Source organism: Sinohyriopsis cumingii, chromosome 18 (assembly GCF_028554795.1).
Source record: "Sinohyriopsis cumingii isolate HCF-2022 chromosome 18, ASM2855479v2, whole genome shotgun sequence".
Lineage (NCBI taxonomy): Eukaryota > Metazoa > Mollusca > Bivalvia > Unionida > Unionidae > Sinohyriopsis > Sinohyriopsis cumingii.
This window is the reverse complement of record NC_142978.1, coordinates 61,962,373-62,106,551: the sequence shown is the minus strand read 5'-3', so window position 1 is coordinate 62,106,551 and position 144,179 is coordinate 61,962,373. Positions and strand designations below refer to the sequence as shown.

The 144,179-nt window shown below is 36.1% G+C and overlaps 1 long non-coding RNA gene across 1 annotated transcript; it reads right to left on the bottom strand.

The window, feature by feature from the left end:
* Positions 1-91,856: 91,856 nt before the first annotated feature.
* LOC149776774 (uncharacterized) lies at positions 91,857-132,852 on the bottom strand. The gene is made up of 2 exons (XR_016416116.1): positions 131,328-132,852; positions 91,857-92,375 (listed from the first exon to the last, which is right to left on the bottom strand). It is a non-coding gene; the product is annotated as an uncharacterized LOC149776774 (long non-coding RNA).
* Between the last annotated feature and the right edge of the window lie 11,327 nt (positions 132,853-144,179).

Below are 144,179 nucleotides of genomic sequence, written 5' to 3'. Positions count from 1 at the left end.
TAAGCACAATACAAAAAATAATGTACACTAAAATTAAACTTTTTGAACTGTTTACGTGCTTACATTATCTAGCATAACAAAGAATTACAAGTTCAGAGATATTTAAGGAGCTCCATTTTTAGCCAAGGTCAAGATGCCCTTTACATTGAACTGATTCAAATGGTTTAATGTGATCTATGCGGCTTATAAATTTTTTTTTCCATGCATCGAAGTTATATAAAAAAAGAAACGAAAGTCTCTGAAAGGTACCATGGCATTTTTTCCAAACATTCATTTCGTTATATTATCACTATTTTGTCTGCTCTGTCTCCGTCAATCCCTCTCTCAACCTTCCCAGTCCTTTTACCATATAGGAAAGTAGAATCCTTGGATAATCCTTTGCAGACAGTAAGTCCATGATTGAATGTATACAGCGTGTTTATTTGTGTGTACATTTTATGACGCAAAATAAAGAAGTAAAACTTTAACCTTTGAAGTATTTACAGCGCTACTTTGGTTAACTTTAGGTAGCTTTAATACATTTGGTGAATATATTACTTCCGTTTATATGCACATCATAAGATTGGCTTAAACATATAAAGCACAATATTTGAGGCAATAAATAGTCATGACTGTCTTCCAACATATATATTTCAGTGTCTAGGGCATTTGTTGATTTCAGTTCATTTTGAATATCAATTAAATTTGTGATGGTGGAACCGTGATCTAATTTGGAACACTAGTAGCTGCCCAACGAAATATTGTCATTTGCTCGAAATGTTCTGCAAGTATGCACTAAATGTGACAGGAAGTGATATAGTTGCTATCTTAAGATAATGACCTGGAACACCATGGGCTTAAAACCTTAAAGTAACAAATATCCTATGATATATATTATTGGATTGAATTCCGGAGAAGAACGTATAAACCTTATTTATTCTGCATATTACCCACATGATTTTGCGATCCTGGTTTTCATATGGTACTTACCTAATCCATGACTTGAATACGACTAATCCTGCACTCGGAGAATGGTTTACGTTAGGGATGAAGGCTACGACATTCATATAATTAAAAACCTGAATATAAAAAATGATGTTTAAGAAAACAGTTTCCTACAATACATTGTCCACAACATTCTAAATTATAATTTACTCATTGTTTCTCCCTTACCTCCACATTGTCAGAATCGCTCAGGTATTTGTCGATACTTGACATCTAAACTCTGCAAGAAACGTCAGTATAAAACAATATAGAAAATTAAGGAATACGTTGTATACAGAACATGTTTAGTAAATTTCTTTGTGGTTGAACTAAAGAAAATGCTTCGTCTATTTCAAAGGATAGATAGTAAAGTGAACAATGTCTGACAATGTTTACACAGTCACAGATGAAACCTTGAAACAAGCAAACGTAAACATGACATTCACAATGTCGACTAGAATCGTGTGAGACGAAGTATCAAGAATATCATTAGTATTTTTAAACAGTAATTTTCATAAATGGAATGGTGCGGAATATGACCAGTACTCTCTGTGGATATACAAATAATAGAAGCATGCATATTCAAGCTATTTACAATCGCATATTTATCAGTGACTTGACATTTTATAATTACTGCTAAACTAAATTCGACAAATATAAAATGCAACCGAACGTTTTGGTAAAAGTCAAGGCCTCATAATTAATAATCCAAGTCGACGAAGAATTCTTACTACCGCTGTCTGAATGGTCTTCCTTACAATATCTGCTTTGCATTTTTCCACGTTAAAACCTTTCATCGAATGTTTATGATTTAAGCTATCTATAGGCACAAAAAGGTCAGAATATAGGTGCTGTCAATGCGAAAAGCGGGCAAATGATAACATATAAATAGCCTTCTTTGGCTAGTAATAAGGATAGCAAAATATATACTTACATTTTAGCATCTTGAATTTCCTCAAAATGTTCTTTCTTATTTCTGTTTATCCGAACTACACGAGGTAAGTTATTGTCTCTAAAACTTGATAACACAAAGTGACAACATGCTATAACTTCGACTATATTCGCAACGGAAATGACATTATCTTTACTTCACTCAGAAATGAGATTGATATTCCATGATTCGAAACATTCGATGGCAAAACTGAAACACACATGAAGCTGTGTCAAGACGGCTCCGTCCCTGCCGTAATGACATTTACTTCGTGTGTAATTGACACATTCAATTAAATCAAGTCCATAACCACGACAATTTAGTGGAATGGACGACATAAAACAAAAGCGAAACCCATTCGTTCCAGATCAGCTGGAACTGTTGTAATGCGCCTTCATTCAAAATATTATTCCGAATGTGGATTTTAAATAGACCAAACCGACAATTAGAGTGCGTGACCATGTTCAAGGTTCGCTTGGTGGTTCTATGTGCGCATTAATTTTGAGTTTGTTTATTTATTTATCTACCGTTGAGAATTTATTTTAGTATAAAGCCTTAATTCGATTCGTTTGTTTCTTGTAGTATATATTTTTATAATTATGCCTTAGGTAGAATACGAAAATGTGTATGTAATAAGTATGATAATACATTTGAACGATACGATATGAACTGGTTTCTTAGGATTAATACTTCACTCCGAACCTCGTTCATAGTTTCCGTTCAAATGAAATAATCTATACCACCGGGCAGAAACCAGGCAGAATGAGCTGGTATATAAATATTTATGATATCAGCAAATATCAACCAGATGATGCTCGAAAATTGTTAGACATGCAAACGATGAGGAAATCAACAGCCATCGGCATTCATAGACTCACAGTGTCTCGCCAATTTCTTCTAAGGCATTTATACCCATGCACCGCTCAAGTAGTGGCAGCTGTTTTACATCGACGTGGCAAAGAATTTCTGTAAGCTTTTGTTGCATTAATGACAAAATCATGGTGCTAGTTATTCTTCAAAACTGTGTTACGCGTTTTAAACAATCCACTGAAGACCATTTTAAAAAGCACACGTTTGGAATGGCCATTAGCACATCGGAACGTGCAATAATTTGAAATGATTCGTAATAAAACGATTCACTAGCAGCGGGTAAAACTCCTTCCATTAGTTGCAGCAGCCCTAAATAATTAAATACGTGCAATTAGGTTAATACCGGGAAAACGAGTGTGCAGAAGAATGTCATTATTGGCCTCAATCGAATATCGTCGGCGTTGCCCATAATCAAACTCACTGGTGCATATATACACGTAATGAAGCACATTATAAAATAAATAATGCAAATTACTTTAAACTGTGTCAGTTAAATTGTTGTAACCAAACGGAAGTTGCATCATGCCAATACAGGAGTACATGTATTTAGCTCAAACAATTTCAGACGTTTGTATATGTTCCTGCTCGCATTATGTAATGAGGACAAAATCAACATTTGGACATTTATATTGCCATCATACCGTTTGCTTAATGCTTCAGTAAATGATGAAATCATTGGACAAATAAAATGAAAGTCAAGATTAGTTTTCTTATATATATATATATATATATATATATATATATATATATATATATATATATATATTAATTGCGTTAGTGACACTTCGCCAGCTAGTTCGATGGTACCGACAACACGAGCCACGTTGCTGAAACGGCTGATTTCGCAACATTTCTCTGATACCACCATTTCAGACCAAGTATAACACTGAAACCGACAAGTAACTGGATCAAATTATCTTTACAGTATTTGTGATGACATTCGGTATTGCATAATTCTCATTTTCTAAGGCAAACAACCTGAAATAATTGCATAGCAATGCCATTTAAATTGTTATATAAGATATATATTCGGATTTACACACACACTTCCTCTAACGCACACACACACACATACACACACACACACACACACACACACACACACACACATATATATATATATATATATATATATATATATATATATATATATATATATATATATATATATATATATATATATACTTTTCGACATGTACTTCATTTGAAGCAGCTGTTAAAAAAAGAAGCAGGAGAATAACATATACTCTTATATCTTCTACGAAAGGCTGCTTAAAACTGCATGCACTTTATTTCTTTTCTTATTGCTCCAGTTATGTCAGAATGTGTAGAACATTGGGGATTTGAACAACAAAGTATGTAGTGATACTTGTACTTTTAACATTCCACTGTGAAATGTTATGATACTAACAGTGAAAATAAATCTAGTCCTCAGAAACAATCAAGGCATTTGTATTACATGAGATCAGAATGGTGGTTCTTTTTTATATATATTGTAACCCGATACATTGCTTTGTGCGCTAGCACTAACTTTACAGATACGTACTAATTTAGTATATTTGTTTCAAGGATGATGTAACTATTTGCTCTGCTTTGATAATATACTTTTAATTCAGCTGTATGTCAGTTTAATGAATAGACGTTTCACTGGATAGGGAGCATTACTATGGACGGAATTGAAATATCTTCTCTTGGATGATGATGGTCACCTTTCCTCGTCTTCCTATTACTAATCACGAGGTGATTCCTGCTATATAATTGCGACAAATAATTAATAGCTAACAATACTTAGTGATTTGTAATGTCGATGATTTCCTGAGTTTCTTCAAGAAGAGAAACTAGTTTATATTCAGAAGCAGGAGTATGGAATAAATCTTTTCACTGACGTGTTGCATCCCTATATCCAACAATGATAACACCTAGACGGAAGGGGCATAATCCAAGTTATGGGGTTATTTAGTTTCTACTTAGATGTATAATGATGCAATTTATCCAGAAGAATAGGTTCAGTCATATATCCAGACATGGTGCTATTTCAGTAATACAGAAAATATAGGACAGACTGAAGAGCAACCAATACGGACGAATAATAAATGTCTACACAAGAGGCAAATATTGGTATACTCAAAGTAATTAGATAAAAGAAATAAGTAAATCGGCGATATATATTTCATCACTTGAAATTGTTAGCATTTTATTAACGTTGAATATCTTCATGATTGATGTGCTCAAAGAAAATAATACGAATATTTTCTAAACTGTAATTGCCATTCTATTTAACGTTTTCGTTGCTGTGCGATGGAAAGCCAAGGGACTAATATCGGAGTGTTCTTTCAAGCAAACCATTTTATTTATACCTGGATTATTTGCCAGAACAGGACTACTTATTGAACTTACCTTCGACCTATGCCATTAAAGACTGGCAAATGGAAACAAATACTTGATTCATCACTCTCAAGCCAGTAACAAATGATAGAATATTTGGTCTCTCACATAATCATAGAGTAATTAGAAAATAAATTTTCCTACATCTAATTATCCATACTTGAACTTTATTATAGTATAACTACATGATAAAGAGATCTATTTTAATTTCTTATCGATTTCTAAATATCTCTCTTGCTCATTCTCTCTCTCTCTCTCTATCTCTCTCTCGATTTATCATGAATAAGATAAGTATAGTCCAAGTACACTGGAATATAGATTTAGAGCCCACTTCAAAACTTATAACACGATGGTATTGTACGTACTTCGTCATGCGTAACATAATAATTGAAAGTTAAAACCTACGGTATATACACACTCTATTTGTAATCTAGGTTTAGATAAAAGCTGCACTAGAGAGCGATAATGTGATCGAAAAGAAATTAATAAATAATTTGCTTTTATCAACATAAATTAAGTTAGACACAAGATAGTCATAAGTCTTTCAAATGCATAACTATTAAGTGGAAAAGTGACTTTTCTTGAAATGTATGTTCCATCGTTAAATCTCTATTATAGTATACGTATATGAAATTTTTTTAATATTATTCCTTCAAAAATCTCTCTCTCATTCAGTATAAGTTGTACATAAGCATAAACAAAAATAGTGTAATCTAAATTAAAACGTTTGAACTGTTTACGTGCTTATTTCATCTTGAACAAAAAAAAAAGAATTACAAGCTCAGAGATATGTATGTAGCGCTTGTTTTAACCTATGTTAAGATGCCCCTTACATTGAACTGATTCAAGTGGTTTAATGTGATATATGCTACTTGTAAAATAAACCTTTGTTTTCATCCATTGAAGTTATTATATAATACAGAAAAGAAACGAAAGTCACTGAAAGGTACTCCCGTTGTTACAAATAAATGGCGAATCTTGCATTTTTTCTATATATGAATACACATTTTATTATAATAAATCTATATGGTTCTGCTCTGTCTCTGTCTGTCCATATGTTAAGTCACTTAATCTATTTACAATACAGGAACGTATACTCCTTGGATGATCATTTACACAGTTTAAGGTCATTTCTGAACTCAATTATCACTGTTTATTTGAATAGATTTTATGACGCAAAATAAAGAATTACAATTTAAGAATTTGGATGTGTTTACAGCGCTCCTCTGGTAAACTTTGGATAGCTTTAATAAATTTGGTGAATCTATTACTTACGTTTGTATACACATCATACTATTCGCTTCCACCTATAGAAAACGATTTCTGAGGAAAGAATGATGATTATCTTCCAACGTATACTTTTCAGTTATGGCAAGTTCATTTGTTGATTTCAGTCCATATTAAATAAAAGTTATATGTGTGATGTTGAAACCACGATCTAGTTTATAACTCAAGAACTATCGTCACTTGTTCGATATGATCTGCAAGTATGCAATAAATGTGATAGAGAGTTATATAGTTGTTGTCTTAATACATTTACCTGGAAAAAATATGGTGTAAAAACCATGAAGGAGGAAACATCCTATGATATATATTATTGACTGCTTTTACCACGGACGGATGTATTAGAGGACTCTAAATTTCGATCAAATTCCAGAGTAGATCTTATAACACTGGTTTATCCCGCATAATACCCACATAAACTTGCATTGCAGATTTTGACATGGATCTCACCTAATCCATGACTTGAAAACAATTAATCATACACTCGGAGAACGATTTGTCTTTGAGATGAAGGCTACGACATTAATAGGATGCAAAACCTAATGTAAACAATGGTGATTGTGAAAAAAGTTTCAAGGCGGACATTGACCGCATTACTCTAAATTACTTTTTACCCATTGTTTCACCTTTAACCTGTCATTTTCATAATTGTTGAGTGTTTTGCGATACTGGACACCTAAATACTAGTATTATAACGGGTTTTAACGCCATTTCTCAGAACACGATAGGATATACATGACGGCCAATATATATGGTGGAGGAAGAACCCGGGAGAAACCCCTTAAATAACCACCAATCGAAGATAAGCTACTGAAAAGCTTTCTCACATACCCACATTGGCCTAAACCGAGATATGATTCCACGCGGACAGAGATGATATAGCGGTCATCCGTAACGGAGAGCGATTTATACCACTAGAAAGATAAAGAAACTGTTTAGTCTATTACAAGGTATACATGATAAGATGAACAATGTGGACGAGTTTCAAGACTTACAGAATCAATCCTCAAACATGCAAATGTAAACGTGATATTCACAATGTCCACAACAACGTGTCAGACGAAGTATCGAAAATACCATTAGGATTATTTAAATAGTTTTTTTCAGAGAAATATTCTCAAACTTTCATAAATGGAATGGATCGCACTATGACTATTACTCTCTGGGGATATGCACATAATATAAACATGCATATTCAGCTAGGCGCAGAAACGTGCTATTTTATAATTCCTATCATACTAAATTCGAAAAAAAAAATGCAACTGAAAGTCTCCGTAAAAAGTCAAGTCCTCGTAACTAATAAGCCATGATGATCACGGCTGGGTAGGAGGTTAAAACACGCGTTGAAAGCGCTTCAAGGAATGTATTATGCAGTCAGTTTACGTAAGCTCAGTCAAATGAGTGATGTACATAAAATTTCTAACTTAGCGATCCTCATTTGTCCAAATTCTCGTATTTGACATAATATTCTTGTCCTAATATATCCATAATGAATTGTCTCCTATTTTGAAGCCTTTATTAAACGCCACTATCGATATGTTAACGATAATCCTAGTTGTTGAAATGATGTAACACAAAACTGACGATACACATCATTTTTATACAAACACATTATTTCATAACCGTAAATGATTGAAGTTAATGAAGTCATTGCCGTCTTGGCCCATCAGTGTTTGCTTGATGATAGCGTATGATGTGTAAGCCCCTTCCCCAGTATCTCTAGACAGGGCAAGGCTGAAGCCGTACAAGCTGAAATGTCCCAGCAAAACATGACATTATGTAGAATGGACACTAATCAACGGCAAATATCACAATGGTCCTTCTGGAGAAACCGTAGGGGACGATCCGTTTACCTATATCTTCTCACACGTCCATATTAACGAGACATTTCCGTTAAGACAAAAACCGTATCTAGCTCATTGCTAAGCCCCAAATTGTTCAGCCATAGGAACAATCCATAACCTTCCCTCCCACTCACAATTACATAGCACCGATATAGCTTGGATGCAGGTAACTACGTGCTTTTTATATATAATTTGCATTGTTGTTTTCTTGTATTTCTTTCGTGACTTAGGATATAGCTTGTACTACTTGACCTTTGTCACTTTTATCTAAGATTTGCACCGAAATCTGAGATAGGGATCTAGATATTTAGATCTCGAATGAGACAGTATGATCCGTGGTTTATGGGTCACATCAGCGCATGGCGATATAAGCACTAAAAATTCAATCAATTTGTGTTAATCAAAACTTGTAGAAAATATGTTGTTAAAATAAAATGGGCGGAGGTAGTGGGTAGCGTGTGATTCATATAGATGAAAAGTCTTTTTTTTTCATAACATAAATGAAGAATTTGTTCTCCATATGGTTTTACAAGTGTCAAGCAGACTCTCCACTACAAATACCAAATGTAGTTGTTTCATATAATATATATTTATGAATGATTGCTTGTTTGTTTTTCAGCTTGAAGTGTTCGTTTATATTTAGGTACGTTCTGTGTGTGTGAGTGTGTTTGTGTGTGAGTGACTGAATGAGGGAAAGAGGGAGGGAGGGAGACGGTAAAGATGCACACGTAACGATAGCATGAATTGTCCTATTACGTTGTAATATCTTGTCTAAATCTATGCAGTTGAATTCACTCAGCTAATACTTTGTTTCTTTACTATTTCAGGGTCAATTTCTATTAGAATCCCTTGAACTATTACGAGTTCTATATATCCAAATGAGTATTCTCTTAATAAACGCGACAAGAAAAAAGTGAAGACAACAAACTTTGTAAAATTTAACAAATAAATGTTTTCACTTGAAAAACAAGGTCAAAATGAAGAAAAAATGTACGGTTTTAAGAATCGAATCCAAAAATTATCCAAGAATAATCCCAGAATTAAACATTAGAAATCTAAGTAATAAAACGTTTTATTAATTTGAGTTCCAGTCGGGGCGAAAATCTAAAATGGAAGGCGATGACATATTATCTAACCAGTATAGTACTGATGAAATATCTATAGCTCTTATTTAAATTTATTAAATGGTTTCTTCCAAGAATTGTCTATGATCACTTGAATATTAATAAGGAAAAAAATTAATCTCTTAGAATCACAACAATATGAAGAAAAAATAAAATTAAACTACAACTGGTCACAATGAAATAAATACCTTGATATATAACTGATTAGAAGCCCAACTGAGATTCATTCTCGAAACATCAGTATTAAACCTGGTTACTGCGCAATTACTGTAAAACCATAATTTCGAAATAGAGGCTATTGCATTTTAAAAGACACGTTCACCCAGAATAGCCTCGATTTCACTCTAAAATCCCACACTCGGAATGAATACAAAATAAAATAAGAAGTTGTTTACTTCAACTTTTACGAGATTTGAATCAAGGTCAGGAACGATGTCAGCATCAAGATAAAAAGTTTCTTGTATAGGTGTTTGCGAAAAGCAGTCAGGTCTAAACCAAATGATGGAAAATGTCAAATTCCAGTAAATAAAATTACATTACTATAACACGTAATAGAATTAAAAATTTAAAACTAACAAACAAACAATTACATTAAGTCAAATATAAATTAACTCAAAAATACGTAACACAAGTACAGCATAAAGGCTCAACTCCTATATTTCAAGGGAGAGTTTAAGTAATAGGCAAGTGCTAATTTAAAACCGTAATTAATTGATAACAAAACAACTGTGAGGGGTTCAAAGGACAGTGGTCATATTAGCATAGTATAGGTTGTTATTAAGGGATTTGAGTGCACCATATATCACCCAGCGGAAATGTTTATGTTAAATCGGAAACGTATTTGAAGGGTAAGTTTAAGAAGGCGTCTGAAATTAGTGGTAGCATAGCTTCAGGTGAACACATTAGAGATGTGATGTAGCCAAGAAATATCGTCATTCATAATAGTATGTTACTTTAAAGACAGTTTTATTTGGATGCCTTGGTGGCAAGGAGAAGAGTGTGGATGGAAATGCTTGGTAATCAATAGCGCGGTTAATAATCAGCGAAATAAAGAGGGGATACGAATTTTTGCGTTTGTAAATGCAAAGCAGAGATTGTCTTTACTCAACGTGTACGCAATCACTGTGGAGACTGTGCCAGGTCAACGAGTAACGACGCAAAGGACTAAACGCCAAAGGACATTTCATGAGGGTCCTTAGCGAGATGAAAACCAGTCTATGAAAGCAAAACTGGGACATAGTCTAGTCCATTATGTGACTATCGTAATCTCACATTCAGAGAAGTGTTAGGAACTACATCATCCATAGCTGCACAGCAGGGTCGCCATTAATATCAATATTTTCCAATGATAGAAAGACTGTGTATCATAAATATTAACGCCAAAGACAAGCATGGTATCAACATGTCTAGCATAGCTCGTGTGAAGAGATGGCAGATCCTGAGAGGGAATAAAAGGATATGCGTACAAGAGAGGATACGATACCATGACTGGTGCATTATTTACTGCTAGAGCACGGCAACTAACCACATCAGCTACAGGGCAAACGTCATGAGCTGCCCCTAGACGACAAATCCCACTCCGTCTCCAAAGTTCACTTCTATTCCGCTAACAACAAACGTAATTAGGCTGATATAGTCAACACCTTTGCAGGAATCCATACCGACTCCGATGCTATTTGTCTAGTTCCTGCTAGACGATATCCTCGTCCCAACCTTCATACGATTTTCATTGTTTAAAGGATAAAGGTGAAGACGACTGTCAATACATGATGCCAAAAGATCTTTCATAAACGTGCACCTCTCCAGACTATGCAAGCTTTTGCCATATCACTGATCAATATCCCAACCAGGATATACAATAGAAGGGGGTCAAGTGTAATACTAGCGGTTAGGGTCAGTACTAAAAGATTAAAACTTCAAGGGGAAACTGTCTCCATGCCGGTCTTGTCATCGACCAGCTGAGAATAAAATACGCTTTTGTCCGATTGCATCAAAGAGCTGATCGTTATGACTGTAGCTAACATAGAGAAGCGATTGCAAATAAATTTCGAGAAACGGGGCGAATTAAAGGAGATAAAGATGCATATTTCACAGAACCGTCCCATTCGTGACAAAGAATATTTACCAACTCACAGCTTTATGTTCTGAATGGGCCTTTCTTTCCTCTTTAACCGCGCCGATGACCAAACTAACTATTCCATCAAAGACAGTATGTATCCGGATCTTTACTTATTTTTACATGGTTATCGTCTGGCAAATGTCTCTGACATTACCAAGTTTCAGACTCAACCCTTCCTGGACAGCCAATGCCACCTGATGATGCAACGCATTTCAACCAATGCGCATGCACTTTAAAGTTTCAGACATAACTGTCAACCTGTTGATGTCAAACAAGGAATAGAAAGATGCATATCCATCAACGTCATTTCCCGAATGTACATGTAACTGTCAGACGCCACAGTGGACCTTCCTCCCAGGTTCAGGAATAACAAGATTTAATTTAGGCACCGCTTTCATTAGATGGACGTAGCTAAAGTTAGGTATGCTCAATATGCAGTCCTGTAGAACCTTTGAAAAGTTAAATTGTTGATCGCATCCACAGCGAGATCTATGAAAATCAGATACATTCCATATCGATTCTGCTGCATCAATAAACTATATAACGGTAAGGAAAAACATCAAGTCATGGGCATGTATCATTGCCAGTCCCATCAACATGGGAAATTGTATTATTTTTATCTGGGCCAGCTCCAGTTTATTCATAGCTAGCAGTTCTTAATCGGCACTCAAGCTGTCTAATGTGATCGCCAAAATGGCACCTGCGTCTACATACTGAACGCAATGCACAGTATTTGAACGCCAAAATAAATATGTAAACCTAATTTGAATTGTTCGCTAGTTAGTCTTTATACTTCATCATATGTTTTCGATAATTATATTTTGGACTTATATTACAAAATCAAGTTTTGTTTTTTCTACCCAACCTGAATCATAGTATTTGTATTCTGTAAGGAACTAACACATAGCTAAATATAAATCTGTTCGAATGGGGTAGATTGATTATCTATGCCGAATTCAAGGATATTATGTTCTTTATTTTAATAAACGTTCTGATTTTGTAAATGCGTGGAACTTTCAAGAATGAAGTTTTCTTTTAGGCATTATGTTTTTACAAATTATGCATTCATGCTATATGGTTTTAATGCAGAATCATTATTTCGTCTATCATTTAATTTGGACTGAAATTCATTTATTCAAACTATTTAATTAACATGATTCCCCCCTGGTAATACAGCCTACACAATCATGGAAATAGAGAGCTGAGGTTATAGTGAAATTTCAAAAAAGGATATATGCTTGGATAAGATTTGTGATTCAATGAAAACGCGCAACCACTGGAACTTTATCAATTCCAGCTTTAGATTCATTTTGAAATATCATTAAAGAATTTTTTATACCTCAGACTATTGGGACGTGTCTTAGAGATTTGGAATTATTTAGGATTTATTTAGCAACACCAACATTTATTGTACATCTTTCACTTCATATTTTAAGAAAATAAATTATTCAACAAATTTCACTAAGCTTGTTAATACACTAGAATGTTCTTAATTTTTGTCAAAATAGAGACGTCATTACTACTAGTACTAGTTTGTGTATAGGTGGTACCACTTTGACGAATCGCAGTCATTAGTAATTGAAAAATGCTAAAGCGGTATTGAACCAGTTATATCATTCTCAGAAACATTTGAAAACCTTAAACTGCAAGACAATTGGTGACAATGATGTCATTATTCTTTAAAAGGGCGTGCTCCTTCTGCCATATGATTTTGAAGTGTTCAACTCCTTGTAGACTAGCAACGTACGACCTTTTAAAAACTACGGGATGAGTTAGTACATTTAGAAACTACAGACGCAGAGACGGAACTGATTAAATAATTCGACCCGCGACTATTTGTTTAGTTTGACCTTCTTAGCAGTATCTCCATGGTGCGTAAGCGATACGTTCGAGCCCTGACTACAACCTGTGTTAAACAATTATATATATATATATATATATATATATATATATATATATATATATATATATATACACACAATCGTCATCGACTTCGATATCAATTATTGATGAATCATGATGAAAGCATACTCATGGACGGCGATCATTTAGTCAACCTCAACCTTATTGATCTATGTACGCACCTTGGATGCACGTAGCCGGTACCTAATCTACTGACAAACCATTATGTTTTGGCTAGCTTAGACAACAGTGACTCTCCATTTGTCTTAAACCAAGGAAAATCTGCAAAAGTGTATCTTCGTTTTACCTGTGTGCCAAGCGAAAATGATGCGACGCCTGATCGTTGTCAAGAGTTCAGATCGTAAGTACTACCAATTTGCCTCAACCTGCCGCAATTCTTTTGGCGAAATAAACTAGCGGGGATGATAATATACATCTGCGGAACAAGCACAACGGTAATGCGCAGTGCGTTATACAATAAGCTCGTCAGTAGCATGATACGGTTTTCGAAGCTGAAGCAAATGATATAACATTCTCTAAGTCTGTAAAGTGATCGCGAAAGCTGCCGAAAGATATATCGGGTACGTCACTGGCATGGAAGATACGGTCCTAAAGGTCCGCATTTTGTTGTCACCATTTGGTCAGAGGAGTTCACGCTTGCATACAGGTCACGAATGTTGACCAGTTTGCAAACGTTTCACAAGGAAGCTTGTCATTATGTCCTCAAACATCGAGACGAATTGGACAATATCGCGAATTATAGAGGGAACTACGGTTTCACAAAAGAGATTCGTTCGAATCTCTGAGATGGCTGAATTAAGTGTTTATCAAACAGTCTGTACCATGAATTGAATGAACAAAATCGAGGCCGGTGATACGTGGCGTCAATTTTGATAAATGGTAAACACACCGAAGGCTATTTTGGGTTACTAGAGGCGGTATTCTCAAACAGAATCAGGTGAAGACTAAATGTAACCAAACAAAAAACGGAAACCATCAACGTGGAATTAAAGCAGTAAAGATTTTCGATGAGCCTTCTTAGATACGATTATAGTCGGGACCTTCTAAGAAAAAAACAAGCTTTCACTTCAGTGCTTATTGAGATTTTCGAAACGATGTAGCGTTAGACTAGCGGTTTCTGCCCTCCTCAAGTACATATCCTTTTTATTATAGAAGCCAACAACGGTTCTCTAACAGCTTGGGTTGTGTTGTAACTTGAATGCCTCGCCCAAAGGCCTTAACACTACGTCTCGAGCGCACTGTCCGTGCGGTACATGATCTCCAAATCATAAATACGGATCCCGCCTACCAAACACTTACCAAAGGCTACAATCTCTTTAATCTTACTGATTTCGTCAGGAGAAGACACAGATAGGATGTCCGAACGACGATGATCATGAGACCTGCATGATGCTTCATTGATCACAGACTCTTAGTCATCAAAATCAATATTCGGATCCAACCTAGTAGACGTTCATAAGGCAAAACAGTTTGCAAATTGGTTAAGGTAGCACGATTGAAATATTTATATATAGTTGAGCACCATACAATCAATACAAGCTCTGATAATGTCAATGAAAATTGAGTATCCTTGAGAGACCCCATGCACTCAACTGCATCCAAGTCCTCAAGTTAACATCAACACTGGTTTAGTGGGAACAATGCTCCCATTCAGAGACTTCTGAATGAAAATCATAGGCTTTTATTATTCCTGTACCAATGTTGACGTGGATGCCTTTATAACAATACTTATATGTTTATTATATTGGTGAGTCTTCGTGGGAGAGCATGATAATATTCGATAACAAAGTCACAAGGATGATAACTCGACTTAACTCCGACCCAATAGTTAGCACAGTTCTGAGGCGTAACAGGTAACGCGTGAAAATGTGAAATTCAATTTTGACAATGGTATTTCGCATATATAATATTATCCAATGCGTATACCGTTACATTGGTTGCTTTTCAATGTCTTTGACATTTTTAAATATGCATATCATATTCACTAATAGAAGCAATCGTCTGTGTTGTAGATTGATGTTATATGTAACTTTACATATATGTTTTCCTTACAAAATATATATTGCTGTGGACCTGGATATAATGGCGGTTTGTTCAAAGTGTTGTAAGAGCTAACTAAATGTGTTGGGCTTTGTTAACGAAATCTTCAGAAACTGACAGTATGTTGAAACGTTAGGAAATGTATATTGATATGGGCAGATGATGATTTATACAAGTGTTCATTCGCACTCCAAAACCTTTTTCCGTGAATGATAGTTATATACACCCCGTTATCCTATTGTGTAATTTTATCCAAATAATAACATGTACAAACTGAATTAAACATCAAAAGGCGGTGTTTGGCTATATTATAGTTTAACTGTGCATGAATACTAATAGTGAAGACTTAAAAACAAAATAAGAGCATGCCATTCAATAAACGTACCGAATAGTTTCATTAATAGACATTGGAAAACAAATAGTTGCAACAGCTCAATATAGAGCACCATATAAATGAAGCTTGCAGGAATAACTTGCTAGTCATATTACATGAGGAACTCTAAAAAGAAATTCCTAGGACTGAACAGATCTTTTAAAATCTAAATAAAAAACGTAGCCCGGATACAGATATTCAGAGAATACGTTATATCAATAAATCAGGAAAGGAAGAAGATTCAAGAAAACATTTTAGGCATATAATAGTAATAGCAAAAATGGGATGAATGAAGTAGATAAAATCATTAATTCCGAACATAAAGAGTGGATATACTATACAATAATAATATAACTCAGTTAAGAGAAAGTAGAACAATTAGAGAGGGCTAGAAGAAACACAAGTGCATCTTATGAAGATACATGAGGAGAAATATAATCTTTTAATCTGTCATGTTAAGGAATGTTCGTTGGAGAATGTATATCATACGGTAGAGATGATATGGTAAACAATCAAAGCATATAAGTCGACATTGCAATCAATATCGTCGTCTGCAATGATCACCGATTACAATAAAGAAACATCAAAAGCTACCCGCTGCAAGAGAAACTATAGCTAAGTTGGCAAATTTTACAGACAGGTGCCTGTAGCTAATCAGAAAACATAAAGTTAGTATCAGAATAGTTCTAAATGACCTTCCATCTTGAATGAAGAAATAAAGGTGAAGCATTTTGTAATCATTACATACGATTCAAAAGGACGAATACTTACATACTAGAATCAATGACACTATAGTTAACATGAAACAAGAGATAGATGAGGGGAATACTGTGGGAGAAATGAGAAGAAAAAACTCACATTGATAGAATAGTATTGACTGTATCTGTACATATAATTGTCTGAGGGCTCAATCGACATGATTCAAATCTGCACTTTATACATATCAAAACATCATAACCTTGTATCAACATGAACAAATTCATGTTTGTATGTGAACGCATGAAGTGGTGTGTTTGAGCATGTATGTATGTATGTATGTATGTATGTATGTATGTATGTATGTACGTATGTATGTACGTATATATGTATGTATGTATGTACGTATGTATGCATGTATGGTGTGTATGTATGTATGTATGTATGTATGTATGTATGCAGGTATGTATGTTGCATTATCCTTTTCAGCCGTCTCATACATAATCTTCTCGCGCTACAGCCAACACATATAATCGATGCTTACAATAGAGCAGCATGACAAGTTGTCCCAGAAATGTATCATAGCATGTTCAGCTGGAGGGGGTAATCAGGATTGGGTCTGATCTGGATGGTCAACAAATACAACCCTTGAGTGATTATACGAGATGAAATAGGTGGCACGTGTAAAGTTATGCGGGGTCAGGGTTAGCTACTACCCATCTCAGGGAATTCAACTTACATATAACTGGCCAGCAACGCATATTACTACAAAGACGTACTCATTATTATCGAGCCTGGAATAATAAAACTGAGAAAGTCAAGTTAGAATGCGTTCAATGTCAGATTACATAAAATATAAGAAAACACGAGGGACAATTCCTGAAACGTCTCAGCGAGAGAGTATATCCTCATGTACGCTATCGGATCTCGCAGTTCCTCTAAAAGAGGTTCGTGAATTTCGTTAAGAAAATATATTTAAATCTCATAAGGCAAAATACACACATGAGGGTATCCCGTTGATATACCGTCACTAGATAATAGGAAAAAACGTATCAATATAAACATTATAATTCAGAAGAAATCCAACCAGCGAAAATATTTTTCCGTTGGAAATAAACATCAACGACAAGACATATCTTACGCAATGATGCAATCATGTTCCTAAGGAGACCCAGGAAAACTCTAACATGTTCAACGATGCAGGCTTACACACATGTCTCTCTCACTCTCTCTTGATTTATCAAAAATAACATAAGTATATTCCATTACACTGGAATACACATTTAGAGCCCACTTCTAAACTTAGATTACGATGGTATTATACGTACTTGGTCATGGGTAACAGAATAATTGAAAGTTAAAAGCTACGGTATATCCACGCTCTATTTGTAACCTATGTCTAAATAACCGTTGCAATAAAATGCTCTTATATAGTAAAAAAACAAATGAACACATATTATGCTTTTATCAATATAAATAACAGTATGCACAAGATAAACAGAAGCCGTTCAAATGGAGACCTATTCCATGGGAAAGTGCCTTTTCTTGAAATGTATATTCCACCGTTTAATCTCTATTATAGTATACGTATATGTAATATTTTAAATTATACCTTTCCACCACTCTCTCTCTCTCTCTCTCATTCAGTTTTAAATTTGCATTAACCAAAATATAACATTAGCATAATCAAAATATAACGGAATCTAAATTTAAACGTTTGAACTGCTTACGTACTTCAACTATCACAAAAAAGAATTACAAGATCAAGATCAAAGATATTTATAGAGCTCCAAATATAACCAAGGTCAAGATGCCCTTGCCATTGAACTCGTTAGCGTGGTTTAATGTAATATCTGCGGCTTGAACAACACCTTTGTTTCCATCCATCAAAGTTATATAAGATATAAATAAAACGAAAGTCCCTGAAAGGTACTCTGGATTCTTGCACATGAAACGCTGATATTGCCTAACATGCATAAAAATTGCATTATATTATCACTGTGTGGTTCTGTCCTGTCTCAGACTGTCAATCCATCTCTTAACCAACTCAATCTATGTACAATACAGGAAAGAAGAATCTTTGGATAAATATGTACACACTATAAGCACATGTCTGAACTCATACAGCACTGTTTAGTTGTATACATTTTATGACGCAAAATGAAGAATTAAAACTTAAGCGCTTGGATGTGTTTACCGCACTTCTTTGGTAAACATTAGATAACTGTACTAAATGTGGTGAATATATTACTTCAGTTTGTATACTCATCATACTATTTGCGTCCACCTATAGATCACGATTTCTGAGGCAGGAAATAATGATGACCATCTTCCAACATATATATATCACTTCTGATTAGTTCATTTGTTGATTTCAGTCCATAATGAATAACAATTCAATGTGTGATGGTGAAACCGTTATCTAGTTTATAACATCTGTAGCTGCCCATGAACTATCATCGTTTGTTCGATATGCTCTGCAAGTATGCAATAAATGTGACAGAAGTGATATAGTTGCTGTCTTAATAAATGTACCTGAAACATCATGGTGTTAAAACTCAAAAGGAACAAATATCATGGGATATATGTTATTGGATGCCTGGAACACGGTTGGATATACGAAGAGACTCCTGCATATTACACACGTCTTGCGATCCTGGTTTTCATATGGAACTCACCTAATCCATGACTTAAATACGATTACTCCTGCATTCGGAGAAATATTGACTTTTGGGATAAAGGCTACGACATTCATAGGATTCAAAACCTAATATATTAAACTAATGTTTAAGAAAACGAGTTTCCTGACATTGTCCGCTATATTCTACATTATTAGTTACTCATTGGTTCTCCCGTAACTCCACATTGTCAGAATCGTTCAATAATTCTGCGATACTGGACACCTAAAACCTGCACGAAATGTGCGTCTAAACAATATAGTGAATTAAGGAATGCATTGTAAACAAACCATGTATAGTAAATTTGTTTGTGATTGAACAAAAGAAAGTGTTTCGTTTATTTCAAAATATTCATGATAAAGGGAACAAAGTGGACGTATTTACAGAGTTACATATGAAACCTTCAAACAAGGAAAATTAAACGAGATATTCGCAATGTCTACAAGACACATGTGAGACGCAGTATCGATAAAACCATCAGGACAGTTATTTCAGAGAAATGTTCGCAACCTTTCACAAATGGTATGGTTTTGACTATGATTAGTACACTCTGGGGGTATACAAATAAAATAAACAATCAAATTCAGGCTACGTGCAATCGCAAATTTATCAGATACATGCCATTTTAAATTACGTATTATTATAAATTCGAGAAAATAAAATGGAACTGAACGTGTCGGTAAAACGTCTTGGCAACAGAAATAATAAGCCACGACGACGAAGAAGTATTATTTCTCCTGCCTGAATGGGCTGCCACAAACTAGTTGCATTCCATTTTTGCACGGTAACATTTTTCATCCAATGTTACGGAATTTGGGCTATCTATAAGAACATAATAATTTAAAATATAGGTGGATTCCCTACATAGATCATGTAAATGATACCGCATATAACAGATTATTTACCTAGTAATAAGAATTGCAAAATATATAATTACATTTTAGCATGTTAAATTTTCTCAAAATGTTCTTTAAATTTTTTTAAATTCCGAATTATATGAGGTATGTTATTGTTCCTAAAACTCAATTACACAGCCTGAAAACATATTATAACTTCGACGATATTTACAATTAAAATAACATTCTCTTTACTGCACTCAAAAATGACAGTGATATTACATGATTCCTAACATTCAATGACAGAACAGAAGCACACATCCAGCTGAGTCAAGACGGCTCCGACACTGCCGTAAAGATATTTACTTTGTGTGGAATTGACACATTCAACTGAATCAAGTCCATTACAACAAAAATTGAGTGGAATCGACTGAAAACAAAAACAAAATCCATTCATTCCAAAGCAATTGATGCATTAATGACAAAATCAATGTGCTAGTTTTATTTCAAAACTTTGTTATGCATTGTTAACAAACCATCGAAGAGCAATTTAAAAAGCACACATTATGAATGACCATTGGCACATCGGTACGTGCAAGCATTGGGAATGAATCGTAAAGAACGATCTGACTAGTGGGTAGAACTCCTTTCACCAGTTGTAGCAGCCATAAAAAGAAACACGTGCGATTAGGTTAATACCCAAAAAACGAGTGTGCAGAAGAATATCATTAATGACACCTATTCAATTTCACAGCCACCAATGTCCGCCTCAATCGAACATAATCGACGTTGCCCATCCTCAAACTCCCTGGTGCCTATAAACACCTTAAGATGAACATTACAAGCGAATTAATAATGAATTCTTGAAACTTTTTAAGTTCAATTTTGGTAACCTGAACAGAGGATGCATCGTGCCTGTACATGAGTTCATTGGTGAATCCCAACCAGTTTCCGTGGTTTTCATCTGTTCCCGCTCGCATGATATAATGCGGACAAAATCGAGCATTGAACATTTATATTACCATCATACCATTTTGTAACTTCTGAATCAATGAAAACATCATTGGTTAAATGAAAAGTAATGCAATATTTGTTCTGAATGTATATATTTTCACAAGATAATAAACTGCATCACTTTTAGCCAGGTTATTATTACAATGCCCTCAGTAATAGGTTTCTTCAAAAGTGATCTAGAACTATAGGTTCCATATTATTTTCGCTCGTGAGACATCGCCAGATAGTTCGATGATACAAACAAAACGAGCCACGTTGTGGCATAGCTGCATTCGCAACATTTATCTGATACCACGTTTTAGACCATGTATAACACTGACACCAGCACGTAACGGGATCAAATGCTATTTACATTATTTGTGATGACATGCTGTATAATTCTTATCTTTAAAGGCAAACATCTTTGAACCAATGCCATAACAATGTCATTACTTTGCGTTATATACGATATAGATGCGGATTTACACAAACACACCCACCAACTCACACGCACACACACACACACACACACACACACACACACACACATATATATATATATATATATATATATATATATATATATATATATATATATATATATATATATATATATATATATGTATATATAACTTCTTTGAAAGGTCGCCTAAGCTGCATGCATTTTATTTCTCTTCTTATTGGTCCAGTTATTACAGAATGTGTAGAACAGTGGGTATTTGCGCAACAGATTATGTAGTGTTGCTTGCATTTTAAACATTCCACACTGAAATGTTATGATACTGTCAGTCAAACAACCCAAGCCCTCAGAAACAAACAATGCCTGTATATTACCTGAGATATGAATGGTGACTGTTTTATCCATATTATAACCCGATACAGTGTTATGCGAGCAAATGCTAACTGTACATATGTGTGCTTTTATAGTCTTTTTCTTCTTTTTCTTCTGTCTTCTCTATTTCATCATTTTATATTCAGCACGTTAAGTCAAGAGCCCTCACTATGAATGCCGTTGTTTGCATAATTTGGTATTTCCCGTTAGAAAGAAAACATAATTTGTATGAGTTTTGATAAATTAACTTGTTCATATAATATATGTGTCAGAGTTTCTGCACTTTGCTGAGTACCATATTACATAAAGCAAACAAGATATGTAATTTTCCGAAGCAAAATCAAATTTTTTGAATCATTTTGGGAGCAAGGTATGTCCAAACGCTATATGTTACTCCTGAACCTTCTTGGTTTATAAATGAAGTCAGACATACTTATGTTTCATCCCTAGGAATATATTGTGATACCATATGATGATGGTAACTTTTATAATTGTTCTAATTTGTATTGTGCCTGTATCAAATCAACTATAATCTTGTTTAAACTCTGATGAAGTGTTTCAGGTAACTATTTGCTCAGCTGTGATAATAGGATTTTCATTCAGCTGTAGGACAGTGTAATGAATAAAAAGAGGTTTCACTGGAAATATCTTATCTTGGATGATGATGGTCACCTTTCTTCGTCTTCCTATTACTAAGCACGAGTTGATTCCTGCTGTATAGTTCCTACAACAAATTATTAGCTAACAATGCTTAGTCAGTTGTAATGTCGATGATTTCCTGAGTTTGGTCAAAGACAGAAACTAGTTCACTCTCATCTTAAACTTCCTATACGTTTTCGGTCCGCGATGACACCATTTTTTGTTTGTATAATCTTCCCCTCGTGTCATATCCCATTGTTGCGACAATATATACTGTCTCATCAAATGCTTCGACTTTGTCGTAAGCATTAAAGAACACGTGAAGATTGATATACATTGCCTTACACATGTCTGATCCATCATTATTCCTCGTACGACACAACATAATCAGTTTTAACATGTTGGTATCGAACTATCTCCAGGTAGCAGGAGTATGGAAGAAATCAACTATTCACTGATGTGTTGCATCCATATTACCAAAAATGATAGCACCTAGACGAACGGGGCATAATCCAAGTTCTGGTATTCTTTAGTTTCTGTACATATACATCATGCTGCTAATTAACCAGAAGACTAGGTTTTGTCGTATATCCAGACATGGTGTTGTTTCAAATATAAAGAGAATATAGCACAGACTGAGGAGCAAACACTCTAGACGAATAATAAATGTCTACACATGAGACAAATGTCAGTAATTTTAAAGTGAATAATTAAAAGAATCAGGTACATCGGCGATATAAATTTTCTCACTTGAAATTAGGAGTGATTGTTGGATATTTAGATCACATTTAATAAAGTTGAACATCTCCATGTTTTGTTCAGAGAAAATAATAACAATATTATTCTAAACTTTACGTGTCATTCTGCTTAACATTTTCATTGCTGTTCAATGGAATAGCAATGGACACATTTCGCTTGTTCTCTCTCTTTCTCTCTTTTTCTTTCTCTCTCTCTCTCTCTCTCTCTCTCTCAATTTATCAAAAATAACATAAGTAGAGTTCAGTTGCAGCGGAATAAACATTTAGAGTCCACTTCTAAAAATACATCATGAAGGTATTGTGCATACGTGGTCATGCGTAAAGGAATAATTGACAGTTAAAAGCACCGGTATATACAAGCTCTGTTTGTAACCTAGGTCTAAATCACCGTTGCACTAAAGAGCTATAATATGATAGAAAGCAAATGAATATATATTTTGCTTTTATCAACATGAATTACATTAGTCACAAGATAAACAGAAGCCGTTGAAATGCACACCTATTCCATGTGAAATTGTCTTTTATTGAAATGCATATTCCAACATTAAATCTCTGTTATATTATACGTATATGTAGTGACTTTTTAAATTATATACTCTGTCTCATTCAGTATAAATCTTGCACAAGCATAATCAAAATATAATGTAATCTTAGTTCAAACTTTTAAACTGCTTACCTGATTACTTCATCTAGCACAAAAATGATTTACAAATTAGGGTATGATTATGGAGCTCCAAGTATAGCCAAGGTCAAGATGCCCCTTCCGTTGACCTCGTACAATGTAATCGTTGCGGCTTGAACAACACCACCTTTGTTTCCATCCATTAAAGTTATATAAGATAGAAATAAAACGAAGGTCGCTGAAAGGTATACTGCCGATTCTTACAAATAAAAGGCTGATCTTGCATTGTTTCGAAACATGCATAACAATGTTATTATATTGTCATTATGTGGCTCTGTTCTGTCTCCGTCATTCCGTCTCATAAACAACTTAATATTTTGGCAATTATACAGGAAACTAGAATCCTTGGATAATCATGTACACGCTTTAAGTCCATGTCTGAACTCATACAGCACTGTTTAATTGTGTACCTTTTATGACGCAACATAAGGAATTCAAACTTAAGCAATTGGACGCGTTGATGGCATCGTTTTACAATCACTCGTCGTTCCAGTGGCCCATGTTGAATAACCGTAATTATTTCACGTGTTCAAGCACAATGCAGTATAACAATTCCAATACACACGCGACAGGGACATATACCTCAGTTAGATGCCGACGATTCGGGACTCTCATTCGTTCCTCTATCCTAAAGACCAGCCAGTGACTGTGACTATCAGTTGCCAGTCAAGGATGATTCAGGGCTCACCTTTGTAGAAATCATCATGATGTTCCCTACCTAGCGTAGGCATTTTAATTATCTTGTCCACGTACAAGTCCTTATGCTGTATCTCGGGTACTCGTCTGGATATAGCCGTTTAAACAAAATGACACTGTATAAAAAAGACTTAGACTATGGAATAATTATGTGTTCATGACTATTACAACAGCGAGCAAGATGAGCCTTACCGATTGATCGTATACTCCCAATCAAGTCACCGCCACTGATACAACAACTGCTTCTGTTTCTGCTACAACTCCCACTACATTATACTCCTATTATTATTACCACTACTAATACTACTACTACTAATAATAATAATAATGTTCGGTATACACAATCTTGACTAATAAGTATGAGTGAGTAAAATCTGTTTCCAAAGAGAATTCCACTCTGAATGTGTATTTATTGATGACCTGTTTTATCCAAGGTGTAAGATTCGGACACAAATGGCGGCAGCACTGCAAACCATTTGAGAATCAGGTGGATTAGCCGCTCTCATTTTTGAATAATGGAATCAGTTGCACATAAAGTTATTTCCTAAGTTTGTATTAATGCTGTAAAGCAATCATTTTTTTGCAATAAATGTTAATTTTGCACATTTTTCCGTTGTGCTATGGAAAATAATTTACTCTTGACCTCATGTGTGGGACTCCTGCGTTATACAGACAGACAACATATTGATGCAGCTATCGATAATCAGTGACTTTGCACCTAGTGTTAATTTGGAGGATGATAGTGGGTTTTATCAATATGTATCTTGTTCAATGTCATAGGCGGGTACCTGACTCATTTACAGCTGTGTTGTAAGCTGATTTTGCTTTTGTTTTGAGATGTAAATCAATACTCGTCATACACGCGTAGTCTCACTCCGAGTATTCAAAACTTTATATTGACAATCTGTAACTAACAAAAATGGGTAGAAAGTCTGGGTTTTAAACAAAAACAAATACAGCAGAAAAATTGCAATTTAATAAATAATATGTGCGGAAGTGGGGTGAGTCGTACTTAATGATTGGGCCAAGGAAAAAGGCTATTGCAGGGGATTTGATATCAATAAGAGACATAAACCTCATCAGGTTAAATTGATAATAGTCTATGAATTCAACATAAACGGCCTCTCCTTGATGGTAAATTGTGAATATTTTTGGTTACCTTACATATGAAATAGATAGAAAAATAGAATCAAGGGATATGTTTTAATAGATTACTCAAATATTTATTATTTATTTAATGTGATCGTCATTAAAATGGAAGTTATGATCTGGTTTCAGCGTAGGTGGAATGAGTAATAGGCTTCTGCATTTTGGGAAATTTCTAATTGTGAGTGCGGTTTACAATATTCGATGCAATACCATTTAACCGAGCTTGTCTCAAATCGTCCCGTTAGATGCACTGAACGGATGACTTCATTTTATAATGTGCATGCAGTATTGCTCAGGTTGCAAGGGTTTCTATTCTTTTATGTCTTTCGCATCTTATAATGACTGGCTTCACTATGTAGCATATTTGATTGAATATATCTGAACATTTTGTGAAATCATGCATGTAATCTTCGTGGTATTGTTCTCTACTGGTACATTAATATACGTGATGAAAACATAATCGGTACATGGAATAGGTAAGCTTCATCGGCATTTGCATGGAATACTTTTATATGATCTATTGTGATTAAAAATCATATGATATGTTACACTTTTGAAAGGTGCCATATGAAAATTCTTATTAAAGAAAGTCACCATTTAGAAACATTTCTTAATCGTCAATCATAGCATTTACTTAAATGGTTATCAGCATTCATAGCAAAATCTTCCAACAATGTACGGAGCGCTAAAGGCAATTGTTCTCAATGTCACTTTTTTCCTAATGCGTACATTTCATTCATCTACTTTTCGGTGGCTACTTTTATCTTTTCTTAATTGTAAGATGGCTATACTAATATGTTTTAATATGTTGTTTCAAATACAATATACATATAATGGCAAAGTATTAGCCAGCAAAATTTCTTATTTTATTTCATTAGAAAAAATAATTTCTGATAATGGAACCACCGACAAGTTAGGTACATCAGTTATGGGACTAATGTTTTGCCTAACATGAAGAATATCACTAGTTGTGTTACAAATCTGGGTTGCTAAAATGAGTAGCAACACAGAGTACAAACTATCAAGTTTTGTCAAATTTAACAACCACAAACACATATTTCCTATGTTACAAATTACAAATTTAGAAGGAATTTACATAATTTCGAATAAAATTCTAAATATTCATAAACGTTCGATTACAACTCCAAATTTATAGCGTTACGAAATTAATGCCGGTGGTGTTCCGAACAAAGTTCACCGTTGAATGCGTCGAGGAGCCAATATATCTGACGTATCGCAATGATGTAATCCAGAATGTATTTGAAAGAACACTCAGTAGTCTCAAAGTATGGTTTGACCAGCATAGAAATGGGTACATACAACTCGATCAAATAACCTTTCGATAAAAAGATTCTTCTCAATTTATATTTGACCACATCCTTAAGTGCTTCTACAGGCTGAAATTAAAGGAGGATATATTAATCTTGACCTAGGTCGCCTTAATATTTCTGAAGAATCTAATACATTTAATGGAAAATTAATCCAACTGTAAACAAGTTCCGTGTTCGACTCTTAAATGTGTGTGTGTGTAATTTTGATTTTTAATGTAGCTTTAACAATTTCTCAGTCATATCGCTACTATGTCTGCAGTGTGGCAGTTTATAGTGATTTCAGTAATGGGGCATCATGCCACAAACATGTTATCATGATGTCCCACCCAGTCACATTATCCTGACACCAGGCCGACGAGTTCTAATACTGACATCTTAATGCTGAGCGTCAAGCGAGGCAACTGTTAGTAACATTTTTGTAAGTCTTTGATATGACTCGGCAGATGTTCGAAACCACGACTTCGCGCATCCGAGGTGTATGCTCTAACCACTAGGCCACCAGAGCGGTCTCGACTCTTCTACGGTCAGAACAATGATTGGGTCTTAAACAGTAACTCATTACAACAATATATTGATACATTACAAACAAGACAAAAACTATATATGTACCCAAAAGACAAAATTCGAAACCAGCCTGACATATTTATAAAACAACTTCCTTTCTTTTAGCCTCGGATTCAATGTAAGGCTACCATACCTCCTCTATTGTAAATGTTCAATAGTAAAGTGGCGATAAATCATCTTATTGCACAGAAGAAGAACAACTGAGATTACTCAATTGATGAAAGGGACTTCCCTGCCAAAGGTAATTGCCGTTTTATTAGAACTGGCATGCCGAAGCGTAGAGTGTATCCTTTCAAACAGGTAAAGTAAGACTTATGTTACAAAAATGTCGAATACATCAGAGACTAAGTATATTTGCAAGACAACGTAGAGGGGCAATGTGAGCAGACACACTTCTTTATATATATAGTGTCAATTACGATTATGGAGATTAAAGCAAGCATATATGCGATTATTTATGTTAGTCATAATTGAAAACGGGCACTTTGAAAGCAAAAGAAGGGCAAGTTGTTACATGAAAAGGGTCTGGTGTGACACGCAAACTAACCTTGCTCAGACTCAACCCGCATTGACATAATGTTTCATGACTGATAATTCATATGTGGGATAATCATACTTTCCAAATAGTCTTGGTGCAGTGTAAAATCTATATATGTAGTTTTAGTTTAATGAATTGAGCATATTTGAATCACTCACATGTCCATGAATTCTAGCATGATATTTTTTTCTTGAGGAGTCAGATAAAGGAGACTTCAAAAAATGTAATATATAAATTCCTTAATAGCTTGACTTAGCAAGCTTAATTCTCACTTGATTTAATTTCAATGCTGTAATGATTGTATCTGCTCCTTTACAACTCTTGCACGTAAGCATTTTAGCTTTTATTTGTTATGTGTTAAGATTACATAAACGTATATACCTACATTCTCCATTGTAGTCCACGTAAAAGAATCAGTAGTTAATATAGATCACTAAATTTATATATATATATATATATATATATATATATATATATATATATATATATATATATATATATATATATATATATATATTTACATATATATATATATATATTAGAAAGCCCATACATTTCTCATACAAAAAGTATAATTGACATATATATTAAAGAACCATCAAACATTACATAAAATATTTAAAATAATCATCAATTAAGTGTTTGCAACAAAAATGTCCGTTATTTTGTTACAATCAATAAGTCAGCTTACCGAATATATGAAGTTCATTAGAGTGTGAATTTTTTTGGATTGTTTTCTCATTTGTGTAGATAAAGTAAGGTTTCATAAACATTTCTTAAGATGAATAGAGTAATCTATGTAGTTCCATTCCCAGTAGCAAACACAGATATAGGTTTCTATAATGTAATATAATGGTGACCGTCTTCGAACGTTGCTACTAATTGCTCCATTCTAGATCATACATATACATATTGATAATTATGTTGTATATTATCTAACTGTTCCCATATACTTTTAGCAGAGGCGGATAATTTTGCATGGTTTATATGGTCGCTGTCTCTCTGGAAATAACGATAAAGGATGTTATTTATAGAGAAAATGTTTGGGATATAAAGAAGCAAAATCAAGGAAGTAACTTACAAATTCCTTAAGATATTTAATGAACACCCTTTCGGCATCATCTATAAGTCTTAACATTCAGTTAAGAAGGTTCCCATGCATGGATATACAATATAGTGTCATTAGCTGGATATAAATGAGATTTGGAAGGACAAGAGGTTCTAAGGAGTGGCATGTATGTACGTCATTCATTTCAAGCAGAAACACAATATCCAGCTCAACTGTATACAGACAAAATATAATCAATATTGACTTAGATGCACATTTTGAAAATGGTCAAACACATAACATAACACAATAACATTCTTCAGATACAAATACTGATAGAGGCAAACATTTTTAATCAAAACATTTGCGATACATTACAAGCATGGAGATAGTCTTCACCAGCGTCGGGTTCTGTTTTCACATCAAAGTGAAACGCATCTGTACGGATAGCAACATAGCAAGGGCCGGTAATGGACAATCCGCGTTGAAATAAGGAAAAGAACGTAGTCTATCAAAAGCTATATTCTTTGTTAAAGGTTCTAACCATGAATTCCATAACTGGAATATATCGATAAAATGAGAAGATCTCAATTAATTGCTGACGTATCTTTGAATAGTTTGAGGAACGTATTTAATATCGGCGTTATCTACGTCACTAAATGCAGGCTCGTCAACGTCTCGTTGAACGTTTAACTTATATTCCTGCTATTGTGAAATCAGATTATTAGGTCTTCAACAAATGTCTGTTTCAGTTTGCAATTACTAGTTCAGTTCTAGAAGTATGTTGTCCACCCCACATCCACAGAGGGTACTTTCGTAGTAAGCTCTTACAGGGAGAAGTAAATGTGTGTAAAAGCATGGTAGTCACCTATGTTTATAGTCGGTGTCTTTTGACGTGGCAATCCAATAATCATATCATGGTGTATATACTTTTCAAGACACTTTCACCTCTTAAATTCTGGATTTACATACATTGCTTTTGATTTTGTAGAAGTCATCTTCACGTTCGGTCATGCCACGTATCACTTCTCCATTCATAACTTAAAATCGCTATACATAAGATTCTCGTAAACATGCTTCCCTAGTCCACGAAACAAATAATTTGTCCAATAAGGCGAATAATCCTTGTCAAAAGTGTTTATCTTTCTTTACAATGCGAATGCTGTCTCGAGTTTTCCACTTCACTTGTTTCTGCTGAGCTGGAGGTGGCTTGCCAAACTAACTATCATGCACCTTCAGATAGTTGTTAGGAGTCATTTTTGTAGATGCAAATATAAAGTTACGCTTGTATTTTGTCAACCTTGTTGAGATAGACATAAACATGGATGTACAGAGGATTGTGCTCATGTGCAATGATTTTCAACAAATGTTCACGTAAAAGGTTTTGTAAGCCTGCCACGTGACTGGCTTTAGTTTCAGGATTTCAGTGGTCAAACTTCAGTGTTTTTTTGTTTAAATATATTCGAAACCTTTGGTTCATACATAGGTCACTTTTATGCTTTCCACCGGTTAGAGCGGCGGTCATTTTGTTTAAAAACAAGTTTTAAATTTCTCAATTACTCTGGACCTTTTGCATAGGATCTACTCAAGTTGATTTTGAAAACAAGTTGGTGACACAAAATATTAATTTGTAGGCACGACCGTACACTATTAAATTAGAGACATCACTTTAAACTGATTTTTGATGATCAAAGCCTACAACTTTGTTTTGATGTCTAGATAAAATATCCGACTGATCGCATTGCGCTGTTGCTCCTTAAAAAGTGAAGCAATATGCAACACTGCCTTTATATTCGTGTTTTATTAGTATCGATGAGAATTGACGTCTTCCTGGAGCAATAGGGATAAGTACAAGGTGTAGGTAGATATGTTGTACTTGATGTTTTACTTCAATTTTATCTTCTCTTTGTTTATCTTTTCTCCTAAGAATGCATAGACATAACGTCGTTTAACCAAGCTTACGTTTCTTCTCCACTGTGAGAAGGTAAGTGAGAAGTTAAGTCTTGCTTTGTATTGGAGCTGATCGATTTTGAAACATTTTCTTGTGATTTTGTCTTCGATCCATATGGCACTGTCTGACTTGGTGGCGTTATCTTCGCATTTTATAATCTTCTGGACATGTCTTATCTGCTTCCTCTGAAGCTATCCGATGAACAAGTTAAAGACCCTTAAATGCCATACGGCAGCAATTAATCTGACCAATATATTAGATCCATCAGCTAATATGTTTAGTTAGTGATTAAGACATCTCGATGAGATTATAAGTAGAAATAAATGAAGCATCATTTATTTTAACCAACCATAACGTGGCATACATCGTTTCTATGGAACTAAGGTCAATTTATATTCAGTACGATTTAAAGGAGCAACCGTGCTGTCTGTGCAGTAAAGTATGATTGTTATCTTCTTAGTTTGTCCTTTTCGCATGTCTCTTCCTAAACTTGGGGCAACAATCGATCGTAAAAAGACGCATACACTATTAACAACGGTCATATCAGCATGCGTACAAATCCTCACCGTTTCGTCATGTGGAGGAAGGCTGTGTCTTGGAACGACGAGGACTTATGTAGTGATGTTCAGTTCCTGGTGATAATATGTGCCTCAGTGTCAAACCACTGAAGTGAATCTCACAGACAATTTATGCTAAAATTGTCCTACACTAATTGTCAGCACGTCGCATGGACTTCAGAACTTCCTTATGGTCAAGCAAGGAGGAGGTATTTTCAACTGACTAATTCGCAAAATCAATTAGATTTATCCAACGCTCCTGTTCGTACGTGCACTTTAGAATTTAAGAAGGGCAGCTCTTAACTTAAACCACTGATGATGCAGCTGACAAAGTCGTTGCCGTAGTAGCAGAAGTTCATTTATAAAAAGGTTTCCTTCCTTTCATCTTATTAGAAAACATTGGTGTTACATCGAGTTTGGCAGGCTAAATCGTGAACGGCGGTGATGTAAAGAATAGTCTTTTTTCGAATATTAAACAATACCACACTATGGACATTACAAAAGATGGTGAGATGTGCTTTACTTTCTTGAACAAATATTGTTTATTGTAAATAACCATAGCGTTGCCACGAAGTGATTTTGATGCAAACCAAACCTTACTTTCTTCTTCATTGTCTCCTCATATGTTATCGAACATATTGAGTTTGACAAACTTTGTACACGATTTCGTTGTCTTGTCTTGCAAAATCATCTTGAAACCATGTGGATTCTACACACGACATAATGTTATCGATGATCAAACAAGAGTGACTTGTCTTAGATCAAACGTTTGTCAAATTGGTTTTCGCCTGAACCACGAATCGAGTTATATTAATAACTTGAAACACCTTTAATATTTTGGCTTATGTTTCCAAAAACGGAAAAGTGTGATCCCACATAGCGCAGCATACTTACAGGATAAGAATAGGAAACATCAAACGACATAAATTACTGATATCAATGTGGCACAGCCTAATATGAATCAAGCGGAAAGAAACAAGTGAATAAACAATGTTCAAGTCTCATTAGAATTTATTTCATATTTCTACGAGATTGTGCAATGTAACTCTCGGGAAACCTGTGACCTGTCCTCCTGTTTTAGGATCTTCATCATCGATTGTTTATTTAATTGTTGTTAATTTCAGTTTCATTTCTTGCACTGGTTCTAGGTTAACGTGATGTCTTGAGTTGGGGACACATGACGTCGGTGGCTTAGGCAGCCACATCTCGAATCCATGTATCGAGGAAAAGACCTGTCCACTAAAGCACATCCTTAAAATAGAATATTTAGCGCAGATAATATACAACAAAGAGAAACAAATTGTCATTGTTTGCATTAGGTAAACACAAATTGTCTCCCTTGCACAGACAAACCTCTGATTCGAAGTAGCGTTCTCTTGTTTTGTGTATAGCAGAGTTTTTACCCCTGATATTATTAAACTGTGAGACAGTAATAGTTTAATCGAGAAATAATACTGAGTTTTCGTTTAATTTCCATCTTCACATATTCTCTGTGAATTCGATCTCACAGTTTCAAAGCCAAACTAAACAATGTAATAGTCTAAACTGACCATTGAGGAAACAATGCACTCCTTTAGCTCTTGATATGTCTTACTTACGGATTCTGCCTGAGGAAACTAATCATGTTAAGCATGCAACATGAGTAATAAGAATTGAAATCATAAATTAGGGAGTAGTGCTAATTAATGTGCATCATCACCAAACTTGACGACTCTTAATGACATTGTATGTTTGTATCATACAAAACCTATGTAGTTAGGAGGTAAATGCGGGTCAATTGCTTTGGAAATAACTTGCTTTTAATGACTAAATTGAATCCAAAATTGATGAATTAAGAGTCAAATTGCTAACCTTCTATTTTATCCCTCCGTGTTGGTTGGGTGCATATTTGCGGTTCTCCGATATGGCCTCTCAATTTCATTTGTTCTCGCTTTGCCATTATTTTTCAAGCAGACTACTGGAAGAGTAACACAATGTTTTAAAATAAGCTTCACAAAAATGGTGGACTGTATTGTTCTAAATGCCAGCAATAATCAATGGAGTATTTATAAAACAAGTACTTTACAATGTGGTCTTAAGTTCATTCATATACATGCAACTGCAGTACGTGTGTGAAGAAACATGTACTTTATCCATTAATTTAAATATTTATGGCGAATAGCATGAAAAACAAACAACTGAAATCAAGACATGCTTACTTATCAAAACCCAGCATATCACATGCTCTTGAAATGCGTTTTCCCTTTACGTCTTTTTAGGCTATACTCTCACCAGAATCTTTTTAATCCTAGCTTTTTCATCATCCTTCGGTCACAATCACCAATATAATAACCGCCAAGGAAGCTCAAGTAGCATATCTGAAAATAATAATAATAATAATAATAATAATAATAATAATAATAATAATGATAATAATAATACTGTGACAAAATATGATTTAATATAGTTGTTTGCCCTGATTTTGCATGCAAATTTGTTTGTTCAAACTTGAAACAATTTACAACACCATCTATGCAATACAACGTACTAACAGCAATTATAGAATAAATTAACCACCATAAATCATTTAACTTCATAAATGACATTCACTCTAAGATTGAATTAAAATAGTCGAAAAATATGTAATACTGAATATGTAGTAAAACACCTGTACATGTTCATCTCTAAACACGTTTTGGCCTACATTCGTAAAACGTAATAACTGACCAATACATGTACCCTCCACCCCACCTCACCCCGAAAATATGTCTGCAGGCGCCCCAGCACTTGTACCATGCATATTGAGGTTCACATAAGCAAATACAGGTTACTGACATGATAACAGTTTTATCTGAGAAAATAAGGCCCTGAAATACCATCTTCTTGGAGAGTTCGGGATTCTGCTCCAACCTCTGGCAAAGGCCCTCTAGTTCATCCACTGAATCACATGGCATTGCAATAATGTCTTCTATATATTCTGTGCCTGGGCCTTGTGTATTAAGTAAAACGTTTCTTAGGAGATCCAGCTGCTCCTGCTGAATCTCAATATATTAGTCCAGTTTCAGAATTACACTGAGCTGGAAATCTGTAAGAGAATTATGATACCATAAGCATCTGTTTTGAAAGATCAAAATTATTATTATTAACTCCTTGTAAAGATGTATACAGTGAACATAGGTTTATCAATGAAAAATATTTACGAAATGAAATACGTGCTTTTTATACAATGTATTTGAAAGAAATAAAACTTACTGTCAATGGAATCCTGTATTTGTTTTACTCCCTGGACATATTGTTTCACTACTGGTGTCTGTAAAGTTTGCATTCAATGTATATGATTTTGGCGTCAGACTTAGAGATGACAAGGGTGTATCTAAGAAAGAAAAAAACAACAACACTGGAATGATGAACAGAGTAGACACGTCAATGCAATAAGATTCCATTGTAATTACTGTTTATATGTACAATTAAGTCTTGTATGGTATGTTTTATTACCTATAATTTAATTAATTACACATCTCACAATGTTCAGAAATAACAGTGTCTAAGCAACAAAACGTATGCTTTATGACATAATTTTCCATTTCCAAACCAATTTTGATGTTGTCTCAACGTATACGGCCCTAGTACTGAGGACTAACATTTATAATGTATGCAAGATGACACGACTAAGATGACCAGAAGTGACAGCACACCAATGAGTCTGGTGTACATTGAAACATAAACGTTTTCAGATGTTGCAGAACGCATTTTTGTTTTACTGCTGCAAATTACCCAACATTTGGTAAGACAAAACAGTTATATTACCTTAGAGTAGAATTAAATTCATGAATACAGTGTATAATTGACTTAATCATATTTAGAGAGTTGTAAATGAAATAAGGGATTATATACAACTTATCATCTGTATTACTTGTTTCATTATTTTCATGTACATTTTTCCCCATCCTCAATACTTTCTACTTGTAGAGGAGCTGACAGAGAGAAAGTGTTATATTCTCCGCCCGAGAGTGGATGGGGATAGCAATGGTGTTGTCCTTCTGGATGCAGCTAAATATAAAAAAATAATCACCAGTCATTAACTGCAGTAAAATAGAAAGAAAGAAATGAGCCTGGATGTTTAGGCAAGTAAACTAAAGTGCATACTGGTCAGAATGAGCATTTTATATCAGGCAGTGATACAATATATTACAAAGTGTATTAATTTTGAACGGAACATTAATCTCATTTAAAGCATGAATAAGTACTCCTAAACACATCTTATTAAAGAGAAGATAAATATATTAAATTTATTCATACTTTTGATTATGCATTCCCAATCGTAGCATGGTTTCATAATTTCCTTTCTTGTGCTATGCATTTTAACAATGCTAATTAAATTGAAGTTTGTAAATTAAATGGTATAATCAAGATATTTATCTCAAAAGTAATACCTAGAACATTCGCGAGGTTAGGTTCCAGAACCAGTCGCGGATCAGGAGGAATCGCGAATGTTTGGTACGAGTCACTAAAAATGCTAAGAAATGCTTATTTCTAGGGTTTAAACCCTAAATATGACCCAAATCATGCTCCCAAAGCACTTTAATTTCATTTCAAAGTTAGCTTAATACATTACCCTTAAAAAGAGAAATAAATGGTTAACGTAAAAATAGAGTACAGTATAGCCTAAATGGTATTTGCCACAGTAGCGCATTTACAGTACGGTACGTGTATATTAATATTACCCCAATACTAATTCATTGCCTGCCGTTTTCTTTTGCACTCACAGTAAGGTAAAACGAAGTAACGAATGGGACTGTAAACTTAATGACTGACGTTTTCTTTGTCATTGTCAGGAAGGTAAACTAGGTAAACTTCATATGTCACAGAAGTCGTATAACGAAGGTACAATTCAATAAAATAAAGAAAACATGTACGTAGAGAGGTACAGGTATTCAATCAATTTAAAATTACATAAAGACGTACAGATAAATAATAAGTTGTAAAAATATGTGTGCGCGCTAACTACAATGCATCTTGAGGGTTTTTAGAATTAAGTAAAAACCAAGGAAAAAAGCACTGAAAACACTTATCACACTTGTACTGAATACGTGCATGTTGAACTGAGATGCGGGAAGATGAACCACGGCTTCACTCATATACTAGTGACAGTACGTACACAAAGCATCCGAGCTACAAGCCAATCAGCAACGAGGAAAGCTGGTACCCTGCTGTGTGATTGGCTACTTCCAACCCTTCCAGCAGTTAGGTTAGAATCCAGACACGCGAATGCACGAGGTATTACTGTACTAATCTTCAGTTTTCCAATTAATGCTAAGCACAGGTATCAAGTCATGGATTTAGTCTCCCCCCCCCCCCATAAAAGCTTTAGAGAGTAATCTTCATATATTTAGCTTGAATAAATATTTTTCAAATCAAATCTATAATCACAGCAAGCCATAATGAAGTCAATGGAAGTTTGTTTTCGGATCATACAAGTACAATTATCATTAAAGAAATTCTAGTATTAGATTAAGTACAACTAACTATAATTCATTTCTAAATTATCATTTACGTGGATACCCTCGCATATAGGAATCTCTGGTAATGACCTAGCCAAGAAAAGTCGCAAAACATTTTAGGGAACCCTCACCCTGCCCCACTCAGATATTGCACAACAGAAGCACAAAGCATAACAATAACGTATATTAAACAGAAATGGCAGGAGCACTGGCACTCCACTACCAAAAGCAGGATACTCTACTCCATTATAACATAAACCAATAGGTTCATCAAACCACCCACATTGAACAGCCAGGACCAAAAATTATAAATCGCATCGTAACCGGCAAATAAAATGAGCAGGACGTTTTGGCAAACATCTAGCACCAAAGCTTGCTAATACCAATTGCTATCACTGCAAAACCATTGAAGACCTGCCACATATATTCAATAGCTGCTCAAAACATCAGGAAGCTAGAATTGAATTTCAAAAAGCCATTATTTTTCCAACATGCAGCTGTAGCGACCATCCCCCACTCATTCAATACCTATCACCCTTGCTTTTCAGTACAATACTCATATCGTCAATCCATTATGCGACTTGTAATAACAACATCCCGTTATATCCTATCCATTACCTCGCATATACTATACTATGCAATTTTCTGCAATTACTAAATAACATACCGTTTAGATCCGCCAAAATCTAATCATGCACTATCCATTACTCATACACGTTCTACACTCCATTCTACAGTAACTATCCAGAAATTCACATTTACTTTGCAGCATACCTTTGGAATGGACCAGAACACAATCACGCACTATATATTACTCGACATTTAATACTCTCCCCCCCCCCCATACACACATTTCAATATCGATCACACATATATTATCTCCTCTAATGACAACACTGCACATGGTGTGACAGAAGTCCTATCCAAGTCAAACTACTTTCCATATCCGGGTATGTGTTTCTTTGCAATACAGTAATAGCCCGAATAGTTCCCTACCAGTAATTGTTGAACAAAACTAACTTCTCTACCCTAGCCCTTATACTTCATATATGATTGAGAATTACGTGCAATTAAGCACAAACAGTAGAAAAACAAGTTATCGATTCAATTATACTTGTTATATCACATAAACTGAGCGAAGAGGAAAGAGAATGAGGAGTCACATAAAAGACTACATATGGCATATAGAGTGAAATAAAAGTCAACAGTAGGAGTGGATTCAAACAAATCAATCCAATAAATTGTACAAGATTTAGAGAACAACAAACATACACCTAAGGGCATGCATTAGCTTCATTTTACAATCCATGAACTGTTTTTAAACATGTTCAGCCTGGGCACCCAACATTTAGTGCACTGACTGACCTTATTAAAAGTCGATTCATTCAGCTGAAAATGTTTATTTCGGTGGGTTTTTTTTTTTTGCTGTTTCGTTGGTACGCTGGTAGAAAATGAGACATATTAAGAGATAAAGGAGTTTAATTTGCCACATTATCCAATAATATCACTAATTTGTTTAAAGCGCATGATTGTGACATTTTCTGTGACAACGGCAAAAATTTGCAGATTAAAGTTATATCTTTGCATTTTATGCTTGTGAACATAATAAATGTATTCTGTCTTTAAAAACACTGCGTTGCCCTGATGACAATAATCATGGTGACACGGTAAAACATGGTCCATACATTTGATTATGTACATAAAACAAAATTGTGGCCATACATTCCCACACTGTTAAAACTAAAAACTAATCGCGTGATGTTAAGTTCCCATTGTCACCACAAAGTTCAACCTAGCTAAGTGTTGACTCCAGTATCACTTACCAATCGGAATGCGTGCAATATGAACAAACTGGACGTGTTTTCCAGTTTCCATTCACAATACAGATGATGCGTTATAATCTTCATTTTATATTCGCACATACGATATAAAATGTAGAAACAGCGCAGTTCAACATAGCTGAAAAGGTAAGACCTTATGCCATAGCTATTTCTCACATTTGGAGGGATGATATGCCGCATCAAGTATTCTACCAGATAGATATAGTTCAGTTTGGTTTCGTTCAATGTTTTATCTTCTCTGCAAGAGTTATGTACAATTGTAACAACTTCATCATTTTCAACATTACCAATGAGGAGTTAAAAACAAATAAAAGGAAGAGTTAGACACTTATTATAACGACAAAAAGGAGATTAGACATTTGTTTAACAACAAGTAAAATAAACTGCAAAAAAAAAGGTAAAGACATTTTGATCAGATAACACAATGAAAGCGTGTAAACAAAACTCAGTGTGTTAATATTAGCTTTGGTTGACTTCAATCACTTGAGGAAAATTCAGTACAATTCTTTGGTGAAACCTAAGTGAATGAGACTTACACCAACACCTTAACGCTCAAGCACCAAGTCATCAGTACCTGCGGCAAGCACAACCGTTGCTACTACCACTAGGTGCGTACGATTTGGATAAAGGTATTTAGCATTAAGTGTGCATGATGACAACTCCATGTCTTTCTTATTTGAAACCGTGTGATCCTTTCTTGGTCAACCTATAGATCCTAGAAACATAAAGGTTATTCAATCATTTCTAACTATAAGCTGTATCTCTATGTATCATTGTGCCTTCAAAAAGGTTAGATGTCAGCCTCTTACATATCTTGTGTAGTATCATGTTAGCCTGCCTGCAATAAGTCGTGAAAACATTATATTTAAGACTCTATAGAAAAAGCAAAAAATAGTAGTAACTATAACTCATCCCTATTGGTTCCATAAGCATAACTTCCCATTTCCAAATTGTTTAACACTGTTTTTTTATTATTAAAGTAGGCTAATATTTATCTTTAAGTGTTTGTTATTTTTGTATCTTTTAGCTGATTGATGTGTTTAGAAGACTATGTGTGTGTATATATATAACCATATTAAACTGAATGACTAATAGAGGTGCATTGTTACGTATATCTGATTTAATTCATATTTATTTTAATTTAATTGTTTGTCAGTTTATGTTGTTTCATTATATTATATGATATCATAATGTAAATTTATTCACTAGAGATGATATTATGTCCAGATAATCAATTGATCTGAATCATTCTTTCTTAACAACCAGGTGTTGACCTAGATCCTGACCTTGATTCAAAATTAGTAGCAACCACGTACATAAGTTTTATTTTTTGTTTTTAGAAAAAGTAGTTGTTTTTGAGGTCATGATTTAAGATGTAAACAATTTTTGTTATTTTTATTCTCATAGTAAAACCATTGGTCTAATCATGGCCATATTCTTTTTGTTGTATGTAAACGGTCACGTGGCCCTATGTTTCGCAATTCCGGTTTTTCCATTACTTCGCATCTGTTAGTTGTATTGGAGATGCGTAGAGAGAGATTTCTCAGTTTTGGTTTTTTTACACTGATGTCAAGTTATTTTGTTGTAGCCAGATTTGAAGTTACAATTTTCTTCAGATCAGTTGGATATCAAAAGGATTAATTCATTTTTTCTCTGGAAAAAATTTGAGGAGTGCTCACACAAAAATTATGGAAAGACATTGCTTACAAATTTAATTTCGAATTCCAACACCGGAGTGCGATTCTTTGTATTTCTACAAGGGCCTGTAAAAGACAACACCGTACAGACTATGTCATACGTCATCGTCATCCATCTTGGATTTTTCGTCAGGATTCGAACTTGAAATTATTAGAACATTTATTACTAGGTCTTTTACAACTTAATTCGTGGATTATTCTTGGATTAATTTTGGATTTGATTCTTGAAACCGTAAGTTCTTCTCCTTTTTTCATTTCTACAGAATTTTTCCAGGGAAATAAATTATTTCTTAAATTTATGTATGAAACCTCTTAATACTTTATCGTATTTCATTCCATATAGGATAGTGCATAAGTATATGTGTTTAGACTTTTTATTTGAAACATTAATTTATTTTCTTGCACTTTGCTGGAAGGAGTTAGAGGATTATATATGCGGTAGTAGATATTATATTTATTATAGAAAGAATGATAGGAAAGTTATAGATCTTTTTCTTTGCTATTAGAGGTAAATTGTGAATGAAGTCAGGTTAGATATTGAAAGGCATTTCGTTTATGAGTGATTTAAGTTTTATGTATGGCTTCTTATGTGTAGTTTGTAGATGAACTGCTTAGCCATTCCAGCTGTGCTTTGTCAGTATTTGTTAGGTATTGTGGTGAAATCGGTAATACATGACCGGGTATTGATAATTTCAAACATCGTGTTGGATAGTGTTTGTTGAACATAGGTTAGAAAATTATTGATACATGGATAGTCCATGGCATAGTATTCGTCGATGATGGTGGATGACAAATATTTTTAACATTGTGTTCTTGGATTCATAATTATAAACGGTATGGACATTTTAACATTGCATGTCTATATTATTCATATAGTGTCTATTGACACTACCACCACACTGAGATGTTAAACTGATGGTGTAATTACCCTTATACCACATACACACCCATTTGCAGATGGTGTAATGGTAAATTCTCATTTTCGATACAAAGGCATATACGTACTTTATTAAGGTATCATTGTTGCATGCACAGCCACAAGACTAACTACCACAATTCTCGTAAACCATCCATCATGTTAAAACTATGGCAATTTCAAATATTATATTTCCCTATCGGTATTCAATTGGGAAGGTTAATGTTAATTTCTCATTGATTCCAGACATACTCACACACGTTAAAGCGAAATTTTAATTTATGACCTAAGTTAGACACCACATAGTCCCATATCAACTTTGTTTATGTGCCTAAGAGAAGTTTAGCATAGAGAAGAGAAATATTAAATGCTTATGTGATCATCTGAATCCCATTGCATTTAAGAGTTTCCATAGCTTTAGCAATAGCTCATGAATGATACATTTTAGTCACACTATTGTATTTGCATCGAGAACTATATATGAAGATGAATGGACATTTGAATAAGTGAAATGTTTGCATACCGTACCTGACTTATGCAATAAAGAGATGCTCAGGAACTGGTTTTAAACTTATATAAGTTGTCATAGGTGCATGACACCTGTCATGTTGCTATGCCTGAATTGCATATGTACGGTGTTGACAAGAACTGTGCGTATAATGTGCTAACGTTACTTAGTTGTCATTTCCCGCAATAATATTTCAATATATGAAAACATTATACACTTGTTTTGCACGTTTGTAATACCAATCTCTGTACTAAATGCAATAAGTAAACTAGTGATGTATCTATCCATAATCAACACATTAAATATAGTAATCAAATTATATATGCATCTATCAAGAATCGATACACAAAATTAAATATTTAAATTATTTATGTATCCATCCATAATATCTGTACCAAATACAATAAATTAATGAGTGATGTATATATCAAGAGTCGATACACTAAGTACAATAATTACATTAGTGATGTCTCTATCCAGAATATATGTACTAATTAGAATCGTAAAATTACTGATATATCTATCAAAACATGACACACTAAACACAATAATTAAATTGGTGATGTATCCTACCCAGCTTCAATACACTAATAACGATAAATAAATTAGTACCGTACCTATCCAAAATGAACATGTTGAATACAATACTTAAATTAGTGATATATCTTTCCAGAATCAATACACTCAATATAATACTTAGTTATGTATCTGTCCTTAATCGATGCATTAAATACCACAATTAAGTTAGTGATGTTTCTATAGGGAATCAATACACTAAATTAAATAATTAAATTGGAGATTTATCGATACAGAATCGATGCACTAAATATAATGATTAAATTAGTGTTGTATTTATTAAGAATCAATAAACTAAATATAACAATTAAATTATCTAGTATGGATACTCTAAATACGATAATTAAATTAGAGATGTACATGTCCAAAATAGGTACACTAAATAAAATAATTAAATTAGTTATGTATATATCTAGGATCAATTAATTAAATACAATAACTAAATTAGTAATGTATATATCGGTAATCAATACACTAAATTAAAAAATTAAATTAGGGATGTATCGATCCAGAATCGTTACACTAAATATAATAATTAAATTAGTGATGAATTTAACAAGAATCAATACACTAAATACAATAATTACATTAGTGTTATATCTATCCAGAATCAATACACTAAACACAATAATTAAATTAGTGATGTATCTGTCCAGAATCAATACATTAATACAACAATTAATCTTTTTGTCTCTATCCAGAATCAATACAGAATCATTACACTAAATACTATAATTAAATTAGTAATATATCTATCCAGAACCAATACACGAACTATAATAATTATATTAGTAATGTATCTATCCAGGATCTATACAAAAATAGTTCATGATCACGTGATAATAATATTCAGATTAATCAGCCAAATAAATTCTTTAGTACGTTTAGAAAGTGTTCTGTGGCAAAAAAGTGAATGTATATAATCAAAAATGTAAACTGGAGATTAAACGTCTGGTTTTCAAAACATTTTGGGAATGTTCAAGACAGTTGTCTTTATTCACAACTGTGATTACTGTTTTCCAAATTTCATTTTTAGTCTGACTATCATAGCTGACACATGTGCATATATCTGCAGAAATATGTTATATTGTTAAGTGTATTTAACCTGTATTGTGCGTCATTCGGGGTTGTGGATATAGTTCAAGTATACCTGATATTTAGTCATGATTTTGATCAAGGGTTCTAAGTGGTAGTATGCGCCACTTGGGCCTCAAATTAAGTTTATATGCACTGATAATATATAGCCTCATACTGAAATCTAAGCTGGAAAAGAGATACCACTCAAAGTTCGCGAAATCTAGTAGAACGCATATCCTTTGCTAACTCATCTCTGAAAGGTGTGCATGTCTGAATGTGTATGTGTGGGTATGTGACTTTATATATAGCCTTAATCTTATAAAGATAACGAGACTTTTGCCTTTCATTTGGCATATTCTTGTTTGAAAAGAACAATAAAATTTCAAGCCAATACAACTCAAGTCCATACCGAGCCAAATTGAAAACACTCAAGCCTATATGTGGTTAACCCAATCCGTCTACGAAATCTTTGTGCAATATACATGAGTCATACTTGGGTATTGTCGTATACAATAAAAGAAACCCATGTATATGTATTTAATACACCAAGAAACCCATTTATATGTATTTAATACACCAAGGCTTTACCTCACAACTTTACCTCAGCATGAGGTGAGGTAAGATAGATTTTTCTTTTCCTCCGCTTCTTTCTTTTTCTCTCCTCCCCTTACTTCTCTATCTTTGCTTCCTCTGCAATCGCCTCCATAGCCAGGTGCATTTTTAATTCAATTTAATTATCCTGCTACTCATTATTTACAGCTGTCTCGTTCACAATGAGTAACCAGACTGACGAGCGTTCCTTTTATATTTGTCAAGAACGAAAGTGAAGGAAAACATCCAATGGTACCAAAATGTACAAGAACATACCATCACCCCAAAACAACATGGAACGCGCGGACTTAAAAGAAACACTCGCTCACGTTTTTACTTTTGGCGTTAATTACTCATTTCACAAGCTACTGAAAACGAAGTGCTTATACGCTCACTTCTAACAAAGGTAATGAAATGAAGTGATTATAGACACCCTTCTATATTTTTCTTACTTACTAACATACCGTTGGCAATTGAATTTGTATCTCTTTTCTAGAGTATCGGGTAGCCCTGAAAATGGCTGTTTTTGTGGACTAGGAGTTATGGCAATCTTTTATTGTCTAAGATAAAACTTCCACGTCTGGCAGAAGGCTTTCCCACAGGATAGGGTCTGCTTCTTCGGAAAGAGGAGAACTCTTTGGTGTCTACACGGCAGTCGATAAAACCTCTGTCTGGTTCATGTTGCTGTAGCTGCTGCTCCCTCTGCCGTTTCTGAAGTATGTATTCTTCTTTTTCATTCTTGATTTCCTCTTTGAAGATCTCTTCGATCAGGTCTTCAGTTACTTTCAAAATTCTGACATTCTCTTTCTATTCAGGCGTTGGTATCAGGGTTTGCCTGACACAATGTAAATTCACGTAAGCTTCGTTCATCTGGGCTAGTCTTGAGCACATCTTCATAGGAGGATTAGTCAACAATGGATGGTCATACTGGAGAAAATCCGCTTTATATGGTTCAAGAGCGGACGCGATAGAAAACATCCCTTCACTGTTTAGAGTCGGAAAGTTAGAATAGTTCGATTTGAGAGATAGAGAAAAGTCAAAGAGCATGGTTCATTATACAAATGGCAAACAAACGGCATATGCCTTTTTCCAAACAACATTTTTATTTAAATAACTAACAATCAACAATTAGCAATGAACACAGTTTTAAATTAACAATCCAATAAACTAACAAATATTTTTTTCTTCAAATAATTATCTATTTTGGACATGGTTGACAACGTTGTGAACTGAAGTTAGACTTCCACTATATGAAGTCATTGAACCATTGCTTTACACTACCTTTCCTAGCTAAAGACAAAATATAATCATAATGGTCACAACACCGTCGATCTACTTTGTCATCCCTTCTAGAAGAGTGATCATCAAAGTAAATCACTAAATGTTATAAAGAATATCCACGAATGAGCTGATGAAGAAATGTATCGTGTTGAATTTTACTGGGATGATCGTTTTGACATCCATAGCAATCTTTCTTGATCAATTCGGTATAAGTGTTTGGCAAACGAGGAGACTAAATGTTCTGGTTCTAATTATCTGGACTTCATCACCATGTCCTTTTCCTCTTTGTCTTGGGGTTCTGCTTCCACGGTATAATCTGAAGACAAAGATTCTCCACTGTTCAGAGAGGGAAAATAGTCTTCCATAGCTTCTAACAGTCTAAAATGACTTCTCTCAAACTATTGATCTACATGGTATTGTCGAATTCGGCATACAAAAGGACGTTCATTGCGTTGGGTTGATGTTTAGCAAACTGACGTACTACTCGAATCTAGCCGGATTTAATAGGGTGGAAATGTCCCTCGTCGCTGCCTTGGTCTGGAGTGAAATCAAAATCCCACAAAGTGTAGCATCCTGCATAATCCTCGATATTGCCACGACTTGTGTTGGTTACTAACTGTCCGGCTGCTTCGTAGAGAGACAAGTACGACTTCAAATAATTCCTCTTGTCACCAAACTTAGGTTCGAAGTGTCTGGTACATAAGGTCTTGCCATCGTGACTGACTACGACCGCGGATACGTCGTAGTGATAAAAGTGGAAAGGATTTTCATTCCTGATTCCGTTGAAGCCCATGTTGCTCACGATATCAAGGATTAAACGTGTGGGTAACTGCCCTTTTAACAGATGATCTTCGATCATTGATTGCTGGCCCGTGGGAATGGTGAACGTTTTCACTTCCTATCGGCTACTTGGCAGTCATTTTGCTTAAAGTGTGACTGATATCGTTTCCCACTTTAGGCAAAACTTCCATACGTCGTACGTAAAGTTTGGCCTCTTCGGTTTTGTAAGCGTCATAAGTTGCATCCATTAAATGGACAAATGTACTGCTTCGATTCAGTCTCAGGAGGACATCGACACCGTTCAGCAAATACCTGTCTTGTAACCACATGTCCAAATGAAAACGATCCACCTGTTCTAAACTATTGTTGTCTGATTTGTTTCGCCGTTCTATAACTCCCTTTGTGTGGTCTTTCGTTATGCCCACTTCAGCGTTGTTAAATTGGCCTGAGTGTTCTTTGCTTCTTTTCCGTACGTCAGTAGATTTTCCAGGTAGGCTATATAAGGGTAAGCATCCAGGCTGCTACTGACCAGTTTGTTTTTCAAGTACAAATCCACTGAGCTGAACAAGGAATGCATAACGTTGCTGACGGGAGCTACTGGCTCAGTGTCTATAGGATTTCCGTTCGGATCGAGAACTTTGACTTTTAAGTACAAGTAACTGATATTCAGATTGATGTAATCTTCCGGCTGACCTTTGATTCCAAACTCGATGGGAGTTGATCCTGAGTCCTTCACAGAGGAAACGGGATGAAATTCGACCCATTAGGACTCTTGCATTGTTATCATAGTGTGTGGCATGGCAAACAGATTCAGTTCCCACTTAGAACCGGCGCAATACACGCGGTACATCATTTTGATAGTCTATGTGATATAATAATCAAAATGTCTAAGTCTTGGACGGTTCTTCGTTTCTTAGTCTTTCTAGCTTTATGAGTATGAAGGCTTCTGAAGGTTGTTTTCTTCGCCGTCTCTTTCTGCTTTGTTCTTGCTGTGGCGTCAGGGAAGCATAAATGCTCGACTCAGTAGCGTCCAGAGCCTTTATAGGCGTATATCGCTGGCCCATATTGTCTTTGCCCGTTTGCAGCAAGAAATGTTTGCCTGCACTCAAGGATGCTAAATTGGTGTTTTGTTTGTCACTGATGACATGTTGGAGAAATGTTTTGCCTTTTTGTCAAAGCGGCAACGTTCAAGGCATGCAATCCTCGTGTAACCATCGGTCCGAGGGGCCACCGAACGATAGACCGATTTCAACATATCTCCTAAACCATATCATCGCTGTAGAGCGACGCCTCGGTACTCAGAATACATGACTTACGAGTCGTTAGAGAACCGTTTTTCTAAAGCACTCTCCGTTACTGATTACTGCCATCTCACCTCTGTCTGTGTTGGTTCGAGTCTCAGATTCGGCCAATGTGGATATGTGAGAAATATTGCTAGTAGCTTCTCGAGGGTCGGTGGTTCTTTCCGGGGATATTACGGGTTCTTCCTCCACCATTAATATTGGCCGCCATGTATTACTTATCGTGTGCTGAAAAATGGCGTTAAACCTTACAACAACAACAACAACAAAATAACCGTTTTCGAGTTTCACCGTGACTTTCCCTTTGGTGAATGTAATATTTTATCCCATATCTCTTTTTATAGCAAGGTAGACAGTGTCAAAATACGACTTGCTGACGTGCAAATAGCGAGGATGTACAAATTCACGGAGAACCGGATAAGTGTTTCACTCTTTTTCGTCAGCTTTTGTGGTAGAATCCATTTTGAAAGGAATGACATGAAGTAACGGTACGGAGGTGTTTCCCACCACGTTGTACTCCACCACATAGGAGTACACAAATATTAAATTCAGTCATTGGTTCAGTTCTACCGGGGTACAAAAAACTTGGCAATATAATCATTGTCGGAAATGACTGCTAATTCGCCCTTTTCTTCTACTCTCTTCCTCATCTCCATGGCCCCACCCAAAATGTCAAACAGTTCGAGAAAAAATAAAATGGACAACACGTTGTTCCCCTCAGGAAATGTCATCAGTAGGCGACCAGGATATTTGATGTTACTCAAGGGTGACACGTTTTTGTTTTTTGTACTCGACTTTGATAAACACTGAATTGATCAAGTGTTGTTGTACTTGTTCATCATGAACTTCGACAGCAAACACATTTTGATTTGGAAGGATATTGAGGACTTGTGTTGGCTGAATTATTTATACCAAAGCCACTTCTCAATGGACTTTACGTATTCTAATTGGTTTGGCCGTGTACTAACACCTCCATGGAAATGTCACTGGCTAAGGTTAGGTAAACGTGGTTGTTGTTGTTCATAATTCCAGAGGCATGTTGCTGTCCGAGGGATCACTAGACGTCAGAGGAGTTTCTCCTCCCAAAATGTGGTTGTTGTTGTTGGAGTGGTGACTGACGTTAGACGCAAGGTTCCCGTTGTTTCCGTTCCAGAAGTATTTCAGGGAAGGATTGGGAAGAAGGTAAGCGATACAACTATTCATTACAATAGTCGACAATTCTTTGTGCCCTTGTTGGAAACTAAAATTGACAATGGCAGCACCGAGGACACAATACACAACAAAGATTTGGCAGAAAAAGGGGATACACGTTTTAGGCACACGTTCTCTACACCACACCCACACGAATTGTTTTTGTAGATCTTGCAGGGAAGACCCGGGTGAAGACGCGGTCACTGCAGTGGTAGGGGTAGCTGAGGCTGTTTGGAAGGGCATGATGGTCAGTTCCTTTTTTAGTCCATGACTTGCGAAGCGTCGATCCAAGAATCAAAAGTGGGTGGATATACTTTCCAACGTACATTGACTTCTTTGACACGGCGTTTTCCCACTTTTCGGGTTCTTCGTTCGAGAATGCTTTCGATGTCCTAACGTCGGCTTCATTGCTGGTCATACATTCTAACTCGGGCAAGTAAGACGTTCCCTTAACACTTCCCCTTCCTGTCTTCCAAATTATAAACGACATCATGACGACAATGCACTCGTCCAGTGACACGAAACAATGCGGTGGTTCAGCTGGGTAAGTAACCTTTGTCGAAAGTGCGTTTGGTCACCGTCGCTGCAGGTCGTGGTTTGCGAATGTAAGGTTGCGTCATGGCCGAAGTGTCTCTCTTGTTGAGTTTAAGCTTTTGGCTGAAGGCTACTCTTTTTCTGGGTCTGTGACCTGATATTTTGTCCTTGGGAGACCTTTGGGGGAATTAGAAACCCATTCTAAGAGCGAACGAATGATGACACCTCCTATCGAACCGCTCTCTCCGGGTTTCAAAATGATTTGCTTTTTGGTTTGAGTGCCGATGCGGGGATCAGCATGTTGCGTCAAGGCTACTTTGTTCCTGTCAAAAAAGCGTTTGGTTTGATGAGGAATGTGAATGATACCTTGCCGTAATTGACATGCTGTCACCGTAAACCATCGTGAGACTTCACTGAGACTTGCTTCTAAGACAAGAGCATGTATTTGTGGATTTTTGTTCGTAATTGATGCCGTACAACGCACGAATCAATTTGACGGGAAGATGAGACTGAAGGGACGTCATGTTGACACTGTGTGAGACAAGCCCAAAATGTACGAGGTTTTTACAAATTTGTTTTTGGATAAGTCGATGACGGGGACTTGTAAATGACAGGCCCACCGTATTGACACCAGCGGTGAAACAGATGGGTGCAAAATCGCAAATAATCGAGGGTAGTGGGTTTTAAATCCACGAGTAAAAAGACGTGTGGGGTTTGAAATGCATCGTCGTACGCATGAGTTAGTCAAGGAGTTCCTAACTGTTTGGCTAAGACTTGCACTTGCTATTTATCTCGAGGACATTTAAACAAAACCACGTAATGAGCATTGAGACTGATGGTGCCATGGACTTTTTTTGTTGAAACAAATTGTGAGTAATGTAAAAAAAAAAGACTGGCATTACGAAGATGCCCATTGCGCGTAAATCACAGTTTAATTTCTTATTCGTCTTCTCCTAACATGTCGTCAAAAATGACCAGATGGGTTTGAGTGGGGTCAGACACGATTCCTCGTCTTCGTTAGGAATGCCTTTCACAAACACGATGGAATCGCCTTGACTTTCTTGCAAGAGGTATCACACCAATTGCCACTCTGTGTAACAACACACGCTTTGTTGAGGAGTACGATCGATCAAATGATGTTTATGTTCGATATAACATTTGACAAATTCGGTTTTGTCTGAATCGCTAGGTTCAGCAATTAACATGTTAAATGGATGAAGATAAAAGGCCTCCCAACTGGCACGATCTAAGTGTTCGTCGATGACTTTGAAATTAGAGGAAGAAGGAGTAGAGACAGCTTAGTTAGCCATAGTGCAAGGAATGCCACTTTTGACACAAAGACAGACACACAAGAGTTTTTATACTTTTTCAGGACACGTTTAGTGCAGATTAACCTGGAACAAACGAAATACAAAAATGCATAAAAGCAAAATGGTTAAATACAACAATACAATACACATCAAAACCATCACACTGGAATATAAACAAGTCTTTGTACAACATGTTTTTGGTAACCAAGATGTCCTATATTCTGTGTGTAATAATCTTACATTCTCTACATGGGGTACAGCCACACGTGTCCTCACGGAATCATCTTTTCGGAATGTCAATGACAGTCCTGTCCTGAAGTGAGTGCTTGAACTCGGTGACGGGTTCTTCTGGTACTGTCACTTACACAGGTTTAAAAGTGACATCTTTTCTTGGACGTTTGAATGGAGGATCATAACTCTTGAACATAATGGACCACTTCTTGGGACCAAGCGTCAAAACCCAAATTTTTCCAGTCACCTACATCTGTCCAATGAGGGTGTAAGTCACAAGCTATACACACATCGTCATACATATATTCGGTACCTAAAAGTTGCCGACTCCTTTTTTAACGTAAAAGTCGAGAAGTATCTCGATGAAATGGCTCTGAACAGACCGAGTCTCTCGTGGATATTTAGAGGAACCACGTTCATGTTTTATTTGGTGGCAAGTACTGTTCGTAAAAAAGTCTAAAAGTAATCGGCTGGTAAACAAAGTGCCAGAAAACAAGTCACTAAGACACACACCACACGGCAACCCCAATTTAATAGAAACAGTTCTCGTAATAAGTGTTGATAATCTTCCACTGTTTGAATAGTCTCATTGATTTCCTTCCATGGAATCTGTTGTATAACGAGTGATAAAGGTTGTGGCATGGTAGCCTGTTTTATGCCTCTATTTTGTCAGAAGCAATACATTTATTTTCATTTAACAGCACTTTGTCAAATGATCGCCTGCTCTCGATTTCTCGATGTGGTCTAAAGTGATACCTTCCTGCTCCAAGTTTTTATCTTTTAATTTCTTTTGGTCTTCGGGAGAGTGGCACAAGGAAGGATAGCCGCTAGCTTCTTGTTTCAGTTTCAAAAAGTCATCAACGTAGTGTGCGAAAATGCCTTCCTGACTACTAAGTGGTACTCTACTGTCGTGGGAAAGTGGTAAATTTCCTAGACTTTTGGTATCCTAGGTCCAGAGCTTTGAACAATTCTACGCTGACCCACGTTTTTCCTGCGTGTGCTGACAAGGTTTTTCTTGGTTACACGTTTCGGCATGTACGGCACAAGCGAACACCAGTTTTCCTTGGCAATGGTGATATAACACGGGATGTTAAGACTGCACTTGATCAAGCCTTCGTACTGTGGAATGTTGTCCAAGTCAATGTGTTCCGTCAACAATTGCAGGTTCCCTGAAGGAAGCCGACAATATTTGCACACGTTAGGATACAGCGAACACACGTCCAAGTATTTGATTTCTTCTCCGTTTTCTTCTTCGTCGGCGTGGTACAACAAATAGGTGGAATTTGTCCTTCATCCGTAGAAACTATCCTGGTTTTTAGTACCACGTTCAGGGTAACAGAGGGGACATCCGTGAAAACAAACATCCGTTAAACTCGTACACGATCTTGGGGTTTTCTAAGTCCCAGTCATCCACGGAATACGTTCCGATGGTCTTTTCGCCTCCTTTATTGCGTGCGTGCTGGATCCATTTGTCTTCCTTGTCACAAACGTAATGTAGCTAGCGTAGGGCTTTGACCGATTACTGACGTTTGACAAAGTTAGTCGTTTGAGGGCTGATGATAGCATTGGTGTTTTCAGGCGTGAAGCCGTGGCAGTACACTATGAAATATGCTTTCGCAATGGTGCAGCATTCTTTCAAAGGATCGATCCCACCGTGTTCCATGAACAGTTCTGGAAATTTTCCACAGCATCGTCGTAAAATGTAAACGTCGGAACGACAATAATTTAACATTTCTTCCTGAAAATTGAAAGAGTCCGTGCCGTGATCCTGGTACCAAGCGTAGAAAGCTTCTCGTTGTTCAGTACGCATGTTGTCGGGGTCGTAGTCGTGAGCCTCAGGCAAATGATTTAGAACGCTCTGTTGATTGACTTTGGTATTGGAAAAGTTCGGAAAATAACCTTTGGCCATTTCTCTCATTCCAAACGTTTTAGGCATTGGACTCATTGCCATGGCCAAGTAACACATATAATCTTTAAACTACTTTTCCCAATTGCATGAAAATGAATTTGTCTCCGTTCAAAGTCACTTTCTGACGTTCGCTGCCTTGTTCCGTATATTATCTCAAACGAAACTCTACATCGTATCCGGAGAAATTGTGAGTCATCATCGTGGCTTGGCGATGACAATCTCCGTAACGTTCGATGCCATCTTGGCTCCACGTTTCGTCGATGGGGTATATGATCCATCATGCGAAAACGACCCGTGTGTTAGACCCCCGAAATATGTTTTCATGGCCTATATGAATCTTGCTGCAGTGAGGGCAATGACTAAAGATGGGATCTTGGATGCACGTCTCGCACGCTCGATGAGCCGCATAGGAAATAAGAATATGAATGCCAGTCTCTAGCATGCATTCGATATGAAATTCCTTTTCCTCTGGTCATCGTCCTTGTCTTGATGTTTGGAAAGGTAATTTTAAATGTAGCACTGGTGTTCCAAATCCACAGTTTGGTGACAAATGTGACATCGTTTCTTTCATGAACATACGTGTGCCTTGGCATTATTGCTATGTATACCTTGTCCACAAGTAGGGCACACTCAAGCAGTTGACAAGCACCTTTCTGCTGTGAACTTGTGTCTTCAGATGTTGTTGGTAACAGGTTGGACTGACAAAAGTGCGTTAACAAGCAGGGCAGTGAACTTGTTCTTGTCCTTCGTCCAAATAGGATTGATTGGCCAAACATCCTGAGCATTTCGATCCACAATGCTTGTCTTGCTCTCGATTGTTATAGCCTTAGTCACAATTCTCACAATAATAACCATATCCAAAGCATGTGGTGATGCTGGTAATGGTATCGACATGTTCATCCTGATGATAGACGTGAATGTATTTTCCGTCTTTTGACATATTTGCCTTGAAACAACAGAGGTCCGAGCACTTCTTGAGGGTGCATTTTCCATGTGTAGAGTGGAACTAGGACATCTTGAATTTTTTGTTTTTCAGGAATGCTACAGTGCGTGTCTTTGATAGCCCCGCTTGCTGCTTTTGTTCGTTGTTTGTCTCGATTCGATCGTCGAATAGTTTTCCAGGCTCTTTTCCATTCTAACGTGTCGTTCTTGTCGACATACGTTCGTCCCACTACAGTGGTCCGGGCTTAATACATCTGGTCTTGAGGATTGTTCATTCGGACGAGGCTCTTTCTGGTGCTATGAAGGTCGTCCACCAATAATACCTTTTTGCGTCCTTCTTTATGGGGAAGATACACGATGGTCACGAACAATGTCGATTTTCCACCGATGATATGAAACTTATCGTTGGATTGTTGTACGTACCGATCTTGTCGATGACTTTGAAAGGTGTTAGTTTTGCTGAACTACTACTAAACTCGATCCAAACGGGGGACGTCAATCTATCGTGATGAATGGAAAGTCTCAAGCGATCGTCTTTTTTGGCTTCACATTTTCATTTCAGTGTGGTTAACAAGGAATCCCACACCTCGGTGATGAAGCCCTCTTCTTTCTCCAGTGGTATATTGTACTTGAAATCTTTAAACTTCACCAAGTACGTGTAAGCCGTAGTTCTATTTTTTTTTAGAGGAGCGCTTTTCCGTCTCTCGAATGTGATAGTAGTTTTAAGGGATTAATAATGGTGGTGAACTTTGGTTGCGTGTAGAATCTCTGGGTCTAGATTCTGGTTCACTCGCGTCATCCTCAAAATCACTGGCATGAATATGTGCCAGGCCTTCACCTACTGTACGAGGCGATAAATCACATTTTTGCCTCTTAACTTCGTCACCTTTCTCTGCGATATGAAGCTATCGTTTCATCTTGATTGAAAAAGTTAAATGACTGCATTTTAAACGATATGGGTCACTTTCTGTCAGACCAACGTATATATAAAGGGTGTGTGTCTTTCCTTTGAATATTCATTTTACTCTCCAACGGAGCAGAACGATTCAGGAGCCAACACAGATCAAACTTCTGATCAGAGCTTTGCGAGGTGTCATAAGACAATTTCAGACAAGCCGACAGACTACTCACCCTCCTTTCGAGATAAAAGTCAAGATACTCACTATATCTGTAAGAAGAAAGGACAATGGTATGGAGAGTGTTCATACCGTCAAACAAGCAAAACAGGTTCTAGAAGAAACAAAAGTCAATATACCTGTTATCGGTGTCAAGAAAAATGACATTGGTCTTTATAATGCTCTAATAAACAACACGAGCAAGAAGAAGAGAGACATTCCGAACAGGAAGAACAGGTACACTCTCCAAAGGAAGAACACAGACATGTGCAGGAAGAGAAAAATGAGCAGACAAAAAGAAGAGGAGAAAGTGAGGAGGAAGAGGAGAGAAAACTTATATGAGTGAAGAAATTCAAGAAACAGAGAGAGTGAACACAAACACAGAAGAAGTCTATGAACATTTTAAAGCGTTGTGTTGTGTTGTGCATTGGACTGTAAAATTTGTACCAGAATAGAACAGACAGAAAACGTAAGTGCCTGTTGATTTGGGTTTTTAGAAAATGGACCTACACTTACGCACTCACACACGGACATCAGGGGTGAAAAAGACCTTTGAGTTTTAAATGATTTTGGCAACTGAAATAATATTTCTTTTCGAGAGAAGTGTGTGGTTGTGATAAGGACCGTTGGGTATTTGTTTGTTTAAAAAGCAAACCCAGGAACGGGACGTAACCGTATTTAGCTTCCATAAGCCTTTGCCAAAGCCAAGGCCTACTTCTTGATTGGCTCCTCTCGATGATGATTTGGAAGAAATCACGTGGGGTCGTACCGCAGGGGTAGTAACATCACTGAGTTGTAGCTCGGGAAGGTCTTTTTCTCTTCGGCGTAATAAAGAAGTAATTTGTTTGAGACACTTAACTAAAATGTCTAAAAGTACCGCTACCGTTTGGTTTTCACTATTCTCCTTTTCTCCTTAACCTCGTTTCGTCTCCGCTACTTCTTCCAGTCGTTTCCTTCGTGCCTCTTCTACTTCTTCTCGCTGTTGTTGATGAAAGAGAAAATCTTGTTATGCTTACTTCTGCTGTTGTAAAAATATCTCCAATTCTTCTTTCCGTCTCTGTGTAAAAATCTTCAACGTGTGGTAAAGAAGTTGGCACCATGGTTTTGATTTTTAGAAAATGGACCTACACTCACGCACTCACACAGAGTGTATTGGCTGAAAGTTTTATATTGGCTGAAAGACGAGGAAACGTTGAATTATTAATCAGATATATACATGGATGGAAAGTACTAATAAGGTGCTGTACCGCAACAATCGGAGATAAAATGGTCGTGGCCACTTATAGCAACAAGGTTTTTACATACCCCATCAACCCCTCAGGTGGTCTAGTAGTTAGAACGTCCTCTTCGGATGCGGGAGGTCTTGTTTTAGATCCCCGGACGAGTCATACCTAACACTTAAAGCAATGGTACTAACACCTACATCGCTCGGCGTTCAGCATCAAGAGGTTAGTGTTAGTACTGGACGGCCTGGTGTCGGGATAATGTGAATGGGTGGGACATCATGCTACATGTCTGCGGCATGATGCCCCAGAGCTACACATCACTATAAACTGTCACAATGCAGACATCGTAGACATCGTAGCGATATGACTGAATATTGTTTTAAAGCTACGTTAAAAATCCAAACCACACACACACAAACACACACACACACACACACATACACACACACAAACACACATGGATGGAAAGTATTAATAGGGTGCTGTACAGCAACAATAGTCGTGGGCACGTATGGCGACAAGACGTTTACAGACCCCTTTGACACGTATAGCGACAAGGGGAATTAAACATAGGGAATATTGTGCCTGTATAGCGACAAGGGAAAGTGACGTTGTCGTATATGGACAATATGAACGGGACATGAGAGGTGACGTCATGGTAGTGAAGATTGGTAACAATGTGGCAACGGGCTGTCCTCAGTCGGACGAAACATCGAAAGAAAACATAGAAAGCTTAGCGGAACATATACATATACAATATATACAATACACAGACATATATTGATGACCATAATTCTATCATACTTTAAGTATAAAACTGACTTAATTTTATTTAGGCAATCAAACAAATCTTTTAGAGGCATATGAGTCCTCTGAAAAAGGCCTTTGGGTTTTATCTTCTTCTCCTTGTTCTTCTAGTTTATTTTTTTCCTCCATCTTCTGAGTTTTGTTACTGATGTCGTCGTCTTCTTTCTTTCATCTTTTCCTCCTCCTGTTTTTATTCTCTTCATCTTTCTCCCTCTTCTCCTTATCCTCTTTTTTTAAAATTATTATTCAGTTTTCTCACTTGTTTTCTGCCCTCTTCATCCCCATTCTCTTGTTTTTCATCTATAAGGAGATTATTACCATTTCCTTAGACTTTCTTAAGTTGCTTATTTCCATCTTCACTCGATGAGGCCGATAAGAATAAAATCGTCACCCAGTTTAACCAAATCTCCTATATCATCCCCAAATTGTCTATGCAATATTGGAGCTACTTCATCTTGTTAAGGCTTTCTGTAACCATCTTGATGTATTCAATGTTGAATGGCGCGAATGATGAATGCATCCGTTTATATAATTCACTTCACATATTATCTCCTAACCACACAAAGTACGCTAATCCATACAAACCCCAAATCCACTATCCATACATGGAAAGAAAAAAAAATCACAAATATATTATCCACATACTGGAATAAAAAAACTGTTATATAAAAACAACAAACCACAATATCTATTATCCGCACACGGAAAGAGTAAAAACACAATGTCTACTACGCACACAGACGTACGCTAACTCATACAAACACACACAAACACACACAAACGCACACACACATACAGTCTCATGAGATTGAGTGAGTCACACTACACCACATTTACACAAATTGGCAAAATGAATATTTATAGGATATTGGGGTATCTATATGCAGGACTGTTGTTTTGAATTCCAGATGCACCAATATAATGCTGGCACTTCCCAAGTTGGGCACAGCAGAAACATGAGTGGCCTAATCATCCATTTTTTTAACTCTGACCGATAGTGAAGACTTCCCTCCTTCTCTTTGACCTTACATAGAGGCCTTAGCATTAAGTGAGGCAGGATTCTTTATTTCTTATCTTTCTACTTTTTCCCCTCTGCTCCTCCTCCTCTTCAGTTCTTGCTCCTTACTGGATTGCCTCATTGGCCAGCTCTTCCAGGAGACGCCTGGCATATTCTAGGTGCATCTGTTGTTCAAGAAGCTTGATGAGACTGCTCAACTTTTTTCAGTTGGTGAATTATCAACAGGTAGCCAGACTTACGAACCCATTCGCTTTATATTTGTTAAACGCGGACGTGAATGAAAACATCCCCATTACAAAAACGTAAAGACCCATTTCATCACAAACAACATGGAACGCCAGGACCTAAAAGAAACACACACTCACGTTTTACTAGCAATCACTAACTACAAAAACAAACACATACAGACATACAGAATCGAAGTGCCTATAAACACACTTCAATTTTTACATAAAACATAAAATAAAACGAAGTGCTTATAGATACACTTCCAATTTTTAAATTACTAACATACAATTGGCAATTGAACTACTATGTCTTTTCTAGAGTATTGTGGTAGCCCTAAAAAGGCCTGTTTTTGTGGACGTGGAGTTATGATAAGATTGCGTCCCCGTCTGTCGGCAATCTATCCCATAGGGCCTGCATTTTAGGACAGATAAGGAGAATAATTTTGTGTCTACACGTCAGTCACCAAATCCTATGTCTGGTTCCCGCTGTACTTCTCCGTCCACTCTTCTTGCTCTTTCTTTATTTCCTCTCTGAAGACCTCTCTTATCAGGTCTTCGACCACTTTCAGGATACTGACATTCTCTATGTCTTCAGACTTGGGTATCAGGCTTTGCCTGATGCGGTGCAAATTCTTCGTATAGTCTAGCTAACTTAGATAGCATGTTCAAAGGAGAATGAGTCAACAAAGGATAGTCAGACTGCAGACTGCTTAGCTTAATAACAAACTATTTTGACAAGGTTGACAACAAGATTGTACAGTTAAGCTAAGTGTCCACTGATGGAAATCTTTGGGCCATTGGCGTACACTACGTTTCCTTGCTATGGACAAAATATATCCATAACGGTCACAAAACCATCGATTTTGTCATTCTTCCTAGAAGAGTGACCATCAAAATAAGTCACTAAAGGTTCTAAAGAATAGTCAAGAATGCTTTTATGAAGAAAATACACAGAATATTGTCCATACACCATGAAATATGTGCCTTGTAATTTAACATTATTGAATCGTATCGTCTGGGAATTTCTTCTCATAAAGTCAATTATATCTTCTTCCTAAGGTAGCAATCCATGCGAATCAAATTACTCCAAACAATCATCACACAGAACGTGGACGGCTACCCAGTGGGTTCCAGGGATAGGACCGTCATTCGTCTTGGTAACATAAGCGTGATGGTATTGAGGTTTGCGATGAGACACTTCCACTTTAACACACAAGACAGGATTACAAGAAGTTGTGTACAAACTGTGGTTCAAAATATAATAAAGGTATACATTTCTAATGTTGTTTTGTTTTGTCTGGTTTTTACACAGGTAATCATAAGCCATTAATTAAATCCGAACGTTTTGCTTGAAAATCTCTGACAAGTAACCTTTTCTTCCCTTCGTCTCTGCATTCCGAGACAAGAGAGCTTCGATGTGCTGGATCTCTAGAGTCGTCAATGGAGGAGGAATGATCACGCAAGTTTTATACCACTGATATAGCACAGCTTCTTTAGAGATGAGACTTCATTTTTCGTGTTTAATTTGACTGTGATAATCGTGTTGACATCCATAGCAATCTTTCTTGATAAATTCCGTAATTTTATCCGCAAGGTGGTTTGGAAATCTCACTAATTGTTGTTCTTGTTATGACCATATGGACCTCATAACTATGTCATTTTTGTCTTTGTATTGGGGTTATGCTTCCAATGTATCCTCCTATTCCATTTCCAAAGATTCTCCAATATGCAAAGAGGGATTACAGTCTTCCATTGCATCTACTAATAGTCTAGAATGACATCGCTCTAACTTTTGATTTCTATCGAATTACAAAATTCGGCATCCAGGATGACGTTCGTTGTCTTCTTCAGCTGTGCTTTAAACTGAAGTTCCACACGAATCTTGTCGTATTTTATAAAGTGGAAATAGCCCTCGTAGCTGCCTATGTCTGGAATGAAATCTAAAGCTCACAAAGCATAGCCCCCCTGCATACTCATTGTATGTAATACCCTAGCTGGAGTTGGTCCCACACTGTCCGGTTGCTTCGTACAGGGACAAGTACAATCTCAAGTAAGTCTTATTGTCAAAGCCACGTTAGAAGAGTATGATGCACAGTGTCTTGCAATCGCGACTGACTTCGATCTTGGACGCGTCGAAGTGGTCAAACTCGAGAGGATTTTCCTCCCAAGCTCCGTTGAAGTCTGAATTCTGGACGATACCAATGCTTAAACTTTTGAGTAACTGAACCTGGAACAGTTGATCTTCGATCATGGATCGCTGTTCAGCAGGAACGATGACAGAGTTTACGTCCACGTTTCGTACCGGATACTTGGCTGTCGTTCTGCACAAAGTGTGACTGATGTCGTTTCCCAATTTAGGTAACACTTCCACACGTCGCTCGTAAAGACTAGCTTAATGGATGATGCTTTTTTAATATGTCACATCAGTGTCAGACACCATGTGATAAGCAAGCCTGCTACGATTCAGTCTCCGGTTGACCTCCGCCCCGTTCAGCTAATACTTCTCTTGCAACCACATGTCCAAATGCAAACGATTATTCTGTTCTAAACTACAGCTTGCTTTGACTTTATTCATACGTTCTTTCAACCCCGTATTTCGGTCATCTAGGCTTTTACATTTGCCTGGCATATGAGGTTTACATATCATGAAAGCATCCGGATGAGTGTTCATGGCCTCTTTCCCGTAAATCAAGAGATTTTTCAGGTACGCTCGATAAGGGTACGTATCCAGCTACTGCTGATCTTTTGGTTATTCAATTATAAATCCACTGAGCTGAACACGATATGCAAGATATTGGTGACGGGTGATACTTGTCATAGTCTTCTATTTCGGTTTTATCCGTATCGTTCACTTTGACGTTCAAGTACAGGTAACAGGTATTCATATCAATGTAATATTTGGGCTGTCATTTTATTCGAAACTCGATGGTGTCTGATCCTGTGTTTTAACAGGGGCAACGGGATGAAATCCTACCTACTGGGATTCTTGCATCGTCAAACAGATCCTGTTCCGACTTGGAACAGGCGCAATATTCTCGGTGCATAATTGTCTGTCTCTGTTTGTCAATAATCAGAAACGTCTAAGTCTCGGATGGTTCTTCGTTTCTTAGTCTTTGTGGCTCTGAGGGTATGAAGGCTTCTGAAGGGGAGTTTTTGTAGTCTCTTTCTGTCCTGTCCTTGCAGTGGCATCAGTGAAGCAGGTTTGTCTAACTCGGCAGAGTCCAGTGCATTTATAGATTTTCGACGACCCAAAATGTCTTTACCCGTTTGCAGCAAGTCATTTTAACCTGCTTTCAAGAACGCTTCGTTTGGGTTTTGTTTGTCGATGATGACAGTTTGGAGACTTTCTTTGCCGTGCGTACAATGCTCGAGTTACCATCGGTTTCAACACGGGGTCCTAAATCATGTCCTCGCTGTCGAGAAACACATCGATACAGATGAAACAAGATTTACGAGTTGTTGGATATTCGTTTTTGAAAATGGAGTTTGACCTTGACTTTCCCTTTCGAGAACGGAATATTTTGTTCTAGATCACCTTTTATAGAAAAAGTGACAGTGTCCAAATACTACTTACTGACTGACATATAATAAGGTTGTACAAATTCACTTTAGTGGTTCTTCTTCCAAGAAGGCTTTCAAGTCGTACAATTACTCTTCTTTTTCGGCCTCTCGTTGTAACTCCGAAAAGTAGATCGGTCCTTTTAACACTTCCCCTTTCAGGTTTTCTAATTTATAGACGACAAGATGACTGCCACGCACTCGTCCAGCGACACGAAACTATTCGAAAGTCCAATTTGGTCAGTAACCTTTGTCGAAAGTGAGTTTGGTTTTGCGTATGCGCACCCAATCTCCTGCTGCCATCACTCCGCTTTTCTCGCGGACAACCACCGCCAGTGGCGTATCAAATAGGGGCTCAGAATGTTTACTTCGTTGTCGATAGTCTGCTTCACATCTTTGTTTTGCTAGGATCGATTTGTGAATAGTTTTCCAGCCTCTTTTATATTATGCCGTGTCGTTCCTGGCCCCATACGTTCGTCCAACCACGATTGCAAGAGCTAATTACATCTGGTCTTGAGTGTAGTTACTTTGGAGAAGGCTACGCTTGCTGCTACGTAGATTGTCCACCAATAACACCTTTTGCGTCATGTTCCTTGTGGAAGAGGCACATTAGTAGTGTTGAATAGTGTCGATGACTTTGGTAGGTGTGAGTTCTGCATGGCTGCTAAATTCGATCCAAGTGGGAGACTTCGGACTTGAAAACTTTACAGTGTACATGTAAGCCGTAGTTCTAAATTTTCTAGAGAAGCCTTTTCGCGCTCTCGAATGTGATAGCAATTGTCAGGGTTTACTGGTGAACTTTGGTTGGAGACAGACTCTCCGTGTCTGGATTCGGGCTCACGTAAGTCATCTTAAAAATCGCTGACATGAACTTGAGCCAAGACTTCAGCTACTGTGCTAGGCGTGAATCACGTTTCTGCCTCTTGCTTCGTTTGCTTTCTCCACGAAATGATTCAGTCGTTTCATCTTGACTGCAAAACGTCAAATGACTACATTTTGAACGCCATGGGTCCCTATATTAATGCCATAGCAAGGTATTACAGATATAAAGGGTAAGGTCTTACGTCCCAGTTATCATTTCACTCTCAAACCGACCAGAACAATGAAACAGCCAACACAGTCCTACGAACATTTTCTTCAGACAAGCTGACTGGCTACTTCCCCTCATTTCGAGACAAAAGTCAAAATACTTGCTATCCATCTAAATAGCAAGACAGGTGTCTGAAGAGACAAAAGTCAAGCTAAATGTTATCGTTGTCCCAATAACGGACAATCGTCATGAGAATGCCCTAACAAACAGGGGAAAGCGAAACACGAAGAACCACGACACGTCCAGAAAGAGAAAAAAAGAAAAGAAAAGAAGAAGCGAATGGAGGACGTAGAAAAGGTAAAACATGTAGAATTGAAGAAATTTAAAAAAACAGAGTCCAAAAAGAAACAGAAGAAGTTATCAACGTTTTAAAGTGCTATGTTTTGAATTGGATTGTAAACATTGTACCAGAATAGACCAGACATGAAACGTAAGTGTCTCTTGGTTTTGAATTTTTAGAATATGGACCTACCCTCACTCATTCACACACGTACATCATTGGGCAAAAAAGCATCTCGAGTTTTAATTGATTCTGGCAAAAGGAATGCTATCTCTTGTCAAGATAAGTGGGTGGCTCTGAAATGGACCGTTGAGTGTTTTTTTTTAATACCAAAAATAACTCAGGAACGGGAAGTAATCAGCTTTAACTGTCTTAAGCATTTGTCACGGCCAAGACCTACTTCTGGACACGCTCTTATCAATGATTCAGAATAAATCACTAGGGGTGTTATCTCAGGTGCATCAGCAGGGTTGGCATGTTGGCTCAGTAATGTTTATTTTTTATCTTGGGTCGTAATAAAAAAATCTTATATATTTCTTTCAGACTCCTTGACTCTGACAAAAGATTTAATAGTAGTGTCGCCGTTTGAATTGTATTGTCCTTCTTCTCTCTTAGACCATGTTACTTCTCTGCTGCTTCTTCCTGTCGTTTAATTCTTGTCTCTTCTTCTCGCTGTTACTATTGAAGGTGAAAGGCTTGTTCTGCTTCTTTCTGATGTAAAATGTCTCCCAATTTGTACTTCTGTATTTGTTTCAAATCATTGACTTGTGGTAAAGTAGGAGAAGGTGGTGATGATACTGGTACCGGAACTAATTCTAACGAAGAGGAAAGAAAAAATTCAACTAAATCCCAATTAAAATCGGTTTCTTTTGGAAGTAAGGCTGTGTTGACCTCTGTAGCTGCTGCTATACAATCACTTTTCGTCTCCACGGCTGGTGAAACCCAATTTATTTTCTTCTTGGTTTCTGTTATGCTTGAAAACTCTATCGCATTTATTCACTGCGCACAGAAGAACGCGCACCTATATAGGGAATATGACGTCACATGCAGCTCTCTTCGGAATGGAAGACAGACTCCACACTGTGATTTAATTTTGTAACGCGTTCAAGGATTGGTGATAAAACTCAACCCGTTTTGATCTGCTCTTGTTGCCTAAAATATTTTTAGTCAGTTTTTCTAGTTAACGTACGATAGATTGAGGTTCATCAATCTATGTCTGAATGTTGTATATATGTTATGTATGTCTATGTTCCACCAAGCGTACTGTTTTCTTTTTCCGCGGTTTGGTTCGATTGAGGTGAGCCCCTTGCCACACTGTAACCAATATTCAGTACCGTGACCTCACTTCAAACAGCCTCACTTTCCCTTGTCACTATAGAAACCCAATATTCCCTATGTTAAATACCCCTTTTTACTATACGTGCCACTGGGTTTTATAAAACTTTGTCGCCATTGGTGCCCACAACCTTTTTGACTGAGATTAAAACGGTCGCTATACAACCCCATATTACTACTAAGGAATAATATACTGGCATAAGAACGAACACTCAACTAGCAAAGTCAACATAATCAAATCAAGTCAATGGGACGCGGATATTTATAACAGGACATGTTAACACACTTGCCTTTGGATTAAAGGAATAACACAAACACAATGTGTCAAATATGGAAATTTATGAAATGAATTAATAAAGAAAACTATATGGTGTATAAATACAATGATTCTCTCACGTTCTCAACATACGATTGATCCAATCACTCTAAGCAAACATTCACATATTGAAAATAAACCAAAGATATGAATTCAATATGAAATACAGATTCAAGAAACCTTATGGACTATATATACGTTTCAAATAATATTATGCACTGTAAGAGAGATTCACATTATCTCACGTATGGACTACGATTAAGATTAAAATAATCTCAAGGTATTCAAATGTGTTCCGAATAATGTTATGCACTGTAAGTGAGATTAACATAATCTCCTGGAATACAACTAAGATTCAAATTAATATCATGAACTTGAAAATGTACCCAATTCAAACAACAATTGGAACAAACATTTGCTTCTTGTACGATTCAAAAACTGATGAGCCGCACAGTGTCACCGAGTCCTTGGTTTGGCCCACACTTTTATCGGCCGCTCGCACACTTCACGGATCCACCACATGTACAGTCATACGTATACACACGTACAGACAGCATACAGCACCCTTGAATTAGCTACGTCTACATCCGTGACTCCACCACATGTACAGAAATACGTACATACATACATACCTATCAACAGCACGCAACCCTAAATACTCTGGAAACTCCAGACAGCTCTAAGCCGCTCTAGACAGCTTCAGACAGCTCTAGTCCGCTCTAGTCGGCTACAATAAAACCAAACTGGTCATAATAATGGGTTCTGAAAATTCTCTAGATATATGCTAATACATTAAACTCTAATAGCAACTTGAAATTCAAAGTTAACAACGTTTCAAATCTGCGTTGTAATAAATGCATCTTTACACGATATGACATTACAAACTGAATAAGCTTATATATAAATGAAATATAAATTTAACACTTACCCATATGGCTGGAGAGCACAATGGAGAGCGTACACTCCTTGACGAGATCCAAAACAACCAGTGTGTCGGTTCGAAATTGATCTTCCTTATATCCGTTAGAGAGTGAGTCATAGTCAGGGTAAAATACCCGTGCATATCATGCTTTTAATGTGCCTCGTCATTAGTAATTTCCGGCGAGATACATGTTAGTACGATCGCTTACCTGGAAAAAAACCACTTGTTCACCCTAGATAACGTTGTAAGCATGTACAACGAAAAATAGTCGAATAGTTCCAAGGGAAAACCAAGTTATTTTTGCATAATTCTGTGACAGACATTTGTGTTACGTAAAGATGAAAAAAAGAAGTGCTTGTAATATGGTCATTTGTTATTTCAGTGCCTTCGACAATTTATTGACTTAAATTAGATTGAAGCCAATTAGATATATTAATAAAGAACGGAAAGTGTAACCTGTACAACGCATGCTTCTACCTGTACACAAAAAGCGGCAGGTTCAAGTTTTTGATAATTGCTATAATTATAGCATAGCAAGCAGTTACAGCTATCACGATTGTCAATTGCATTAATTTTCATTCAATTACACTTATTCTTGCTGCTTGAAAATGAGTGAGCATTAACACTCAGTTTACACATCTATGCATTCAACATGCCTTAACGTATTGCAAGAGAAAACACAAATGTATGTATTCTCACTCGAAGAGTCATTGCATGGTCAACACTGTTTTCGAGGTTGTAGTCCTGGTCAGCAACTTCCAAATTCCTACGAAGATCAATAGTCAAACATCGGAATAGTAGTCATGCAAGTGTAGCTGTATTATTGATGAATTATGATTAATAAAAAGGAAATAGAAAAGAAATAGCAACCACTGTAAACGATTGGTTTTAACGTTATCATATGCTTCGTTATTGGACCGATAATTTTCAAGGGTGCAAAGTTATGACACCATAATTGATGTGGGTAGATTATTGTAGAACGGGCAAGCAGTAGTGATATCACTAGTATTCACATTAACCTATATTAAATCATGGATACGCGTATGTATCAAACAAAAGCTTGCCTTATCCCTTTAACTTGAAACTACACTATTTCTTTCAAAATAATACACAAATTAACTTTACTGCGAAAGTCAAGGAGTGCGAGTGATGGGGATTTAAACGTCCAATGTTTAATCAGTATGAACAGATGATTATGTTGGTACATCTAGGTACTTAGGGATGACTTGATTTACAAGCGGCTGGAGCATGGCAGGATATTATTATCCTAGTGTGTGACGTCTGTGGTATTATGAAGACACTAACGTTGTACATAAATATCCATATCTCACTGCAGGATGTACTTTTCGTACGCCTCAAATTTGTTTCACTGAAGCAACATAATATCGGTATTTGTATTTGCGAATGAACTAATAGTGTTGAGTATATTTCATTATGTTATGCACTTGATCCTTGTGTTACATTGTTGCTGGTAATGAAGATCAATTTAATGTGCTGATGTGCCACTAGTCTAGAATGGTTTCATGTGGAAACCGTCCTGATGTATTGCAAAAATATAATGATATATAATCAAAACTTTCCTAGACTCAATCACAATATTTCCATAATCGTTACTTTGTCCCAAAGTGTATGACTACCTTGTAATAACAATGAATAATTGAAGTGCATAAATCCTCTCAAAACATGTTCACGCAATTTCTGCTTGCACTACGACTGGTGCTTGAAATGAAAGTAACGCATTATCATGATAACATCCGTTAAAACTAAGACGCAATTCAAGAGTAGAATTCTAACCCGTCGACAATGTCAGGTCCTGCAGCAACTAACCAATGCTAAATTACGTCTTCTGATTTTCCTAGTGAGACAAACATCACCTGAACCCAAATTCCATCATATTACCACCAAGGTTTTCTCTACACCTTCCTGTAGTAAAAAGACAACAGCAACATGTATTTTGTCAGCACACGGTAAGATGTAAATGGCGTCCAGCATAAGAATTACCGACGAAATTGTAGCTGCTAATAAGCCTGATTCTCGAAACCAACGCATACATATTTGACATGTCACTGATGAAAAACAGAAAGCGTTTAAGACCACTCCGCCGGCCGGGGCCCCTATCCCTTTTTGAGAGTGTAATCTTAATTAATATAATTATAATGGTTTAGTCATGGGCGTATCTGATAATGCATACTACAGATACATCAGTTTGTGTTGCTACTACATATATCTTTATTATACTAGAACAGGCTGAGAACTTGTTTGCATTTATTACAGGTAACATATTTTATTTTCATATCTGCGTATATATGAGAGTTGGGTTCACAACTAACAAAGCTTGTAATTGACATTATGTCTTCTTGTTTGTATTGTTTTTTCATGTCGTTCTCCAGAAGACTACAACGATCGGCAACAAAAAAAAAACAACATCAACAATTAGGATCCGATGAGAGAATTGTATAGCTTAGGTTGAGGTACACAACACTGGTTTTCATTAAATAAGTTTTGACAAGTTTCTTGATACAAGAAAAATTGGGTTAGCTATGGAACTCGTAACGTACAAAGCGACATGATCAGGATAATATTGCAAATGGTTGTCAGGATGAAATTCTGTGACTGAATAAACTACAATCAAAATGTTTCGCTTTTTTTTGTTTTAAATTGTTGGGTTGTGTTTTGTCTTTTTTGCTCCGTTCTTTATATCAATACAAACAAAAAACTAATCCATCTCTCTGGCTGACTAAATCTAATGTTTATTTCTCCCATGGAAAACGCTCGCCAATAGTGCTACCCGTTGTTTACAGTGGGCTTGTCTTTGACAGACAACACACATCTGCTCTCTGAGAGAACATTTCCAACGGGATAAGGCAATAGCATGAATATATTCTTTTGTAGGCGATGGTTTATCTTCATTTTTTCTTATGAATATAGCGTAAAACCGATAGTTTTTTGTTGTACTCCAGTTTGACCCACTTACGATTTGTTATATATAAATATATCTACTGCCGATGTGAAACACGCTTTCATAAAATTACATTGACACCACGTTGTCACAATGATAATCTACAAGCGTCGCTTCCCATGGATCCAGACAAATACTGATGCTATCTAATAAACTGAACCATCATGCCATCATTGACATAATTATCTTTAGATGATTTATTGCTAGAAAATATGACTTACCAATTTGTCCATGCACTAAGGGAATAAAAAAAGAAAAAGTTTTAATTTGACTCAACATTCCATAAGTTGTCCCAGAAGCGTGATTACTTTTGTAGCAGATGGCATGCATATTAGAGTACCGTCAACAAACAGCTCTCATCATATATATCAAATAATTGATCTATTCGTTAAAGTAACGTGTAACACAGGTAAGAGATACGTTTATCATAGTTTTCATATTTGCCCCAAATATTATATTGTACGTATTTAATAAATATGTTGTTGTTGTTGCTGTTGTAGGGTTTAACGCCATTTTTCAGCACACGATAGGCTATATATGGTGGCCAGTATTAATGGTGGAGGATGAACCCAAGAAAACCCCAGAAAGAACCACCGACCCACGAGAAGCTACTGGCAAGCTTTCTCACATACCACACATTGGCTGAATCTGAGACTCGAACCCACGCAGACAGAGGTGAGATGGTAGTGATCCGTAACGGACAGCGCGTTAGACCACTCGGCCATAATAAATATGTAGGTACCATATATATATATATATATATATATATATATATATATATATATATATATATATATATATATATATATATATATATATATATATATATATATATATATATATATATATATATACATATCATACACATTAGAGAATTTTTACTTGATAAACTAAGGAAACTCCATCATGACTAAGCACACATAGCAAAAAAATGATCGGTATTATATGCACTAGTAATCAATTCTCGTCTATCTACGCAGTCATTGCGGATTCCTATGAAAGAGAGCAATGTATTTTAGATTAATTTTAGAGAAATATAAATATACAGTATTATATAGCAGAATGCTTGATAACAACAGGTATAATTAATATTTAATACAAATAATACTATCATACAGGTTAGAGAAATCTCATTTATATATCTAATTCCTTTGATCAATATTTCATTTATGTTTCTGCTCTCTGTATCTTCATTTTTTTCCCCTCTGTGTCATACTCTACCCACTCCACCTCGTCACCCATCCCTCTTTTCTCTCTCTTTCTCTCTCTCTCTCTCTCTCTCTCTCTCTCTCTCTCTCTCGCTTCTTCTACTCTGGGACGAATTTGAAAAAAATCATTTCGGAGTTAGAAGACATTTAATATGCTTTTCATTTTCAATAAAGATTTATCAAACGCTTGAAAATCAAATCTTTATCAGGGACAATTAGAGGTTTGAAATAATTTAAATTTAAAGTTTAAAGATAAAGTTCAATGTCTTTGAAATGTTTTAATAATAGTGAGATCCCTGACGGGTCTCTGGTTTCTAAAACGATTATTTGTGTTAAAATATGTGACATAAGGAAATTAACTAACAATTACAGAATTATCAACATTTTTCTCTACAAAAGAAAATGAAACTTAAAAGGACACTTAAAGAATGTGAATTAAATTTCAAAGAGTTTTCAATCTCTTCTCATCGGTAAGAACTAATGAAGTCCAATATTTTTGGATGTCCTGAGGTGACATAGTGATGCAAAATCTTTTAATTATTCACACAACAAAAAACAACAATTGTATATTTATCTCAACGTCAATCAACAAATTAGTAATTCTAATGAGTATTTTAAAAACTAATTGCTATAAAAATATATCCGACACATTGATGTAAATGAGGCATAAATTATTTGTTTATCACTTAAAATATAATATAACTGGATGATTAAAATCTTACTACCTAAACGTTCTGTTCTTGTTTTTTATGATAATGGACAAAGTTTTGTTATGTGAAAATTATGGTTACAACTTACAATCATGGAGAAATCCTTATGCACGTAATGTAAATTTATAATAGATAAAAAGGTTCAGACAATCACAAATAATGTTGAGAAAGACACATGCGCATTAAAATAACAAGAGATTTCAGACTTTTTGAAAAGGAGATATTGTTTTTGTTGCTGACGAAATGAAACTCATGCATATGCAAAATAGTTAACTAGACAAAATAATCACGCACCAAAATTGTGCAATAGCTTCCTCTTTTTAAGCTTATCAGTTATGTAAATTTCCTTATCTTAGCTACGTATGTTTGATTCTTACAGTTTCAACAATATGATTTAATTATATCAATATGTGATATAATTATGTGTATATTGCTAAAAAGGTTTCATTAAAATTCAGTTCCAGAACTGACATAAATGAAACACACAATACTATCCATACATAATTGAATCAATACTTTCAATATGTGCGCTAGTATAATAACTGTGTTTTGCTCGTTATCATAATCTTGTCAACATGTCATTTGGGGGTATATTTGCTGAACAAAAACATTAAATGTCATCATTTTATGTTCATTATAAATATAAACCATATGTGATCCATTTCCTTCAAATTATTTTTCAAAATTAGTACACATACTTTCATTTGGCATAATATTTCTAGGAACGTTTCTTTAATAAAACAGACTTTAAATTGTTTATTTTATTAGTTTTTATAATTCCTTAAATCGGTAGATTTGTAAGAGGCTTGCTTAATGTAAATAAAATATATTGATTATTTTGAATAGTACAATGTCAATAATTAAATCAAAACTAATTGTTCGCTTAGCGCATTGTGCGTGATTTAGGCGATATACAATGCATACTTTTTGTACAAGCTAATTAGAACACTCACCTGTACCATCATTAAACTTTCTCCTTCATAATGCTATTTCTCTTTTGTTATTGTCAAGTTATACATTCTGACAGTATGATCCTTTTGTTATGTTCTTGCTACATATGCGTTGCTCAAACACAACGCAATATACGTGGTAGTGTGCATCTGTTTCTGCAAAGTGAAATCTACCCTAAATCTAAATGCTATATCAACATTTGATGTATTGTTAATCAGTATTTCAATTGCGTCAGCTTTATCTTGTTATAGGTTATTTTGTTGATCATTAGCCTTATATTCAAACCAAAGAAATTACATCACATTTGAAAAATTCTATTAAATTCAGGTTTATACTTGCTTATTACAAACATTGTGATATATGTAACATTCGTCAAAGTATACAATAGAGCTTATGTAATTTCGTCATATCAAATACATTGTACTGATTAGAGACACTTGTTTGTATTAATTTAACAGTATCATCTGCATAAACTTTATTACCAGGCAGTAGATTGTTTCTTTTAACCATTCAAGCATGGATATATATGGGAACGGAACACGTACCTAGTCGGTATTCGGGATACTTTTAATGAACAAATTTCTAGACGTGGACTTCACGCGAGTGTTTGACGGCATTTCGTATTAAAGGGAATTCCATGGATCATATTAGGCATATACGTTAATTAGTTTGAGATAGAAATAATTATCTGTTCGGTGTGTGATTTGTATTGGATTAACTGAGGTAATATTAACTGCCTCGAAAAAGTTTACTAGTGTGTCATACAAATTTGAAACAATTGGAAACCCTGCGTGTGTAATATTACCGTTTAACGGTGTATGATTCTTAGATGATTAGCAGAAAGCAATGCGATATTTGAGCGTTTAAACATCCTAAATTAACAATATATGTTGTCTTGAAATCCACTGGGATAGGGTGAAAAAAATCGTACACTCGCCACGATTACGCAAGTAGTTGATTTGATCCCTTGGATGTAATAATGTTAAGAACATCATATTTTTCATTAAACGAAAGCACCACTCAAGACAAATTTGTAATATTCACTGAAATACGTGATAATTCGTACATTTTGAAATACTTAATTATTGATACATTTTGTTCAATGGCATTTACATTAACTCATTCGCTTATATCTTGAATAAACTTCATAGGAGTTATCTTTCCTTACAATACTGTTTCCTGATGATCTAGCTTCATATTTTAATTTTTACAATAGGTTTGAAAATAATATTTTGAACTGCTATTATATTACATGTAATATACTTGTTAACTGACGAAATAAAACTGGAAATACAATCAAAAGGCTAAATCATGGAAGCCCTAACTGTAATTCAGAAATGCATGTTTGCTCGATACTAATATTTTACTTACACAGATACATCAACTCGTTTTGCTAGCTTAGACATAATAGTGACATAACGAGTAATACAATGCTATGTGGTCATGACCTAAATACAAACTACGGTAATTAAGTCACAATGACATCTTTCTCATGTAAAGGTTTTGTACTAAATGTGAAATACCTAATTGCCTGATGTTAGGATGCAGCACTTACAATGACTGCGAAAATGAACATCAACGATGTTATGATGCATAAATATAAATATAAGACTATAATAAGATCTATATACCTTGTGTTATGTAGTATGAATATGCAGAGTCATAGGCCTTAGATGGAAAGATGGTACTGTGTAAATATGCGGGTGTGTCTGCTACGCACGAATGCCTGTACCAAAGAGAAAGTTTCATGATGTTTTGATGAGTCGTGCCTGATTGAGTTAGAATGGGTACTTAGGAATAAAGGCAAAGAAATGGGTGCCGCTACCTACAAGTCCAAGTTCAAATCTACGTACAATAAAAACTCTCTAACCAATATTATAATATTTTGCATGCATGTGTTATCCAGAGAATACAATTTTCGCTCTGTTTGGTATATATATATATATATATATATATATATATATATATATATATATATATATATATATATATATATATATATATATATATATATATATATATATATATATATATATATATATACATATATAAATATATATATATATATAATTACCTGTGTGGGAGTGGGATTTTGTGTGTGTATTTTCTCTATAAAGTATATATGAATCTATTTAATGACATTGTTATATCTCATAATAGCTTCAACTGGATTTGTACTGCGCAGATAGAGGTGTATTAGGACCAAGAACAAACAAAATAATTTATGTGGCGGCCATGAATATAATCAACTAGCTTGCCGTAAATTAACATTGTCTAGTTATATAAAGAAAATCGAAAAGAGGAGCAATGATTTTACATAAAAGGAAGATAGAATATATTAATTCGGTAAATATAAATTTAATATAATTTGTTTTTAACATACTAACCATGTTTTTGCGTTATTAACTTTACAAGGAAATATTTTTTTATATTAGTAGCCTTTATGTGTTGGAAGGATCTTTAATTGGTCTTATCGGTAGCATTGTTTGAAATATAATTAAATCTGTACTCAAATGTTTTTATGTATCCTTTATAACGTAAAAGTATCTGTCAAACATGGTGATGTAAAACTGTTTGATGTGGGTGTAATTTCTTACCACCACGATGCTAACTGTTTTATGGAAATTGTTGTCTGAGTCTAAGATTTGAATCAGATGTCCTAAATACATTGAGAAGGAAATACGTGAATTCATAAATTAGTTAAATATATAACATCGTTCAACGTTCTCTTACGTTTAAGGCTCTGATACTTTATATAATACACACAATCATAAAGTTCCGTTTTTCACAAGTAAACAGTGCATGAAAAATAAATGGAATAAGCTACGCTTAATCAAAGTAAATAAAGCGTACAAAATAGTCAAAATAACCTTCTTTTTTAAATAAGGGGTATTGCTTATTGAACTGTGTGTTCTTGCAAAGTTTCATGATTCTGGACAGGATAATATGCAACAAAGTGCACACTCAAACTGTATGGCTTAAGAATCTATATAAGAATGATGGTCGATGTGTGTTGTTTGTTAACAGCACACGACGGGGATGAAAGCAATGAAACCCATTCCAGATTGTTGCATACGACCCAAAGAAAAAGCATGGTCAAGATCCTGTTAATATGTACCTATGTACTGGCTCCCCAAGCGTGAGTGCAGACGCTAATGCCTATGACTGGGTTAGAACAATAACTCACGACTCCTTCAAGGAGATCTTTTTATAAGGGACTACGAAGTCCGTTAAGGAACGACTATGTTTTACTTTCTCTGGAAATATTTCACTTTAATGCATTATATCAGTTTTGTTTTTCGTCGGTACGGACATGTCCACAAATACAATTTTGCAAATGTTTTGGGTTATCAATTATCACACTACCCGCTTTAGTTGAAATTTCCAATGTAATTAATGTAACCAATTAGAGTCGGAACATAGAGCAGAGACAAAATGAATTACTAACTAGCTGGACATACTAAAAGCTACAAATATTCATTTTCAATAGCATAGATGTCACACAGAATACATTATCACATATTGTTACGTATATTTGATTTAATTTATATTTGATTTAATTTTTATTTGATTTGATTTGATTGTTTGTGGGTTTGGGAATCTTTTTATTTCCTTTGCATGTCAATGTAATGTAATTTGTTTACTAGGAATTTGATATTTTCCAGAAATTTCAGTTTGAAATGAATCTCTCAATAGATACCTAATAATAGAAACACTTACTTCTATTTTTGACATAGTTCCTGGTCTTGATTGACGGACTAGGAAACAACTTTTATTCTCGGAGTAAAATGATTGGTTCTTATCAAGGATATACAAGGGCTACGTGATTTTTGTATGTAAATATGATCACGTGATTCTCTATTTCGCAAGTAGGTATTTCCAAAATTGTGAAATACTTAGTATTAATATTGATGTTTAGAGAGAGATCTCAGAGTGTTGGGGCTTTTAAACACTTGATGTCAGATTGTGTTTCTTCTGTTGTGACTATTTTTGAGTTTTTGATTTTCATTTTAACTTTTCCGATTCGGAATAATTAATTCATTTGTCTGAAAATATTTTATGCTCATACAGAATTCTTGAACAAAGATTTATTCAGATTTCCAAAACCGGAGTGATATTTTTTGTTTCTACAAGGAACTGTAGGCTACAACAGAGAACAGGTTACATTATATGTCATCTCATTCCATCTTGGATTCATCGTCGGGATTTAAACTTGAAATCATTAGAAAATTTTATATTATTAGGACTTTCTAATATTTTGTTCGTGGATAATTGTTTGGATTTGATTCTTAAAACAGTAGGATAAATTTTTTCCATTTTAACAGAATTTTTCCAAGGAAATAAATTATTATATTTCTGAAAGCTTGTTGTTTTCACTCTTTCTTGTGTTACCGTTTATTCGAGCCTAAACACGTAACACATAACATATTTTATCACATAACACACGATCACACATTGTATAGAATTTGCGGTTTCCTTGTTTCCCAGTTGAACTACTTACACTATGAAAAGATATGGGGTTATTGCCAGATCAACGCAGGTTAAAACATTTTGTTCTAAGGAGCAAATAAACCAATGCAATTGTTTGATTTGCTGTTGATTAAGTAACTGCCTGTATAATGTTATCATCAATCAATGTTTTAAATGTTAATTCTAAACAAATATATAATTCACTTAAATTAATATAAGCTTTTAGACAAACTTATTCAAAGTCCATAAGTAGGAAAAAAATATAGTGGACAAACACTTCACTCAGTATCATCAAATCCACTCCAAACCCAAAATAACGGGTTTCCTCTCGATTCAGTTTGAAATACATAATTTTAGGTTCATTGCGCATAGATAATATAACCCATAATAATCGTCATTTGTAGACAATGAGAAAAACGTTCGGACAAAAATCATTGACTTTAAACTGCAACATGCCATAATAAAACAAACTAAACCGAGTAAAGACTTCGAAACGTTTTTATTTCTGAATGAAACGGTATAAAACTAAAATAGAATGAATAGTAACGAATACTTTCTTTTAGCCTGAATTTTGCGTCCGAAAGTAGGCACTTTTGCGTCGATTAAGCCAGATGCCTTTCATTTCATTAAATAATTTGTACATATTGGGCCTATGTTTTTCCACCACCTATTCAAAAGATCAGGATTACCACTTTGTTTAGAGTAATTTAAATATTTTATTGATTTTCTCGTTTTATTCATTGGTTGAATATCTAGTCCTTATTTTATTTCCGTCATTCGGTCGTTATTCATGACTTATGAGAATGCAGCCATTTATATGCATATTATCGTTACATTGATGTCTAATTCCAGAACGTATATTTCACTGTCATAATTAATTATGAACATACTTATCAAATCATTTATCTGCATTGCAAAATGTAAAACAAGTATTAAGCATAGAAAGCCTCATATATTGAAGATTTATTAGCATAGGAAAAACTAACATATTCAGGATTTAGTCCTTTATATGAAACATCTGAGCTTATGATAAATGGTCTCTCTCAAAAGGCGCCTGTTGTATCCACATTATATTCATATAGTCTCAAGGATAAAATACACTTTATTTAGCAAGTCAATTAGACCGATCAACCTAAATATAAACATCAATCAACTACGGGATTAAATTAAAGTTAAATTGTTTCTAACTTAGAATAAAATATAACATTTTGCATGTCAGATACGATATCGTGATGGTGTTATTTTCAGAATTTCATTCATTATGTAACAGCTATGATAATGCTGTCTGTTTACATTAAAACTGATGATGTAATGACGTTGTTCTCACTACTCCAAATAACAGTATGATATCCTGATACCGTCAAAATACATGCAAATTTGTCTAATTTACAAGACCTATTATTAGTTTAACTTCAGATAATAATTTTGCCATTATCATTAAAATGGTACCATGTATTACCCAACCAATGCTCCGATATATTGACTTATGCAACGCTTTTCTAACTACGTCGGTCAGGATGAAAGCTAAGCCTTTTTATTATCAGTGATATGGATCTATCTTTCACAAGCTTATCAAATATAGTATGTGACTGAATAATGCGAAATATATTACAAAGGTTTATATAGATTGAGGGTACTGCACGAATCATATGACAAATAACAGCGCATCATAAATTACTTACAGTGAGTAAATTCATTTATTTTTTAAATGCTTTGAAATACATATAAATTTATAACTGCCTAAACATTGTTTAGGGAATCAAGGATATATATTTTTTTTAGAAATGGTATATAGCTAAATTATTCTTTCGTACGTCTGAGATAGACGTGCACATCTAAAACCAACTATTTGTTTGCTTCTTATTTAGAAATGGAAGGATGGCTAAACATATGCTGTAGTCAACCTGCGTATAATGTTGCCCAAGGGTATAAGTAAGTACCCGGCCTGGCCACATGGAACCCCATAGTTTTCCACTGCTCTAAGATATCACTCCGGCCGGAGATTCAAGATACACACTGTTTAATGATCGATTAAAATGGGTCTGAGCGAGGAGGTAGGGAAACCGCATAATATGGAAGTGAAGACTTTCGACTCGAACGGATATAACGGTTATTATATTATGCTCTTAGGACTGTATAATTGAAACAATCAGGTTATCACCAACAACATGGATACATTAGCCAACTGCATCTTATGGATTGACAACATTTTTGGAATCTTCTCCCGTAAAATCTAGCCGCCTCCCACAAAATAACTAAATCCACGCTACCATTAAAAAAAAAACTGAATGCGACGTTTATCTACTGATCAAAAATTGTGAATATGTCAGCAGCTTCATATCACTTTTTTTTTCTGATGCTGATGACCATTATTGGATCAAAGGTTCTAGTAAGATGGACTGCCATAACGTGGAAAACTACTACTACCTATATCTCAAAACAAATGTTTTCCTCTTAGCAAATGTGTTATCCACGATGCTTTTCTAATGATGACTAACGCAATTCTGGAACCTCTTAGCGCTGGTTTATCCTTGTTGAGCAAACACTTCGTTAAAGTCAACAACTGCCTAACATTACTGTAAGTCTGGCTAATAATTGCATTACATCCTGAGACACCATTTGCATAAATGACCATTTAATTGAGTCACACCTTCCAAGCAGTAGCTTTAATTATGTTATAGCGTCCGAAGATAATAGAAAATGAAAGCAATGTGCCCGGTGATTCAACTAGGAGTTATAGCATGGGCTTGGATTGCAAGGAATCTCTTCTTCGTTATGCTAACTATATCTACCAGCTGTCGCCTACAGCAATATTCATAGAAATAGAATGGTACAGCAAATAGCACGGTGACTTAGAATATTTAATATCAATTCCATGGAAATTATAACACTTACTCCAGCACTGTACCGTAAGGATTTACTTACTGTACTACATACAGTTGTAGCTCCACATTTACTTAGGCATGTGTGTCATTTGCTTGAGTTAGATCAATGGGCATATATGTCACTCTTTAATTGCCTGAACATCAACCCGATAATCAGAGTATGTTCAAACTTGGAGCAGGAATTTCCAATTTGCGGTTATAATATGGAGCATCACATAAGGAGTTTCAGTGAAGCTCTACCTAAACCAGAATGTACAACCGACAAGCCATAGTATTGCTGACCCTGCTTGTGCCTTTACAACACTACTAGGCTTGATAGTTTCTGCATTCAGCACGTTTTACGACAGCAGCACCCTGTTAATGCTGCGTCTAGCATGAGTATTTCTCGCGTACTCTGCGCTCTTAAAACTTAAGAAAGGATATCAATACTTCGAGTGAATAATTCCAAGATACCCTGTTCTGTATGGAAACCAGAGCCGAATCAGAGTATTGTAACATGACGCATACCGATTATTGGCATAGTTCCATCCGAACATTATTTATCTATATTTGCAACGCCCATTTAGGTTATCTAAGGGGCTTTTATCTTGTTTTGTTACGGATGCTTCCATTGGTTCAGGTTTATCAATTTTGTACTGATTCAAGTGCAGGTTCCTTTACCAATTATATATATAGTAGCCGTGCAGGTTCAGCTGCAACGTTTGGGTTATTTACTTTTCAAATGGTAAAGTTTCATGGTAGTCATCTGGTTTTATATGTAGGGTCAATGCAGCCGTTCACTGCAACTGTTCAAATAAAACGATTCCAGCCGTTATAGTTGGCAGCACGTATAAAGCCGATGCTACTCCGAAATGCCTTTAATATCATGTGTTTTTAACTGGAAAAATGTTTGGCATTATCATTAGAGGAACAATGACCGTAGCATTACCAACCGATTAAGGAAGCACATTCGGAAGCGACTATACATGAACAATGTTTGGCCATAACATACGAGTGAATTTTGATTACTTCGTAACTGCTTATCGCTTCCAAGTTTTATATGTTAGCTGATGCTCACAACATCCGGCAGAAGCATATTTAATTAAAAACTTATGGGTATATTAGAGATATTACACATAGGCGAACATTATTAAAATATTAATAGACTTGCGCTATCTTTAAAGCTCGACTATGCTAACCTCTAGGCTCAGCCACATCAGTGTGGTGATATGTATACAATCTATGTAACTGCGTGGTCTGTCCTCAGTAACTTTCCCGAGTATTTCCTTCTGTTTAATTGATGTGCATTTCGTCTGTGTCCTGATATGTAGGCATTATTTTCATTCTTCTTGTAAGACTGTGTGGTCATAAACTAAGTGATAGAAAGAAACAAAACCATATTATGTAACGATTAACATACAACGTAATTATCAGTGTTCTAACCAAAAAAGTTAAGAGCATCTTGCAGTATTATGAATTGAATCCTAAAATAATCAAGAAAAGTTCCATTAAAAGTGAAATGATTGATTTTCGATCCACGAATAACCTGGTCCAGCAACAACCCTAATGTTTCAAAATTGCATTGTCCAAAATTCCCTTGAATAATTCACAAACGTCCAATAATAATAGTATATACCAATGGGCACACTGTAGTTCAAATGAATAACACTAACAAATGCAAATGTATATTCTCAAATTATCTAAACACATCATTAAAAATATGTGCAGGCTGATTTCAATATATGGGACGGGAATCCGAAATAGGAATGTATGCTAAAGGAATACACATGTCGATCCTTTCCATATATATGCAACATCAAGACTCTATTACGATTACCTATCATAATCCACCTCATATGACTAATCTAACTACTCAATCTAATATTTCAAAATGCCCATTCATGTGACCAAATTCATCCAGCCGAAAATGACTTAAAACCTGCCATCCATGTACAAATACACAACAGTTTTCCACAGGTTGTATTATTAGAAACCTGATAACATATCTCTATAGATCATATGAGATCTACACTCTTCAGATATTGGACCGCTCCGGGTGGCCTAGTGGTTAAAGCGTCGGCCTGGAATGCAAAGGTCGTGGAATCAAACCAAGTTCAAGTCATACCAAAGACTTATAAACATTTACTAGCAACTGCATCTATAGGCGCTCAGGATAATGTGATTGGGTGGGGCATCGTGTTACATGTCTGCGGCATGATGCCCCAATGCTAAACATCAATATAAACTGTCACATCCTAGCAATATGACACACAACAATTAAAGCGATGTTAAACAATCTAAATTCAAATCAGATGTAAAAGTAGAACTGTATCCTCCAGTAAAAAATATCTATAAATATATACTATACAGATGATGATTGCAATTTATAATAATGCAAACTGCACATAATATAGATAAATTCATGAAAAAGATTTAAAAAACATTTATAAATACAATGCACCCTAACACTTCATCCTTCCAATAATATAGCAAGACTCGATAGATCCTCCTAGAGGTCATATTCAGCAGATTTAACTATACTATCGCATTAAACTTGTACCCTTTTGTCCATGCCTGCCGTAAAGTCTGTTAATATTTATGGTAGAATAATAACATTATAATCAACATGCTCAATTAATTCCGTTTCTACATTGTTGTACGATCATTGTATATTTGAAATATACTGCTTTAAGATATTTACATGCATGATCTGTCTGCACACTAAACAAGTCGCTGAGGCAGTAGAAGAGGCCCTTTAATGTGTTTATCTGCGCGTCAATCTAGAGAAAGACATCATTGTTTTGAAGCCTCTGCAGTTTTTGGTCTGCAATGGTTTACTGTGAATGGTACTCTCAGTTCGGCACATTTAGCCAGGAAGAGTATGATCCACTGTACACCTCATATCTCTGAAAAGGCAAAGTTGTTTCAGTAAAACTGTCTGACAGAACTTTGCATCGTTTCATTTTCTTTGAGCTTTTCCTAGGCAGCACCTTCATATCCTCCTCCGTCACAATATAAGTGATACGATACACTCTCAACTTTGGCTAATAGTGATCGGGGAGGGGGTAGTTATAGGTAAGTTCGGTACCGCGAACAAGGTTAAAGTGCGCATTCGTGTCACCCCAAAACTCCACTTTGACTATTTGCTTGACTATTGTTTATGGTTGCTGGTAGAAATTTGACCTACCTAACCATTGTCTTGTCTAAGGGTTGTACCAACCTGGCATTTATCATTTTTAAAAGATAGTGTACTTGTATATGTCTACCAAAATAGAATGTAATCTTGACGAGGAACATATTTTATAGAGAATCACAAGGAACTGCGGTACATCTGTAGAAATTAGCTAGTAGTCCCCTGCGTTATGTATTTCCATTTTGCCAGATTCAGTTTACCTTTGACAAGCAAAGCTCTCATTCAACTCCATGTATTAACCTACTCAGCCTATAAGAGATGAAGCGTCAATGTGTTACACAGTAGTGTATTTTTTTTCGTCGTATTCTGAAATGTACTGTGTAAATACCAAGCCTTTTGTATGAACAATTCAGACGGTGTAGTGCAGAGTCTGTATTGTTTGGAGACAGTTTTAAGATATCGTAAACCATCAAACATGTGTTGTGTTCCAGACAGAAAGAAATTAAGTAGGCAATATAAACTTATGTTCTTCACATACTAAGTGCACCTTGGTAAATAAATATTCAGAATACATTCCGTAGTTTATTTATACGATTCTAGTTATGCCAATCGTAAGACAATTACAACAATATTTAGAATAATATAGACGGTGAATGTAAAATCGATACAGAACGAAATATGAAAAACATTTCATTCATCGACAATATCATCGGTGATTGTTTAACGATAGAAGGAACACATAGCAGTCCAAAAAGAACAATTTGTTTCGTAGATCTCTTAAATTCATGAAACAATATATTGGAATGTTGATTGCATATATTAGCGATTAGAACATTTTTAATTGAGGAACAAGCTGAAAAAATATAAGATCAAACTTTATACGAACGACATACACCGATATGAATACATGAGAAGCATTAAAAATTAACGAAACAGCGATACTTTTAACAGAAGAGGTTTATTTGAATTTGAATGATTTAAAAATGAAATAAATGCCAATATGTATTGCAACGTAGTCAAATTTGGATCAGTTGGTAACATTTATAACGTTAGACCCTCGACGTTTCATATCCCTGATATCACACCTCTGTCTGATTTTTGTACATGTATGATAATTAGTAGATACATATAAATCAAACACAAAATCTAAGCTGTTTTATACCAAAATACTTACCTTTCTATCTTAACCTTTCCTTGAAGTTACCTTACTTTCTAGCTTTATCTTTTATGCAATTCGGCAGTTTTTCTGTAATCCTTCTAGTATTCATGAAGCTCGTTTCTGTGCTTTCAGATTAGTTTAAAGCACACAATCCGAAACAGACGTAAGCAAACATTATACAATGAAACAGTATATGGGTAGTTATTACAGAAGTAAGCTTCAATACCAAGAGATTGTGAGAGAATGGTTGAGTATTTAATGAAATAATTTATTTGAAAATAAGAAAAAGGTTACCATTAAGACAAACATTAAAAAAACAATTGAAAGAAAACAATTGTTAAAATAATCGCTTCCATTGCTGCAAGTCAATAATTGACATTGACATATGAGAGGTTTCCTCCATTGTGGCCTATTGTTTCATATTACCCGTGTTAGAACTAATTGGGGTGTTATTTCCTTATTGTATCACAATTGCCTACGTTGTTATTTTTGTCACTTTTACTTAGTTCCCCAGTTAGTTGATATTGGTGTAAGCAAGTGTCCTTGCATGAACATATTGAAGTTGGTTTTAATACTAACTGTTTAGTAATGTAACCTGGTAAAAAAACATCAAGAGCAAACATAATCTTCATATATTATCTTGGCGCACCGTGAGCAGGCAAGAAAAATATCCGTCGACTACGAGAGGTTGTTGTAGCAATTGATGTGGATCCGTTAATCCGTTCAAACATATAAAGCATTTTGTCAATCTTTCCCATTCCCATAGCCCAATACTAAATAGCTACGTCATATGCTAGGTCAGCATGTGTTGTGTTTCAACGTAAAATATTGTTTTACATTAATTCTGGCTACATTTTGTTTTATTGTTGTAGACTGTTATACATTTATTGCAAGCTATGAGACGTTTTGAGCGTAGCTAAATTTAGATTCGAATCCTTACTCATATCGGCACGTAATTTTACTTCCTCATGCCGTACTCCTTTAACAATCATTCGTTTGAGATTATGCTTGCTTCATACAAGCCAAATATGTAAACACATTCTATGTATATTTTTATACTGATAGTATTGCTTTAAACGTATGTTTAACACATATCTTATTAGTGGTACAGCTGTCAAAACATTATATTTCTATCATTATTGTATGATTTTAAGGACATTTCCATTTGTGCACCTTCATATTTAGCTTGATATTTGCCCTTGGATGTAGGTTGCATTTATGATTATGGTAATTCGTAAATATTTTGACATGCTCTTTTGACATTATAATGTTCTATCCAAGTTAAGAATCAATTTGGAATCTATTTTGCTAGTATTGATATATAATTTGAGATTACAATGAGCTTATTGTATTTTTAGACTAAAACACGTCCTAGGGAGTATTAAGAATAAATTTAATGATATTCTGGATTATATCATAGTGATATATCAAAACATTCAAGAATATGGGCATTCATTCGGAACATTCTATTATTTTCTTTTTAATGGAAATTTATGTGCATTTGGTACTTAATTCACAATATTGTATGTATTAAAGTTATTCTTAACTATATAGGACCTGCTGCTTTTTTCATGTTCTGCTATTTAGTTTAAGACAATATAGTCGAAACAAAATGCATTGGTACGCCAGGGATATTTCAGAGGTATTAAACATTGCCTTTTGAATCTTACATCGACATTGTTTGAGATTTGCAGAGTCCCTTGTAAAGATTTGAAAGTCTCATATTGTTCACATTATGTTGTAAAATGTAGGGAACATTGTTTTAAAAGTTCCTTAAACTTGCCAGATATTGTGACATTTTGGAAGTGAAACCCCTTTAATTATCATAATATACAAGATGTTTTAGACCAATATATGATGGGATACAAGTTATCAGGGGTTGGTTAGTAAGCCTGACTCTGGTTAGGAATTACAGATAAAGTTCTTGAAATATCATCCTCAGAAAATAAATTATGTACTTGAACTTACAGACAGAGGCAAATAAATGGCATATGCAACTAGAGCCGGCGAGCTAATAAGAGAAAGGAATGCAAAAATGGTCGATGGGAATGTAACATTAAAAAGTGCACTTCCTTGCCAAACTAGTGAAGTTTACACTTTAATTTTATATAACAAAGTAGTGCTATCTTTTATGACGTTTAGGACTGCAGTTGGAAGGGTTGTGAGCTCGTACGCATTAAATAGACAAATGTTTACATATTGAAGAAAAGACACTTGATAAAATCATGTCAACCTTGCAAGTGAAAAGTACACCTATTTGATAAATGGTGACTTGCCAAGGTGGTTGATCATCACTTACGATGAGTTCAGACATCGCATTGCAATGAAAGAGTTCCAGAGCTCCATCCATAATGATTGTAATAAGTACCATGATGAGCACATGAAGGTAACATCGGAAATCGCAGCTCGCAAAGCTCGGGAATATTTCTCGGCTCACAATGTTTCATGTTTTTAATAGGTCTTCTCAGACGACGTTTAGGTAAAATCATCTCCGTCTCATAACAGTAACTCAGTATCTTTACGAAATCAAATAACTGATAAGGCTGATCAGAAAACCTTATATGTTCATGTTAGCACTTCTTGCAAAAAGACAGAGCACGTCAGTTCCGATTTGGACAGGATGTGAAAATAGCAGAATGCAAAAAGACAGAGACAATCCAATTAATCTTCTTACAAAGGGTTTAAAGTCATGGTTTCGTGTCATAAGTATACCATTTGGTCCAACAAACCCCAGTCTGATTGCAATATGTATATGTTACTGCATTTGCATGGGAAAATATGAACGAGCATTTTTTTTATCAAAATACTGCACGACCTTGGGGGTGAAGTATATCTATCCGAAAAAACTGAATTCATATTTCCCATACAAATGCAGTAACCAATTTCTTATATGCTCATTTTCTTATTCTACCTAAGGCTTAATTATATAAGTAAAATATACTGCAATAATCAAGGTAACTGAATACATGCCTTATTCAAAGCCAAATAAACATGTTTACATTCATCATTAAACAAAAGCAAAATAATTAATGCGCACATAACTCCGCCCAGATAAATTTGAACTTAGTCGCGCGCTAGAGATAAGATTCGAGAGACAATTACGTTCTGGTCTACTTAAAACTGAAATTTGGAGTCATATTGTGAATGAATGCGCATAGCAACTACGTTTCCATTTAGTCAGAAATGAATAGAATTTGGTATTGTTGTCGATTCTACTAAATTTCCTGATTATGTACTAGATTTATATGTGTCAATTCTAAATGAAATAAATCGAATTGAAGCAGCGAGGGAGAAGCGTGTTGACATCTGCAAGTGTGTTTCTGTTTTATCATTGAATGTTTGAAATCATAATATGGAAAAATATGATGTCTTTCACTTGCAATTATCAAAAAATGCTATGGAATTCAATATTTATTTCATTTTGAGTCAAATGAGGAGGATGCAAGTGCATTTGGAATATAGTCGAAATTACCGATCACTTTTAAAATATGTAATCAGTCTTGAGAACCGACGACATGGCACATGTAATTCAGATTTGCAGATCTAATGAAGTACATTTTGAGGCAATTCAGGATGTAAAACTGTAAATATATTATTTTGCCATTCTTATTACCATCTAAAGAAGAGAGTTTATACCTTCTCACGTGCACGTTATTTGTAGGTACCCATCAATGTTATAAAATCTGGTTTCTAGCGCCCGCCTAAATTCGAAACATTGTATCAAATAAGTTAACGCGGAAGGTAGTAAAGCAGCCGGTATGAGGCAGTCCACGAAACATCTGCTTTATTTCATTCAAAAACAACTTTAATCAGCCAAAACGTAAACCGCATACTACGTGAGTGTACATGATCTGTTTACAAATCAAAAGTGCTGGCGTCTGTGTCCATTATTTGTTTACAATAAAATGTAGTTCCTTCATGTGTGCAAAATGAAATGAACGCGTGATAAATATCATAAAATACTGGCGATTCTGACAATACAAAGTTAACGGAGCGTATACTAAGGAAAATTATGGATAGAACTTATTGATGTTTTGCTAAGCCTAACCTTATTGCATCAAATAAAGGAAATAAGAGTTGGTTAGAAATTTTTGTAATCAGATACTACTCATTTGTCGGAGATGTCTTCTAGTGAAAGTGTTATTGTTGCGTGCGGCTTTGTAATTATTTGTCTACATTTGTCAATTTGCCATCAGATCTTTATATCAGTCAAACATGATAATTTAGTGCAAGGCAATGACCTAGCTGGATATATGGTCAGGGTTAGTCCATATGTAGTTGACAAGTCTTATTTTGATCAGACTGGTGATCCTGTGGAGAGTGAAATCCTTGTTTTTATGTCCCGCTCATGCAGGTAACATACCAAGGGAAGAGCTTTTTAAATTAATAGTGATGATGCAATTGTTCCTTTAGCTGACACGTTTATTGAACAGTTTTTGATTAAGGTCATGTGTGCTTCTGGTATTGATCAATCCAGAGGAAATGATAGAAGTCATCTTCTTTTTACCACTTATTCTTTTAATTTGGGTGAACATAAGAGAATCACTCATTGACGAATAGGATCAAGGTCCTGGTATGTCCTTTACATTCAGAAGTATACTGACGTACTTGAAGTCACGATAGTACTAATTTATTCTTTTGTGAAACAAAGGGTCCATATTACTTAATGGAGAATACAGGTGGTACCCACTGGTTATGAGTGATCAGTGAGCTACCGTCAGAAAATTATTACTATAGTCCACGACACTTCCTTGTCTTGTCATTTTGGAATCAATAAGACTTATCGAAAGATTTTGAATGCTTTTCATTGATTAACGATTAGAAATGAGTTTTATAAATACAATAGATTTTATCACACTTGTTGAATTGTAGGATATCTCAATCAGACGATACAAAAGACTCTTATGTAATCTAGGGAATTGGGCAACTGATTAGCATAATCGTGTTAGATCGTATCGGTCGATTGCCAAACGACAAATCAGCCAACCAATACGTGTTGATCATAATTTGTCCGTTCACAAGATCTCCAGAGACAGCTCTTTTCGTAAATGTTAAAATTAGAATTATGTGTGTACTTTTTGGGGCCTTCCTAAATCAGTCCAGTCTGATGAAGAGCCGATGTTGTTTAATCTCTCGGGTATTTCAACAAATTATGTATGAATTATGCTTCAATCTTCAATTTAACAACTTAAACGAGAAGGGGCTTTGGAACAATTTAATCAAACTATGATGTGTATGATTCGGTCACCATGCTTTGATACAGAAATGAATTGGATTAGGGTCGTTCATTTGACGTTGTTTGTTGGTTGGAACCATTTCATGAGTCCCTTGGGTTTAGTCCATATTACATATTTTTGAAAGTACCTTCCTTGTCTCTTTGAATTTATTAAACGAGAAACTACATTTCAATGAAAATTGGAAGAACATTCTGCTTGATTATGTGTCTGATTTCAAACAGAAATTGTGATAGGGTTATGATATAGCAGCAAATCATCTTCACATTCCACGGTCAAGAGAAAATTATTTACTAAAACTTCTATTAGATAAATACGAACACATGTTTCCAGATGTTCCGATACGAACAAACAGAATGGACCATAACGTTGAAATTATGTCGTAAGTCTTCGCCTATGAAACAGCATCGTTACAGTTGAATCATCACTAGCGGGAATGTCTGAAAAATGAAATTATTTATTTGCTAGAAAATGTAATAGTACGTGGAATTCATAATGTATTATTGTGCCAACACTAGACACTACTTTCCTTATCTGCACTAAAACAGACTAATTTCAAATGGCGAGAAAGAGTAACTTCATTGAAAACTTAGAATTGCAAAATATGTCACCAAGTTTGACCTTTTGATCTGATTCTGGCAAATTCTTGACGCGGGAAGAGCAAATTAAATTTCGCAAGTGCACCTCCAGATGGAATTTATCAAAATAAACGCATGTTATTTTATATGCAAACTACGTTGTCAACATTCCAGCGTTAATAAAAATGATAACATCTGACCTATATATTTGTAATGCAAACACTGATGACGAGCTAATCTGCAATGCTACGTATAAAGATCGATTGTGAATCATTCGTAAATTATTTGATCCAGTATCGATGACAATCTGAAATGTGTTGCCGTACTTATATAACAGTTTCGAGACATATTGTGGGACAAGGACAAGTTAAATCTACTGAAGCGCAGGCCAAGGCTACCTCTGCATTCCCTGTGATATCAGTAAAACAGAAATTCATAATGCATATTGATATGGCTAGATATTATCGGACTTTGCTCAAAATTTTTCACAACTGCTGAACCTTGACAAATATATTAGGTTAACAAAGTTATTTTTTCCTGAAAAATATCAGAATAAATGTGAAAAATTAAAGGATATAATTAGGAGCGCACGAGTAATTTCTGATCAAAACTGAAGTCAGCTATTTAAAATGTATGGTGATATCAGCGATATAGGTTTTGATAGAATGCTGATTTAAAGAAAAAAACCTGGCTTGGAACAACCATAACGATATGTTGCAAAATTATTTAACAAGCACAGACTTTGACAATGCAACACCTTAAAGTGTATATTAGTTCAGGTCCTTCTCTGTATATTATAGCCAGTGATTACAAGTTCTTATTTTCAAAGTAAAAAACAAACTTAAATGATTGTTGAGATAACATTGTTTTGCTGGAACACTATTGATACATCAAGGAAACATATAATCGCACTGCAGAAGCACTTTCGTGAGTTTTGAAGTTTTGATTTGCATTTTGGTGTATTTTGTGTCATTCAGAAAGCATATTCCTTGTTAATTTAACTAGTATAGACTCAAATGAATGTGTAAAGAAAATTGTATTGCATATGTCTTTCTTTTCTGAATAAGGCTATACGTTGTGTATGTATAAATATATATATATATATATATATATATATATATATATATATATATATATATATATATATATATATATATATATATATATATATATGTATACACATATATATATACATATATATATACATATATATATATACATATATACATATATATTTACATATACATGCATATATACATGCATATATATATACATATACATATATATACAGACATATATACATACATATACATACATATATATATATACATAGATATATACATAGATATATACATACATATATATATGTGTGTGTATATATATATATATATATATATATATATATATATATATATATATATATATATATATATATATATATATATATATATATATATATATATATATATATATATATATGTATGTATGCATGTATGTATGTATGTATATACATACATGTTATCTGCCTAACTTTTGTCTATGATCTTTCGTTGTATTTTAAGATACTATTAATTTGCAAATATGCTATCATGGCCTTTTGACGTTAGGATGTTCTAAAATGCAAGGTTTGCTACACATTCTAACGTGTTATTATGTTTAATGTAAGAGGGAAGTCGTTATTCTCATTTAAAACAAGACCAAAAACAGAGCGCTATATCATACAACGAAATCTATGACGTCCAATAGATGGTGTAAAACACAGACTACTCTTCAAAAACAATTTGGTATGTTGATTGTTTAGACGTGAGACAATGTTTATAATTTCCGATACTGTTTAGAACAAAGATGAAGTATAATAGTATCTCGGGTGAATTAATCCGTCTGCAGTATGTTCTAATGATAACAAATCACGATTGATCATTTTTAGGGAATCGGATGAAATTGTACCCATTTTATATTTTTTTAAGAAGACAACTATAAGAAGAGAGGAAAAAGTATAATTGTTTCGGAAACAGTTGTTACACTGTATTATTAAACAAACAAAAAAAGAAATGCTATTATTGTTATGTGTCTACTGCTTGCCTTATATATGGATTTAACTTAAACAATGTCCATGACATTTCCGCAACATTAACAAATGTCACACATACCCAAGTATGGTTTCTAAAGACAGCTGAATGTTATTTAAGACCGAAAAGTAATATATCCTTGATGCCAGTGAACAAAGGATACATTTGATCGACTGGGTGAAAAATGCATTATTTTCCTTAGCAAGATGAAATATATTCGCTATCCACACGATAGCAGACAAATCCTGTTTTTATTATATGATTCAACGTATTGTCTATTGTACGATGTACTGTGGGTGTAGTCTATAGATCATTTTGAAGCATTACATATCTTACTAAATCATGTGCGATGCCACGGTTTACCGATTATTGTTTTGCGATTATTCACAAACAATACGCAAACAGTAATACAAACTCCTTCCAAATTTAAAGTAAAATACCACATTAGGAGAAACAATTATACGTACCCAGTTTAATATATAATGGAGTCGAATTTAAAGTAAAACAGCGGGCTTACCACACTGCGACATAAGCATGTGAAAATAACTTTTGAATTATATGTTGTCACTTCAGTGAATTATCATTGTTATTTTACTTTGTTACGAGCCTAGGCTCTTAAAAAATGTAACAAAACAAAAAGTAAAGTGAAAGAGAGTAGTAAAATTTTAGAAATTATTTATTTCCTTAGAAAAACAAGTTAAATTGAGGAAACGAACTTACGATTTCAGGAATCGAACCCAAAAATATTCTAAGAATTACGAGATAGAAGTCATAACAATAAAAAGTCATAATAAAACTGAGTTCGAATCCCAATGAAATCCAAAGTGGAACTTGATGAGGTATGCAGTTTGAATTCTGTATAAATTTTGATAAATGTCCTAGTCCAAGAATTAATTTAGAGCACAAGTATTTTCAGGTCAAAAACTGACTTGGAATCCAAATAATTTGCAAACAAATAATATAACTAGCCCACAAATTGGTTGCGACATAAAATTATTTGATTTCTTAAGTGCCATGGCAAGAATGACTATTAATTCTCATAAAGGATATTAATAAATCTAGCTACAATGCAAATAGATGTCCGGATGTGGGTCAATCATCTGGGAAAACCTAACTGATCTGTGTCATTTGACATGTAGGACATCTATGGCCTTTGTTCCACTTTATGAATCTAGCTCTGAAAAAGAATAACAAAAATAAGAAATTGTGTTTACAAGAAACCACCGCTGGTTTTCAGTCAAAGTCAGGAACTATGTCAGCATTAGGTAAAAAGTTACTAGCATTAGTTTGAAAATAAAGATGTCATAACTGACTTATATTTCAATAAACTGATCTATATTCCAGTAAATAAAGTTCCATTACAATAGCATGTAATGGAATGAAAACAATTAAAACTAACAAACAAACAATTAAATTAAATCAAATATAAATTAAATATAATATACATAGCAACTTGGAAATCTATTATCTCACGGCCCTGCATATAATAAATATTTAGATTTTAATGATTTATAGAATCTTGAAATAATTTGCCTGTAACTTAAGTTTCGAAATTTATTAATCATAATGTTCGTGATTAAAACTAAGTCTGATCGTATTGTCATGTCACATTGATCTTAAACTAAGCAACAAAAAAAATAAATTCCACAAAATAATATATTTCCTTAGAATACAAATTAAAAAATTAAAAGTAACTTTGAGTATTACGTATTAAATCATAAATTGTCCTAAGTGTTATATAACAAGTCGAATGCAAAAGATTTCAAATGAATTCCAGTGCTATTCCAAATAAATTTGAGTGTGTTGATACTCCTGCAGCCACAATATTGTAATTTGACAGTGACCTGGAGTGTGCCGATGTGTTACAAGTCTAATGACGTATCATAATAAGAAAATCCAAAATATTCTTGTCTAGAATCACTATGACTACAAAGTAAATATCTTGTCCTAATATATTCTTAAGCACTTTGTAACTCTAGTGAATAAATTAATCCACCCAAGCTAGGATGGGAATACAATAACTGACTGATTCTGCTTCAGATATTAAGCAAGAATGTTCAACTTTAACACAAACGAGACTTTAAAACCCTACTTTACCTATGTCACATTTATCTTTTCTGGAAACATTCTCACTTAATGGAATTTTCCATTCTAGTAGATTTTAAGGTCAGAATCAAGACCCTAAGTTTTATTTCAAATTCAGGTGAACACGTTTGTCTGCTCAAAACATATCTTCAACACAACATATACTGACTCTGCAGACGTGATGTTACACGAATAACACGTGAAATGAGAATCAAAGACTGCACTGTCTGAATACTTATCAACGGGTAAGAGGGCTCAAAGAAACCAATTTACACTACTTCTGAGTGCTATCGTCAAAGAACACATATGATTGAGCCCATCCAATGGGATATAACATAAGTCCTGCAAGATACCACCTGACCGACTGATCCAATGTGAAAAAGCCTGAATTTTGTAAACATATTTACTAGCAGCTCTTCTATTAATAGTTGTCGACATGTGCACATAAGTAATTTTTTATTACTTAATATATGAAAGTCAAAATCATGTTCCAGAAGTTACAAAAATATATAGAAATACGTAACACTATCAACATCGACAGAAACATTTATTTTTTTAATATGAATTTACATAATGTGTTCGCACGTCATCAGGTGCATATCACTGAAAGTATCATATATCATTGAGATACCACGAGATGTAAGACTTTATTAAAAGGAAACGATCTTTGCCGAGTTTCTTTCAATGAAACATTTATACAGCTAGTGTATTTTATTTAGATTTCAAACAAATACTTATAATTACATTTCCAATAATGTCCAGATTTATTACTAAACAGTGTATTGACGGAGTAAATGAATTAACCACTTTCCTGTCCATGGTGTCTGCATCAAAATTTAGGCCTTCACATTTTGCAGCTGATTACAATCATTGTTACGTCACGTTCACTGTAATACTGATTTTAAATTTGGAAACTACCGTGAATTATACTAAAAATCGATTTTTCAATTGTGCTGAAGTGATATAATAGACTAAAGTCTTTTATTATTGACCATACAAATCGTAACACTATCCCATCAAACATCATTCGAATTAGTTTTGTTTTGTTCGTTTCTCTAGCAATTGCCAGGGGAAAGTACAATAATCTGACGAAATTTAGATCAATGCCAAGTCTCGGACATGGAAGTGAATCAACCTGGTAAACAAGCTACGGCACATTCCACAGGCAAACAGAAGACATCATCATTATCTTTTCTAAACATTTTGCAAGTATTTTTATATGTAATGGATTCTGCTGAGTATAGATTGCTTCGTAATTATTCAGTGATATGCATCTGCACAAAGTACATTTGCACAGAAAAGAAGGACGTTAGACGTTTTTTAGGGAATGAGACATTACCCTACAAGTGGCTTGAGTATTGAGTCAATTAACAGTGTCTTGACATAAAAACGAATAATTCACTTTCAGCTTTAACCAACATAAGCATATTAAGTCTTTAGTGCATTGTGAAATTACTAGAAAATACTGTAAATGAGAATAACTGGTCAGCCATTTATGGTTTTGGAAGCAAATTCTTTCTGCGTTTCTGAATTTATAAACTCCTAATATATGTCATGCGTCCATAAAATGATGAAGATGGCCAAGATATAATGGATTAAGAATGTATTTCTTTTATTTATAAGTATAGGGAGACGAAAAACAATAATTATAAGTTACTGCATTTGTAAGGGAAAATTTTAAAAAGGTTTGTTTGTATCAGCAAAACTGCACGATGTTCTGAGTATAGTAATAGTCCGACAAAAGAGATATACTCATTTCCTTTTCTTTCCTAGGGCCTAATACTAAAGAAAACCATTACCAGAAAGAGAACATAATTGAACATATACACTATTTCAATATAAATACACAACCGTAGATTCACCAATATTAGGTAACAATAATAATGAGCACATTTAAACAATCAGAGCAGTTTGAATTTTAAAACATTCCCGTTCTGGTCTATTTAAAATTCAAATTTAAAGTCATATTTTAAATGAATGCGTATCGGAAACAAAACGTTTAAATTAGGTCTTGAATGGATGAATTTTGCTTTTTCTGATGATCAAACTAACTTATCGACTTTCTGATTATGATGAACAGGATTTATTGGGTCACTTTAGTGCAGCAAAGAGAGTGCAATTTTATTTGGAAAAGTAGTCGCAATTTCAGCACCATTTCTACAATTTGCACAAATGTTTTCAAATGTTTTGTATTGCTGCTGTTTGCATCGTATTGCAACAATTCCCGTACATCTAAAATCATTCTATTGTTTCCGTCCGTTTCATGTTCTTGTTCTAAATGTTTATTAGCTCTTTCCCTACTAATCCGGTTTGAAGTTGTCCGCTGTATATCTTTTGTAAATTCTTATCCTAGAAATTTTTATTTTACATTACTTGAGTATCACCACGTTTTTTATATAAATATTCAAATCCTGTGTCATGATAAAATAGTTATACCGTCTTTTTAAGGTACCAGGAGTGTTTTACCTTTGTACTCGTGCAGTGCTCTATTTTGACATTAAATGGTTATCATCTTTTCCTTCCTTTCTGTTCTTTTGCGCGATTTTAATGCAACTTCAGTCATCAGAACCTCTTAAATACATTGCTCCGATTAATGTGCATGATATGCCTGTGTTCCCTGCACATTCGTTCGGTTAGATATCAAGTTTATTTGGAAATAAACTAAATGATGATAAGATACGTTACGAAAACCAAAGAAAACATGTTTCAAGCATAAGTTAATGATTAATTACTTTTACAAAGAGATATATAATGTCATAAAATCCATTGATTCAGCTAATTTGACCAATATTTTTGAAAGATGACATGCTATTAACGCAAACAATCAAGGCCAAAAATCAGTTGAATTCATTTAGGTCAGATCAAACATTAATCGTATCATGAAACGAAAAGGCAGAACTAAAGGCAACGGGGAAATAAATAGCACACAACATGTTTATGTCAGGTGGCATCTGAAATAACAGGTGCGTGATAAAGATCTAAAGCTATTCAAAATTCGCCATGCATTTAATGGAAACAGAACAGTCACAAATGCAACATCAGACAATGACCAGAAAGTCATAAACAGCTTCGCCCAACACCTATCAAAGGATATAACCAAAGGCACCAACTGCCCATACTGGTCTGTACCAGAAGATCTTAAGCATGTCTGCAACGCCTGCCCAAGATATAAGAGCCATATGCACAACTAAAGAGTGGATCGCCATATGTATATCCAGACTTCCTAGAGCAAACCAAAACCAGAACTAGTACAAGTACCTACAATAGTAGCATCACTGCGTTCCTCAAGGGCATTGACAAGTACGGTAAAGTATAGACAAAGGACACCCGAAAACACACACTAAATGTGATTAGTCGTGATGTGGCCCTTAAAAGGAGCCATCATGATTGATATAGGGATATAGAACCTGCATCAGTTGTGAAAGTTATACATGCCCCTACAACGTCACAACGCTATGTCTATTAAATTTGCAAGCAATGTAAATAACAGGCTACAAAGATCCCAATAGTACATTACAACTTAACAACAAGGCAATATAAAATATTAGCTCATAGTAATGATTAATATCAGGCCCCTGAAACGCGTTAGTTCTCATTCAATGTAAATTAATGGCCACAAACCCTTGAGTAACAGACTACAACTTAGCCAGAAAGCAATATAAAACGATAAAACAATGTAGCTAGTTACAATTTCGTAGTAACTAATATAATTATTATATGAGAACAGCACAACTTAATGTAGATATATAGCACACAAAAACCTATGCCACCAATACTGTCTACGTCCAAACGGTATGTGAGGATCTATCATATTACAACATAACTGGTCCCAAAGAAAAGTAGATATAACCATAGGCATCAAAATAGACCAAAATAAGATACATACCAATTATGGCCTTAAATTAACTCTATAACGTAATCTTAAACCCAGACTTATCCTGCCACGCTATACAATGCGGCAATAAATAGCGATGCATAGTAAATCCCTAGCTAATTATGTAAGACGGCCAAAGTCCAATCCATCAGGCCCACCGCACAAGTCAGAACTAAAATCTATCTACATATAGCCCTCCAAATTAACACATATTTCACAATAATGCCTAAAAAAAATTCCCTCATAAACCAACTCAGCAAGCTTTATCTCAAAATCTTTATACCCTATAACATAGCAAATGCACTTATTCTAGAAATCGCAAAAGGCGAAATTTATTTTGGAACATAGAGGTGGGAAAGTGCAGAGACCGATTACGCAACCCGAGCAGCCCCTTGTAAAGATTACCTTATCTACAACAACCCAAGGGGAAAACAAAGCCCAGGAACCACTCTGACATCATGAATATCAACATTTCCTAAAGGACAAGAAATTAATAATGGGCTAGGCAAAAGGCCAAGTCTATCCGGGAGGAGCAACTAGCGATAATAGCAGGATATATATATATATATATATATATATATATATATATATATATATATATATATATATATATATATATATATATATATATATATATATATATATATATATATATTCTAATTTTGTAAATACGATATGGCATTGTGCACTTTTTTACCCTGAGCAATTTTGGCACTGCATATTCGAACGATGGTGTATAATGTGAACTTTTGTCACTTCACAGTTTCGATGCTATATTTGCGAATGTCCCTATGCACACTTTTGTTCCCGTCAATAATCATACAGCAATAAACTGCTTCGGTGGCCTAGTGGTTAGAGCGTCTGCCTCGGATGCGGGAGGTCGTGGGTTCTAATTCCGGACGAGTCATACCAAAGACTTACACAAATGTTACTAACAGCAGCCTCGCTTTGGCGATCAGTGTTAAAATGTTAGTGTTAGGACTTGTCGGCCTGGTGTCAGGAGAATAGGACTGGGTGGAACATCATGGTACATGCCTGCGGCATGCTACCCCAGTGTTATACATCACTATAAACTGCCACACTGCAGACATCGCAGCGATATCACTGAACAAATATTAAAGCTACCTTAAAAATCCAAATCACACATACACATATACAGCAATAGTAACAGAAAACCGTTCCCAGTATAAATATATAGACCAATTATCATCGGATAACCCGTTTTTGCCATATAGCTTCTCCCCCACCCGCAAGTTAATATACGCATACCTGTTTTTAAAATGTCGAAATCTGCAGAAAGAACTCTTCAATGAGGTCCATAAGATGCTGGCCTCCAAACGTATAAAGAACAAAAGGAAAAATTTGAGAAAGCACTTGGAAAGATATCTGACATTACCGTTCTATATGGAGTGAGTTGACCTTATCTGCAGAAATAAGAGCAATGTAATTGAAGATGGCTAATTTATGCTAATCAATTTCATTTGCATCTGGAGATTCGAACAAATGCTTTATCTAACCAAATATAAATGTTCATGCTATTTGCTGATTTTTCATTATCTTAATGGCGGCAACTATTTTGTACACTTTTATTGTTCCCTCACTACAGTGTCGATAAATACATCCTCGTGTGTTTCGTATAATTCTACAATGATTTGTATTCGTATATGATTATATTCAATTTATAATAGGCATGTTTGCTACATATCATTATTTGTTTTAGTAAATATAAATATGTATAACCATAAAACTGCAACATCCGATTAATTATATTCTTATCTTTGTTTTACATAGACTCTTGAGTGCAGATTGAGTAAACGTGCGTAAGTACATATATTGTACAAATTGCATTGTAAACCTCTAAAGTGTCTGATCTAATAAATGTATAATTAGCATAATTTGTGTACCGATTATTGAACTAACTTTAAAGCTGACTGAAAACATTGCTGAATCAGTAAATAAATAAATGAAGGACTGTGAATGGGGTTTCTGTCCAGGAATTAACACAAATATACTTCGATGAAGGTCACACTATTCACCCATCATTATGAAGCATAGACAATAATATTCTCTTCTGAATTCAGGCAATTACCTCAAATCGGCTTCGCATTAAATAATATATCTGCGTAAAGGTGACAGCACGAGAAAACGACATTAATATTTCTTTTGAATGATGTCTACAATAATATGCAGTGTGCATATAAGACTCAAAATGTATTCACTCTGCTACTCACTCCCATTTTTATGACCAACGTTTCCGATCGCAATGCGCATGATATATTTTAGGTAATGTAGGAACAAATATGTATCATCAGCACGCTTAGAAGGGACGTTACTTCATGTGTTACAAGTTTAGTTATCTCTGCTGATCATCGGCAGTGAGACGCACCGACAATAACTTACGCGATCATCGTGCGTATAAACGTTTCTCAATTTACAAAATTGTTTACTTGTGTATTTTAGGGATCATTAAAACAACGAAAATGTTTTAGATGGCAGAAGCCAAAAACAACAGAATTATAAACATTGAAAATTAAAATATATTTTTTGTATTAACATATAAATGTTATCCTTATATCACAGTAGGCGATACTCGTTTTGTCTATGTTGCCTTATGTCAGTTCTATATTAGAATATCGTAGTCAGCACGTATTAAAAGCATGGAATCACAAAATAATTCAATATTCTATTAGAAATTGCTTTCTTGGAAGAATACAATACTGAGGGCAGTCTCTGAAGACCTCTTTTAAAATTGTAGCTTTCGAAACGCTGTCATATTTGAATGCCATTTTTATTTTGTTTGACAATTTGGTGCTAAAGAAGATATCTGCATATGTATTATATAACGAGAGAGTTGGTCTCTGAGGATGAAATGAAGACTTCGTGTTTGTTTTATAGCCTGAAAAGAACGTTTCATTATTACTCATTTGATACGTTGATATGGAACCGTTCTTCTTTCATAATGGAAGAAGGAGAAGAAAACAAATTATGATGATAAGTGGAAAGACAAAGAGTCAGGAGCAAATAAGATATTTTAACCAGCAATGATGAAACGGAATTGTAACACTAGGATTTATGTATGTCATGTACACGTTCATAATTATCTTGAAAAGACATAGAAGGGTTTTAAAATAACTTAAATATATTTGCAATGAGCTCCTTTGAAACATTGCAAATGAAAAGCTCGCCAAATAAAATATATTTATATTCACAGTGATTGTACTCATCTACACAAGACAACTTGGTTTCTTTCCGTAGTAAAATTGCCTGGAAATGATGCTGATGCACATCCTACATGAGGTCAAGACCATATGGAACACCCTGTCATGCCTCGGGGCACGTTGCTCCTCCCAGTGACTTGACAGCATCAGTGGGGATATCAATACTAGTGACAGTGGAGTCACTGAGGATTGTCGTGCCATATATTTACATTTCCATGCCTATCCCCACCACATTTCAGCCTCTTGATTATTACACATCTTAGTTATTTTTCCATTAAAACAAATACGCGTACCCAAATGCAAGACACTGAAGTAATCCATTATTGGTGTAGCATATGTTGAACATTTGTTTATGTCAATTCTTAACCAAAAGACTTTTATTAATGTGTTCCAAAGTATTAAACAACAAAATTTACTAACTTTATGTTTCATAAAATAGTATATATGTTTAGCTTATACTTATTATTTGTTTCTTATTGACGATTGTATTGATGCAGAACCAAAGCACACAGTCTCGTTTAAATAACTTGTAATACTATTATGAAATAATTGTTTGGTGTATTACACTAAAACCCTACGCAATAGAAAGAAAACCATACACATTGTGCTGATGTCCTGTCAGTGGACATAAGAAAGAAAATGATCATTGTGTGCATATAATATTATTTTCTGACAAGCGTACATTCTTGCCACATTAAAGGTGTGCAAAATAATCAATTCGTTTATGAGATCATACTATACTTTTACTTACGAAATTATTTCTGAGTCAGCAATAAACCTCAATGAAGTGTTACATTTTGCTAGCAAACTATTATTTATCGCCATATCAAACTGAATTTGGGGAACATAGTGTTGCCTTAATTAGACATTCGTTGCATATCTCACGGTTTATTGTGTTTGAGAAAATATGTTTTATCCTTTTATATAATTTTAATGCATCTTTGCAAATCCTGCATGATTAAATAATAATGTTCAATCACATTAATTCGAAAAAAGGTTTTCTAAGATTTCGTTTTGTTTCATTTCAGATTTTTTACATTAGATTTCGTTGAACAAAGCAACTATTTTCCAGAAGGCATCTGACAACAAACCAATAAAAGGTTACTTCTCAAGTACTTTTCACGTCTAAAGTCATTAATCTGTATACTTGAACGTATATAGAACTTTATGTATGTTATATATCTATATCTTATATATCTATATCTTATATATAGTGACAATTGTTTAATGTTCTCAAAGTATCGTACGTTTTTATTTCTGTTTGAATCAACCATAGATCTTGCACAGAATTATTTATCTTCTTGAATTTTAAATCATAACAATTATATATGTATGCATTATTTTACATTTGTAATAGCACTTTTCGCCTTTTAATTTTCAAATGATTTTGTTTGTTTCTAATTTGTAATACTCGTGCACCTATCAAATACAGTGTTCGTCATTATTTCTGCAATATATTTTTAATGCAATAGCCGCTTTAGCATACAACCTCCATCTAATAAAACAATTCCGTAAATAGTTGTAAAATAACTGTTTTTGATCAATGAAGCTTTATGTAGTGATATATGTATTAATATTTCATTTTAAGTGTACAAATAAGCTTTGGTAATTTTGTTTGCTTTAACATTATTTATTTTGACTGATTTATTTCACAAATCGTTGTCGTGTACAATTGGATTATTTTATACCAAAGGGTAATCAGAAAACAAGTATATAAGTATGTTGACATCAGCAGAGTTAATACGAGAAAAAAACCAGTCTTCTATTGGACATGCTATTTAATAGAATTGTTTCTGCGAATTTCATTTACCTATCTGGACTTCTTAACCATGTTTATATTCACAAACTGTATCTTTATAAATTTGGTTAATTTACATGTATATTTCCATTGATGTGTCATATTCACTTTTATTTGTATTCGACGTTCTTTATACAAATAATTGTAACGGATTTCTTTATCATGTATGTTTGGAATGACGGTAATGCAAGTCATAATTCATATTCCAATCATATCAATATTATCGGTAACTCAAATGTAAAACCTAATGATGCATCGCTTTTCTAATCATGAATGCGTTTGTAAAGGGTTGGATTCATTGTCTTGTTGTACAGACACAAGTTTTCAATTGTTCGAGTAGGTTCCATGCTATTAGAGGAACTTTTCGCATAAAAATAATGCAGATACCATAATGTATGTAAAGCGTTGCCAGCATGTACCAATCTGCCACTTAACAAGCATAGCCTTTACTACGGCGTAAAAAGCCACATCATATAATCATGCTAGAACCGACAGGATATTTTTAAATTCACTGAGGCGTAACGCAAGTGCCTGAGTGAATTTAATGCCGCTTTTTCTACACTGTCTTCATATGTGTCGTCGTAACGGAGTCATCAAGGCTGTATTTTAGACAGGACTCAGTTAATGTTGATCTTCTATCGCTCAATATTATAGCGAAATGGATAAGACGAGGACGTTTCTGAATAAGCAAACATAATTATGGACAACGAGCATGTGGCCTTTCTGCGAATAGGCCGTTTTTTTGTACAGCGGTTGATATGTACATGGTACGTTGTTAAGCCTCCCGCTGGCGCATAGATCGTAATCTCATCAACAGAGAGATCCGTTGGAAGATTTCGTTGTTGTCTGCCAAGAATATATTTAATCGGAGGCTAGCACATACTCAGATGTATTCTCTACAGAATTTCCATAGTAACGAGTTGGTATCGCATGATCTTGCTCATATACCATAGGTGCCCATGTTGGATTTGTAAACAATAGCGTCGTTTCGTTGCTCGACAGAGTATATTATCCAATCGATGGAAAGTAAGTCGAAACAAGTATTGATAATGTTGATCCCGTCCGATTGGTCCGATATAGTGAAGATTATCCCAGATCGTATGGCCATCCACTATCATTAAACGTGATACATAAAGGCATGCAAATAATCAACTGTAAGCAACCAGGAGACCTCAACTATTCACCAAAGCTGTTAATAACGCAGATGTAGAAATCATTGTTTTAACAGTGGATTCTAGCATGGTCTAGCATAATTTCCTAATGTGTCCTTGATGTTTTGTGGCTTTGGTCATATTTAGATTTTACCGAGATGACCACAAAGTTGTTTTCTGAGCCAAAACCAGAGTCAGGTGGTTATAGAAGGACGCCGGCGCAGGTAGTACAGGAACTTCCGCCGACAAAGTTAATTGTAATCATTAAGGCTGGCCTTAGAAAAAAAATAGGAACGATTTCGGTGTCACTTTGAGACTTTCTATGACAATAGCAACTTCGAAGGTGGGCATAATATTATACAAAATGCGTGTTGGTATTTACTGACGTGATATCTGCAAATGTGAACCTGACGAGTGTTTCACCAAGCGTTTCTCACTAAGTTCATTAGCCGGATTGTTCGTACGTCGAAGTGGGCAACATAGGGTTTCAAAGATCATACTGGAATACGTAAAACGTCTAACTTTGCTACTCACAATATTGTTGTGAAGCTGGAAGGTGCCGTCGCAATCAAAATAATGGAAACGGAAAATACACTGCAAAATAAACTTACTAAGATAACCGTGCTGCTCTTGAAATATAATTGCCTGTATTTCGAGGTAGATGCTGCTTGAAACAACTCTTTAACATATTGTCATGTGTGTTTGTAAAGAGTATATATACAAAGTGTTAACAGAGACAAAAACAACACCGATTACACAAGAATGGATTGTCTGCATCTGTATACATATCATTTTGACGGTGCTTAAGTTGTTGTACTAACTGTACAGATCTAACATTAGTGACATTTCTAAAACAATATAATAGTACTAGATAGTGGATTTTTCAGCACCGACTTTTTCCTGCCTAACTAGAATCTTTAACAATCCAACATAACATAGACTCTCCTTTGTGATAACCGAGATAAAAATGAAATCGTTGTGTATGGTGTATCTTTGATTTAAAAGTCTAAAATGTTAATCAGATACTACCGTATACCATGACAGTTATATCTTTGCATCATTTTGCCATGTGTCCATAATCTTTAATTATTTATTCTATGATATAAGTATATGACAAGAATGCGTCAACAAATTCCGTCCAATCAAACCGTATGTTTCCCAAACAAAGTTTTTAATTTTTTCCTATTAATCTGTTTTACATGATCTGACTTCATCTAAAAAGGAAGAAGGCTATATCACTGCCACTATATTGTTTATTTTTTAAATAATCGTCTTAGCCTCATTACTTAATTGCAAGAAAATACACTTGTATTATATATAAACAAGATGCTGTTCAATTTTGTTGAGTTTTACCCTGATTGTGTAATTGGTAGAGCTAAAGCAAAAAGAGTTTATGAGAATGATATTGATCAGGAACTTATTCCACAAGCTGATGAAAACAGTTTTGCCCCCTCTATTGATTGATCAATATATATTTATCACAAAGCTCCTGCTTTTATGACACATTCTCGTCATTTTAATCACGCTAAAATAGGATATATAATCATTGTTAACAACATATAGATCCCAATATCTCATGTTTGTTTCAAAGGGTTATTAGCGAAGATGAAACCACACATGTACCACTTTGATATTTTGTGACACATGGGTTCCTTGTGGTAAAATTGAGATCACATAAGACACATAATGGTAACGAGTGATCAGTGGGCTATTAATCTATTGTTACTAATATATAGAGAGAGGAAATTATTCGCTGAGCAGATGAAACTAATTTGTTTGCTCATTTAAAGATCAATACAACTTATCACAACATCTTGGATATTTGTAATGACCGAAAATTGAAGGCTATGTTTCTAAATGCTATACATATTTTTACACTTGTCAACTGTTTGGCAAATCTAATCAGAAGACCCTTAAGACTCATATGCAAAGTATTCCTGTATTAAGAATAACGGTAGACTGTATCATTCCCTTATGGAAGAAAAAGTCAGGTAGCCAATACATGTTGACCGTAATGTGTGCACTCACAAGATTTCCATCGGTATTTACTTTGCGGAATATTGAAACCAATAACATAGTAAACACTTTAATAAAGCTTTTTTAACATGTTTGACACACCAAATACGACCAGCCTGGTTCAAAGTTTATGTAACACTTTACAGCAAATTATGCATGAAGTATGCATCCAACGGGTTAAGTATTCTGACTATAACCCTAAATTGTAATAGTTTTATAACGATTTCATCAAACATCGAAGTATATGTTTCGTTGAAATTGCTTTAGCGCTGATACAGATTAAGACGAAGGTGTTAATGTTGGTTAGTTTGCTGTTAGACAACCAATCCATGCAGCATTATGTCTTAGTTCTTTTGAACTCACGCTTGACATACTGTCCATGGATAGTTAAAGTTATTTCAATGGAAAGTTCCTCCAACCTATGTTTTGGACATTGATCTTCTTGACTATGTCTCATTCTTCAAAACATAAGATGGCAAACTCTTGTGAATTATCAAGAACTACATTTTATTATACACGGTCAAAAATGAAATTGCAATACGACAGAAATGCAAACGAAAGACATTTTTACCCTGACAATACAGTACTGACTCGCTTGTTGATGCCTCAGATCCACTTCAGGCTACGACATAAGGTCATCATACATTTAAAACGAACGTTTGTTGCTTACATTATTGTCCTAAAACTCCTGATAGGGAAAAATAAAACAACACGGTTACCTTATCGATAGCTCAAAAGGGGTAATTGAAATATATATCTCTGTAAGTCATTCGATCAAATTGGCTACATACCTCCCACACTGTGAGAATTTAAAGGATGACATAGTAGCCTCATGTGAGTAAAGGCAGTTGTTTGCAGTCTTTTTATAAACAAACAAATACAATGTATCATGTCAGTACAATTTTACATTATACACCTGTGAAACAGCATCCTCACATGATGAATGCTTTTCAACAGAAATGTTTGCACAACGAAATTTAGTATTTTCTGGACAACGACTTTTTTAGATCCTGATAAATGCAAATGAATGTTTTATAGTGCCGAAACCAGATTATACTTTCAGCATGTGGATTGACTATAAAAGGTGACGTGTTACCAAACAGATTCATTTCGAAAAACAAGAAGCGAAGAAAGAGTGGAATGAAAATTTTGAAAATGAAAGCTGTATCACCAAGATTCATCTTTAGAAAAGATACTAGCAAACTTCGTTCACGGAAAGAGCAAATAGAATTTCAGCATTTATAACTCCAAAAAGACGTTATCAATATAAAATAATGTAACTTGACATAAAAGAATCTCCTACAACTTTCAGTTTCTAATGAACAAAGTAACATCTCATCTAGATAATAATGACACCTACATGGATGACAGCATCGTTTACAACGATATATGGAAAGACCAATTGAAGACTATTCGTAAATTTTATGAGCCCCTATTAGATGCAAATTTAGCAATTAATTTAGGTAAATGTGAGTTTTGCAATGCTTGTGCTAGATTCTTAGGACATATTGTAGGACAAAATCAAGTCTACCCTATTGTAGTTAAAGTCAAATATATCACTGAATATACTGTGCCTATCAGTAAAACGCAGCTAATGTTATTTGGAGGTATGGCTGGATATTATTGGATTTATTCGTTCGAATTTTCCATAATTGCTGAGCCTCGTACCAGTTTCCCTAGTCTGACACTTGCCAGCAATCATGTTTAAAACTTAACGGTCATACGTAAAAATCTGCAAATTAGTTCAGTTCCAAATTTCAACCACTTAATATAAAATGTTCGCTGACGTAGGTGATGTCCCAGCAAGTAGAATTTTTACAAAGAAAGGATGTTAAAACGGGGTGAGAATTGTCCCTCCGAAATTTGGTTTTCGTTATCTAGGGGTTGACCGCCCTCGATGTTATTGCCCGGTTCGAGTAATTGTAAATATAAGTGGTGAAACTTACAGGTGAAATAGATAGAGATTTGAGCAGGTATATAGAACAAACCAACACGAGAACCCGTACATGTAAACAAATAATTTAATCAATTACATACAAACACCGTGAAAATTCATTACATCAGGAATGTACTCTGCTTTTAGGAATTTAAACTTTCACCGAAATACAAAGAAAATGCAAATAGATTTAAATAAAATAGTCGATCTGTTTACTGATAGATTTAGTTCATCATAGGATCGAGTGGACAATCGAAGTCAACGTCTTGTACGATTTCATAACCTGCTCGTCCTCAGTTTGGCTTGCTCCCTCTGTAGCTGTTCAGACTCTTGGATCTCATGATGACATTTTCTACCATCCGTCTCAGGATATTCTCAGAATACGTCTTCAGGAATTAATACGTCGCAGGATTGCGTCACAGGATAATACGTCTCATACGTCTCATACGTCTCAGGAGCTATTTTCTCCCTTTTAAATAAATATAAATAGAGACAACCTAAATTTCCCGTTATTTATGAAACAGTTAATTCTTCATTATTCTCCCTCGTTATCAGATTATAATATCAGTGCTAAACAGACGCTAAGGCTATCAATCGACTCCACGTGTCCTATAATGACCCTAGTTAGTCAAATGGCTAATTCGTTACGCCATGACCTTACACATTAACACATACGCGAGGCCTGGGGTTCTGAGCCAGCCTCAATTTACACCGCGAATAAATAGGATACATCACATCAATCAATTACTAGATCATTTTCGTCAATACACACTTATTCTTAATCATACGTGAAATCTTCTAAATTCGGCGAATTCACACGGATTCTTGTAACCATATTAACTAATATGATGTATTAAATTCTTAGAACATAATTCTTATGCAAACAAGACGACAAATCCAAACAATTCGTCAAACTTATCTAAAGAAGATTAAAATACAACTTCCTATGCATAAACGCAACACAGTATACTTCATAAAGCAAATTATTACACGAATGTAGAAAAAAGATTCATGCAGATACAAGTAAATAACTTCAGCAAAGCATTATATATGGCATCAACAAATTACATGGAATTGTCACACTACCTTTGCTTTCAACGTTCCTCCCTCTAATCGGTAAATTAGTTCGTCGGTTCCTTTCGACAATAGTCCTTTTTTGGTCAACAGTTCCTTTTTACGAGAATTTCTTGCAAATCCTAGGAGTCCTAGTTTTTTGGGTCTCCTCTTGCAGGAAAAGCTTAGACTGATTAAAATTCGATGCGGGCGATATTAAAACCTATGAAATTTTGTGTTGAAACACGCCCTCTCATTTAACGTAACCAATCAGAATCAAATATCTCTGCCGCCTTTTTCCAGAGGCGCCAAAGTCAGGGTCAACTTGACCCTGGTAGTTTGAGTAACAGAGTTTCTGTGTTCTCTTAATTGTGACAACTTTACCATGAAAATGAAATTTTCCTTGTCCTTAATAATCCGCCTGGCTGCTGTATAAACAAATGTTTAATTATGAACAGAATTCTCCCTCTAAAGGACATTACCGTACACGGTAGTATGGCGATATGATACGCGCTTGTCTCCATAAATCTAATTAATGGTTCTCTGGTCTCCACTAATGTATTCTTGTTAGATCGACATAAAATTTGCCACTTCACAAAGAAAAAAATGGTGTTGATCTTCCAGTGTTTTCAAAACCATTAAACAAGCACAAAATAACTTATTCCACAATTAAGAAGTAATGTTTGTCTTTGATATTGGCTTTAAACCACTTAACATTTATATTAGTTGAGTGTGTTCCCCGATTGTGATCACAACAAACTTATATTCTTTAGGAACTGAACAGATATAGTAGATGTTGCATTTTGTGTTTCAGAATTACAACACTGACATTAAATACATCAAGGAAAGATTTGGGAAAATCAAAAGTAAACGAAATACTTTAATGAATCATTTGCTGTGGTTTTATTTTTAATATTTATCAAAGAAATATAGGATGGGAATTTTGTACCGGAACATATCATGTTGAACAAATAATGTTGCCTGACATCTTCTTAGGTAATAAATCGACACAACCTTTCCATTATTCCACTAAATCATTCGTCAAATACGGGATTAAATTACAGATGAGCCTCAGGTATCTTCTGAGTAAATGTTTGACAGTTGTGACAAATAGTTTTAATGAGGATCACCTATAATGTCAGGCCAAGATATATGATAGAAGATCCGATACGGTTAACTGAGTCCTAAGTGACCATCAAAGGGAGGTTCCTGATCTAGACTAATACTATCACGTCTATCTCACGTAGGAACAATTAGTGTATAGCTCTCTGACCGTTCTTTTCTGAGGGTACCTCACAGTGTCTCCGTTTTATCATAAGCACCCCATTTTAACCAAACATGTGGGTAGTTGTGTGGCTACATTATCGACAACAGCCTTCTACAGCAAACAGGATAACTCCAGATCTTGTTCTAGTGAGACAACTAGTAGTTGTCTCTGTCACCTTCACTTGAATTTAGATAATTAACAGAAACAAGAGGATCGCTGTTATCAATATTTCTTGGTAGAACACTCCTGGGAGCAAAAGTAATTTCATATAAAACCTGTCCGATAACTGTGTCAGATACAGAACTTACTTCCTGATTATAGGCATTATCAAAGCCTCTCTTTGCTATGTCTATATTAACGGCACGCGATTGGTATAAACCAGGAATTCCGATTTTAAAAAGCATCAGCCTTTTTATTAAAACAAGGCCTGATGGTCACAGGCTTATCTACAACAAATCTATTGCCTAGTAATATTCAAATAACCTGTATTGAATAAGAAGTCCGATGGTCACTGGACCTGATGACTTACACAAATGTCTATAGGAAACTAAAAGGATCAGACAGAAATTGGTTCTTAACAGTTGTCTCTGATTCAGCTATGGACGTATTCGGGCGAGACTCTGACATTGTTACCTACAGAGAAAGATATAGTGAAAAAAAATGCAGGAGTAGATGAAATTTATAAAAACTGCTTTTTTTCTCCAAAATTGATTTCAGTTGTCTGGTCTTCCACAATCAAAAACCTTCTAAGCAATTGATTCAACACCATCACAACGTGTTCAGGTGTCACAAGAACCTCCCATGCATAGTTAATCGTAATATTTTAAATGACGTGGTAAGGCGCCATTACATTTGAAAGTACATATTTTTGCTTGGCAAGTCGATGAGGTAAGCACGTGCAATGTCCATCCTTTAGAACCAAACATATGTCCATCCTTCCATACGATCCAAGTGTAAAGGGACTATATCTTGCCAGTTCATGCTTGGACATATCTTTCAAACTTGGTAACATATCTCCTGTGTTGTATACTTATTAATTTCGAGAGGATACAATTCGGACTGCAACAGTAGCATCTATAGTGGTAGAAGAAGAACTCAAAAGACAAAAAGTATCTTTCGAAAAACGTTTCCAACATTTCATCAAGTTGTTGAACACTGTTCTTAAATCATGTATGGCAACTATCATCATTACGGAGTGGAAGAAGAAGTGGCAACATAGTCGCTTATCAATGTTTGCTTGATTATGTACACATTCTAGCAGAAGTACGTCCTTATTTACTAAATGAATTGTTCTTGTAACATGTCTTTGTCATCTTCTTAGATTGTAATATTGTTGCACCAAAGACTTTCTATTATGTCTGTCTTTCAGTTAGTTGGACATTTTATCTTGGCATTAGGATCCCACCTTAAAGGCTTTCTACGAATAATACCTAAAATTGCACTTGCATCTCGTCTCAGAATGATTTATTGATTGTTTAATCAGTTATTCATTCCAAAGATGCTTTACGTATTCGAAAATAACAAGCATTTGTTTGAATGTTGCATTTGAAGGATGGCGAATAGTAACTGACGTGCTGTAGATAAAACTATCTCAATACTTCATTGATACGATCTTCTAACATACTTGTACATACTTATCATTTGTTAAGCTGAAAACTGCATTTATTTAGCAGGTGTAACGTAGTCGAGTTGACCCTTTGAGACCGGGCAGGGTATTAAAGAAACAATAACACGTTCGTGGATGACAAATGACAATATATTAAACACTGGTACTTATGATACAAAAATAACACAGAAAAGCATATAAAATGAATATAAAACACATATGAAATATATTTTGACTACTATGTCACATTCATGTAGTCAAAAAGTTCTAGCAACTCCATATAAACTTCATGTATACAAATAACTCTAGCAAACTTTCATATAAACAAATGCTTGTTGCAAATCTATATAATCAACTACTGGTTGCAAACATTTATGTAGTCAGACACTACTGTCATAATTAACATGTAGTCAAACCAATACTTGTTATTATGCTTTTACTTGTAGTCAGTACACTACTTGTTATTGTGCTTTACTTGTAGTCAATACACTACTTGTTATTGTGCTTTACTTGTAGTCAAAACACTACTTGATTGGAAAATACAGGCTGACACGGCCTTCTCTCTGGCACGGTCACTTTCCCCTCCGCACTTGTACCCGTACGTTGGCACTGAATTGGTGGGTCATACTAATAATGGTACACCAGACGTCATGGTATCCACAAGCCCCTCCGGCTGCTCATAACGGGCGACCTGAATATGGAAAATAAACACACCTTTCTAATAGTCTAATTTAATTGCAATGGGTCTTGTTGCAACTACTTTAAGAATATACGATAGGTACGAAGTAAGCCATATGAATGCTATGCAATAAAAATAAATATGCGTAATGCTATGACATTAATACATACATAATATGTTTTCAAAATTAGTCGTGATAGTGACTAGATGAAATTAACTCGCTACCGCATTGCCTAGGTTATATCTTAATAAACTGAATTGCAAATACGATAAACGATGTGACCACATAATACAACAATGAACGTGCTTTTACGAAACTGAATAATTATCGTAAATAGCAGCGGGGGGGGGGGGGGCGAATCGAACATTTTGTCCAATCGTTATTTTGCTTAATTATTACTTTCTGCACTCAGCGGATCCGGTGTAGTCAGCGCCTGGTAAAAAAAAAAAAACGACGACGGTCCATCCTACACGACGGTGACGTCATTTGGATTAATACATTTTCTGCGAGCCGATCCCAGTTTTGTCAGCGTCCGGTAAACACAGCGACGACCGCGTCGATGTCATTTCCCCCCCCCTGCTGCTAAGAAGTTATTTACAATGAAAATTATTTACAACTAACCGAATATTTGGTCAAGTCCGATACGATATCGTGTCCGAGGATCATGTAAATTTATCGTTACAAATCCATGTGGGGTCGACTGAGCATGACTAAAAAAGTTTCGAAAACCATTAAAGTCTGCCAAATATTTCGTAGCGTGTGTGTATCAACGCCGTTGAATACAGCAAGAATATTACAGTTGTCTCTGATTACTTTTGGAATCTGAGTGTATCGTTGAGTGACATATATCACGTCGGTGTTTTTATGCCTGCCTCTGGAAAATATCCTAGCTGGTTTTTTTTTGATTGTCTAACATAACATCATCGTACACGACTAGATTGTTAACGTCGCCATCAATATCATCAATACCTGGTGCATCATTGATATCTGTAATAAACTCAATAACATTTTTTTCAGCGATCGCTGATGCATTCTCGTTAAAATCTTTCAACACCTCGTAGCATCGTTGATCATCCACGCTAGGGGCGATTAAATACAACTTATCCCACTTCATCCATCTCATTATTAAATTGAGTAATAATTGCGTCTTGCCGGATCCAGATGGTCCGATGATAATCATCCGGATCGAGTTTGGTAACGCTGCAACATGCTTAACTGGTTCTCTCGTTTTAGTCGCCGAAAAATCAATTATATTCATATCTCTATACATAAATTATGGATCTATATTGTGTGAAGTGTAGAGTGCGTACTGGCACAAATGATATGACAACCGTTACAACGAGAAATAACAGATCGGCGCTTACTGGTAAGTGTGTACAATGCGGTACAAAGAAATTTAGATTTATTTCTGCTAGACCCGGGGATGCTTTAAAAAAAAGCGAGGAGGTGATATTGCAGCCAAGTTATCAAAACTCCCCGGAACACCGTGGGCAAAGTATCCAGGAGAAAAGCACCTCCCAGGATATAGCTACTGTGGCCCCGGAACACGATTAGATATCAGACTCGATGATCAAAATCAGCCCAAACCCGGTGAGTATCCAATAAACGCTATCGATAAGGCGTGTCATGCTCATGATGTTGCTTACTACAAAAGTAGCGATCTGCAACAGCGTCATATCGCGGATGTAAAATTAATTCACGCGTTAAATGCTATTCCTGATAAATCATTCAAAGAAAAATTGGCTTCATGGTTGGTAAAATCGGCTATGAAAGGTAAATTAATGATTGGAAGCGGAGCTTCTCGCGCTGGTAATTGAAAACGCTAGCGTTTATAATAACAACATGGAATCCATCTATTATTCTCCGAGAGGATACTGGAAGGGGAAGGCCGCAATTGGTAAACTCGCAAGCGCTGCAAAAGTAACAAAGGCCACTGCGGCTAATTGGTTATCCAAACAGGCTATATGGCAAATTTATCTACCACCGCCTAAACAAATCAACTTTTCGCGCTTTGATGTCAGCGTACCTAATGAAGTTCATCAGGCTGATATACTATTTCTGCCGCATGACAACGGTTACAAATACGAGCTAACCGTAGTTGATGTTGCGAGTCGATACAAACAAGCGGAGCCGTTAAAAACAAAGTCAGCAACTGAAGTGGCCGATGCGTTTGGGCGGATTTATCGAAGAGGTCCTCTGCGCTGGCCAAATCTATTACAAGTTGATCCTGGCAATGAATTTCGCGGCGCTGTTCTATCAACGCTGAAACATCATAGCGTCGCGATACGACGAGGTCATACTGCGCTACATCGTGATCAGGCAATTGTTGAACGATTCAATCGGACTCTTGCTGAACGGTTATTTGGGTATCAATACGCGAAGGAATTCATCCAAGAAAAACGATCTCGTGAATGGGTCAAAAGGTTGCCAGGCGTAATTGCAGCGTTAAATAACGAGATTACCCGATCAATCAACATGAAGCCCAGCGACGCGATTAAAAACAAGTATATACCCGGAAGATCAAAAATAGATAGCGTTTCCAAGCCGATTCTCGGCGATGTCACTGTTAGATATCTGTATGAACCAGGAGAACTTGAAGGCGGCAGAGCAAGAGCTACTGATCCTATTTGGAGTGTTACCACACATAACATATCAACGATAACACGATCAACTGGTAGACCACCGATCTATAGACTGGATTCAACTGCTCCACAGCGGGGGTTTACACGCGAGCAACTACAAGTGATACCTGACGATACTCAATTGCCCCCGCGTGGTCTTAACTAGCGCCGTTGCGTCTATTGCACTCAAGACAGGTCAACCTCACATTGTTTTTGACATGACCGAGACTGTTATCGATCCTGTCCACGGTAAATTGGCGAGCGTCTTTATCCGAATAACACCAGCGCATTACACAATTGCAACTCGCGCAGTGATTATTCTGTTGTTGTCGTAACGCAATTATTAATTCGGCATCAATATCAAAACGCCGCTGTTTTTTTTATCCTGTTGGCGGTAACCCGAGAGTTTTCTATCAATGACGCTAGCATCAATAATGTCATCGTTGTCACTGGCTTCGTCAATAACAATTCTTCGAAGCTGATTCATTCTCCGTACTCTGCACACTGCAAGATAGACTAGATTTGACCATTCGATGCGATTATCAACCATCCAAACAATTGTATCCGTGATAGTCAATCCTTGCGAGGAGTGTATTGTCGTTGCGTATCCTAGCGTCCACGGGGATTTATCAGCACGTAGCGCGTCCTCGACGACGCTGATATCAACGAGCACAATATCATTCAGCACAAGAATTTGTTTTTTTTTCCCTGACGCTGTCGGGTCCGGGATTTCAACTTCAATGTTCTGCCGCCGTGTATCCGCGGGTCTATAACATAACGGCACTGGACGCGTTGGAAACTTTTCCTTATGCAACGTAAACAACTTTTGCTGAAGTGTGTCTCTGACTATCTTTCTACTCGCTACAATCAAATCGTTTGGTCTCCATGTTTCCCAGAATTCATTTAACGGCGTTTCCGGAATCACCTCGCGGATTATTTCACATTGAACTCTATCCGGCTGTAATCTGATTAATTTTTTAACCTCGCGCAGTTGTTCATCAAGTGCTCGGTAATCAGTATCGGTTTCTTCATAATAGTCCACAAAACCCTTTAACCAATCATGTGGACCCTCGCCGACAAATGGTGGTGGTTGGCCATGATCTCCGCACATGATTACCGCTGTATTCGCGCGCAGCAACCACTCAAGAAACATTTGTAAAGTATCTAACGAAACAGTACATATCTCATCCCAGATGATAACCTCAGGAATAAATTTTTCCCCCATTCGATCAGGAGTCCACTCACCGCCGCTGTATCGAAAAAAGCTGTGATAAGTAACGGCGTCAACATTTCGTTGTTTTATCTCTCGCGCTAGTCTATGGGTCGGTGTAAGCACGATTATACTTGCCCGCGTTCGAAATAATTCAATTGCCCGAGTCGTTTTTCCCGACCCGCCACAGCCGCTTAAATAAACTGTTTTATATCTACAAATTGGATCAGAACACGGTGGTGCATTAGACCATTCTGATAAATTATCACCGCGTAAGTAATTGTTTTCAACGGTGACATTTGCTGACGGGGAATAATCGCGTCGTATTTCATTTTTAATTCTCCATATACCCCAACTCTCGTCCGGACTAGTAAACTCGGCTAAGTTTCCCTTGTACTTTACGTCTATATAAAATGAATCAATCGCAACTCTAACCGCGGTGTCGGGAAATCTATTTATCATCGAGAATAAATTGATAGCGGCGTAACCCAGCATAGACGCCCTCAAATGCGGATACGCGGGGCTGTCTCCATCGGCGTAAGTAACAACTGTACCCAACTTTGTTCCATTGGACAAGAAAGCTGTTTTGCAGTTCACTTATTTATTTTTTGCCACTGCGTCCTTGATTACGAAATCATATTCTGCGTCATCTATAATCAGCCGTGAGCAATATCGTTTGTAGTCGCAGTTTTTTCCACCTTGTGTGAACTTACCAATTATTCTTCTACCGAGATCTTTTGCCTCGCGGTTTCGTTGGTTGAATATCTTTTTGGACCATTCGATGATATATTCCTCGTTGGCATCAATGTGTTTTCTGGATTCGTCAATTATGCTATCTAGACGCTCTGGTTCTGGTAACCAGACTTCAGTCTGCGCCCGATATGATATAATCGCGTCACTGACAATCAACGATACAAGCATGCTACAATCAATCATATACCGTAGCAGCGCTATTGGCAACCACTTCTTTTCAGCCATGTGTCTACCGATCCAAATATAACAACAGCGATGAAGTCCTGCCGCGAATTCAAATGATACTATGCGAGCGAATCCGGTTAAATCAAAATCAGGCAGTGGTCCATTAATAGCAACACGAGTCATTTCATGTCTGGGGTGTCCAAATCGTTTGAAGTACTCAGCGGCGGATCCATACCCGAGAAAACTCGCTGGATAACAGGCAACCATATCAACGGAAATCATAGCGTCGGGGTTGTATTCAGTGTTCCATAGTCCACCGTGATAATATTCCAAACAACTGGATTGTACATCCGGTAGAAATTCCTTGCGCGTTGGTCTCCACGCATTTTTCCTTGCTGCAACATGAGCCGCAACCGATGGAATCGTAAAACAATTTGTTAGCAGTTGTTCATCATGCTCTTCAAATTCCATGGCGGTTTTTTTTCATCTTGTTGTGAAACGCTTCAGTGCGATATAATTCACCGTTTGGTCTTACAAACTGATCAAAGGTATCCATGTCGTTTTCAGCGCTGCGAAGTAACCACACTGATACAGGGTCATTTTTACACAAGCAAGCAATAGCATCAAATAGTTTCCTCTCCGCGAGAAAACCATCCTCTCCCAGGAATTCCCCCGGGATATACTTTACTGTTCTATCCCGTGGAAATATTGTGACCGCGGGCGTCCACGCGTGTTCGTTATGATCAATAATTTTGATTGGGGCTCCCTTTGATTTATACTTTGATTCGTATAATACTTCACCGATTATCGTTGTAACGGTTATTGGAAATCTCAGCGACGTTTCTAATTTCGCTATGTCGCTGATGGTTGCTCCTCGCTCGCGCACTGTCTCCTCCCATTGGTTTATTTTGCTACGTCGTAAATCGGTCAGTTTATTTCCTCGACACGCATTTGTAAAATGCTCTATTACTCGTTCTGCTACACAATTTATCCCCGTTGACTGTTTCATCGGCGCTAGTTTTCCGATATCAGGTTTCTTATTTAACGGGTATATTCCATAGACAACTGCTGTTTCAGGATACGCTCGTTCATAGTATGGTCTGTCAATTCCGGTTAACAGCCCTGGCTTGGAGTCGCGGCTAACAATGACTGTTTTCTTGTCGCTGAGAACCGGTTCAAATTTATCACGTATGATCCAATTGCCTGATTCCACCCGGACAATAAATTTTACTCTGAAGAAATACTTGCTGGAGCCAAGTTGTGATATTATCGTTGCCGCGCGTTTGTTGTTCATGGTAGCATCAACAACACCATCAATTCGAAATGTTGACCAACTATGAGATGCACCATCACGCTTGAATTCATTGATACAATCGCGTATTTTATTTAACAGGGTTCTATCGTTTATTGACGCTTTTGGTGCGTCCTTGAGGGCTCTATCGAGATTGAACTTAATATTTTTCCAGGGCTTAATTGCTGCTAATCTCTCGAACTCATCCATATAATTAAAACAAGTATTTAAATGAAAGAATATAGTATAATGAATCACTGCAAATGGTTGATGATTGGGTCGACAACCCCGTGCAATAAATCATGTAGAGGTGAATTCTGCGGGTATCATTTACAAAGCGTTCGTAATGGTTCTCTTGGCCCCCTACCGTGCTTGGTTTGCCACGTTGGTGTAAGAGGAAAATCGCAGTTGTGTATCAATTGTGGCGGAAAGCGATACAGAGAGTTAAAACGCTATTATGACAAACGAATAAAAAACGCCGTCATTGACCCCACCGCTGACTCAGTCATCAAAACTCCTCAGGACTACATTGCAAGGTTTATAATTAAACCAAATAATGAATTAGACAAGTAGTATTATTATACAAATGAACCAAGAATTTCAGCCGCATCCTGTGCTCGTTAATTACGAGGCATCTCGCGACGGCGTTGTTAGAAACCGCAGACTGAAGAGGCCGGTTGGTACCGTAAATAATCGCGGGTATTTGATGTTTACTGCGGGAGGAAAAAGCTATTATGTTCACAGGATTGTATTTGAAGTATTTAACGGATTAATCGAGAATGGGGTTGTGATTGATCATATTAATAATAATAAGACTGATAATTCTCTTATAAACTTGCAAGCTATCTCGCAAGGTCAGAATATCAAAAAATGCGGAACCGGTAAATACTCAAAAAAAGCAAAACCCGTAAAGTCATTTGATACAATAACGCACGAAGAAAAAACTTTTCAGTCGATGAATGAAGCCAGTAGATATTTTGATATTTGTGTGCCCGCAGTACAATTTGTTGCAGAAGGAATACAAAATTCAGCGATCTCAAAAAAGACCGGGCGCAGAATTCGATTTTCATATGTAACATCAAAGGGGAATAACTCGTGATGGTATATCACCGAGTGACAAAGTTACCGACAGTGTGAACGCTACAGTCTATTACAATTAATAAATTGTTTCTTCCGGAAGAAAACTGATGGAATAAATTGTCTTTACAAACAACTGTAATATTCTGTTTTATGTTTCATCGAATGTTAACACACCTCGGGATTGATACGCGGGGTTCATTTTGTAAAATAATTTTTTTTTTATATTAGAAATAAGATGTTTTATAAGAATATGAATATCGAAGACATCAATAATATATTAACCGAGATTTTAAAATTAAAAAATCAAGGAATTGAATTATCTGGTAAGCTTGATAACCAAAAAATATTGTCCGATTATGAAATTATTATTGAGCAATCAAAGAAAGGTCGATATACCTTGCCACGCGAGTATTCTTTTATAAAGCGATTACAATATACGATCAATGAAAACTTGTATGGCAATGACGTAAATGCATTTATTGGACTATTTACTGCCGTTGAGACAGTACGAAAAAAACTCGGACAGGCTTTTGAACGACGTCGAGAAATCTCTAATAAAATTAAAAACATTAGAAGGATTATAGACGAAAACTCCATGGAGCCCCTGGGATATATCCCCCTCGCCACACTCGGCGGGAAATTAGAAACTACGGAGCATTTGCAATAATGGTAGGCGAATCACTTACTACTCGGCTAGCCAGAGAGCGGCTAGTAGCGCTTAAAAGTTCATACCGTTACGAGACAGGGTCCGAAAACAACTTCAAACGCGGCAACAACTACAAACTGATTTTGCTGTTGGAAGCGAACAACTCTTTGCTCCGGTAACTAAAGCGACCAAAGATGTTACGGCGGCAACTGTGCCCGTCCTCGGTGCGCTTGAAAAGATAGCGGCTCAGACCGAGCAAACAAAAAAGTCTCTGGAAACACTCCCTGCGAAAATAGCGGTTGCTACAACACGGAGGCCACCACCACTCGCTATAACGGACCCACAAGAACCTTATGTTACAATAGCCGATGAAGAAGAACTAGGCGCCACCGCAAGAGAACCAGAAGAAGAAATACCGGAAGAAATACCGGAAGAAATAGAGAAAGAGGGGAATATACCCCGTAATGTGCTTAAAAAGAGCACAATAGACACAATTAGAAATCTCGGCTACGAAGAATTAGTTGATTTTACTGTTACAAATTTTGCTAAAGACACACGAGATGAGCATATCAATAGCGGCTACGAGAAAATATAAGGTCGTTAAAGGACTGGACAAGAATAGTGTATTTGGCAAATAAATATAAAAATGAATTACCACCGCGTGATAATAATTATATAATATTCCACAATAAAGTAAAAAGTGAAAGACCAAAGCACGGAAAAGGATACTCTGTTGGTAAAGACGTTACTTGTCCTGGTAATGTTCTCAGTGATATATCACGGCTAGAAATACTACTCGGAGGAAAACGAGCCGGAAATAACTCTCCGGAAATAATCAATGAGGCCGCTGATATTTGCAGGTGGTTATTTGCCGGTGGTATCATGGACATTAATGTATATCGAACGCTCATAGACGAGTTAGTGGATGATTAAAAAAATTATAAAATTGTCGTTTTTTGTCAATTTTTGTCAATTTTTGTCAGTTTTTGGTCGTTTTTTGGTCGTTTTTTGGTCGTTTTTGGTTAGTTTTTACGGGTGAAAACCCCAGGAAATCATTTAGAGAAAATCGATGTTTTTGACAAAATTTATGATTCGGTGGTGGGAAGGGGGGTGATCAACCACTAATTGGAAAACACTGGTGTTTTTTATAATAAAGATGATTATACACTACAACCATGATAAACCAGTCAGCGTCTACGTGGTAAACTCACGATTGCCCGTATACCGCGCGTGGTACGGAGACGGTCTCGGTAGCACCATTGCGGGGTTATTTACAAGAATGGCTCCAAAAGTGGCGCCGTTAGCCAAACAATTAGGAATGAAGGCTATTGATGTTATTCGTGATAAGGGAATCAGCGCTATTGGAGATGTCGCCGGAAGGGCGTTTTCTGCAGCAAAGGACAAACTAATGTCGTTGGTGAGAAAAAGAAAACAGAAACCACCGGTGATGCCATCAACGACAGTGATGCCTGCAAATGTCAGTAAAGTAATAAATAACGCCGTGGAAGAAAAACTAGCGTCGTTGGTAAACAATAATCAAGATGACATCGCAAACATAATAGCGGGAAGTGGTTTAAAACCACGACAAAATTCGAAGAATTTAAAACGACGACGATGATTTAGATGCATCAGCGTATTATTAAATAAAATGTTTAAACGAACAGCTGACCCGGCGTTTGATATGGACGCACCAGTGCACAAGGATGATTCTGTCCGTAATTATCAATTTTATTCCTATCATGCAGTACAACCCAACATACGATCGCGAATTGAACTTCAAGTCCATGAAACCAGTAAATATTTTTTACCGTGTGAAGCGTTTATTGAAATCGAAGGAGAACTTGTAACAGAGGCCGATACTCCTGCTGTACCAGCACCGTATCCAGATGATACCAAAGTTGGCTTAGTCAATTACGTCGTAATGGCGCTATTTGAGAGCGCAAAATATCTCATTGACGGGCGAGAAATTGAATCAATAGAACGTGATGTTGATGTTGCTACAACAATAATCGGGCTAGCAAGATATTCCGACGATTATACAAGATCAGCGGGTCCATCTATGATGTTTGCAAAGGATACTAGAAACACTGCTGGAAACTCGCAATTTGTGGTAAGACGACCAAGAAATAATGCTGATAGCGCTAACGCTGATGTTGAGAATATGATTATAAACAGCGATCCTAATTTTAACATCGGAGCTGCAACACGCATATCAATGTTAACAGGGCCGCGTAGATCTTTCTCATGCGCGATTCCACTGCATCATATATTTGGATTTTGTAGGAACGTGCGAAAAGTTATCTACGGAGCAAAGCATACCGTGGTGCTTGTGCGAAAAGGTGATGATAGAAATGCAATTTGGAGAATTCCAGCGGATCTTGCGAATCCAAATAATGACTCTGGTAAAGTCGTTTTAACTAAAATATTATTGTGGATGCCAGTAATGACTCCATCCATTACCACAGAGGCACGATTGCTATCCTTTATGGAGCAGGGAGGAAAATCATTACTAAGTTGGCTAACAACAACAACAGATACTAAGCAATCAAATATCAATGGTATATTTACATGGAACCTGGCATCACACCAAGGCATTTCGGCTCCGCGTCATATATTTGTTGCGTTGCAGGATATGACGAGAGTTGATAATCAACTATCCAGCCATATGATATTTGATCGATTAGGCGTTACTGACGTCTCGCTGAGAATAAACGGACAGCAGGAACCATCTGAGGATATACAACTTAATTACGGTCAAAACCATATTGCACGCGTGTACCATCGGTTGCTGTCGTATATGAGTCGTGATCAAAACGTCGACACTGGTTTGCAAATATCACAACATGATTTCAAAGAACTATATCCGATCTATTACTTTTCGCTGGAACATCTTGATTTAACAAGACAATCCGTCGTTGATATACACTTCCGAGCTAATGTAACTCGCGGCGTTATTGCCGATTATAGAGCGGTTGCTGTCATTCTCAGCGATAAATCAATGCTGTTGGAAGGCGTTGGTGGACGAATGAGAATCGTTGATGCACCAGTGGAAAACATGTAATTGAAAACATAAACGCGTTTACAATAAAAATGTCGTATAATGTTGTCGATGTAGAGTTGACCGATGGTCAAGTCAAGAAATTACGATCAAAGTCGGCTAAACAATGTGGAACCACAATAACGTTAAAGCCGTCACAGATGGCAGGTGGTAATCATAAGATATCGTTGACGGCGCGTCAAATAAAACATTTCAATGATGCGATGAAGAATAAAAAGGGTGTTCAAATAGATTTTTCAGCCGCAGCGATTAAAAACATGGAAAAGACCGGTGGGATATTTCCTTTATTAGCTGCGATTCCAGCGTTGATTGCCGCGACGGCCCCAGCAGTGGCGAAGGCGGCAGCGTTGGGGGCCGTTCGTACCGCGGCGGGAATGGCATTGAAGAAAGCAACCGGGAAAGGCTATAAAAAAAAACGACCCGTAGCAGGAAAGGGTCTAAGACTACCGGGAACCCCGTATTCATGGTACTCGGGGAAGGGTCTAAGACTACCGGGAACCGTTTATTAACTCCTATGTCTAATTTTGATTTAATAGATGCCGCAAACGCGTTAGCGATAAAAAACTTCAGAGGTGTTTTTATGAGGGATCAATTACCGACAAAACCAAGGAATATTGAAACCGGTATAATTAACCTCGATAAATCCTCCGGAGCGGGGACTCATTGGGTTGCATACGCAATTGATCCGCGTGCGATCGTCTATTTTGATTCATACGGGTTAGCCCCGCCAAACGAGTTCATGCGGTATATCCGGGCGTGTTTAGCCCCGGTTTTTTATTCCACGCTGCCAACACAACAATTAAGTGACCCACCGATATGCGGCCGTGAGGTATTGAACGTACTCGCGGCGATTTCATCATCGCGGAAACCACCTCATGTGGTTGTAAACGAATACACTAGTGGGGTCGTAGAGGCCCGGCGGGTTAATTAAAAACACAGTTTTTTTTACAATAATAATGATTGATATCTGGGGACGACCGGTTGCGGCGCTGAAAAAATCCACGGAAACGCTCGCCACCGATGACATAAAAAAACTAATCGAGGATGAAATCGCTGATACGTTAAATTTAACCAGTGTTGACCCGGGCGAAATAGTTGTATTTCAAGACCGCCAGGGTAAACTGAAATCCAGTAATGTGTCGCTGAATGACGTTTTAATACGACAGCGTGATGCCGCCGAGAACACTATCGTGTTGTATACCGATGACGGACGACTTAAATCAGGTGAATCCATCTTGACGATAAATGGAAAAATAAGTACACTTGGCGACAATTATATATCCGTGTCGGATTCGTTAAAAAATTTGTATGATAAATTTAACGCGCAAGCAAATCAGTTCGAGGGGATACAAAAGTCTGTCACCGATATACAACTCACTACTGCTAGTTTTTTTGGAACCCCGACCGTAACCGAACCGAATCTTGTGGGGATAAAAAGTACTATTTCGGAGTTTACAACGCTGTCGGGCCAATTTTACACGTTACGAAAAAATTTTAACAGGGCTGATAATACCATTGATAAATTCTTTGGTAAAAAAAATACCAGACCGGATAAAATTACAATAACTATAAATGATATCACTGCGTATGGACAGGAAATAGGAACAATCAAAACTGATGTTGCAGCGAACAAAAATAATATAAACGCGCATACACAGGAAATAGAAACAATCAAAACTGATGTTGAAACGATCAAAAAGAGTGTAAACGCGCATGAAGTGCTCATAAAAGCATTCAGCGTTAATGTTGCAGCGAACAAAAGGAGTGTAGACGCGCATACACAGGAAATAGGAACAATCAAAACTGATGTTACAGCGATTAAAGACAGACTACCGGAGGTGACAAAAATAAAAATCCCTCATGAAAACACCATCAACACAGTATACACGATTCATCATGGATCATTCGTTTGGACTCCTGCACAGAATAGAGTAAAAATCACCGTAACTGTTAAGGGTATTTATCGATTGACACTGGTTTCAATTATGCATTTTGATATATTATCGTCGAGTTCATCCGGGTTTAACAATATAATATCAACAATTATAGACAAGGGCGCAACTGAACAGTTTACAATTTATGCCGCCGATAGACATTTAACCGAGGCAAACATTACATGGTATGTGGAATTTGTAACGGATCTAAGTAATTAAAAACACTAGCTCTTTTAAAATAAAAATGACCACCAAGGTAATTGAATCAGAGGTATCACCGACGTCACATCAATATCGATTCAATACCGTAAAAGAATTCTCCGCGAATTTGAAAACGCTTTCCGAACAATACCGTGTAAAAATAAAAAAATACCGTCGAAAAATAACCACCATCGACGCGGTCGTGTACTCGGTGTCAGGTATAGTAGCCGGTACCGGTGTTATTTTATCCACGGTGACCATGATGGCCCCGATCGCTGTTCCAATCGCTATCTCCGCGGCGACAACAATTGCTGGAGTCGCCAACGCAATCACTAGAAAGATATCATCGTGTTCTCAGAAAAAACTCAACGAGTATACAGTAAAACATCAAATAGTATCCGACGCGTACTCGAAATTATCCGGGTTTATCTCGTTGGCGATAGATAATTCGTTTATATCCGATGCTGAATTCTCCACGATGGTCCAGTTGCATGACTCCGCGATGTCAAAAATCGAGGATTTTCAACTCGAAGCTGGAAACCACGTGGCTGAAACCACTTCAATGGGCTTAAAACACTCTCCTGAAACCACTTCAATGGGCTTAAAACACTCTCCTGAAACCACTTCAATGGGCTTAAAACATCCTCCTGAAAACAAGCAGGTTGTTAATATTCGGTGTTGAAATTAAACAATAGAAACGACGAATAATAATAATGTCGCTGAACCCCGAAGGGTTGCAATTACTTCAACGGATCGCGGAGAACACCACTCCGGTACAAACAAATATGATATCGATAAAATCAACGAAGCCAGAATTCAGTGTAAACTTCCCTTCTCCGATTCCAGTAAAGGAAATAGCGCTGGCAAAATTGCGAGTATATCACAGTTGGCCTAATATCCGAGCGGAAGCATTTAACGGACAACAACCTAATAACTCGCTGGTTTTTGCATGGACAAATAAACCCGATGGGACCCCAGACTGGAATGAGGTTACAATACCAACTGGGTCATACCAAGTAGAACAAATCAATAAAGAATTTCAACGCAGGATAAAATCGACCACAGGAAAAGAATCAAAAATCGATATTACGGTTCATGAACCGACGTTATCGTCGACGATTGAAATAAGCACACCGGGGTATATGGTTGATATTTATAACAGTTCAATAAGAACCATACTAGGTTGGCCCGAGAATCCACCTAATGAAATCCCCGCGGACTTGCACACGAATGCGCAATCGTATCATGAAATTAATCCCAGTTATCAAGATAAATTGTCTATTATGAAAAACACGTTATTACCCAGTTGGTTTATATTTCAAAACAGGAATGCCATGCAGTGGTATTTTCGGTATGACAAAACTCCTGAATCGATCGTCATATGAACAGTTATTTTAAATGATATCGATAGTTTTTTTATCGAGATTAATCGTAATTACCAATTGCAACTAGAACAACTACGGAAAACAAAAGCACGAAAACACGTTGAGGTGTTAAATCAACTTATATCAGACATGGAATATATTAATGAGCGAATCGTTAAAATAATATCCGATAACAACGATGATAATAAACAAAAATTCCTAACCGAGTATAATATCACAGAAGCCGATTTACCCGATTTCAAGTTTCCAGGATACAACGCGCCAGAACTAAGAAAGTCTCTTATTGATTTTCTCGGTCCATCAACTATCCTCAAACACGATAACGGAGATGGTGGTAGGCATATTGCTCCATACAACGTAAATATCGCATCGGTGATAGCAATCAATCTAGTGTGTGATGTTATCGAAGGGAGTTACCAGGTAGATACCAAGCAATCAAATCAAGCTCAACAGGGGTATATCCTTTATTCATTTTCACCAACAGCCCCTCCCGGATTTTTAATCGTTGAGAGCCCAATTAATCCGGTCTATATGCGATGCCATAATCGGTTTTTAACGAGAATTAATTTCAGACTTACCGATCAGTCAAATAACCTAATTGATCTACAAGAGGAGGAGTTAGTAATCACTCTGTTTGTAAAATCATTGTAAATAACTTCTTAGCAGCAGGGGGGGAAATGACATCGACGCGGTCGTCGCTGTGTTTACCGGACGCTGACAAAACTGGGATCGGCTCGCAGAAAATGTATTAAACCAAATGACGTCACCGTCGTGTAGGATGGACCGTCGTCGTTTTTTTTTTTACCAGGCGCTGACTACACCGGATCCGCTGAGTGCAGAAAGTAATAATTAAGTGAAATAACGATTGGACAAAATGTCCGATTCGCCCCCCCCCCCCCCGCTGCTTAAATAATAAAAAGAGTTGTCTAAAAGACATTCGACTCATCCAACTGTTTGGCTCTAACTAAATTACAATGGCACCTGCCCGACAGCTGAATATGTTTAGAGCTTCCCTCAATATTGGCTGTGCCCTTCAATATCTCTACCCGATATATATAGTAGTGCGCAATAATATATTATTTCGCATGTGCCGCACGAGCAATAAAAGCGTCACGCGATACGACGAAAAATTACATTTACAGAAATATTACGGCCCGTGAAACAAGACAACCTGATTAAATGAAAAGTATGGAAGACTAAATGAGCCATATCGGGCATTCGTAACAGCAGGTTAGTGATATGAATAAAATAAATTGTATTTAATGTTATATTTAAAGGTAGATTTTATTAAGACAGATTAAAACGAAGAAGGTAATTGTTAGTTGACATAACCTCCTTCATGTCATAAATCATAGATCGTAAACCAAATGTATACGAAATATCAAGTTATCGGATGTAGTAGGTTTTAAAGTGATGACTTCATATGCATGTGACAATTGCTAAGCGTTACGCGCAAAGTTTAGCTCGGTAGATCATAACACTAATACTAATTGACAATGAGGCTGATGGCACAGTTTTGAATCAAATCTGAGTAACATAAATAATACTGGCTTTACATTGAGGCAATTGGTTGTACACCAAGCATTTATGTCCTATATGTCTTCTCCGTAGATAATTAAGCTGTGTTTCAATACATTCAGGCAGGATTATGTCGCCTTCTTGAGTTAATTTATGCTATAAATGAAATACTTTGTCTTCCGTGACTTTGAATAAAGTGTAAGATGATTGCTACTTTTGTTGCACCATAAAATACGCTGTATACGACGATCAGAAAGGTGTATTCGATGAAATATTTTACAATTTCAGTTTTGACTGACAAATATGTCCAACTATTAACGTGTTAATGGGGTTGTGAAGGTACACTGCCTCCAAGCATCGAGGATCTGACTTTCGTCAATCACTTTACGAACAGTGAATGTGGCAATAACACTCGGGTTTGGGATTCTGAGATTCCATCAAGCACACAACTGATTTTTAATACATTTGTTCTTCTTTTCATTTGTCTTATTTTCGTTTTGGGATACACGACACTCACATATTTGCATTTTAAGAAACGTAATATTTCGTTCATCAGATATATACATCATAAAAGGCTCAGTTAGTCTAAAAACTGTCAAAAAATGTATGCAAATAAGGCACGAGTTTAACACTTTTACACTTTAACACAAGTCAAAGTCAACAAAACTGAATATAAACATGTACGATTAGAACATTCTCCATCTGCCAATGTAGCATACAATCTAATAAATGCCCTCTCTCTATGTTAGTCTGTATGGAGGTTATCATCCTTAACCACTCAAGGGCAGTATTTTCTATCTGCACAATTCTATCCTCGTTGATTTTTAGAATGGCTGCGTTTTTATTGTCTTTTCACATTGCTTCCAAGCTAAGTTTCTCTATAGGCCCTAACAATGTATTTCCCTCCACTAGAATGTGTTATTATTCAAAGTGCACTTCTGGCACTACTCTCACAAACTCTAAGTAAAATTAAATGTGGTTACACAGCTCAGGAGGTAAGCTATGAAATTTTTGTTCCATATGATCCATTATGGCCTACCAAAGAAAAGTAGTTAGAGCATGGAGATCACGTAGTTTGTCCCAGACAACGTGAATCTCAAATACTTATATTCGCGGATCTTTACACCACAACGGGCATTGTATTTATTCTCCTCGTCCTAAGTAGGCAAACCCAGCTCTGGCTAAAGTGATGGTCATAGCCAATACATCTTTAAATTTAGGCCATTTTGTGAACGTCTCCATTCGACTTTGAGCCTCACATCAGCCACTCAAAGCCACTGAATATGTGTAGTCTTCTTTGATTTGTAAATATCAATAACCTAGTGGTATATGGCGTTTTTGCTTATGACACCCATAAGAACTCAACGGAACTGCATGAGTTTTGCTAGTAAAGAAGAACTATTGTGCTGGCAACGTCGTGCTGTATCGACTATGTGATACGACATGGCTCTGGTCGCATGGTACTCGAGTTCATTAGACTTATAACATGTGCTTCCTGAATGTTTAAAGTCGACTGATACACAGCGTTTCATTAGATTTGTTGTCTTGTGTAGTCAAAGGTAACGGTCTCGTAGTTTTAATAAGCGGTATTTGCATCGATATCATGGCAATGTACGTTTCTTATTTACTTTGTTTCAAAGGTCCTTTTCGCTAGTAATAAATAAATGGCTGGTCTTGTTTACACCGTCACGGCATCAATGATGGGCTTAGTCAAGATGGTAAAGGTTCGTCAATAGCAAAAGAGTTGCATTTCATCGTATAGGAAATAGTGTTTTGTCATACTTTCCTGATAAGTGTGTGTGGGGGTGGGGGTGGGGGGTATCAATCATATTTGCAAACCCATGGATGCCATGATGTATTCATTTACTCCTTCTTTCGCTTTGTCCACTTCGTGCATCAAACCTGCCTCATTGTTCAGTCCTCAAAAAAGACAGTTTTGAATGCATTTAATGGTTTGATATCATCCACAGTGCTATTTGGATAATGCATTTACTTTCTGGTTGTTTTACAAACGCTGGTTATTTTGTATCTCATATATTTTAATTACTTTGTATCCTTAACGTTTTAAACTCTGGAGTCATAGTCATGTTTTATCATATAACTCGTTGATTGAAGACCCTAAAATTAATATTCTGGTCCGGTTCAGGAAACCAAACAGGAAATCCAAGAAATAAACAGCCCTGAGATTCGCATACAATCGGTTGGTCTTCTAAATCACAACTATCCACGAAAATGACTTCAAATTTATTCGCTCATCCGTTTCTAACATTGTGCGTCCACTTGTCCTAAGTTCCATACTAGTATTATAGCCAAAACCTGTATAGTATCGATCCCAAACCAGTAACTAAAGTCGTTTTGTCTCTTGGCTTTGTCTTCAGCTATGCAAATGTAAATATATATTCCATCTATATCACGAAAAGGGGACATTGGTCTTCAGCGTGTCCCAAGAAACGAAAGAAAAAGGAAAACGTGTTTTCAACAAGAGCAGATTGAGAACCCATAACAGTAAGAAAGTACAAGAAGGCAAGACAAGCAGAAGGAACCAAACAAGATGTGACATTAACAATGAAGGGAATCATGTAAGACGAACGTGGACATTTGTGCTGTGTTATGAAACGTTCATTGTAATTTGTATTTCAAGAGAATAGACCAAACAGAAAATGCGTCACTGTATCTCCATTTTCTTCTGTAATATGCAGACAATCTGACACACTCACACAAATACATCTAATAATGGAGTGATCTAATTTTAATCTGATTTGGGAATCGTTGCGTTGCATATCTTTTCCAAGAGACAAATGGGTCATGAACATCATTATTGAAGTAATTTGAATAACAAACCGAATTACCTTTTACATCATCAGCTGTAATGTTCCAAACCATTGTTCATGAGCAACTGCTACTCCTGTTGAAGTCGGTATCATAATAGTAATATCAGTCGTACTTATATTCCGAGCACACAATGTATTCGCGCCACTTTAAATGTATAATCTTCATTATGTCGCCCATATATAATATAGGTTCATCAATGCTAAATAGTACGAACGATGGTGCGCATATGTTTTAAAGACGACGATGCGAGACCAAAGTCTTCTGATACGCAGACAGAAAACACACTTCGACTAAACACTGTTATACATGTTCTGGTTGGGTTGACATCTGGTAATAAACTATATAAAAATACGCCTTATCCTATTTTATCAAATATTCTGAAGTTAATCCGACACGATGAGGACAAGAGTGGGGTTCTTAGACTATGTTTGAAGCATACTATTCTGTCATGTCTTCGTAGTATGTGTCAAGGCATCTTGGGTCATTTTCACAACTGTTCTGCTAAACTGGCTAGTCTGCGAAAAAATGACGTCGTCTGATGTCAAAATAATAAAACACTACAAAGTGTGAAAGAGGGAAAATACATATAAAATCCTATTTTTCTGAAAAATGATGGAATATTCCTAAAGTTCCTTACCAGTTATATATGAATGGACGAGTATGTAGGATATCCACAAATAAAGAATGAAATAAATATAACTTTTCGAGCTATGTCAATATATACATTTCACACACATTTTACCATACCTACCTAGAGCAGCACATATTGGGGTCAACTCGAACACTGTTACTAAGTACCATACAACTGAGGTCAGCTCCTTGTAATAATGCTACCATTTGAACCCAGTGGCCATTACCGTACCGTGAAGTTGTCATTGTGCATTTCCCACTGAGGCCATAATGCCGTTCACATGCTAAATTTCCGTATAACAATATAATTTATTACAACATTTTCTGTATATATAATCATATGGCCAACAGTCGTCCTAGAAAACTGCGATCCGCTTTGACTTGCTTTTACTGTAAGGTATGCCTATCTGCAGCGCTCGCATGAAAACAGTGACGTTAAGCAAATCCTGGTGAGCCTTGATTTGCCCCTCCGTGAATTAGTCCGATGCGTGAAGATAGGCCCTGGATTCGAAAGCAAGTTATTCTAGGCACTCGAAGTACCCTTTCGTCTTTCGCATGCTTGTGCCAGGTGAGCACAGATATAAGTTGTGTGTATTGGTAATATCATGCGCATTTTCGAGTCCTTGCAATGCGGCACCAATATATGAGCAAATAGTACTTTTCCCCGCTGAGTTTCTACTTCGTCCCTTGGCATCACCCTCGCGGCAAGCAGGATTTATTCCTGAACGCTATTCTTCACTTGTCGCATTCCATTATTGTGGCGCCCTCGAAGATAAGGGTTCACGGAGATGACGTTTCAGATGTCGGCTTCATTCATATTGGCCACTATGTGGCGTCGAATTTGATCTGGCAGAATCAATGGTTATTAAGAAAAGAACATGACCAGCCTTTGTTACACAGAAGACATGTATCTGTTTATCACAAATCGTTGATTCGGACTGCCAGAAATAAACGGTTTAGTTTCCAAACCAGGTTTTTCCACACGCAGTAGACAATGATCATTTTTGCTACAGTTCTCTTCCGAGCCATGTCTCTGCTTCATTTGTGTCCAGTGCTTTCGGCCAGGATCTCGTGATGGCGCCTCGCGGCTTTAAAAACAAAATAATAATATCCATGTTGGACAGTCGCATTTTTCCAATTTTGAAAGTCACAACAAACAGTTATAGACGCTTTGTCATCCAGAAGCTCCAGGAAATGTTTTTCAACGTTTTCTCTCCTGTTAGAAATCTACCAATTCACGTAGCGGTACAATTCCATTGGATAAAAGATGTTGAGGTGTCCACGTATGAAACCCTGTGAGTTGCAGGTTGTTGATTAATCGAAATTTACAATGCACTTGATAAAATTATCTGCATATGAATGTTCTTATACTGCGAAACGTTATCCAATTGCTTTTCAATAAAGTAAATTGTATAATATTAACTGGGTTTAATCACTTAAATCCTGGACATTGTTTCATTCACTTCGCTGAGTTTGTTCTTCGACAATATCGACAATGTATTAGTACACCCAATGATGCTCACGTACGGGTTCACGTGATGTGCGTATCTGATTACTCGGCACGATTCTGATACTGCATTTGAGGCATGTGCAAGCCGTGCACCAACAGCTAAGACGAGAGATTGAAATTAATGTATTCGTACTGGAATGTTATGCCACAAAGTTCACGTTTTCCAACCCATACGCCTTTGCATTTGTTACTTCCTTATGCCATCGGAACGTTTATTTATACACGATAAACATTTAATCACAATCGAACTCCAGCTTGCTTCATTCGTTCTGCTGACTATACTTTTAGTATATGAGAGCACAACGTAATCAAAGCAATGATACGACAGTTTCCAGCCAAGACAGACATTATTTTTCTTTACAGATATTGACGTATAATAGCCCATCAGGCTCTATTTTGGATAATAGCACGAGTCTATGTGGTGTAACATAGCCCATAGGGCTCTGTGGTGTATAATAATCCAACAGACCCTGTGGTGTATAATAGCCCATCATATTTTGTGGGGTATACAATAGCCCGTCAGTATATGTGGTGTACCATAGCCTATCAGGCTATGTGGTGTATAATAGGTAATCATGCTCTGTGATAGATAATAGCCCATCAGTATATGTGGTGTGCACAATATCGCATCAGTCCATGTGGTTTACCATAGTTCTTCAGGATCTGTAGTGTATAATAGCCAATCAGGCTATGTGGTGTATAATAACCCATCTGACTCTCAGGATGTATAATAACCCATCAGGCTATGTGGTGCATAATAACCGATCAGGCTCTGCGGTAATTGATAACCCATCAGGCTCTGTGGTTTATAATAACGTATCAGGCTCTGTGGTCTATAATAACCCTTCAGGCTCTGTGGTGTATAATAAAATATCAGGCTATGTGGTGTATATTATCCCATCAGGCTCTGTGATGTATACTAAGCCATCAAACTCTGTGATGTATAATAAGCCATCAGACTCTTGGTGCATAATAACCCATATGGCTCTGTGGTGTGTGTGTGTGTGTGTGAGAGAGAGAGAGAGAGAGAGAGAGAGAGAGAGAGAGAGAGAGAGATTTTGATTTGTTAACGTAGCTTTAAAAATGTTTCAGTCATATCATACGATGTCTGCAGTGTGACAGTTTATAGTGATGTCTAGCACTGGGGCATCATGCCGCAGACATGTAGCAAGATGTCCCACCCAGTCACATTATCCTGACACCATGCCGACCAGTCCTAACATTAACCTCTTAATGCTGAACGCCAACAGAGGCAGCTGTTAGTACCATTTTGTTAAGTCTTTGGTATGACTCGGCCGGGGATCGAACCCATGACCTCCGATGCGGACGCTCTAACCTCTGTGGTATATAATAACCCATCAAGCTACGTGGTGCATAATAACACATCAGGCTCTGTGGTCTATAATAACCCATCAGGCTATGTGGTCTATAATAACCCATCTGGCTATGTGGTCTGTAATCCATCATAATCTGCGGTGCATAATAACACATCAGGCTCTGTGGTCTATAATAACACATCAGGTTATGTGGTGTATAATAACCCATCAGGCTATGTGGTGCATAATAACCCATCAGGCTCTGTGGTCTATAATAACACATCAGGCTCTGTGGTCTTTAATAACCCATCAGGCTATGTGGTCTTTAATAACCCATCAGGCTCTGTGGTCTATAATAACCCATCAGGCTCTGTGGTCTATAATAACACATCAGGCTCTGTGGTGTATAATAACCCATCAGGCTATGTGGTCTTTAATAACCCATCTGGCTATGTGGTCTATAATAACCCATCAGGCTATGTGGTCTATAATAACCCCTCAGGCTCTGTGGTCTATAATAACCCATCAGGCTCTGTGGTCTATAATAACACATCAGGCTCTGTGGTGTATAACAACCCATCAGGCTCTGTGGTCTATAATAACCCATCAGGCTCTGTGGTGTATAATAACCCATCAGGCTATGTGGTCTTTAATAACCCATCACGCTCTGTGGTGTATAATAACCCATCAGGCTCTGTGGTGTATAATAACCCATCAGGCTCTGTGGTCTATAATAACACATCAGGCTCTGTGGTGTATAATAACCCATCAGGCTATGTGGTCTTTAATAACCCATCAGGCTCTGTGGTCTATAATAACACATCAGGCTCTGTGGTGTATAATAACCCATCAGGCTCTGTGGTCTATAATAACCCATCAGGCTCTGTGGTCTATAATAACACATCAGGCTCTGTGGTGTATAATAACCCATCAGGCTATGTGGTCTATAATAACCCATCAGGCTATGTGGTCTATAATAACACATCAGGCTCTGTGGTCTATAATAACCCATCAGGCTCTGTGGTCTATAATAACCCATCAGGCTCTGTGGTCTATAATAACACATCAGGCTCTGTGGTGTATAATAACCCATCAGGCTATGTGGTCTATAATAACCCATCAGCCTCTGTGGTTTATAATAACACATCAGGCTCTGTGGTGCATAATAACCCATCAGGCTCTGTGGTCTATAATAACCCATCAGGCTCTGTGGTCTATAATAACACATCAGGCTCTGTGGTGTATAATAACCCATCAGGCTCTGTGGTCTATAATAACCCATCAGGCTCTGTGGTCTATAATAACACATCAGGCTCTGTGGTGTATAATAACCCATCAGGCTCTGTGGTCTATAATAACCCATCAGGCTCTGTGGTCTATAATAACACATCAGGCTCTGTGGTGTATAATAACCCATCAGGCTCTGTGGTGTATAATAACCCATCAGGCTATGTGGTCTATAATAACACATCAGGCTCTGTGGTGTATAATAACCCATCAGGCTCTGTGGTCTATACTAACCCATCAGGCTCTGTGGTCTATAATAACATATCAGGCTCTGTGGTGTATAATAACCCATCAGGCTCTGTGGTCTATAATAACCCATCAGGCTCTGTGGTCTATAATAACACATCAGGCTCTGTGGTGTATAATAACCCATCAGGCTATGTGGTCTATAATAACCCATCAGGCTATGTGGTCTATAATAACCCATCAGGCTATGTGGTCTATAATAACCCATCAGGCTCTGTGGTCTATAATAACCCATCAGGCTCTGTGGTCTAAAATAACACATCAGGCTCTGTGGTGTATAATAACCCATCAGGCTCTGTGGTCTATAATAACCCATCAGGCTCTGTGGTGTATAATAACCCATCAGGCTATGTGGTCTTTAATAACCCATCAGGCTCTGTGGTCTATAATAACACATCAGGCTCTGTGGTGTATAATAACCCATCAGGATCTGTGGTCTATAATAACCCATCAGGCTCTGTGGTCTATAATAACACATCAGGTTCTGTGGTGTATAATAACCCATCAGGCTCTGTGGTCTATAATAACCCATCAGGCTATGTGGTCTATAATAACACATCAGGCTCTGTGGTCTATAATAACCCATCAGGCTCTGTGGTCTATAATAACCCATCAGGCTCTGTGGTCTATGATAACACATCAGGCTCTGTGGTGTATAATAACCCATCAGGCTATGCGGTCTTTAATAACCCATCAGGCTCTGTGGTCTATAATAACCCATCAGGCTATGTGGTCTTTAATAACCCATCAGGCTCTGTTGTCTATAATAACACATCAGGCTCTGTGGTGTATAATAACCCATCAGGCTCTGTGGTCTATAATAACCCATCAGGCTCTGTGGTTTATAATAACACATCAGGCTCTGTGGTGCATAATAACCCATCAGGCTATGTGGTCTTTAATAACCCATCAGGCTCTGTTCTCTATAATAACACATCAGGCTCTGTGGTGTATAATAACCCATCAGGCTCTGTGGTCTATAATAACCCATCAGGCTCTGTGGTCTATAATAACACATCAGGCTCTGTGGTGTATAATAACCCATCAGGCTCTGTGGTGTATAATAACCCATCAGGCTATGTGGTCTATAATAACACATCAGGCTCTGTGGTGTATAATAACCCATCAGGCTCTGTGGTCTATAATAACCCATCAGGCTCCGTGGTCTATAATAACACATCAGGCTCTGTGGTGTATAATAACCCATCAGGCTATGTGGTCTATAATAACCCATCAGGATATGTGGTCTATAATAACCCATCAGGCTCTGTGGTCTATAATAACCCATCAGGCTCTGTGGTCTATAATAACACATCAGGCTCCGTGGTGTATAATAACCCATCAGGCTCTGTGGTCTATAATAACCCATCAGGCTCTGTGGTCTATAATAACCCATCAGGCTATGTGGTCTTTAATAACCCATCAGGCTCTGTGGTCTATAATAACACATCAGGCTCTGTGGTGTATAATAACCCATCAGGCTCTGTGGTCTATAATAACCCATCAGGCTCTGTGGTTTATAATAACACATCAGGCTCTGTGGTGCATAATAACCCATCAGGCTATGTGGTCTTTAATAACCCATCAGGCTCTGTTGTCTATAATAACACATCAGGCTCTGTGGTGTATAATAACCCATCAGGCTCTGTGGTCTATAACAACCCATCAGGCTCTGTGGTCTATAAAAACACATCAGGCTCTGTGGTCTATAATAACCCATCAGGCTCTGTGGTGTATAATAACCCATCAGGCTATGTGGTCTATAATAACACATCAGGCTCTGTGGTGTATAATAACCCATCAGGCTCTGTGGTCTATTATAACCCATCAGGCTCTGTGGTCTATAATAACACATCAGGCTCTGTGGTGTATAATAACCCATCAGGCTATGTGGTCTTTAATAACCCATCTGGCTATGTGGTCTATAATAACCCATCAGGCTATGTGGTCTATAATAACCCATCAGGCTCTGTGGTCTCTAATAACCCATCAGGCTCTGTGGTCTATAATAACACATCAGGCTCTGTGGTGTATAATAACCCATCAGGCTCTGTGGTCTATAATAACCCATCAGGCTCTGTGGTCTATAATAACACATCAGGCTCTGTGGTGTATAATAACCCATCAGGCTATGTGGTCTATAATAAACCATCTGGCTATGTGGTCTATAATAACCCATCAGGCTATGTGGTCTATAATAACCCATCAGGCTCTGTGGTCTATAATAACCCATCAGGCTCTGTGGTCTATAATAACACATCAGGCTCTGTGGTGTATAATAACCCATTAGGCTCTGTGGTCTATAATAACCCATCAGGCTCTGTGGTGTATAATAACCCATCAGGCTATGTGGTCTTTAATAACCCATCAGGCTCTGTGGTCTATAATAACACATCAGGCTCTGTGGTGTATAATAACCCATCAGGCTCTGTGGTCTATAATAACCCATCAGGCTCTGTGGTCTATAATAACACATCAGGCTATGTGGTGTATAATAACCCATCAGGCTCTGTGGTCTATAATAACCCATCAGGCTATGTGGTCTATAATAACACATCAGGCTCTGTGGTCTATAATAACCCATCAGGCTCTGTGGTCTATAATAACCCATCAGGCTCTGTGGTCTATAATAACACATCAGGCTCTGTGGTGTATAATAACCCATCAGGCTATGCGGTCTATAATAACCCATCAGGCTCTGTGGTCTATAATAACACATCAGGCTCTGTGGTGTATAATAACCCATCAGGCTATGTGGTCTTTAATAACCCATCAGGCTCTGTTGTCTATAATAACACATCAGGCTCTGTGGTGTATAATAACCCATCAGGCTCTGTGGTCTATAATAACCCATCAGGCTCTGTGGTTTATAATAACACATCAGGCTCTGTGGTGCATAATAACCCATCAGGCTATGTGGTCTTTAATAACACATCAGGCTCTGTTGTCTATAATAACACATCAGGCTCTGTGGTGTATAATAACCCATCAGGCTCTGTGGTCTATAATAACCCATCAGGCTATGTGGTCTATAATAACACATCAGGCTCTGTGGTGTATAATAACCCATCAGGCTCTGTGGTCTATAATAACCCATCAGGCTCTGTGGTCTATAATAACACATCAGGCTCTGTGGTGTATAATAACCCATCAAGCTCTGTGGTCTATAATAACCCATCAGGCTCTGTGGTCTATAATAACACATCAGGCTCTGTGGTGTATAATAAACCATCAGGCTCTGTGGTCTATAATAACCCATCAGGCTCTGTGGTCTATAATAACACATCACGCTCTGTGGTGTATAATAACCCATCAGGCTATGCGGTCTTTAATAACCCATCAGGCTCTGTGGTCTATAATAACACATCAGGCTCTGTGGTGTATAATAACCCATCAGGCTATGTGGTCTTTAATAACCCATCAGGCTCTGTTGTCTATAATAACACATCAGGCTCTGTGGTGTCTAATAACCCATCAGGCTCTGTGGTCTATAATAACCCATCAGGCTCTGTGGTCTATAATAACACATCAGGCTCTGTGGTGTATAATAACCCATCAGGCTCTGTGGTCTATAATAACCCATCAGGCTATGTGGTCTATAATAACACATCAGGCTCTGTGGTGTATAATAACCCATCAGGCTCTGTGGTCTATAATAACCCATCAGGCTCTGTGGTCTATAATAACACATCAGGCTCTGTGGTGTATAATAACCCATCAGGCTCTGTGGTCTATAATAACCCATCAGGCTCTGTGGTTTTTAATAACACATCAGGCTATGTGGTGTATAATAACCCATCAGGCTATGTGGTCTATAATATCCCATCAAGCTCTGTGTTGTATAATAAGCCATCAGGCTATGTGGTGTATAATAACCCATCAGGCTATGTGGTGTATAATAACCCATCAGGCTCTGTGGTCTATAATAACCCATCAGGCTATGTGGTCTATAATAACCCATCTGGCTATGTGGTCTGTAATCCATCATAATCTGCGGTGCATAATAACACAAGCGGCTCTGTGCTGTATAATAGCCCATGAGTCTCTTCAAAAAATAGCTGACTAATCTTTTTGATCTCAACCGAATATGCATTGGTATCAACACATATTCATTTGTTACCAACCAGTCATTAAAGGAAAGTATGTACTAAGTATCACACCAAATTATACACTATCGCTTCCAGGTTTGTACCCAAACATTATGAACGCGAGAGGTTATCAAGTGTAAATATGCATGTTATATTTTCTGTTTCTGTAATTTAAGCAGAACCTGGTAGTCATATGTCGTCCTGCGCCTACTGCGCGGTATTTTTATTGATACTTTACTCAAATTACAAAGTGAAGATTAATGTTGCTATATTAATTACATAATTACACACCTGTTATTGAAGCTCAGCTACTAATTAGATATAAACGTGTAGCTTTAATTCTGCTGTGTGACTAGTAAGTATATATTTTACGCAATGACTTCAAGTCAGGTGTTTACATTGTAATTAGAGGAGAGTTTCCTTTATTCATACTTTAGTGTACCTAATATTGTTTCAGAATTTTAGACCGATTTTTACAGTTTATGTGTGAATTCTAATTTCATGTTTCAACTTAACCAATTCTTAGACATTTTGTTGTTTAGGTGCATATTGAAAAGCAAAAAACCTTAAATGTAGTGAACGCTTATTCACTGTCTCAACTCAACCATCTACTAAACCATTTTAATGTTTAGGTGCAAGATGAAACAATAAAACTTAAATTTATTTAACGTATATATTTCGGATTTTTAAATTTGATTGTATAGTTGTAGTTAACCTTCAAACCTAACATTCATATGACTTATGTATGAATCTATTTCAGGTAGGTAGTGATTCGGCAAGTGTATATCAGGTTTGTAAGGATTGTTCATTTCTTCTCGATAATTCGTTTGAGAAAGATACTAAGCTGTGGTCCTGCTTACACTTAAATGCACGGCCATCCCGCCACTTCCGCATATTACAATTCCTTGCAGGGATATTGAAAAGTCACATTTATCCCTCAAAGTACTCATATTACCAATCAGGACAGAGATCTTTCATAGTCTTTTTGTATGCCATAATGAAATGTGGGATAAATAGATGTCAATGGATCCATGTTTTTAACGTGGACAAATGTGCAGTTTGAGATTATCAATATATGCTTCAAAGAATTGTCAAGCTTCTATACAAGGTATCAATTTTGTGGGCGAGGTATAATCAAATCAGAGGCAAGATCTTCCTAATGTGTAATTGCTACTTGGAACAACTAACTGTTCAGTCATAGTAAATGATTTTGTTTTTTCGTGCTCCTTTTCGGTGTTTTATGACATTCTTTGTCACACCCTGCAAAGGAAACGCGAGCCAATTGAATTTCATAAGGATGCTTACTAAAGGAACTGACGGAGAGTGTTCGCAAATAGTTTCGAACCCCTAACTTCGTTTACGGGGTATATGCTTTACTATGCTTTACTAAATGAGCTACCGTGGCTCCATTGGCCTGTACATTAATCAAGAAATAATCATTTACTGTTGTATGGGATGTTAAAAAGTAAAGAGAAATTGTAAATAGGATGACATAATAGTTTTAAAACTCGTCTAAAACATCAAATTAGGACGTGAATTGGCTTAGAATATTCAACATCCTAATGTTGTTATAAGTTTGATTATTCTCTAGCTTTTTAGGAACATTATACGAAAAGGTCCTAAAGTACACAGGGATGAAGATTTAAATACTGATCTAATATACTAAACTGTTACAGCTGCCTATGCAAGAAATCGATTCTTTGCAAAGAGATTCAGTCAAGAATCTTTCATAGTCGATACATTTTCCTTGAAAATTATTGAACACATTAGTCGACATAAAATTTAAAACACACATTTATAAAGCAAATCAGATTTCCTTTGCGAAATGGAGTTGACTCACGCAACATTATTTTAATATAGAGAATGCACTGGCATCAATTCCCACGTGGATGTCTTGCAAAATCGTTTGCAATGGGCACACTTGGAGATTAAAGTTAAGCCAAGGATGTCATTGAAATCAAATTGGTTTTGTAAGCATTATGACTCTTTCCAGATAAACTTGTAGGAGTGTTCTCCAACTCGGCATTGTAAGATGATATAGATCAATATTTAATTTCATGACTCTGTCAAATGCATTAAATGCAAAACGTGTTAGATTAGGGAATAAATAAACTGACACCTACAGACGAAATATAAAAACAAAACAGAATGGACTTGATTTTGTCCTAACGGAGGGTCTATTAATATATTTCCTTTGCAGGATCTTGACCCGATGTCTTCTGTTGCTTTTACTGGACGACATATTTTATGACTTTAAAAGACATAAAAAACAACTCGGAATCTTAATCGTATTACAGAAGAAGAAAAAAACGATAAGGAGATGGAAGACGAGCATATCATCTCTGTGCACAGGGATCTCAATCTCGACTAAGATATTAGTCCATCGACAATAATAAGGTCATCCATCAGACTTATGATGTGATATATTCGTCAAAGAATTTATGAAATTGTATCCAATTCGTTTTATAAACCTTTTATAAGGAAATGAATATGTTAGGTAACATTTTTAATTTGGGAGAACTTAAGGCTTCGCGATCTAATAATGTAAATGATGGTTGTTGTTGATGTTATTGTTGTTGTTGGGTTTAACGCCATTTGTCAGCACACGATAGGTTATACATGGCGGCCAGTATTAAAGGTGGAGGAAGAACCAGGGAAATTCCCGGAAAGAACCAAAGACCCACGAGAAGCTAATGGCAAGCTTTCTCACATACCCACACTGGCCGAATCCGAGACTCGAATCCACGCAGACAGAGGTGAAATGGCAGTGATCCGTAACGGAGAGCGCTTTAGACCACTCGGCCACTCGGGTCCCCTTTTAATGATGGTAAAACAGTATCCATAGGGACATTCCTTAATGTCATAGATGATATCTAAATGTTTAGTAGATATAAGGAAATATTTAAATAGTGGAGAATAAACATTTTAGCAATAAGAAATGTTCCTACTTCACGTTTGAAATGTTTCGATGTAAGTACTCAAAACCGCAGATGTTTTTCGTTTCATTATAGATCAAGACGTACTGCATATTTACATTAAATTTAAGACAGCAACTCTGTATAAAAGTTGCCTTGCTCATATAATTGTGTATTTCGATTGTTTGTAGATACGAACATGATTAGATATTTGCTTTTATTTTATTGCATTAACATATCTGTGCCTGAAATGAAGCAATAAATATAGCTGTGGTATGGTAGTTAAAATATAAAAACGGGTCGTATCCGACAGACATTATAACATCTTTCAAAAATGAAGACATATTTTGATAATGGTAATAAAGATTTTGATGATGTGTATTCTGCATATAAAACGATCAGTTTATGTGACCTTGGCATGTCTGAAATCTAGTTATATATATAACTTAATGCGTACTATTAAATACCGTTATAATTTACCTCCCACCATATATTTATCAATGACAGTAAACAAAATATAATAAGTCCTGTCGCTTAACAACCTACTGATGTCTCGCTTTCCAATGTCATCGGTGGACAAGTTCAATTTTAAAGTTCATTGTGTCCTTCTCTTCTCTAATCTTGGCTGAGACGTGAGATTTTATTATTTATTAATCAAACTTAGGTCAGATATTCGTCGAAAGCTAAATGGAGGCAACCATATTTTGATACATTAGTAATTTTGATCAGTCCAAATTGAATTAGGGGTTCACAGTCTTCATAACAAATCCTGATAAATTAGTCTGCAATAAACTGTACATGTAATTTAGTACAACAAAGTCTAATACTACCACATTCCATGTGTAAGGTAATACTATATTTATACATACGCAGACAACCTTTACTCCAATGTCGTGTTGACAGGAATACGTAATATTCTCAAGACTGTCTTTCCCTATTTACACCTCGGAAGATTAGGCTTGGACATGCTCATTCATATTCCTATCTTAGGATAGTGTCATATAAAAATGATACATCAGAGAGACATTACAATTTTCCTTTATACAGAGAATCGGGAGGACATATATATGTAGTTAGATTGACTATAATGTAATAATAATAATAATCTTGGCACTGAGTATATCGCAATAACACGTCAGATCAGATTACCCAGCCAGCACAACATTTGTATACAAATTAATAACATTGTCTAGAATAAATAACATTGTCTCGTATAAAAAATAAACTAAAATCTATGAAAGCGCATCATGTGATGGGAGGGAGGTAGAGAGAAAGTGAGAGACAGAGAGAAAGACAGAGAGAAAAGGAGGGATACAGAGAGAGAGAAAAAAGATAAGGATTTTAGAAATCTTATACAATAAATAGCGCAAGGTAATGCCGCATATGCATTGCCTACGTCTTTCATACTCTAGTTACTAAATTGATGCAATGTTTCCAGAGTATTCATTTTCATCTTTCTAAATGTATCGAATAATCAAATAACGAAACAATAACTATGATCAAAAATATCAATAATAATAATAATAATAATAATAATAGTGTTATCAAGGATAGCGCATTTGTTCTTGTAAGAACCCAATAGTGGCCAAATCGGGCTTTTGCCTTTTTGGT